The sequence below is a fragment of the Maylandia zebra genome, linkage group LG10 (assembly GCF_041146795.1).
Source record: "Maylandia zebra isolate NMK-2024a linkage group LG10, Mzebra_GT3a, whole genome shotgun sequence".
NCBI lineage: Eukaryota > Metazoa > Chordata > Actinopteri > Cichliformes > Cichlidae > Maylandia > Maylandia zebra.
In genome coordinates, this window is record NC_135176.1 from 9,480,282 (window position 1) to 9,594,461 (window position 114,180).

The following is a 114,180-nucleotide window of genomic DNA, read 5'->3' on the forward strand; positions in this document are numbered from 1 at the left end:
TTTCTTTCTTCCCTTCCTCCCTTCCTTCCTTGTTTATGCCCATTAATAGTCCAGCCCTCAGAGAGGTCCTGTCTGCGTACAGACCACTATTACAGATGAAGAGGCAAAGTGATTTCCATGTAAATGGTGTCAGAATGTCATTTTCAAGTGAAGCTGCTGAGAAAATGAATTCCTGAAGACGAGAGAGATTACCAAGGGGCAATGACACCTGGATTGCATTCTCACAGATTCCCTGTGCAGCTCTTGTATAATAGTCCATCCATAAAAATAGCTTCTTCTTTTTTTTCTTTTGGTTTTCGCACAGAGTAGATACTAAAGTGTCAGTCAGGCCAACCAAAGAGGGTAAAAGAAAAAGGACTCAAATATTACCATATAAATGTATGCTAATATAGTCATTTGTCATTATTTGATATGAGCAAATCACAGTTAAACTGAATGTGAAAGTATGTGAGCAATCTTACTGAAGAAATGTATTTACACATCACTTTGTAGTATAAGTACAAGTTGTCCAAGGTAAGTAAATAGATAATGTAGAAATCACTAGACCTTAAATGTATGCTTTGTCTATCTGACACGTTCACAACGAAGAAAAAAAAAACTCAGGAAAGACAAAACAATTAAGAATGAAAGATGCCAAAAAGGCTAGGACCAAACATCAACATGTTTCTCAAGCCCTTCAGGAGAAAGCCTGTTGCCAAATTTCACAAACGTTGATATAGTTCTTCATCATTGCTGTGTGACTAACCTCATGGAACTTGATACTGAGAATTTAAATGAATTTGAGATTCTAGGAGGTTTCGCTTCTGCTGTGAGAAATATGCGGTGGCGCATTTCATCTCTGTCTGCAAATGCAAATGAAATGCACTACCACACAGCTAATGCGGATACAAATTTCATTAGCATTCCCATTAGCTGTTTCCTTCATTTAGTAATAGCTTTAAATAAATAACTTAGATCGAACAAAATGCAAGTCTTACTGATCATAGAGGATATCATTCACAACATAGTGCTTTTTCTGGAATAATGCACCTTTTTCTCTTCAAAGTAATTTGTGCAGCTATTGCTGTTTTCACAGAAGAACTCCAGAAAACTTGCTTTATCATTACCACAAAATACTGCATTATATAAATACCTCTCACATAGGTATGAACAACTGGACATCGCACAGACTTTGTACCATAAAGCTGTTGGGTTAACAATGATTTAATATCTGATCTGAGTGCATTGAACATTTGCATCGGCACACGCAGCTCTGTCAAGTAATGGCTAGAAGTTTACGATAATGAGTGATATCAAAAACAATAACAAGAATGATAGATATTATAAAGGTGACGAGGAGCTCAAACACCAGATTGTGTTCATTTTTATCAGCCGAACACTTAATAGACATAAACAGGGGTGTGGCAGTCATTTGCATTCATCAAAATACAAATATTTTGCTCTATGATCAGCTTCTCCACACGGTCTGTCTTTTGTTGATTCCACCTCGTGTTCAAACTGCAAGCAGCCTGGTCATTCTAATCACCGAAGCAGCATTCCTGCCAGATACAGCCATGTTTCCTTTTGATTATCTTTCCACTGTCACACTCACAGGTCTGCTCCTGTTAGATCGATGACCGTGATATTGACTTCATTCAAAGCTGCACTGCTGAGTTAGATGAAGGATTTCGATAAAAGTGCTGATGATAAGAGTGCAGTTGAAACGAAAAAGGCTTTGGGTCACATGCCCTGACATTCCTTCATTGCAGCATCAGACTATTTACGGTTCCCCATCTTTTTTTGTAAGAGCACTTAAAAGCTGTTATTATATGTGGTGTGTACTTGAATCTACAGTGCATTGCACAGGTTGGCTTAATCCTGCTGATTTACTGTTGCTGAATCCTGTATGACACATAGCTGTTCAATAATCCTGCGGATCAATTTCTTTTGTTAAACAACATCATTGCACACAAGAAGATGCATTTATCAGTCGACATTGCCCTCATTAAAATAACATAAAGCCAGTTGCTGCTGCTGCACAGGTGACGTGTTTCTGAAAAATGAAAATCACACAGAAGTGTATGGTGGGAGACAATAGAAAAGGGCAGAGCTTAATAGTCATGCGAATCAGGTGGCCTCAAAACCTCTAAAATTTCTATAGGTGAGAATGTGTTTGTCTTTGTTATCTCTATGATGAATTGGGTATTTTCCTGCTTTGTGACCTATGCATCTTCAGGTTCGAACCAACCCCCTCAATGTGTATAGCTGAATAGAAATGAGAAAGAAGAAAAAAGCATTTCAATTTCACTCACTGCGAGCACCGGCAAGAGACGCAGGCTGGTTTTGCTGCAGGTAAACGTGGATACCCTGTGGGATACTTTTTGCAGATTGTGAGCCACAAAGCACGGCTGTTTCTCCACATTGCAACAACACACCATGGTTCTTTGCAGGTATCTTGAACTCTGCATCTTTATCGAACAGGTATACACAAATGCACTTGTTTCCAAATTGTGCCAAATCATCCAAGATGATAGAGCTTTCTGCTATACATAAACAGTTGCGATATAATAGTTTTTGTAAGAAATGAGAGGGTGGTGTTGAGCACAGATGCAGTAAAATTAATAAAATGCACATTCATTTAGAGTTGAGTGCAAAATAAAGCACTGGTATTTCCGAATACAAGAATATATTTCCTTCTCTTTTTAATAATCCCAGAAAATAAGACCAAAAATATTATTTTATTTTAGCTGAACAGTTTCTAATGTCCTTGAATGTGTGGGGTGTTAGTCCTCATCTGTAAGAATAAACTGTTAGAGTGTAGCCTTAGGACCCTGAGGATATTGGACCTAGGTTGCTGCAGAGGTAGGTCTGTGATTTGTATTCACCCCATCTGATAGCGTCTCCTAGATCACAGATGGATTATTTAGGCTCTTCCTCCAGCATAGGCTCCCTCTTTTAACCCCCACCACCACCTTTTTTTATTTATTTTTTTACACAGGTCTAAAATGAACCCTCTTTTTCTTTTTCTTTCTGCTTTCATTGTGGGCTACTTGCATGCCTCAACAACACACAGTGGCAGAGACTTGGCTTCACTGGGAAAAATGAACCAGTAATACTTGAGGAATAACCTGGAGGGGTAAGTTGTAAAGTTGTACTCATTCATATTACTCATTGCTTAGTAATTTTGCTGCTGTTAGTGCAGTTTTTTGGCATAGGTGGCTTCAAAGGCAACTGAATGCTTTTTCAATTAATTTAGACTTACACGCGCAGACAGTCCACGTGCTGTAGTGCTGAAAGTTGTTCATGTAGGCAGTAATGCTATAGCGTACCTGTAAACCTTAACCTTTTTTTCATTCTTTAAATGTGTTCTGATTATTAGTAAATCATCATTGAATGATTCTACAATTTGCAATCTACTTAGTGTTCAAATGTTAAATAATAGCTCAATCATAATTTTTCACCTTTGTTATTAGGTCTTAGATAATAAAATGCTAGTCTATACTGTAATCCTAGTGGATTTGAATGATGTCAGACCAAAAATAACCCATGCAAATTTTAAAAAGACATAACAGCCCTTTAAGAGAACCCCTTTGATTTCTAAAAATCCGTTGGTGGTTCTAGATGCATTTGGCTGTGAATGTGTGCAATTTAATTATCATTAGAATTCAAAAGAATAACTCATACGTTACAGCTTCTCTTAATTTGGTAGTTCTAGCTTATTTATATGCATTTTAAAAGTTGCTTTCAAATGACTTTCCCAGCCAAATTAAGGTAAACAGAATTATGATGAGCATGCTGTACTACCCACTGAAAATTAACAGTTGTCACACTGAGTGGAATTAGTGTATGTATTTCCCTTGAAATCTCTTGATCTGTGCTTGTCCTGTATCAAGTACAGTTTGCTGCAGTAGACTCGTTGCTGTAATTTATTTGTTGTTTTCTTGATAAAATCTAAATTCTTGATTACATTTTTACTGCTACGAATCCAATAAATCCACAGAAATAACCCATATTTCAATAATTATTTGTTAATAGAAGCCAAGACCATCTTGGACTATGAAAACTCTTGGTCCTGACATGCAGGGTAATTCATCCTCTGGGGTCATGCCCTTTGAGGCTGCTCCGTGGGACCATCAGTTATCTTCTTGCTGTGGTTCCTGCTCCACAGTGCCTACTCAGCTGACTGTGACTTGTTACTATGAACCCTGACGGAGCTCTAGACATATCCTCTCATACTTTTAATATCCTTTGTCTTGCTCTGATAGCTCCCTTAATGCATTATAGTGGCAGTGATGAAAGCTTGTATTTGTCTCCCTACCATCCATTTCCCCCAAAAGACACAGCAATATGTCACCAGTAACTGCCAAGCATTGATAAGAACTCCACAGAACTCCTTAGTTTTTCCCCAAGAAAACAGTAAGCCCTGTATAATGTAAAAGTATGTGATGTATGACTTTACCTGAGTGACACTAATATATGCAGGTGGGATGCGTGTTGTGTGTACATCAAATATCTGAGCCTACTCAATAGCGTGAGCCTCTTCCTTTACATACCACCCACTGTGGCCTTGATTTAGACTCCAAAATTGTCAGTGAATCATACTTCCTGGTGGTGGCCCCTGCTTTCAGTTAGCACCCTGGAGCTGTTGCACTGGAGAAGTCCTGATCAACCATCACAACCTGTGCATAGTGATTTAAATATGCTTGATGTTAAACCATGTAAAAATTACGTAGTACTTTTTAATGATATGCAGTAGAGTCCTGCAAGGTGCATTGGATATGTCTGCTTTGCATTTTGTATCCATAGTTTCTTGACAGACATTCTATGTATCTAAGTGTCTACACTCCGCCTTTTGACACGGTACACTTGGCAGCATATTGCACTGCACGTTTCTGTCTCCATGAGGTGATGGGATTAAATTTTTGGAGGTTGAAAAGATGGGAGCGTGTGTATGTGGGGAGGTGTTGAAAAGTGATTTTGTTCACGGTCCAGTGCACTCTACAGTATTCGATCTCTCTGCTCGGGTATAGGGGGAGTTCTAGTCTGCAGCATCTTATTGACAATATGTTAGATGGTGAGCCGTGATTATTTCCCAATAGGCAGAAAACGGAAGGGGACATCAGCACTTCCATCTCCTGTGGACTGCACTCTCTTCCCATTAGCTCAAAGCCTGTGCAGATGAGCCTAGTAGATACTGTCTTTCAGCAAAGGCAGCTCTGTAAGTGTTGGCTGTAAGTGGACCTGTATCCACAGCATCAAAGTGTCACACAAAGTAGAATGTAAGCTATTGAAATGCTTCTCACATACAGTAGAATTGTACTATTATGATGATTACAGATACTTTTAATCTTTACATAATGCAACTCTCTCTCTCTCCCTCTTTGCTTTTACTGTAGATTTGTTGGTGTAATTTTCTCTCCTATGGAGTTTTCAGCATAGTATGCATAACCCTATATGCCTTTTCTGGTTGATTCATATTTTTCTTCCGCTGGCATATTTTAAAATTACATTTTGATTTATACATCCACTTTCTACCATTCCCCTCAGTATTCTCCAACAGATGTTGGATAAAGCTAAACAGTGCAATGTTATTATTACCACCCACATTTAATATTCAGCATACTGCAAAAATCTCCCTCGCTCATTATGTTAGCAGTAGATTTCAATATGAATGTTATTCATATTTCATATTTTATTCCTATGAAATATTATTGTTTCTGGCTCACGCTTTTTGAGACATCAGCATCTTTACTAGATTTGCAGAATACTGAGCCCATCACAGCAGGATAGTTTTGAAGTACCTACAAATATGTCTAGAACACAGTGTTTTGCAAGACTCTGTGAATAACTATTAACTGGATAAAAGAAAAAAACAAATATATAAAACTAACAGTTTGTAAAACAGTTCATTGGAACAGAGATGTTTTAAGATAGATCGTTTTTGGTTGCACGTTTAACAATTCAAGTTAAGTTGGTAGAACCATTGCAAATTAGTATCAATAATTTAGAGTTGAGCCTTAGACGCATCACATTTACAAGCTGTTGGTTAATAAATAAATCGGTGTGTTAAGCTAATTTTTACTCCATTGTGTTGCACGCGTAGGGTTAACTGATGGCATGACCATAGCTGGACTGGCCATCAGGCATACCAGGCATTTGCCCCGTGGCTCGATGGGGATTTTTCATTTTTATGGGCCGATTTTTTTTTTCTTCTTGTAACGGTATAAACAATGAAAGGTGGTGGATTTGCCAGATACTGGCATCACTCAGTTGCTTGGTGGTGGCTATGGCGGAGCTTCCACAGAGGCCAGCGGGTGGATGAGGGAAAGGGGAGGCTGGAGGAGGAGTGTCAGGTGAACTGAACTTCAGGTAAGAAGTTATGACCTGCAGTCTATCTGGGTCAGATATAAACCAACTTTAGGTGTAGTTTATTTTCGTTGTGCTGACTTTTTACAGTCAGTTACAATAACTCGTACTGCATACTAGCTAGCATGATGGAGTTTCTGTACAGCTGGGTGGGTGCTATGATGTTACTGATAATAAACTTTAGGGGTGGGGAAAAAAATCGATACTGTGTAGTATCGTGATATTTTGTTTGCTAATAATGTATCGATACTGGGACAGCAGAAATCGATATTTTGTTACAAAAAAAGTTTTTGTGGACTGGAACATGCTCTGACTTCAGAGCATGTTGATCAGCTCCTTTTTCTGAGCAAGAATCCTGACATTCCTTCACTGTCCAAATGTGTTTAACTTTTTTTATGGCAGCAATGAACATGACAGTTTACTTATTTTCATTTAAGACATGTTGTATTTTAATTAAGTTTAAAACTTTTTTATTCAATGTAAAATTATATTTTGTTTTAATTTACTTTCAAATTCTTCAGTTGCTGAAGGGGCTGCATAGTTTTCACAAATTTCATAGTTCAGAATAGCTATAATTGTACCAGATGGTAAGTTGGACTAGACTGTAATACAAACCGTTCAGTTTGTCAACAATAAAACTGACTGAAATGAGAGAAAGACTGAGTGTGAGACTTTGTTATTAGATAAAATGAATATTAATAAAGTTTACCTTTATGTACAGAATCTGAATATCGCAAAATATTTTTCAAAAATTGCAATAATATCGTATCGTGCGTTAAGTATTGTGATAATATCATATCGTGGGATGTATGGTGATTCCCACCTCTAATAAACTTTATTTTATTCATAAGGTTAGTTAGTAGAGTTGCTAACCATCCCGTAAAAACCGAATCGTCTCTTATTCAGAGAAAATATTACGAGTTTAATATTGATTTGAAAAGGAACACAGTTTGTCCCGGACTTCAGCTAGAATGGAAAAAGACACAAAGCTGGAGTTATTCTGTCTTTACTCTGTCAGCTGCCTCTTCTTCTCTCATTCCCTCTCCCTCTGTTTCCTGTTGCTCCTTCAATCATGAAACTGATCAATGATCAGCTGATCGGCTTTTCTCTCTTGTTTGTTTATCGCCCACTTTGCGCCAGAAAGAGGAAACCAGAGGATGTCACGCTAAACAACAGCAGCATGTTTAAGCTTGATCAGCTGTTGTTAGAGTTTATTTAATATTAATTTCTAGTACCAGCTGATGTTTGCTGGAGCCATAAAGCTGCTGGTCATGATATCGGTGTGGTTATCTGGTGAGAGGGAAACATGAAGATGAAACCAGGAGATGTCCTTACTGAATCATCAGAGCTGAACAGGTGATGGAGAAACAGGTTTACCTTTTAGGTGACATGAATGAGTTGAAGGGAAGTTATGAACTGTTTCTGAGAGACAAATAACACCAGGATCCTTTTCTAAGTAGCTGACAGCTGGTAACTGTGCAGGGGCGGGTCTAGCAAAGTTTTGCCAGGGGGCCAGGTAGGGCATTAACAGGGAAAGGGGGGCACAAAGAAACACTTTTCTTTCTTATTCTCATTTAAAATCTCTTGCCTTTAATAAATAGTTATCTGAATCTTACAACCAAGATGTAAAATGTATAGAAATCATGCATATACCAACAAGACAGTGTTCATCACTGTCATCACCACAGCGTTTGTTTTCATTCAAAGGCTTTATGGCTTTTCCTATAGTACCTGGTGGGCCGGTCTCTAGTCAAAATGCCCAGGCCGATTTTTTGTGAATTAATCTGAGAGGGTGCATTAAAAAATAAATGGCCAGGCCAGCGGTGCACATTGGAAATTAGCTCGCATAGACACATTAGTTGTGCCACTTCTCAATGACGGTGGCATCTTAGCTAACAACCCCAACTACCAGATTCAACTTGTAATTGGCTAAAAATCACTTAGCCTACCGGTGAGAGGGACGTTGCTAGCTGTCAGTTTTTTCAAGCGATGTTGAAATTTCTACATTCCGACATTTCAAACGCTTCAGGAGCTCTCCGCTCAGCGCAGCATCAGCACTGCGGAAATACACGGATACATCCATAGGCTCAAGACAGAATTCACAATGCTTTTTCTGGACTTTCAGGCGTATGGACCAATGTTTTCTTTTCTGATCAAACCAGAAAGCTTTAATGAGCAGCTGGATTTGTCTCGCATTAACTGGCTGAGTTAATGCCAGTTAATGCGACATCGAAATGCAGCTGATTAAAATGAAAACCTCGACTCTGTGGGGGTCAAAGTTCGCAGAACTACGAACGCAGCTGGAATCCTTAGCTGTGCGTGTTCGTGGAGCTTGTATTTTCACCTGCTGGACATCACTACCTGACAAGTTTAACTGTCTTCAGAACATTGCAGAGGCCTTATTGACAGTATTTGACTCTACATATCTGTGTGAGCAGATTTTCTCTCACACGAAGAGTGTCCTCAGGTAGTCGTCTGAATGCTGGACACTCAGAGACCATGTAACATGTGTATCTCTGTATTAACAAACATGCCATATTGGCTCAGTTCATTTTTCTTATCACTGTTGTGAGGAGACCATAAATAGCATTTGCATTTTCTGTTGTATAGTTCATTTGCTGTTATGGAGTTCTTGTTATTGATAAAAAGTGTCTTTTTTATTTCAAAATAGCTGATAACTATTTGCTGATAGCTGCCAACATCTGTGAACAAATATAATTCTATAAAGTTGTTCTATATAGTGTGTAACTGTTAATATAGAGTGTTATTAAATTTATTGTTAATGCAGTCATATGGCACACTGACCTCTTAGGAAATTTTAGATGGCACTCATCATCAGAAAGGTTAGCCTACCCCTGCTCTAAGGTATCACCAACTGCTGTTGAAATATTTAAAAAATACAGATGTCAGCTGCTTGAGGATGCTGCGGTTTAAATATCCATCCATCCATCCATCCATCCATCCATCCTCCCTCTTTCCTCGGGCTGCACCTGAAATGCCGGCTAAGCTAAGCCACTGTTCATCTGCAGAAAAGATACCTGGCGGCCCACCTGATCTTTTTTCTGAGCTTAAAAAAATGTCACCCTCATTGTGGAATCAGAAGAAAAGAAAGTTATAAACAAAGTAATCTGAATTCATGCTCTATATCTCTACAAACCTTCTAACAGAAGAATTGTAAAATCAGTCATTGAGATATTTTAGTCCGGTGTGATTAATTCACACACCTTTATACATTCCAACTGTCATATCTACAAGTTGACTGGTATAGAAGCACAATCAATTATTTAAGTAAGCAATTATTAACAGTCTTCAAATAGTACAGCTTGATTTGATTTTCTTGGTTCTAAAAAAATGAGTTCAATTTTAGATATCTAAATTAAACAAATCAAATTTTTAAAAGTGCAGTCATGAATCTCATGAAACACTCACACTTTGTCAAATGACACAAAAATACCTGGAACCTTAAGCTAGTACAGTGCCGTAAATATCCCCCTTTACACGCCAAAACCCATATCTTTTCATTGCTATGTGCACAGAATATTCATGCTTCATTCAAGTTTTTGGCACATTCACAGTGCTGGCTGTTGGTGCGTAATTCTCAGAACAATTAAAGTGGTGCATGGAGTTGATGGCCACAGGGTGCCAAGACATCCCAGGAATCTGGCTGTCCATCAGACAGCTAGGAAGAGTTGCAGTGCTGTTTGTACCACAGATGGCTGATCAGTAGAACTGATTTCTTTTCTTTTTTTCCTTGCCTGGAGCATTCATTGTGTCTCATCACCACACTCACTTGAGAGTAATGGTTTGTTTCATTTCACTTTGTGTGTGAAAAATGTGTATTTGCAGCATTAGGATGGGCTATGCAGCAGGTAAACGTGAGCATATTTCAATGGTGTTTGACTTGGAATATGTATGAGCGCATGAAATTTTGATGGAGCACTTCAGCACAAAGCGTACTCCTACTCAGTTTTCCACAAAACAGACAGAGAGCGTCTTTAAGATTTAGAGGCTCGCTTGTGTGTTGGGGTTTGAAAGGAAATTCAGCACAGACACCACAGCAATCTGCATTCACTTGTTAAGGTTGGACTGAATTAGACTGAAGCAGGCAGACCCAACATTTGTCTGTATTCTGGATGCATTTCAGAGCAAAGTCCATCTGTCTGCCTCTTTTTCTTTATTGTAGAACTTTTACACAGAGACACGCCTGCACAAACTAGCCAGCAGGATAGATGATGGAGAAGGAATGATTTCACTTTGGAACTGTAATAAGAATATCTGTGGTAACAATTTCCTACATTTTTTGGGAGTTTAAAATGGTTTAAAATAGCAATAAAGCACACAAGGAACTACATGTACAGTATATTGAGCCATTTATTTCTAAAGGATGTTCCAAATTTGAAATGTGCTAACACTCTTTTCCCCCATCTTTTTGTCCAAGCTTCTTTTTCGAGGTCTTCCCGAAGACCCACTTTGCCTTTTGGGACTATGCTGGTTATTCAAATATTCATTCTCATTGGCCTGCTTTGTATGAACAACCTGCAGCAGGGCTGTGGCATGGACTTTTTATCAGGTGAGAATCTCATATGTGGGTGTGAGAACGATGAAGAGTAATATATTAGGACGCACTATTGTGATTTACTAACTTGAACTTCTCCTGTAGGTGCATTTATGTTGTCCTGGATGAAAACATGAAAACAAAGATCACTTGCATCTGTTCTTGTCTTTTTCAGTGAAATGCACACCCTGCCTTACTGTACAATACGCATTGCTGCTCTGTGTATGCAAACTTTCATTGTAATCGAGCTCACTGATTATAATTATATACGCTTTGAGCTGTCTTTGAGTGAGATTATCTTCTACCAGTTATTATGTAAAATAGATTGGAATTTGTAATTTTGCTTGATGTTCTGTTCTTTTATTTCAGTTTCAAATGACTAAATCTCCTTATCAGATATGTAAACCTTTAGCTTTACTTATATATTGGCGTTTGTGGGCATCATTTAAAAAACTTAAATACTTAAGGACCGAAACTATAAAAGCCCAAACATTATACCTCTGTTCCATTTTCTTGCACCCAGCTCTGCTGTATTGATTAGGCAGTGGCGCCCTCTAGTGGTAGAGTTTTAGAAAATATCTGAAGCTATACAGCATATCACACCCATACCACTCACCAAGATTGGGACGATCTTGGGGGAAATTAATGAAAACCTTGAGGTTGATCTATGTGAGCATATGCATATGAATAGAATGACTGCTCACAGTATTGCAAACACACAGAAATGTACCTAAAACATTTTGAGAAATGTTTCATTCTCAGTTTAAGGTCATAATACATATATATGAATGTCAGTAAGCTATACAAAAGTTTTACTGCATACCAAGCTAAATTTTTTATATCATAATTGATGTTGCATTAGATTTAGTTTCGGCTTACACATAAAAGATCACATTCCTCTTGTGACTAAGTCATTAGGAAAACTTGTACACTCCTTTCTGCTACTGCAGGATTAAATTTGAATACACTTCACAGGGTTGGCATTTATAAAAATGTGCTTCCAAAGCAAAATGTATTTATCTACTGGGAAACATCTTTTTAACTTCATCTATTTATTCACTTCAACCAGCCCAGTCATCATTTCAAGTCCTTTTCTAAAATGTCAACTGAAGTTCATAAAACTTCTTTGTTAAAAATGCTTCTTTCTTTTGGGTACTGAGAGATGATTTACATTTATTTGTTCATTTTTTTAAAAAAACCTATCTTACGGTGTTCACAATCATTCTGCAACAATTTTCAGTGTAGTTTACTGTTTGTGGATACATTTAGGCCATGAAGATATAGATTACATATATTATGTAGGTCAAAAAATACTGTATTTTTTTACACTTGCTGTTGTTTTTCCATGCAAACAAATATAGACAAACACAGAGGAAACCATGAGGTCATCACCCAGTCGCCCGCATCTGAACAGGAAGTCGAACAAGGCAACAACCAGGGGTATAAAGGTATGATCCACTCATCAGTCTTGTGTAAAGCATCGTGTCGTTGTGACTACAATGTGCAGAATGCTGGAATTAATTTGGTTTTATGCTTGCATGTTCCTAGTTTGCATTTACTTTTCATTGCATTCTCTATTGCCAGTAGTTGTTCAACTAATCCTGTTGCTTTTGCTTTGGTTTTATCTTGCAAAATAGCTTCAAAGAAGCATCTGAAATAAGCTTCAACAAAGCTGCCGGTGAAGTGTTGCCCCAGGATGTGCTGATTCTGTATTTGTCCTTTGAAAGACACAATTTTGATCCCATTTCCCAGGAAGAATACCACATTTCCTTTTGCTGACAAAGACTCTAATACCATTTAATGCCAGTTCAGCAGCTGTCGACCGCAAGTCCTGTGTCCAAAGCCAACACAGTTCAATCCTCTATCCCTTTGCTCTGACATTTTATGGTGAGGGCTTTGACATGGGGGTATATTGTGGTGGAACAAAGCTAAACATTTAAGTGTTCTTCTGTCTCTGTGGTTTCTGAAGATGAAAAAATCGCCCTCAATAAACTGATTTATATGCTGAGCACTCTTCCTAGCCTCTGAAGCAAAGTTAAGTCAAACACAAACAGAAAATGACATGCCATAATAATTATGTGAGTGTGTTTTTCTAATCCATAATGGGCACCATGAAGATGTTTTCTTTTTCTATTATGAAATCAAAAGTGGAGTTCCATTGTTAGTTTATGTGGCACTAATGGGTGAAAGTGGAATTCTTGATCCCTTTCTCACATCTAAAATCTTAGTAGACCAGCAAGGAAAGAAAAAATACTGTGAGATGGCGCAAAGTTGAAAAGATATCCAAGTCTTAATGAATGATGAGACCATCCGGGCAGCTGCCAGTTTGGAGGAAGACCGAGAAAAACAGAAGGCATGGCTGTTGCATCAGCTTTTCTGACTGTGTTGTTAAATGTGAAGGCAAGGGCTGCTTCTCATTTTGCCTCAGTACTTTGCATGACCCTGAGCAACTGTAGTGAAAGGCATTTGACAACTATGATGCAAACAAGACATGAAAAAGCCAATGAACTGTCAGATGAGGAGCAAAGAGCGGTGAATCAGCATGGAAATTACAGCTAGTAATGGGTAAAATATGTGAAAAGGAGCTGCTAATGGCAGTGATTTGTCACATGCACAACTGGTATGAGCAAAAAATATCATGAAAGATCTTTTTTGTGTGTGTGTAACAGCTTTTAAAACCTGTCTGCATCTTTAGTGGATAAAAACAGTTGATAGTGCTTAACAGACGATCGAGGCCAAGTTTATTGCTCTGTTGAGATTCCAAATTATTTATTTTTTTGTAAATATATTTTTTTGGGAGGGGGAAGAGGGGCGATTTGGCTTTGTGCTTACTGGAGATATTTTCTCCCTTGGATGAGAACCAACTGGATATCCACTCTGGGGTGAAATAAATAAATAAAATTAGGTCTCAGTACTTGGCACGCTCTCCTTGAATTCCTTGCCATTAAATGCGCTGTGTTGTCGTGAAGACGTGCACGTCTTTGTGTTCATTTTTTTTTTCATTTTACACCATCTGTTCCTGGAAATATTGGTGCTTTGGGTTGTGAAATACACAACAGAATTCACAAACTCTGCATTTAGCGGCGCATACTGCACCTGGCATTATGTAGAGGCCATGCATGCATAAAACAAAAGAGGCATGGGTGAACCTCTGTTTATCTTCTTTTTGTTGTTCTTTAGCTCTACTGTGATTCCAGCCAGTATATTCATATTAATGCAGTAAATTGAGACTAATGATGAAGTTATTACATCACCAAACGATATGTCTTGCAATACAATCACAGGCCTGCTCTTCCTTATAGTCTCAGCCAACTGGGCTGCCAGAGAGTCATATTGCAGGGATGATATTTACGTGCAAGTAATGAAAGAAATGTAGGCAAACAGAGACCCCCTTTGGGAAAATAAGAAGGAAAATGCAATATGTGCAGTAAATAATTAAAAGTGAATAATGGAGGAAACCACTGTCCAATTATTTTTTTTAATATCACTGTGTTGTTAAAATTATTTTTAACACTATAAATGGTTTAGAAAGGTAGAAAATGCATAAAGGCGGCAGAGAATCAGAGGTGTTTACAATGAAAGCCATTGAGTGCGTGTTTTATGAAGCCAGACGAGAGCTCATAGTGAGACTGTAATTTCCCATATTTTACTGGTTGTTTACCAGCTGTGATGTCTTGGCATGGAAAGCTGAATGCATTCGACAGAGCCATCAGAGGTCCACAATGGGCAATTACAGGATTTGAGGCATGAGGGCAGGGACGGCTGAGTAAGTAAACTTTGTTCAGTCTAAATGTGACTTAAAAGAGCAGAAGCTACTGAAGATTACCACTTCTGTGGCATGAGAGGGTGGTCACATTTGCCCTAAATGCATAATTACTGTTTACTCCTTTTTTGTTACTAATTTCAGTCAGATATGTGGAGGAATTTTTTAAATGCATGCTTTTTTATTGCAAAAATTGAGGGGTACCTATTGTGCTCATTTCCAAATTTATTATATTTCAGTTTTTTTCTACTCTGCTAGAGTGGCTTTGCATGATTCACGGTTCAAAATAATACTTATTTATTTTTTAAAATCTGTCTGAAACAAACCATTTTAGCTCCTTTTAAGCTATCTTTCTTAGATTTGAACTGCGGGTGGGTGGAGCGTGTGTGCATACAGAAAAATAAACATATAAGGTATTGCTGTGCCATACTCCAAATTTTGGTATCAATCCAATGCAAGTAATTACAGGGCTAATATTGCCACTACCACTATCAATACCAATACTTTTACCCATCTATAAAAGCAGCATATGTAGGAGAGAGAGCAAAGAGATTAATGGGATGTCTCATCATTAATTTGCAAATTCTGAACACATTTTAATGACTAGTGACTTAGTACAGCAAAACACACCATTCAAGTTTTTATATTTTTGAAATTGTTCTTTATTTGCGAGCTGAATTATAAAGGCGCATGTCTCTAAATGACTTTGGCTATCAATAAATTAGATATGACAGTCAACACAGAAAGGTTCATACACACACACGTGCACACACACACACACACACACACACACACACACACACACACACACACACACACACACACACACACACACACACATTTAACATACTGAACTTAGAAGACAAAAACAAAGTATTAATCCTGTTGCATTAGTAATGATCCGGGGTGACAGAGTCAGAATTCAACGTTAACATTTAATATCACTACTTCTGTACTTCTAAATTTCTAAAGGAGAAGCGAAATTTCTCAGGAGCGATCCTTCCCATGGACTGTGTTGCGCTCTTGCAGCCAGCAGAGGGAGCCCGGACCTGCTCAGACAACAAATACATTTCTTTGGTTCACTAGGTTAGAGAATTAGACCAACTGCCAAGTTTATAGTTTTCTTTATCGATAGAAAGTATTTATTTAATCGGATTATAACTGAGGATGTCCAGTTATTACTTCAACGTGACATTAGGACACAATCCACGAGATATTACATTTCTAACGCACTTTAAAATATCATCTAATTTCACAGGAGTATGAGTGGGGGTCACAGGGTGCGAGCTGGATCGATTTTTTCAATTTCCCTGAAAAGCACAGTGACGCTTCAGCCTCACAGATGAAGGCACACTTTACCAGCTCATTAAGATTGTAGCACTTCTTTGTGTGTTGCCCGAGCCTGTCCCTTTTGGATATAATAAGAACACAGTGCACGTCTCTCTCCTTGATGGTGGGATAAAAATAGTATAAATCATTCATCAAGGTCATTTGTTCACTTCAGCAGTAGTCACACTTTAAAATATCGAGTGTAGTTTAGATGGGGGAAATCTGCACGTGACTAAAAGCACTTCTTAAAATATTGGGTAATGATGGGCACCTGACAAAGGGTTTAGTTGGAGTTTACTATAGTCCTCTGCAGGCTGCCGCCGTTCATTAAACAGGACTGATGTTGCTGGAGTTGCCTGATGTGTTACATGATCTTGTGACACTTTGCTATTTAATTTCTTAAACTGGATATACCGTGTTCCGATGGTTTTATGACATATATTAGACTTCTTCAGCCTCATCTTTAAAAAAGTTGAGCACGATGCAAAGCCAACTGGAGCCTTTTTGCTGTCAGTGTATCCGTATGCGGTTAAATGGTGCCTGATTCGCAGGAATCTCCTCTGCACAACAGAAAAGCCTGTGACTGGGTAGGCAAGCCAGACCAGCTCTGAGCGCAGAGACGCACGGCGCCTCATCCAACCAGCGTCAGTCCCACTAAATCGGGCTAACACTACACATTTTTAAACCATTAAAGTGACTGCAAGTGGACGTTTCGGATCTTTTTTCTTCTTCTTCTTCTCGATCCTTTCTCTTCATTCAGCTGCGGAAATCTTCTTTCGAAGTCGGACAAATCTGATCCCAGATGAATTCCGTGAAGTTAGCGGCATTTGGAAGTGAGGAGCTGGGTAGTGGGAGTGGAGAAAATCCAAGTGGTGTTGAGTGGATTAGGGCTACTTGTCGGATAACCCGTAAGGATGTCTCCGACTGATTCGAACTTTGATTCAAACACAAACTCAGTGTCCGAGGAGCAGTTGTGAACATTACTGTCTGTATTACCGCGGAGCTCAGGAACTCTCCCTCCACCCCGATCCCCCCTCTGTCTTCGGCTCTGCTGTAGAACTTCCTAAATTAGATGAAATAGACAAGAAAACGCATTCTCACTGGATTAACACCGTTTCCAGCTGCTCTTAGAGATGCCTGCTTATCTCACAGGAGTTTACCTTCTGCTGGTATTTCTAAACATTTCTTCAGGTATGAGTTGCTTATTGCCTAAACATTTTTCCCCTCTCAGCCTGTGTTCTAGTGATGGAAAGTTTCCAAATAATACCCGATGGGCACGTGCATATGCAAAAATGTAGCGATGGTGAAACAGAAAGTGAAGGGAAAGAAGATGATGGATTTTCTCAGTTGTATCTGTAACAGCAGCCCGCAGGTATTTGGGTCACCTTTGCTCTCTGCAGACTGCAGTACCAGTGTGTGGCCCCTGACCCATGCCGCGTGCTGACTGGAGTAGCTGGAGGTGACCCTGCTGTCCAGTGAAATACTTTTTATAAACCACTTATTATAATTCATTGGAGCTCACAGCTGAATGCATGGGCTGCTGTTAAGTTTATGTGAGAACTCTCAGTTTTGCAATAGCATGAGATCATTTGCATGACTAAGTGCAGGAGGAGTTAGCTGGATGTGGTAGGTTGTCGCCTTTTTAAATTCATTATATAGGGGTGTACTTAGGAACAGAGGCTCTGCAAAATATCCTCTCATGTTCAGGCACTGCAAGTTGGGAAATCAGCCACCAGCCATCTTTAAACATCATTCTCACTGGGAGAAATCTGAGACAAAGACTGAAAAAAGAGAAAAGCTTTTGGATTACCAGTATGCACATTGATTATTACCCACAGAGTTTTATTTTTGTCTATTGAATGGCCAAGGTTAACCTTGAGCAGTGAAGTCACAGGTGGAGGTTGGGGGTGCATAACCTGAAAGAAAGGTTTTATTGGAGTGTTTTGTGCAATTTATTGTGATGTATTGGCTCATGTTGAATAACCCACAATGACCATTTGAAAGCACGCGTTTCCAAATGTTTGCAAATGTAGCCTTAATATGTGTGCATGCGTATTTCTGAATGCACTTTAGACTCAAAACACATGAAATGACATTTGTTTCATTTACTATTTATATATTTATTTATTTATTCGTTTAAAGAAACCCTGATACTCTGTGCTGGCGCCAGACTCGTTCACTCTGTAAAGCAGAGGCAGCTGTCAGTAACATTAACAGTGGCCACAAGCTGCAAAGGAACTGCTGTGTTTTCAGCACTAGAGCTTTCGTAAGTGTCTGACACTGAGTGATGGTTTTATCTGATGCAGAACTTCCTTTCCTTGACAGCACACAAGGTGATTCTTCCAAAGGCTACAGCAGCTCAAATAACTTCAGAAAAGACGCGTGGCTTAAACACAACCTTACTTTTGGATCACATTCTTTAAAATAAACATAGTTGTATTTACTTCACACTTTCCAAACCGCTGAATATGTCCTAAATGGTCTTCCAGGCCACTTTCATGAACGCAAAAACAGTAACGTGGCTATAATGCAGCTTTTAACCTGCTCTTTTCTTAAATTTCAGTGGTCAGTCAAAAAAAGGGGGAAACACGCTAAAGCTTGCCCATCCTCTTCACCAAGAGCACTAAAATGTGCGTGACACCAATTTTCCAGTACGTTGTCTGTAAATTTGCACACTGACAAATTTGGTAACCGCATAATTCCAAGAGTTTTCAGGGAGATTTGAGAAGTACGACTCACTCATCTAGTTTTAAAAAAAAATGTCTCTGAACTATAATCATCTATAGCCATAGGCACCTACTCAATGCTATTTTTTGTCAGGATACAAGAAGCAAACTGGCAAGAGGAAGTTTAAAGTGAACATAATAACTTCTGTGTGGTTAATGTGAACAGAAATTAACCCCTTAGTAGAAGGCCAAGTACTAATAACAGTATTTAACAGTATTTACTTCATTCTCTTTTGACTAATGCAGTGGACATTTTTTATTACAAATGGTCACCAAGTGAGTTGGAAGAAGCTATTAGGTGCAGAGTACATGCAATACCACAGTTTGAACCCACGAGAGAATGCTCTTATGATTGATTATAGAGAGTTTATACCGGAGATAGCTGCCATTTCTCTTGCAAATGGTCCAAATTGCAATCAGAACGATTACATCGTTTTCCCATTTCTAATGTGTTTAATATAAACACACCTAAATATGGCAAATATCCAGCTCTTCAAGCTGGATGTTTGGTGACTTGATCATACACAGAAACCTTCAGCTATTGGTGTCATTTTAAGTAATAAATCAGGTAATAAGGATGATGTTCAATAATCTAAATGACGCACAAAAAAGCACGTGCTCTTGTCGAGATGGCCTTTTCCTTTTCTTCCCATGTGCACATCTTAATTATGCGTCCCCAGAGCGTTGTTGTCTCACCATTCTACCTGCTTTGTTTAAAGGTCTGCAAAGACTGCATAAAAAGGTACTTCAGGAAAATATAAGATCGGCCCATTCTGTTGTTCTTCATTAAGATGACTGTTTTACAGCTGCGCTTTCAAACTAAGTCGAGGATCATTATAAAAACACTGCCAGCTTAACTGTCACTAGGATCATTACTTTAGCCTTTAGCAATAAGTATCCAAATCCTCTGAGGTGACATCTTACCTTTATAAACCTTCTCATCCATGCACTATCAGTGGATTAGCTTACTGATAGCAAAACCATATTCTCAGTCAGTATGATTGTTAAGTACAAGAGGGACTCAGAGACCAGCAGGACACAGCCCAATTTTATCATCGCTGTGAACAGCAACCCCGCAGAGGGTAGTTTAGCTGAAACATCTGGCCTACCTCCTGGAGCTTGCTGTACGCAGGTCACAGATCACACATACTTATCATTTTGTTTCGTGTCCTGTATGCTATAGGTTGACTTTTGTGGCTGGACAAAACGTCCAGCACCTGTTACTCAGAGCTAGACTTCAAACAATAATGGTTTGACTGGGGGAAGCTGACACTAAGCTAACAAGACTCCCTACAGTCATTGTGATGGTGACAGTGATGAGATGACTTCCACTACTAATGAGGATTTCTTTGCTATGGATGATAGGGCTGATAGGATGTCTTTGTATGCCAAGAATTCCTTTGTTTGTTGGTTGAAATTGTGTTCCTTAGGAATAATGCAGCTTATAAGCTACAGTAGACATGTGTTTGGTTGGAAAGAACCTTCATGAATGTTTATTTTGGTTTGAATACACCAGTATGTGGGGTCTTCTTCACACTGACTGAGTACACGCTTCTTAAACAACCCTGAGCTGGTTGCAGATTTATGTGTCCCCATGAGTTCCAGTAGCTTTATGTTTTTCTTACTGCTCTTTAAGATACATCAGACTTATACATCTGAACATCAGATTGTATGGATGCTTCATTTTAACCATTTGAATGTGATAGACATCCTAAATCTTAGTGGAATTTTTCATTGTCATTCAAAGCATCCAGATCAGAGAGTGTAAAAAAATTAGGTCGTTTCACATGAAGGTTGTTTGACACAAGCATTTACTCATGAGAAGCTGGCCCATCAAGAACTGTTGAAACAGAATAACTAAGGCTGCATGTTTACTCCCCCAAACCCCTGCAGATGTTGCTGCAATTGTTTGGTTCAGCCTGAATGTGCATAAATGCATACGCAATGCCGTTAGCGGGAGCTTGTTTTTAATGTGTGTTTTCAGATTGTCTGCTGAAAGCTGTGATTCATAATTGCTTCCCTTGTTTACTCACTTGTTTCTTGTGGTGCTGTGGGGCTGAATGTGGTTGCTTGCCTGGGGAGGAACAAGCTACTGGGAGCTTCGACGAGTGCCTCTGGGCCTGTGGGCAACAGGTCATCACACCTTCGCACAGACACACAAACATATACACAGAGAGGCAAAAGTGCTTGCACATCTCATTTTGAGGGGGATCGATTATTGTCTGCCTCCCCTGCAAAGGTAGCAGGTTGCTTGCCTGGAGGATCTTCACAAATCTCTACTACTGTCTCAGTCTTTTCAAGTCACATTTTAAAAATAGAACAAAAAACCAAAAAAATAATGTAATAATAAGAGTTTAAACTGTTTACCTCAACAGGATAATATTTATACAGTGTCACAACTTAATAAAGTGTAACAGCAACTCATGCATGTGTGAATCAAATTATGTTGTTATAATTAAAACATTATTAAAAGCATAAAGCTCAGCATAAAATTTAACTTTATGTCTCAGTGTAATTGTTAACTCACTGTGTATTCAATCAGAGTGATATAATATATAGAAAATCAATGTAGTTTTGTTCATTTGGCATGAATCCAGATCAAGACACCACCCCCCCCCCCCCCCCCAACATTTGGTGAGCTTTGCAGGCTTTGTTCAGCAGCAATATTTTCTTTGAGAAGAAAAAAAATCGTTTGGTATGATCTCTCCAAATTTGCAGACTATTTACATGCACAAAAACTGTATTGTACACTAAATGGAAAGACCTGAAAAGCCAACCTTTATTTTTATTTATTTTTTTAATTTGGCTGTTATGCTTGTCAATCTGTGGTGTTGTTCTTCATTCCTCAAACCCTGTCAAGAAAACCTTAAATAGTAAAGCAATAGCTTTGCTCATCTGGAGAGAAAAACGTCTAAGCTTCAGAAATGGCTGTGGGTTTGTGGTTTTCTCTGGGTTGTTTGTACTCCTCTGGCCATAGTTTCCTGTTCTGAGGTTATTGTCCAGCTATGTCTGTGTGTTGAAGCACTTAGGATAATTACTTCTCTAAATAAATCAGCTCTCCATTGTCCTGAGGTTTTATAAATATTGTGATATTCTGCGCCCAAAGTGTGTGGTTAATCTGCATAATCTGTTGTTTCATTCTCTGACAGTCAAGATGGGTTAAGGCATGCTGTGCTGATATTTTCAGGGAAATCTCTGAAATTTATCATTGGGACCCATTTCCCATTGGTGCTAGCAGTGATTGGAGTGCTATAATGGTGGCAATACTTTAAAATGTAATTATCTATTCTTCCAGGGTTTGGATTTGAAAGGGTCAGAGTAACATGACCTCAGAGATACTTCTTGAAGTGACCTCTCTGAGTTATCTCCTTTCCATCCAGGCATACCAGTAATCAATAGAGTCAATATTCTGTTTGATAGGTCTTTAGAAGTCGTTCCATCGTAAAGCTCAGACATACGTGGAAAACCACATATATTCTCTTACATATCTATTAGGCTACCTCTGACTGTTAAACCTATACAGTAACACAGGCTACCAAAGAAAATGGCTGAGGATTGCGATAGACCCCATCAGCAATGCACATTACCCATTTCCTCAATCCTTCTCATCTTTCACCTTTATTTGTCTCCTGTCTCTCCCTGTCATTACTGACAAGCTTCAAAGCTCTCTATGTGAAGACTTCAGCATAAAGAACTGTTTCCCACCAGAGCGTCTCCCACCGAAGAGCCCGAAACGTGCATACATTTCTTTTAATTAGGGCACCTATTATTAGTTAGCACTTGAAACACTGTGCTTTGGATCAGTGTTTCATTTAGAATTTTTTGTCAGCATTGGGGTGGGAAAGGGTTTTGTTGTTCCTGGGTAGTGCATGGGTAGTCTGTTGGGAAAAGTGTTGGGAAAGCGATGCTTGACTGTAAAACATTCTAAGGAAATATTAACTGGCATCTATTTGTTAATACATAATTTAAATTTAACATGCAACTTACAGGATATACATTAGCCTAAGTGGCATTTTTTATGCAGTCTGAGTTAGTACACTTCTTTTATGTGGACGTTTGTGGAAGCAGAGTGTTTGATGAGCAGTAGATAAATCTTGCTGAGAAACAGAGGATATTGCACTTTCATATGAAAATGACTTTTTAGTGTGATCTACTTTAGGAAACCCGCCTCAAAAAAAGAAAATTTCACAATATATTGTGAATTAATCACTCTATAAACAGTACGTTGTTTTGCATGTTGAAGTATAATAACAAAAAGACTGAAGTTTCATATTTGAATATATTCCAAACATGTTTTAGAAGAAAAGTTAAGAGGAGCTTTTCATCACACTGGATATTTTCAGACACCAGGATAGTGACAGATGGTGTGGTGTCAGCTTCTCAAGTATATGGAACCGAGCCACTGGGTGCTAATAATATATTAGAATTTTATGTCAGTCAAATTCAGACGCTGAGATGAAACGCAACAGTCTCGAACAGACGAACAGAACCTCAAAGCCAAACACTGTACCCAATATTCCCGTCATTAGACAGAGGTTGGTGCAGGTGAAAGCATCTCAAGTGTTTTGATATTAACTCTCATTAGCTTGTGAAGACAGTGGAAAATATGTGCCCTATGTGTTAGTCACCATATGCATGGACATGTGGACTCTGTGTGTAAAGATTCAAAGTATTCTTAACTTTAAAACCTATAACTTTGGTAAAGTTAGGAAATATAAATATATATTCATGCAAAATGTTAACGTCAGTCATGTTTGGTGTTTTTTGTTTTTTTAATAGAGGGCTATGAGCATCTGACAGCTAATTTAGCATGCTGTAAAAGCATCAAACATACATGTTACAAATGTATGATGCACATTGTATTCAGTTTATCTTTCACTGCTATCGCTGAATAATAACCATTTTAATTGAATAACCATTTTCTTCATTTTCTATAATTTTCTCAGCCACTCCACAAGAAAAAGAACTCTTTTTATTTTTTGCCTGCTCTCATCAAGAATTTTCCATCTTTGAATTCAGCTCTAGACTTTGTGTAAATAAGGCTGAAACTAATATTGTAATAAAGCCGGGCTTTGCCTGCTTACTAGATTCAATTTTCTCTCTAGCAGTGCTGGGCTTCACTGTGCCTGCCGGCCATTTTTTGATAGTCTGTGAAACTGAGGCTTGCTGAGTGATACAATAGGCCACCGGCCAGTGTCTCATCCAATTAGAAAATGGCTCAGGTTAATGAGAGAGAACGAAAGGAACAAATGTTGACAGGGATGGCATCGGCAGGCTTTGGTCACGGTGTTGTGAAATACGTTAATTAACCCGTGTTCAGAATCTGTATGAAAACAGAGATAAAAAGAAAGTTCAGTTGCTCATTCATCTCACAGAGGTTGTGTTTGATTTCCCAATGCAATGAGAGCTAAAAGAGCAGATTTACACCATATTTAAATCCAATCCACAAAAAAAAAATACCTGCGGTGTTTTGCTGACTTCAAACAGCTACTTTGTCATGAACTTGATCAAATGAGAACTGTAGCCAGATTTGGTTTTATTTTCCACAAATCAACTGCGTTTACATTGTGTCAATACAATCTTTTGTAAGCAGCTCATTACATCATTATTTCTGAAACTGAAAACAACGTGTTAACTCTTAACACAAGTTTGTACAACACACAAAGAAGCATTTTACCTCAGTAACACCTTTTTTTGATAACCGCAAAAGCATAAAGAGGTTATTGGATCATTACCCTTCAAAGAATCCAAAAGCAAACCCAAAAGCTGGGCTTATGCGTCAACAATCAACCTAAGAGCCTGTGCCAACACGTGCGATCTACAGCACCATTGCAAATGGAGCCAAATAAAAAGCTGTTCACACAGATAAATTCTCAAATTGCTGCCACATGAGTAATCACCCTGAAAAAATCTATTGGCCTCTCCTATGGTAAGCTTTTATCTTTTACAGAAGTAAAAAAAAACCCCAACAAAACAAAAACCTGAACTTATCAGTGCTTTAGTCTTTCAAATAGCAGATATAGAGTGAAAAGAATGATATCTGTGGAGTGGAAGTGACTGACAGGATTGTTAAAAATAAAGAAATAATGGTCAGGATATTATAGACTTCCAGAAGCCAGCTCTCATTCTCTCACTGCTGTGCTTTCTTGCCACTTGTATGTTACTGCATTACTGATTCATGCTTTATGTGTGACACTGGGAAGTCAAACTCCCATAATCAGTTTGAATAAATAGCATTACCACCATTTGTTATTATATGATTTATTTTAAGCAGTTTTACAAATGGTGGGAAATACTAAATTTTTTTAAAGAAAGATAAAAAAAACAAACCCAGATTCAATTGGATTAAAACTGCATTTCGCATCGCAAGTCCACTAAGGCCTAATATTTCAAATGAGGAATGTGTTTTTATGGTGGTAATATAGCACCACCAGCAGCAGCAGAAGCGGCAGCTGTGTTTTGATAAGACTTACATGTGGTTCCTTGGCATGAACGCTGCCAATGTGTGAAACACCAGTTGGTGTTTTTAAAATGTTCAGACCTAAGATTTGAAACTGTTTTGAGAAAAGACAAAATTACATTTAAATGTCATATACACTGCTGCATAAGCATTTCCAGGTGAACCTGCTGATTTGTGGGTAAAAAGTAACATGCCACGCTTTATTTCTTCAGTACTTGTTAAAACCAGCTTTCAGAGAGTTTCCTCATTACAAGGAACCGAAGGACGTCTGAAAAACCAGATTCCCTGAAGGTCTGATGAGTTAAGCAATCAGAAGATATTTATTTCCCTTTTCTTTGTTCCACAAGTAGCACGAATAAGTCCAACAGGTGTCAGCCAGCTAAGATAACAGGCTGTTAGTATCATAAGAAAGTGCAATGTGCTTTGCAAACTGAGAGCGCAACCCATTTTTAATGTCTTAATGTGCAGGAAATGAGCCCATTTTAAGAAATGTGCTCATTTAGTTTCTTTCCAGTGATTAAGATTAAGAAGACTATTAACAATCTTAATGTGTTAATTGGTAAACGTCAGAGATGCTTGTGGATGGATTTCCTTGTCTTTAGTCAAAGATTCCCCTTTCAGTATTTAAGTTATACTAATAATCTGCCTGTTGCAGACACAGGTGAGAACAGAATTGATTTTAATATAATTCTTGGCAAGAATAAAAACATGAATATTGTCTAAAATGTAGAATATGTGTCAGTGTAATCTATCTGCAATGCTAACAGCAGCACTAAAAAAGAGAAATCCAAAAAATACAGAACAATATAGCATGAAGGAAATTTCTGTATTATTTTTTATGGCTATTTTTTATGGATTTTTTAGCTTCACACCAAATGTTACTATTTAAAATGTACAGAAATACCCCAAAACACCTGAAAAAAATCCAAGACATTATTTTTATTACTATTGTTATTTCTCTTATTATTATGGCAATGAAATGTATACTGTATATCAGGTATATGTCTACATTTGGGGCTTATTGCACAGCAGGTGAAATTGATTGAGCTATAAAACTATAATAACTGTCTTAATAAGATCTTATGTTTGCTGTAACTATCTGTACAATCCATGACTGTGGCATCGTGTTCTGCGTCTTCATTATAGAGACAGAATTTGAGACTTTAAGAAAGAAGGGTTTGGAGGAAATTGCCAGCTTATTTGGGGGTTTAATTGTACGTGTGTCCATTAATATTATGACATGGCATAAATAGCGTGTGTACAGTATGTGTTTGTGCATGAAATGGGATTTTGCCAATGAGAAAGACTTCTATTATAGTGCTTCAGTTTTGTAGTTGAATTTAGTGCTTTGGGCAAAGTCTGGCTCCCCTCACAGTGTGACAGTTAGTTCACATCTGGGCTGTCACTACCAGGGGCACAATTAGGACCAAAAATAAATGTAGGTCATGCACATGTGACATGCAATAGCGCAGCATGAGCCTAATGGGACATTAAAGTATTGATTTATTTAGTTTAGGAAAAAAATGTTTAATTTAAATAAAACATTTATTTTTTAAGTTTCAAGTCTCTAAGGGCACAGGGAAGGAAAAAACATAGACTACAGGTGGTCTGGTGTACTCAGTTTAACTGATTATACTAAGACTGTAGACTACACTGTAGCTTCAGCTAGTGAAATGATAAGACACACTTAAAAACTTTAAATAATGCATTTCATTAAAAAATCTAAATGTGTAATAATTCATTACAGATATACAAATGTGTGTGTGTGTGTGTGTGTGTTTTTTTCCTGTAATCATAACAAATGACCTTTTTGCCAATTCACTGTCTCTCTATTCATGGGAGGTTTTGCTCTCGGGCTCTGCTTGAGTGATAATCAATGGCCTGTACAGCCACTTTACTTTCCAGTGAACATTTAATGGAGTGAGAATAAGCCTCTCAGATGGGCTACTGGCCTTTCCAGGCAGTAGTGTACCGGAGGTAAACGACTGAAATCATCTCACCTTAGCATATGGCGTAGGAATAAACAATATGGTCAGCACATAAAAAGCCAAACATGTAGAATCTATTGACAATATTTCACACAGCAGACTTTACTTTTAAACAGCATTAGAATAAGCTGAACGGCAATGAATGAATGGACTAATACAAAAGGGGAAAAAAGTTATCTGATTCTTTCTCTCTGCAGGGACATAAGACACGTGCAATATGTTTGCCCCCTTATGTGAGTTATAGACAGGTTGATGGATTTATCCTGCAGTTAATGTGTCCTGGTGACCTACTTGGCTCAGATGATTATCATGTACCAGCAATGTTCTGGTTCGAGTATGCCCAGGGGACTTTATTGTGTGTTACCTTCCCAGTGAGCATTTAACAGATGGCAACCCAAAGTGTTTTTTTTCCTCTCTCTTTTATTTACCAGCCATAAGAGCCTGTCTGGGTTTTGTTTTCACTATGCGAGTCTGTATGTGTATAAGTGTGACAAAATGTGGTACTGCCCACTCTACTATAGTAGAAACTAGTACAACAAAGGCTTAAAGCACTTTTGCAGCTGTTTGAAGAGGATGTCTGTCAGTCTATGAATAGATGCTTTAAGTTTGGTAGAATCTTCAAGATGCAGTCCAGAAACAGCACAGAAGCTTTAAAATTTAGAAGATGGGTATGGTTTAACCAAACAGCAACCTCCAGGGCTCAAAAATTAAGCCTATAAACACACAAGTGTCAAAAACTGCAGCTTCTCAAATGTCCATGTCAGATTGCAAGCCGCTGCTAACAGATTTTATTTAAAGATCACATTTACAGCAGAAACAGACACATTTACAGCTGGTACAGCCTGTCTGTGATCTAATATTCCCCTTTATAGTAGCTGTTCATAATAGCTGAAGGGATGTGCCTGAAAGAATCAAGCTAGCTAGTGTCTGCTCATTAATTAGTACTCCACCTTCTTGTCCAAACCTGGTCATTTCTGGCTCAAAGAAAAACAGAACACATTTTGTATGCAGTGCAGTGAGAAAATATTTGCCCCCTTTCTGATTTCTTAGCTTTTTTGGGTTTTTTTTTCCAAAAAACCTAAAATCAATTGTAATTCACTAGATTTTTTTTAAAGGCTCAGTGTTACTAGCCACACCCAGGCCTGATTACTTCCAGACCTGCTGAATCACTTAAATACAACCTGTCTGACAAAGTGAAGTAGGCTGAAAGATCTCAAAAAGCAACATTTCGTGCCACGATCTAAAGAAACAGCTGAGAAAAAAAGTCATTGACAAGGATCAGTCTGGAAAGGGTTAAAAGTCATTGTCTGGACTTAAATCCAATTGAGGTGCTTTCTTGTGACCTTAAACATGCCATTTATGTTCAAACCCTCCAATGTGGCTGGATTCTGCAAAGAAAAGTGGGCCAAAATTCTCTGCAATGATTTGAAAGACTCAATGCCAGTTATTGCAAAAACTTGATTACAGTTCTTGTTGCCAAGTGTGGCACAACTAGTGATTAGGTTTAATTGTGTCTTCAATTACTTTTTCACACAGAGCCAGGTAGGTTTGGATAGATTTTTTCCCTTATAGGCACCAGCATACCTGCCGCATTGCTCGCTTTGTGCCCCGCCATTAACATCATCATACATCCATTTATGCCCAACGTTATGGTGCAGGTAGTTGCTGCAGTATTTTCCTGAATGATAGGTGTTGCAACTCAGATTAAACCCAACATTAGTGCTGATATAGGAGGAAAAGTCAAAAGCAAAGGGATTGCAGAGTTTTCTTTTCAAACTGTTGCAACATCTCCCTCTGTGTAACCGGTGAATCGGGGAGCTTCTGTACTGATGTGTCATTAAAACGGCAGTAAAAAGCAAGATGATTGTACACTTGTGTCTTCAACCCAGCTGTGGTGGCGGCAGCACAACAAGGCCGGGTTACAAAAATCGAGAGGTGCACGACCTGCAGAAACGGCGCCTGGCGATAGCGACATGATGTCAGTGTGAATAAATAACTCAAAATGAGTTGCCGTACTCCCACCTTTATCTGACATATTTTATCTTACCAAACAAAAGGAGGTGCAACAGATTGTTTACAGATTTATATGTTTAACAAAAGAAATGTCAGTTGCTTACATCACCCTTTTCTCTTTTGTGACTTGTCTCAAGAATTTTCTTGTACCTGCTTTTGTTTTTTCACTGCTTATACAATCATTCATACTGAGGCTGCTGGTTGAGCTCTAGATATCTTTAGCCTTAAGCTCTTTACCTTTGTCAGCTTATTTAAACCACACATGTGAAGCTTGGGGAAAGTGCTTGAAGTTTTTCATTAACAATGTTCTTATAAATATTTTTCATGGAGGTTCCCCTATGGTTGACTTTGGCAAAGCACTTTCATAATCTCATTGAATGCAAATGATTAATTGGACAGGCAAGGAATGGTGGTTGGTTGGAATTTGGTATTCATTTAATTGTGAATGTAATCATTAAATATTAATCTCAGAATAATTTTAAAAATAAATGAAAAATGAAAACGCCTTTAGTCCAGATTTTCATTAAATCTAATTTTAGGCCTGTGGTAAGCCTATTTCCACTCTGCTCATATCTTGCCCCGAACATCTGGGTGCTGCAGTTGGGAGGTGTTATCTTGTCCATGACCTTGACTGTCCTCCCTGGAGACTGCCTCACTGCGCATTGTGTTGCAGGAAGCGAAGAAAGAAACCCTAATTTACAGCATTGCAACCAAAGTTGATCATAACTTCCCAGTAATTATAACCATATGTACAAATGCAATTCAAAATCAAATGTTTCAGCAAAATATGAGACAAAGTGCGGTTGTAGACACCTTGTCCTGGCCGCACACAGGCACAAAAACACACTCACATTCCTTTTCCTGCATTCTTGTGTGAATGACAGTGTTGAACTGCTCCACTTAATTGTAGTTTATACAGCCTGAGAAGGAATGTCTGGCATTCATTGCGTCTTTCTGTTTTACTTAACAAATGAGTATGTGTGAATCTTTGTTATATGTCTCTACCACAGATGCGTAGCCTGATTGCTTGACAGTTTGGGAAGTGCATTTCCTACCAAGAGTGAGCTGAGAATATGGTTGCAACTCTCATATCTTTAATATGAAGCCACTAGCACGACATGGTTAGCTTACCTCAGCATAAAGACTGGAAACAGGAAACTGTAAAAAAAAATGTAAAAACTGTAAAAATGAGTTGTGGTTTGATGGGGGGTTATATGCTATAGTAGAAGCTCAGATCACTTTACCTCCAGGCTGTAGCTTTTTAATGAACAGACATAAGAGGTGAATCTTCTCTTCTGACGTTCGTCAAGAAAACACACTTGTATATTTCCCCGAAAAACATGTCGTTATTGTAGAAAAATAAAACCTAATCTGTTTATGAGACTTTTCACTCTATGATGTACTTCTGTGGCCTTATTAAAGCCAGTATTCTTGTGAGAACTCGGAGCCATTAAACAATAGCACATCAACCTTCCTAAAAGCCTTAGCACAAGGCCTCATCTTTGATTGGTAGTTTAATCATATTTCCCTTTCTTTCAAGTTTTATAAATGACAAGTTAAATAATATGAATATTCCTCATTTGACATTCACACTGATCAATTGTTAAAGTAACGGGGGCAGATGCGACATTTACGAGCTCCCCTTTTCTGATAATTATGATTCAAGATTGGAGAAAATTAATAGTAAGTGACCGTGTGGGCTGCTTTTAAAATCACTATTACACCGTGCAGGATTTTACCTTTTGTGTCCATGTAACCTTTAGTACTATACAGTTATGTGAAACAAGCCTCTGGTCTCTCTTGCAGTCCCTTTTGATATAAAGCTGAATCCACATTAGTGGGATCATGGCCTTAGAGAAGTGGATTTGTTAGGTGTTATGCTGACATTTTAGTATAATAAGATGTGGTTAAAATACCCAAGGTGATGCAGCGATGCAGAGCAAACACTTGCATACTATCATCTTGTCACACTAATACCTTGGTGCTCTTAGTTAAGTCTGTGAAGCACTCATTTCTTATCCAGGCAGAAGTCATTTCATACTGAAGCCACTATTTTTTTTAAAACTGAGGTGTATGTAGATGTCTGGCCAAAGGTGGAAGTAACAACTTTCATGTGGCACTTGCTGGCTCCTCAATTTAAAAATATCACCTTTTCTCCTTTGGCTGCTACCTAAAACTCAAAACACCTTCAGGCATTTTATCAAGTTCAGTTAGTTTTATTGTGCTCCAGCAGTGCTCGTTGATACTATGGTGGTCATTTGGTTATCAGCGTGACTTGTCATGGCGGTCTCTCAGATGCTCTTTTAGCCTTTAAATCTGTCTTGTTTCAATCCCTTTCCTTAAACTCTGCCCTGAGAAGCTGTCTGTTCAAACATGCGCTGTCATTTGATGCACAAGTACCGAATTTAGAAGCTTCTGGAAATCTCTGCCTCTCCATTAAATGTGTGGACTTTGATCCACGATCTAGCCCAAGGCTCACGAAAAAAGAAAGCTAAATGACTTTTTCCACACTGAAACAAAGGGACTGCCTTAACAAGATGTAGCTGTTCCACTTATTGCACACTCTTAAGCCTCACAAAAAAAATCTGCCTGCCTTATTAGCTGTCTCTGAGTCCTGCTTTTCCAAAATGGCATTGTCATTCAAGCACAGGTAATTCCATTGTACTGGAGGTAGAGATTTACCACCACAAGAGACTCTGGTAGTCTTGGCGTCAGCGTTACTCTTTCTGCTGCTGGCAGCTGTATGATCGTGTCATACAGCTGCCAGCAACAAGGTAGGAGGAAGCTGCTAAGTCTCCAGCATCCTACACTTGGTGCTTTTCTAGTACTTGCTTGTTTGGACAAACCACAAAGAGACAATTATGCACATTGTCTAAGAAGCACATCTTAAGACTGAAGAACAAGATTTTGAGACTGAATGTGAACCAGAGGTGAAAACTGTAACCCAAGACTACAAGTGAGGGTCCAGAAATGTGTGTTAGCATGTGTGCTCATTTGGTTCTGCTATTTGATATGTTTCTTTGACTTGTTTCCAAACTGTCATACACCCCTTTCATGCGCCATAAATCCATACATTATTCTACAGTAGATGACACTGGGGTGGGCTACCTAAGACCACCAACATTGTGCTAAATTACATTCCCATTGTGTTATTACAATCTCAGTGCTTATGATTTGTTATTTTAAAGGCCCCTCTTCCCCTATTATTACATCTTTTTTCCTCCTATTATATATCCCCCCCTTGCATTCTTTTCTCCCTTACATATTCAGAATTTGAATGGCATACAAAATACCAGCCTTGTTATCCAAATATAGTTTGACTTTCTACTGCATTTAATTCTCCAGAGAGATGCACTATTCACCTCTTTTCTTCACTGTCTGAAACAAAACTACACAGACATCCGTACAAGACAACAGCACTGCCTCAGGAACGACTAACTAAAAAAAAGAAGGGAAAAAGAGATTTTTAGGTTCATAGGTGCTACAAATGACCTTTGTTGTGTGCGTGTGCACTCCATTGTGCACCTTTGTGCATGTTTTTGCATACTGATTGTCTGCTGGCTGCTGGCCCTTTGCAGATAAAGCCTGGTCTTTTTGGGGGCCACTTGTGGCAGGCTGATATTGCCTTTCAGTAATGCCAAGGAGCTCAGGGACTTCTGTGGACCCCTAGGCATCAGCCCAACACAATTAAGAACAAGGAAAACAGCATGTGTGTTGTGAGCAGGGACCGAAGGCCACACTGGCTGCCTTGTTTGTATTGTTCTGATACTGGTTTAAATGTCTAGACAGTGTGTAAAATTGCACTCAGATTAAATATTTACAGTTTTTGCCCACAGCAGTATTGGTGGGATTGCCTTTTCTGTTTTTAAATATTTGGTTTGAAAAGCTGCAGAATGTGTTTTGCTTTTCTTTGTAGTGGTTAAGATTGCTAAACATCTTTTTTCTCTATGATTCAGAGCTTTTTAAGCATCTTCTTCATTCAAGCAGCATTGTTTCCAGCTTCAATTGTGGGATCAGAATGATGCATTAGAGATGCTGCTCTGTGCTGCTACCTTCACAGGCTGTGCTACTGGAGAGTTACTTACCCAATTTACTCCCCCCCCCCCACCGGAGCTCTAGCAATTTCAGTGCACATCTTAAGTGCAAATGTTAATGGTGTCCAGAGGATGAATCCTCAGAAGCTTACTGATTCACCTACATTTAATCAAGTACATCAGATCCATTTCTTACTTCCATCAACCACTGCTTTAAATTATTATATTGTATTATTGTTGGTCCTTTACCTTACAATATAAAGCCCCTTGAGGGGACTCTTGCGATTTGGCGCAGTATGTAAAAATGCATAAATAAACCTTAAGATGTTAACATGTACATGCTCATCTAAGATGCTCAGAATGGTAAGGTGTAAGTGCTACAGCTTACCATTCTCAATGTTAAGGCGTAGCATTTACATTTTACTAGTGGGAAAGGTGTAAATATGACAGATTATTAGGACCACGTTAAAAAAAAACAAAGCAATATTACTGCGAAATTTCGACTTTAATCTGGAAATTCTGACTTTATTCTCAAAAAGGTTTTTGTTTTCTTAATGTTGCCCTAATATTCCTTCATATATAAGATGGAGGGTTTGTGAATGAATGGGGTCAAGCTGGCAATTAAATGCAGTTTATTTGGGATAGTACAAGTGAAAATGGCCATCTTCACACACACACAAAGGTTACATGAAACAGAAATTCACATTAACAACAAATGTTTTACCACCGATAAACAATGCAATATTAACATTGTCATGGCCAACATATAAACGTAGTATCATATATATCATTACCAAGCAACTGCTCAAAACACCACAAGTGTTGGAGACTAACTAGCATTGCTTCAACATTGTAACCATCATTTTGTAGGCAGAAATCCCAGCTGCAAAAGAAAAAAAAGGATAGTTAAATGGGTTTTGTAACTTGTACAGTGGTTCCAAATGGTCCCTTGGTGGGGAAAATTTTCCAGTTGATTCTAATTTGATCACTATTGATTGCATGTGACTGTACTGTGAACCTTGTGAAAGCCCTCTGATCATTTAGACTCAGTCAGTCTACAGTCAGTGTTTCAAGGCTTCCAGTTTGTGCTACAGTCGTACTAGGGAAAACAGTAGTCGAAGATCACAGCACATTAGTGAGTTACTGCAATTGTATGCAGTGAACCTGCAATCTCCTTGTCTCTGAAATAGTTGTTAGACTAGGCCACTTGCAATTAGTGCCATCTTCAAAGTGCCTTTGGTGCTGCAGGATGGCGATTTAACTGCAAAATGACAGTAGGTAACCAGAATACAACCAGTTGACAACAGGTTGAGCCCCATACTGCAAAGAGACATGTCACAGACAAGTTTTACTCATAAGTTCAGACTGACTCAAGTTGATTGCAACATCTTGTCTGCATCTGTATGCATTTAAAAATTAGACGGCTGTTATTTGTAAACCTTTGACAATCTGATCGCAGTTAGCCTGAGTCCAAAAACAACTTTCTGGAGATGAGTTGCCTCCCACCAGACGACCTGTGCAGTCACCTTGCAATTGAAAGTGATTGCCTGGAGGCTTGACCACTGCAGCTACTTATAATTTGTCACTGAGTGCAATCACTGAAAAACCACCAATATTTCCTAGTTGCAAAGAGTGTTGCTGTACTATTGTCATTCTAGCGTGACTTAGCTATTGGCTGTCTGTTATACCTTTTCCAAGAGATAACTGGACTTTAGCTCTGTGTTGCGTGCACTGATCTGTTTAGGACAACAGGAGCTTTTTTAAAAGATACTGAAAGCGATACATCATTTTCAGACACAGAAGCAATAGTTTTAAGACTGCATTTTGAGCAATGTCTCCCTCTGTATCTCTCCATATGATTGCCAGCTTGCAGTAAAAGCCCACTCAGATGGCCAAAATCGTGCTCCATGCTTAAAAATTCAGCGCATTCATTTTCAGGCATCTGTTTAAACAGATTTGTATCATTGCTACATGCCTTCAGGCTACTTTTCCGCCATGCCAAGGTGTCCTTGTTAAATAAGAAACTGCTGTGGAGCTCCTGCTTGATTCTGAGGATAATTTTTTCCTTTACATGTGTAATTATCTGTTTTATGTAGAAATCAACTTTTGCTAAATTTTGCGTTCATTAACACGTATTAGTTAGATCAATCATTTGACAGAAAAAAATGACCAGTAGACAGAGGAAATAATTTGGTGAAAGGTAATAAAAAAATGTAAAATTCATGGAGTGGGAGGACTTATCTCAGCTGTCTTCATCCATTTAGTCAATCGGCTACTGTCCATGAATTATGGAGTATTGTGGATGCAAAACATACAAATTCCAGCATATCTTTCAGTTTTAATGATAAGCCTGCACAATCCTCACTTTTTTGTTCTTATCAGTTTGTGTACTGTGTGGTAGGGGGTTTATTCTATGTACTATTTTCTTTTCTTCCTGAGAAAATTCAGTTTTATACAAACACCAGAACTGCACCACACTACCCAGTAGATCACATTCTCACCCATTTCACAAGGTGTTATCTATCTGAGTAAACACTTGTCTGTGTGGGATTTATTGCTTGCAGCGGGAGTGTAGGAGCTCATCACTCTCTGGCACAGTGTGATTATCAGCTTTACAGGGCCATTGGTACATTAATGCAAGACCGACTGAAGGCTGTATAAAGTACTGTTAGAAACAGCAGGAAAGAACAGAAGTGTTTCCACAGTCATAGAATGGGTAAACAGCAGTTGCAAAATGGCCATTTATGTCCTCCCTCTTCTATTGCGTGATGCTACCGCCTTTGCACACACCTAGTTGTGCATTTTGTGTTAGGGTTACAGGTAATCTAAACTAATTCTGGAAAACAATAACACCTGTGGCAGTCTTGCAGAATCCACCCAAGATTCAGAAAATACAGGAGGGACGGAGGACAGAAAATGAGTAATGGTCTGTTTGCAGAGCTGTTGGTAGTGTGCTAGTGTGTGTGCTTCAGTGTGATGGGGGTTGGAAAGAGATGAATAGAATGTAAGATGTACAGAGGCATTGGAGTTGTGTACCTGGCTCTCTCATTAGGGAGGTTTTTCTTTGTCCTCTGCTTCACTGGGATTCATTCTTGCATGGTTTCTTTTAAAGACCAGTATGACTGACATCTCCACAGTATTTCATGGATTAGAGGTGGTTTTGTGGGCGTTTTGTGTAGGTGTGGCTGCAGATTTCTCATTTCATCTTGGTTTGTTTAACAATTTCTGAGGTGATGGTGAAATTGGCTTCAGCTGTAAACACGTATCATAAATAAATGTGTGTAAAAATATATATGCAACTGAATAGGTTGGGGAGAAAGTGATGGTTTATCCTGAGGACAGGCATTCAGAACAGGCAGCTGCAAAAAATACCACAGAAGCTCCATAGAAGTAACACGAAAATATTTTGGAAACTATAAATTCCCTGGGTCATTTATAAAGTATACTTATTGGAGATCTTTCTGCCACTCGTTTCAGTTTTAACTGAAGTGCAGTCTTACTACAGTTAAATAGGCTAAATATTTAAACTAGCACAATAAACGCAAAAATCTACATCCCAGTGTTCAGTGGAACCACAGATAATGCCGTAATCCTATTATAGTTCAGCTTAAAAGATTTTCTTAAAAGCTGTGAATACTTACGTCTTATAAATACACATTTGAAGGCTAGACATGCTTTCAAAGATATTACTTCCTGAGGATTTTGCGTGTCATCATCTTTTTCTTTTCTTTTTAATTTACACTGCCTCGTGGGGTTCCAAACTACTAAACAAGAACAAAACATATTATGGGGAGGGATGTGTAGTATGAGAGGGGATGTGTTCGTGTGGTAATTACACTGTCAGACTGGATTATTGCTTAATGAAGGCACTTACACATCAATAATAATGTGCCATGTCTAATTCCTTTAGAACTGCTGCTGTTTTGATTACCACCACTCTTTATTGAGTGGAAGGATTATCTGTTATATTTCACTGTGGCTCGTTGTTGGGGTGTTTTTGTGTTCGGCTAACATGTATCTGTAGCTTAATTTCTAATAAATGCTATGCCTGAAATCTTGTGCCATTCTTCATCTCTAGGGTCTCGTCTTCGCCAGGAAGACTTCCCTCCCCGCATTGTGGAACACCCTTCTGACCTCATTGTGTCCAAAGGGGAGCCAGCCACTCTCAACTGTAAGGCAGAGGGCCGTCCGCCGCCTACGGTGGAATGGTACAAAGATGGGGAGCGTGTTGAGACGGATCGGGAAAATCCCCGTTCCCACCGTATGCTGCTTCCCAGTGGGTCCCTCTTCTTCCTGCGTATCGTCCATGGACGACGGAGCAAGCCAGACGATGGCAGCTACGTGTGTGTGGCCCGAAACTATCTGGGCCAGGCGATCAGTCACAATGCTTCTCTGGAAGTAGCCAGTAAGTTCCTTTTAACATGTGTGTGTTTTTTTTTTGTTGAGTTTTTTTTGTTGTTGGTGTCTTGGCAATGCCATTAAAGAAAAAAGATGCAAAACACCAGGAGGGTTTTATATATCAGACACTGCATCTTACAAACAGGATCAGTGGAAGCAGTCAAACAACACCAAAGTATGTCTCATATCTGTAAGTGTTTGATCAAGAATTCAAAAGTTCCATCTAATACCCAGGTCCATTACCCACACGGCCAGATTTTAATCACCTAAGCTTTTATAAACATTTTAATTAAATTTTCCAAAGACGGTGATAGCAGCAAATTTAATATCTACTTTAAAAGAAAGCAAGTAGCTTCTTCTGATTTGCTCACTATTTCCTCCATATAACCTTACGATAATCTACATGACTAAAGTTATTCAATTATTTGTACTAAAATGAGTGTTTATTTAAGTTTTGGGTTTTTTTTTTTTGGCACCTTCCAACTTAACCACTTTCATGCATCTGATTATACATGAAAAGCATCATGCAGTTCCAATCTTCTTTTTATTTTGTAACTTTCATTCCTAACTAGCTTGTTGTTGAGAGACCATAAAGGAAATTCAGACAGGTGTCAGCTGTGTATTCCCAACAGGTGACAACCTCAACTTGCTGAATCATGGCTCTGAAAACAGCCAGCATGGGGAATTGCCAGTTAAACAGTCCCTTTACTGCACTATGTCACAGGCAGGACTCCATCTGCTTGCATGCAACCAATCATACGTGTGTGTTTATGTGTTATCTTGACTGTTGGAATGGACCATCTGAAGTAGAAGAGGCCAAAGAGCAAAAGGTCAGGACTTGCGAGCGTCAGAACAGGGTGTGCACATACACCGACAGTCTTTTAGGCATTTTTTGTAAGAAATGCCAGGATTAGTGTGAATGAAACAGGAGTAAATAATGGCCAGAAAGTGCTGGTGACAAGGGTTAATAACCACGACCGTGCCCTCACACACTTCAGAGCTCCCCATCTTTTACTGTCAATCCCCAGTTCTGCTCAGCTGCGTCAGCTTTGCAGTGCGCTACCCAGACTCAATCTCATGGGCAGACATCAAGGTTTTCGAATAATAATACCCCTCCAGTATCTGGTTCACCTTTTGAATTATAATGAAAGAGTTGGTCAAATGCTATCATGGTAGTGCTAGATCAGCGCTCCTACCTTGAGAAGCTCAGCCCTCCAGGGAGAGAGTTTATTACTTGTAGTTCACTAAATTTACTGCCAGGTTTTAAGGTCGAGGGGGAACACAGAGAGGACTTGTTGAAGCTGCCTGGATGAATTATGTCTCCCGGCTTTATCCTTCAGAGGTCACACGGATTCATGGGTCACCCTGGGGCTACATGGTAAAACAAAATGCCCTCTGGCAAATGCTGCTGAGTTAAGGTGTTTAGAAGAGAGAGGTGAGGAGCTGGGGAGTGTTAAAAAGGGGACTGACCTTACTCTGTCAAAAGTGTGTGAAGTAATTTGTTCAGCTTCTTTAGGGTAATAGTAATGGTGTAGGGTTGCTTTGTTTGAAGGAGATGCTTTCAAAAAGGTGGCAGTGGATGTGTTACAGTTTCTCTTTAAAATGCAGCTGTTTCTAAAAAGTTGCGGTGCTCTGCGAGATGCAGTTAAAAATGAAATACAGTGATTGGAAATTTTTTTCAATGCTGTATTTAATTAAAATACTATATGCACAGTTTCAACATCAAATGTTTGAATTTGAAGCCCGCAACACCGTGTAAGTGCTCAGCAACTACGATGGTCACGTGTCGTAGTTTGTAAGAAAAATGTTTTCTCAGTCTTGCTTGATAAAGGCTTTTATCTGCTTGGCCACTGAGGGCATCCTTTATCATTTTTCTTTGTTTATCAGGGGGCTAAATGTTTTCTGTGGGTGGTAGGTCAGGTGACAGGCACCTTTACTGCCTGGATGCTGTAATATGTGCAGGAAGTGGTTTAACATTGTATAGTTTAAATAAACAAGGTCTTTCATTAAAAAAAAAAAGACAATGGGGTTCATTCACTAGCATGTGCAGAAATGTCCTTACCCTGCTAACAGAGCAAGTGCACACACAAAATTATAGTTAGATACAGTAAACGTTCACACCACTGTGCATTGTGTTTGCTATCTGCAGTCTGTGTAGTGAGACACAAACTGTGCTGGTTAAAAAGAAAAAAAAATATAATAAAAGAAAACCTATTGAGAATAAACACATTAGCTGGAAGAATGAAGCAGGTGGTGAAAGGCATCAGTACAGCATGGATTCATGCATACAACACAATATGCAAATGAGGTTGCAGCATATTTATTTAAGCATTTACAGGTTGCCATATATATGTCCCACACCTGGGAGGACTTGATGGCAATCACATGATGGCATGCACTTTGCATCAAAAATTAACTCAGGTCAAATGAGGTTTTTCTTTATGAACACATGACAATAGTTATTTGCTATAACATATAATATAATATTCTTTTTTACTAATGTCCCCCAAAATCATTAAAGAGGTCATAGTCAATTAAGATGGCTGTCATTGTTATGCTGCCACTTTATATAATATATGTTTTTTGAACATGTTTTTGTACTGTGATTGGAGATTGCTGGAGTACACGGACAAGAATCCCACAGAGAGATTTAGCTTTTTTCATCTCTTAGCGACAAAGAAAATGTGAGCGCTACAGTGGGAAATAATAACTTACTAAAACCTCAACTCAATTCCAAGTGAATTTACTGTATTAAAACCATTTCTGCTGCTGTTACAATTTAACTAACATCGGGGGAAGATGATGAAAAGCTTTGAGACGGCTGACAAAAGGCTGTAGGAGGCTGACAGATGTAAAGTGATGGGAGCAGGAAAGGAGTGACAGAGACAGACTGGAACAGAAGACACGGAGGAAGAAGTATCTGTCCTTCAAGGCACAGAAGTGGAACTTGTTTGCAGAAAATTGAGGTGAAGTTGTAGAGACAGTGACAGATGTACTATGTGCTGGTGCCTGAAGCATGACCACAGGGTTGAAATACTTTGTAAGCATGCACAACATCCGCACATGCATGAGCACAGGCATACACACTCTCGTGCACGCACTGTGTAGAGGAATCCTCTCTAAAAGTGAAAGAGATGAAATTAGAAAAAAGGGGAAAAAATCTAACTTAGTTCGTATCCAATAAATGTCACTGAAGACACTCAGCATATTTTTTTGTGCCCGCAGGGACCCTAGTGGACCCTGGGAAATGAACATATGTCCTGTTGACCTCAGCCACTTGATTCAATCATGGAGAGCTTTATTGAGGTGAAGGCAAAGTCACAGCTTGTGTACTCCAAAGGTTATTGGGTAGTATAACAGTTTTAGGTTCAGTAAGAGAGAAAAATAAATGTTATTCTTAATGAAATTGGACATTGTCATTTGCTAGAGGAAAGTGAGGCTCATTGCAGGGCTGAAGGTTAAGCAGCAACACTGCAGTGATGAAGTAATGAGCCACAGGGAAAGACATCCATACAGAACCGAGACTTGTCATGCAATTAGAGCGTCCCACAAGATTTCTCTGTTTGTATATACAATTTATTGGTATATGAACTAATACATTATTCATACTATTAACAGATGTGCTCTACAGAACCATGTGTCCCCTGCTCACCAGCAGATGTTGCAACCCTGTTATTTTGACTTCATGAGTCTATATTGAAGCATACCACTTGTCATAACTTGACAGTTTACAGGAAGCTTACGAGCTGAAATTAGGGAGCATTTCATAACCCTTTTTTTCAGTATGCTGTAACTCAAGAAACTATTTTTGATCTATTATTGTTAATATTTTATCTTGTTATTTTTTATATTAATATATTAATTAACACCTACTGATAGGACACACTCAATATTGTAATGTACTCTATTTTTGTTAGAAAGACAGACTATGGAAAACTGTAGTAAATATGTAATAAGTATGCATAGTATCACTAATATAATATTATAATGTAATACTGGATGTGAAAATCTGCTTTAATGCTCAATATAAATGGGACCCAAATGGTGGTATTAGCTAGGTGTAGTCTACTGTGACAGTTATACCAAAGAAGCTGAAACTGAGTAGAATATCCTTTTGGTCTCAGTCACTGATAATTATTATAGTGTGACATAAATTGCTGATGAATTGGAGGGTTGCTGGGCCACAGAAAATATTTCTGAGCCACTGTTGGCTTGTGGCTACACTCTAGAGAGTTGTAGCTGGGAAGTCAGTGGAAGCCATATGAAGTACTAATTACACAAATGCGTTACATTAATAGACATGTCCACTGTATTACTCTCTTTGACATGGACAATGAGATATGCTTACCCCAGTCACCCTGTCAGATTGGCAGCTTGTGATGGGACCATGTCTTTTCTCTGTGGTTGAAATCTTGTGCTAAAACTGAGCAGGTTCAGGAGATACACAAGGCAGCAAAGACAGAGAGGTGGCTTCTTAGAGTGCTTGTCCCCCTCTGACTGCCCCTATCCCTTAAATGATGTCTCTTTAGTTCAGATGGCTGTCACTGCCGCTGACAACATCCTGTCTCCAGTCACTCTGGATAAATGGAGTAAGAGACTTTAAGTGGCAGTAGAGTGGTATATCACAGGAACGCTGTCATTTTCGCTCCATATGGACGGGAAGCGATGTTGTTTTATAGACAACCACCGACACGTTGCAAATGGTCTTCAATTCACAGCCACAGAGCCACATATCAGTATTTATTTCTAATTGCCTGTGACAGTCTGTGGAAGCTGTGCTATCCTCTCGTTCCTGATCCTGTGTTCCGCTCCCTTATTCCCTCCCTGTTGGCCTATGGTTAGATCAGTCAGTGAATAAGTATCACACTCCAGGGACAGCTGGTTTGTGTTTACAGTCTGGAGACTGGGGGCGAGTGCTCTTCAAGTATTGTCTAAACAGTTTTAGTTGCTCTATTCCCCTCAGCTGAGCTTTTCCAAGAGCCAAGTTTGTACCAGACTGTCAGGACGTAGGGAAAGACTTTGTTTGGCTTGCAAAGGCTTGGTGAAAGGAGAAGGGAAGTAAAGTACTCAAGAGCCTCTGACAAAGACCATATGGCTCCTGGGTGTGTGGCCATATAATCATGACGCAAAAGCTAGCCCTTAGTCTGTGTCTGTGTGTATATTTTATGAGAATTGGGCTGTATATGTATGCATGCTAACCGAAAACAACAGTTGGAGCGTCATGATAGAGGAAAAGACTGACCTTCACATTTTTACACTCTGGGTGATTACTGAATGACAACATTAATTGCAACCATCTTGCTTTCCATATAGTTTCTCTAAACAAAAGAATATTGTGTGTATGTGTGTGTGTCTCTGTGTATGCATGTGTGTGTGTTTAAACCAGCAGAAAGAAAAAACAAAACTGATGAATCTACTTTTATATATGATCACACATATGTCATTTAGGTTCACTGTAGGAACCCAGTTTTACATGGCATATTGTGTATTGTAGTCATGATATGATTTTTGAATGATTTTTGTGTAGAGTTTGCTTCTGTGTGCCCATATATGAGTGGCATAAAATATATATTAGCGCATCTCTCCCTCGTTTGCCTTGCATCTCTTCATTTCTTCTCCGCCCATTAAATCATGCTAGGCAGCATTTTGCATTTAATTAATGTATTCTGCTCTAATTGTTGCCTGTTAGATACTGTTTGGCTTGTCCCATTTCCCCTGACAATAAATCCTCCCCTCGTCTTTCACGCTCTAAACAAAGAACTTTCTTGGTGGTTGGATTTTGTTGCATCCTTAGAGCAGTAATACAACCTGATTTTATCTATTTCCAATAAAACCCTGCGCTCGTTGTGTCAGGTTGCTCTGATGTCATATGCCTTTTATGCTCACCTCTTTGCTGATTTGTAACTTTGCACAAGAAGCAGCATTAACATGCTTAACTGTAGCAGTGCATCTAATAAGTGAATCAATTAACAACAAAAACCCCATCATCAAGTAAAAACTTCTGACAAACCATTTACGGACATAAATTATGATGCGTCTGCTGTGCCATTTTGCTTGTGAAACTGTCACAGTGAAAATATTAAGTGCTTGCAGCGTGTCGTAGTAATCCCGCTGTCACCAACAGAAGAGTGATGTCTGTGCACTTGCTAAGATATTAGCATTATCCATCCTCTATCTGTCACACCACAGTCACCAGCACCCACCAGTCTTATGTGTGCTCGGGGTTAATGCTAACACCCTCAGGTGCCAAACGTTTTGCCTTTTTTTCACTTTGTGTCTCATCGTATCAGCTGCTGAAAGTTGGGTGTTGTTGTGTTGAAATAAATAAAGAAATAACTCTATGCACAACTCTGACAGTCCCTTCAGGCCATTAAAATGAAAAATGAACACTCTCCCAGATGGCAGGCTGCGTAATTGTGGTTTGATGATTGTTTGTTAGTGTTTGTGAATTAAATGCCAACTTTTTGGACTATCATTAAGCACATCAAAATTCTAATGCGATCTACTAGAGGCGGGCATTTTTATTTTATTCCTGTCAAACATAATCAAATCTTATATGTTGTGAATAAATACCAGACAGCCAAATTGCTGGAAAATTCATCTCAGCGTTTATTGTTTGTTATTAACCGTCTTTGAAGCGATACAGTTTAGAAAAACAGATCCTTTCAGTGCCGTTCGCGTTTTGCTTAACAAAGTAAAATTGGGATGCCATTAGAGTAAAACGCTTAGCTTTTGCTTCAAAGGCACGTAGCTTCTCTGGTATTATAGCCATCATTGCTCATCTGAAATAGGAAACATTAATTAGTTTTTGCACAATCAAACAGTGATTTAAGATGATTAAGCTAGTTTATACCATTTCTGAATATTATATTAATTATGTAATTATTTTCTTAGGTCCCTGTTGCCAAGATACAAGATTCTGAATATAGGTTTGGTAAATTCATAAAATCAGAATTGGCTAAATACATTTGCAGTTATTTATTTAGGTGATGAAAATAAATATCACTTTCGCCACAGTAAACTGGGCTGGTCTTACTATAAAGTAAATTACATATAGTTTGAAACAAATACTGAACAAATGTTATATTTTAAACATCATTACTGAAGCACACTATAAACAAATGTGCTATAATGAGGCCGATGATCAGTGTTGACTTCAAGGTAATTCAAATTAGAGTGTTACCATGATCCCATTACATTTTTGTTGAACACTGTAATAGTCATGTAATGCAGTATTGTACTAATATATTAACATAGTTACATATAAAAAAAAAATCAACACACCCATCTCCTGTGGCTTTGTGCTGGGATCACCCAACTTGAGATTGTGTAGAGGAATGGCAAAAGTGTGCTGGGGAACATATTTACACAAGTGGGAAAAATGAACTTATGTGATTGGAATTTCAGTTTTATTGAAAAGGATAAGAATGTGATGTTAAAGTGCAAACTAGCCACTGCTGCTAAGACATAAACCCGTACCAAGTATGTGGAAAGACAATATACTTACCTCTTTAATGTACAATCAGTAATACTTGATTTGTAAAGTTTAAATTTTACAGATTTTACAGGTTATTATCTGGCAGTGAGTGCATGTTGCTGGGTAATACAAAAGTAATGCAACAAGTAGTGTAAAAAACTACTTTGTTCAGCAAAGGAACATTTTTAAGTAACATAAGGTGTAATGCTGTCACTTTTTGGAGTAACAAGCACATTTAATCAGACAACACTAATGGAGAAATAATACGAGAAACTGAGAATATCTCAGCTGAGTATTTTCACAGAACTCACACTACATAAAAGCACTGAGAGACACTTGGAATCAGAGATGTGAGCAGTTTCTAGTGCAGCAGCAGTGTAATTGACTGTGTATGCAGTGTTGTTCCTACTGCTTACCTACCACAACCAACGATTCGGGTATCTTCTCTAATAGGCTGCAGATGTGGTAATTTATAACATGCAGCAAAAATGGGGGGAAAAAAGAGTGAGAGTGGGTGCATGTAGGGGGGTTGTAGGGGTGTGGTGGGTTCTCCCTGGAAAGGGGAATAATGAGATGAACAGTTCCAAGGCACCACATTCTTGTGTCTGCCTGGCTGTCAGTTCTGCATCCCCTATTTTCTGCCATTTTCTTCCTGCTTCTCCTCCTTCTGGAGCATCGTTACCTCGCTCCTGAGGGAATACTTGCCGACATGTTTGCGAAGGAGCTGCTGTTTGCTGAGAAGCTTTGATGACCGTTAATGTGTCCTCCATTGTAAAATTGCCATACCTACTACTGTACAAACTGTATGCATGTGTGTGTTAGGATGCCTGGGTCGTCGACCCAGGGTTTTTGAGTTTTTGATATTATTTATACTTCCTAGTTTTTGGTTTCTTTGAGTTCCGTCTTATGGCTTATGTCTCTGTCGTCTTTAGTTGCTCTGTCTCCCCTATCACCTGCATCCCCTTGTCTAGTTCGCGTCTATGTGTATCTTAAGTTCCTATATCCCCGTGTTCAGTCATTGTTTGTGTCTGCCCTGTTCCCACGTCTCTGTTCCCTTTGTAGTGCCTGCATGTGAGTCTGTGTCTTTTTTCAGTCTGTGTTATGTGTTTCCTGTTTTACTTTGAAGGTCTCTGTCTTTTCTCAGTGTGTTCAGTTTATGCTTCTTTGGTCTCGTCAGTTCTGATTTGCCCCAGCTGTGTTTCCCTCCTGTTACCCATTCCCTGATTGCTCCCTCTGTGTATTTAAGCCCTGTGTTTCTCTGTGTCCGGGTCGTGATCTACCGTTTATTTTGCTGTGTGTTTTGTCTGTCCACCGGTGTAAGTTTATTTTGAGTTTTTCAAGTTATGTCATGTTGCGTTCAGAATTAAAGCCTTTTTTGAGTTCACGTCTGTCTCCGGAGTCTGCACCTTGGGTCCTATTCCTGCCTGCACACAGCCCCGCCTAACAGAAGATCGCGACCAGGACATGGACCCTGCAGACTCTTTTTTTCCTTTGAGTTCAACGGCGAGATGGAGCGGCTGGTGCGCCTGCTTGACCGCATTGCTCAGGCCAATGATTTGAGGACCATGGCAGTTGGGCTAAGTGCTGTGGATGCCATCATTCGGAGCAACACTCGGCTTACTCAGTTTTCTATGGACACTGTGCTGGGCAGCTCCATAGCGGCCTGGAGGGAGCAAGTCAGGGCTGGCGAGCTTGCTCTCTCTACCTTCACTTCCACTTCTTCACCGCCGCCCCAGGACAACACACACTCACCACCTGCCTCGTCGCTACCTCAGACTGCCTCTCCTTCCTCACACCAGCCAGGACCTTGTTCGCCTGCCTTTTTCCTGGCGGCCATGTGGTCGGATGAGGAGGAGGTCTCCGTATCTCCACCAGTTTCACTTCCCTCATCTAGAAGGAAGCGACGCCATCGTCACTCCTCTCCTCTGTCATCCGTCCAGCATTCTGCCACGTCAGCTGGAGGGCCCGAGGAGCCCGTTCAGCCACCTGTCTCCGCTGGAGGGCCCGAGGAGCCCGTTCAGCCACCTGTCTCCGCTGGAGGGCCCGGGGAGCCCGTTCAGCCACCTGTCACGTCAGCTGGAGGGCCCGAGGAGCCCGTTCAGCCTCCTGCCACGTCAGCTGGAGGGCCCGAGGAGCCCGTTCAGCCTCCTGCCACGTCAGCTGGAGGGCCCGAGGAGCCCGTTCAGCCTCCTGCCACGTCAGCTGGAGGGCCCGAGGAGCCCGTTCAGCCTCCTGCCACGTCAGCTGGAGGGCCCGAGGAGCCCGTTCAGCCTCCTGCCACGTCAGCTGGAGGGCCCGAGGAGCCCGTTCAGCCTCCTGCCACGTCAGCTGGAGGGCCCGAGGAGCCCGTTCAGCCTCCTGCCACGTCAGCTGGAGGGCCCGAGGAGCCCGTTCAGCCTCCTGCCACGTCAGCTGGAGGGCCCGAGGAGCCCGTTCAGCCTCCTGCCACGTCAGCTGGAGGGCCCGAGGAGCCCGTTCAGCCTCCTGCCACGTCAGCTGGAGGGCCCGAGGAGCCCGTTCAGCCTCCTGCCACGTCAGCTGGAGGGCCCGAGGAGCCCGTTCAGCCTCCTGCCACGTCAGCTGGAGGGCCCGAGGAGCCCGTTCAGCCTCCTGCCACGTCAGCTGGAGGGCCCGAGGAGCCCGTTCAGCCTCCTGCCTCTGCTACGCCTGGTCCGGCCTCTGCCTCTGCTACGCCACCTGGTTCTGACTCTGCAGCTCCGCCTGGTCCGGCCTCTGAGGGTTCAGTTTTGTCTGCCCCTGAGGTCTCCAATCTGTCTATTCCTGTCCGGCCTGCTCTTCCTGCACGTCCTGTCCGGCCTGTCCGGCCTGCTCGTCCTGCACGTTCTGTCCGGCCGATGACTGGACGCCGTTGCCGTCATGGACAGCCCTCTAAACTACGCCGCCGTCATGGACGGCCCCCTGTACTGCTCCGCCACCAGTGCCTCCCGCCCGGCCGGCCTCCTGAACTGTTTTCTGGGCTCTTGGGCCGTCAGCCTCCGGGCCGCCCCCCTGAACTGCCCGGGTTTGGACTATTGTGCTGTCAGCCTCCGGGCCGCCCCCCTGAACTTTTTGTGAACTGTTTTTCCTGGCTGCCTGCGCCTGTCATGAGCCTGTTTTTTGTTCTGTTGCTTTCCGGGCTCCAGTGTTTGCATTTTTTTTTTTTTTTTTTTTTTTTTTTGTTTTTTTTTGTTTTTTTTTGTTTCTGGCTCAATGTGTTTCATTTGTTTCGAGCCCTCCATCCTGTTTCCCCCGCCGCCCACCCTGGTTGGGTTGTTTTTGGTTTTGATGTTTTGGTTTGGGCTGTCTGGAAGCCAGCCCTTAAGGGGGGGGGGGGGTACTGTTAGGATGCCTGGGTCGTCGACCCAGGGTTTTTGAGTTTTTGATATTATTTATACTTCCTAGTTTTTGGTTTCTTTGAGTTCCGTCTTATGGCTTATGTCTCTGTCGTCTTTAGTTGCTCTGTCTCCCCTATCACCTGCATCCCCTTGTCTAGTTCGCGTCTATGTGTATCTTAATTTCCTATATCCCCGTGTTCAGTCAGTGTTTGTGTCTGCCCTGTTCCCACGTCTCTGTTCCCTTTGTAGTGCCTGCATGTGAGTCTGTGTCTTTTTTCAGTCTGTGTTATGTGTTTCCTGTTTTACTTTGAAGGTCTCTGTCTTTTCTCAGTGTGTTCAGTTTATGCTTCTTTGGTCTCGTCAGTTCTGATTTGCCCCAGCTGTGTTTCCCTCCTGTTACCCATTCCCTGATTGCTCCCTCTGTGTATTTAAGCCCTGTGTTTCTCTGTGTCCGGGTCGCGATCTACCGTTTATTTTGCTGTGTGTTTTGTCTGTCCACCGGTGTAAGTTTATTTTGAGTTTTTCAAGTTATGTCATGTTGCGTTCAGAATTAAAGCCTTTTTTGAGTTCACGTCTGTCTCCGGAGTCTGCACCTTGGGTCCTATTCCTGCCTGCACACAGCCCCGCCTAACAGTGTGTGAGGGAGATGGTAAAACAAAGGTGTGCCTGTGTGGTTTCATGTTGATGCTCTGCCTTCCTTAGTTTTTTTTTTTTTTTTTTAACATTAATATTGTAGCACAGGAGAGAAAAAAAAAAAAAAAAGCGAAACATTGTTGTCATTGTCAATGTTTCCAATCCCTAAAACATAATTGAATAATAACAGACAATTTTTCATTTTACCTTTTTTACATTTTATGATATTGTTTCAAATATGCAAGTTCAATCATTTTTCCAATTAGTTGCTAGTGTGGCTGTAGTAGAAACGAAAACTCACAGCCTTTGTTTTCTTGGCTGGGTTCTTCCACCCTCACCCACAAAATAAATTCTTCTCTGTCATCAAGGCCAATTTCAGGGTCTGTGTCATGTTGTGCGAGACAGACAATTGAATGAAAGCCTTCTCCAATCTACAACAACCTAGCAATCAGGTACAAGTGTCTGCAAACACAATTGCAGTATATGCTTACAAGTAGGCTTTCTATCCCATTGATTCTCTCAAATGTATGGCAGTATTTTATCTTGAAATGATACGGAATATGAAAAGACATTTCTTAATGCAATTTCCATCTGCCAATAGATCCCTGCTCTGTTTGGCCATCCTCTCTCAATCTGTGCTTTTCTTTGTAGAGTATTTGCTTTACTGGTTCTCCCAGAATTCCCAAGGCTATCACAGAAATATAACAAAGAGGCACAAATGCAGACAATATATTAGAAGGAACTCTGGAAGCTTAAGGAGAGGATAAAGCTGAGAAAAGTAAGACACACTGAGGAGAAACTGGAAATAATTAAAAGGATATTCTGAGTGATATGGCCTTTGGCACTGTGACTTTGTATTCATTTATACAAATATTAATGCCCCTCCACCCCCAACCCCACACACACACACACATACTCATTTTCATATCGTAGTGAGGACATCTCATTGACATAATGCTTCCCCTAGCTGCTTACCCTAACCCTTACCCAACCATAACTAAATATTAACCCTGACACTAAAACCAAATTTTAAGCGTCAAAAATGCCTTCAAACTCATTGGGATGCACATTTTGTCCCTATAGTATAGTAGCATGACAATGCTCTGTCCTCTCAAAGATGTCTAGACATGTACGTACACACACACACACACATTAAAAGCAGGTAATGTGCCTATAGTCAATGTGCCCCCCCCACTATTTAATGAGATATGCAAAACATGTCAGAATTCAAGTCATTTTCAAAACAGCAATCTACTGACAATTTACCACAGTCAACCATAACAACAATACTGTCATGCACCAATATTACTTTTTGGTGGAGTTTATTATAATGTCTCTTGTATTGTTGTAGTGCTTTGTTATTTTCTTGCGGTAACATGTTTTCAGGGTGTGATATCCAATTTAAATATTTGCATTGTACTAATAAACATTTGCCTCCATTTCTGCTTCATGGTTTGCTACTGAGGCAAAACGACATTTACAGCTGATCTGTCAGATGATATTCCATCATAGTCACTTGTTTTCAAAGTTAAGGATGATAAGGAGACTTTTTAGAGCTCATTTTATGCATGTAGAGTTTATATTAATTGATCAGCTTCTGAGAAAAAAACATTAATGAATCCTGTTAGAACGGTCTATGTAATGTATGACTCCAGCACTAGTCCCCCTAGTAATGTAGTGGGGCTTTCTTGAAATGATGTGGTCAGAGTAATGAACAAATGATAGCTGTAATCTGTCAAACAATGGAAAATGACATAAATATCCCTTACATCAATCTTGCCTGGGAGTTAACTAGATGTAAAAATGTAAAAAAGTACAAAAGGAAAAAAAATCTCGTTTTAAAAAATGGTCCAGATGAGTCCACATGACTGTTAAGGTGGCTATGGGTCATGTAAGTGCAACAACCACCTTAAGAAAAACTAAATAAATGCATGACACAGTGGGTTGAGAGTGAGAGGCAGAATGAAGTGCCAACCGCAGCTTTATGGTTTGGGAAAACAGGGCCCAGGTGTTCCCAGTTGGTGCTGACAAGCTGTGCCCTGCCCACCAGGGCGCTGGAACACATGCAGAGAAAAAGGTTGCGGGTCGGGCAGAGGCCGTCACACGTGGGTCAGTAACAGGAACGCATTTTCACTGGAAACTGATATATATGCAAAGTACCATTGTTAATCAAACTTTAAATATTGCATTTCATAGCAAAATTTACTACGTTTAGGAAGAAAGAAATCGTATTAAATACAGAAGCTTTGTTTGTACTAACATGAAATTTCAACATCTGGTCCACACTGACTAGGTTGAAAAACATTTTTTTCAAATCTCTGCTTGATGGCACCACTATCTTCTAGAGCAGCATTATGTATAGCAGCAGATGAATGACAGACAGGTACGCTCTCACAACCTAATGTGCAAATTGTCTCAGCTGTAGAGTGCTAATGTTGTTTGCTTTTAACAATACCTACACAAATTTATTTGAATTTTCCACTGAGAAAATACAACAAAAAAAGAGCACATGCTTCCTTTGTTTCTCGGTATGAGATCATAGTTAAATATTATTAACCTTCATTCTTTGTATGAGAGACAAGGGAGATAATACCACCAAGATCAAGTCAACCTAGAGAGTTAAGATATAGACGGCTGGCTCGTGCTTTTTGATAGTTTTACTACTTCAGTGAGATGTGTATTCTCTCAGATCTCACTATGCATGTCAAGTCTGAATGGGTCTCATGATACAACTGAGTGTCTGAATTTCATATTGACTGTAAGCAAACCTCCTCCTGGCAGGTTTTACATCTTCTCATGAAAGATTCACATGCTGATAAGAATTTTCTTCCAAGCTCCATATTCCTATATTTTATCCCAGTGGCTTCCAAGCAGAGCTGGTTAATTATAAGCCCACTGAATTCATTTGGAGTGAACAAATTGAGCCAGGTTTCATAGCTGGACTGATAATTGGATTGATCAGGTACTGGGAGGCAAAATCTCCCTCATCTAATTTAGTGCTGTGGATAAATAGTGCATTGACATAGAAAATGTTGAAATGTACCATTTTTTTCGTGTCCGCTTTTTGCATTCTCAGTGCCATTACTTGATTGTCCAAGATTTAAAAAAAAATGGAAAGCTCCACATCCCTGCTGAGACTCCTGTGAACAACAAGATTCACTTTTTCTGTTTTTGCTCCGGGTTGGCATTTCAATACGTCCCCCTCCCCCTTATGGGCCTTCATCAAACCAATCTATGTCATATATGCCATGAAAAATGTCTCGCTAAAGGTCTTGAACTGAAATGTCGAGAGACAAGAACACATATACAACCACCTGTCATGCACGTCTTTTTTCACCCACTCTCTGCTTTGTGTGAGAGGCTTCTCAAGATGAGTGCTTGTTTAATTGACAGCTGCTTCACTAACTGGTTCCCTTCACTGACAGATGAGGAAGTTTTTAGACTAATAGCCATTGGACACCTGCACCTCTTGTCAGCTTTCCTTGAGGTTTGTTGACACCGTGTGCGGAGACAGCGACTGTGATGCAGGAGTGCTGTCAGTCTGATGTCTTACACTCTTGCTGTCGCCCTTTTTTTTCTCCTCACATTCGTGCGATTTATAAATAGATGCTGAAAGCATGTGGTGTTCTTTTATTGTTGGAATACATTTTTTTTAAAATGTCTGTATACAATACAATTTTGATTGCTTTAAATTGTTCACAATGACAGAACTACAGATATCATTCCTTCTCTCCTTGCTGGCTTTTTCTTATATGAACAGAGCTCAGCCTCTGGGTAAGCCTCTCTGCCTTCTCTAGCCAGTGCTGCTCTGTTGGCATTGATTATCTCAGACCCGAGGTCTCCACTGTGTGTGCACCATATGTGTTTATGTGTTTCTCTGTCTCCAGCATTGCTGCATGCTGAGAAGGCAGATATCTCCAGAGGCACTGTAATAGAGCAGATACTATTGCCTGCCTCGCTTTGCCATGGGGGGAGTTGGAGGTGGTGTTGGATACTAGGGAGGAATGAAAAGGGAGAAAAAAATAGGGTAGAGGGCAAGGGATGAGAATATCTGATGCTTGCTTAAAGATACATATGAAATCCTATCTGTTTGATAAGCCTGTTTACTCCACATTTCACACCCATGACTGAATTGTGTGTCTTCAAGAGACATTGTAAATGTTGTGTACTTGTCTCGGTCTGGATCAGTGGTCGGTTTGCTGCCATTCATTTTGACATTATACATCTTTCATGTGTGAACTTAAGTAACAACTGAAAGATTGAGATTGTAGAAGAAGATTCAGTTCAATCAAATATTATTTATACAGCACCAAATCACAACAACAGACACCTCAAGGTGCTTTATATTGTAAGGTAGACCCTAATAATAATGGATTGGATTTATATAGCGCTTTTCAAGGCACCCAAAGCGCTTTACAATGCCACTATTCATTCACTCTCGCATTCATACACTGGTGGAGGCAAGCTACGGTTGTAGCCACAGCTGCCCTGGGGCAGACTGACAGAAGCGAGGCTGCCATTTCACGCCATCGGCCCCTCTGGCCATCACCAGTAGGCAAGTAGGGTAAAGTGTCTTGCCCAAGGACACAACGACCAGGACAGAGAGCCCAGGGATCGAACCGGCGACGTTCCGGTTACAGATACGCTTCCCAACCCCCCTGAGCCACGGTCGCCCAACACCCTACAATAACAAATACAGAGAAAAACCCAACTATTATATGACCCCCTATGAGCAAGCACTTTGGCGACAGTGAGGGGAAAACGCTTTTAACAGGAAGAAACCTCCAGCAGAACCAGGCTCAGGGAGGGGCGGCAATCTGCTGTGACCGGTTGGAGTGAGAGAAGGAAGACAGGATAAAAGATGCTGTGGAAGAGAAACAGAGGTTAATAACAAGTATGGTTCAATGCAGACACACATAGTGAGTCAGAAAGGTGATTGAAGAAGAAATACTCAATGCATCACGGGAATACCCCAACAGCCTAATCACCTGGTCCAGCCCTAACTATATGCTTTAGCAAAAGCAAAGTTTTCCGCCTAATCTTAAAGTAGAGATAGTATCTGTCTCTCGAATCCAAACTGGAAGCTGGTTCCATAGAAGAGGGGCCTGAAAACTAAAGGCTCTCCCTCTCATTCTACTTTTAAATACTCTAGGAACAACAAGTAAACCTGCAGTGCGAGAGCGAAGTACTATACGTCATTAAGATAAGATTGGGACTGATTATTCAAGACCTTGTATGTGAGGAGCAGGATTTTGAATTCAGTTCTGGATTTAACAGGGAGCTTCACTCTCTGTGATACGAGGGTGTGACAGAAGTACAGACACTGCTCCAAATTAGAAGGGAGTTAAGATACTCTGGCCATCTGATTAGATTGCCTCTAGGTGCCTCCTATTGAAGGTCTAAACTGGGCATGGTCAGCTGGGATGAAACCTCAAAATTGGCTGAGAATCTGGTAGAGAGTTTATATCTCCAAGTTGGAATGGGAGTGCTTGGGAATACCCAGCGATGAGCTTGAGAAAACTGCAGGGAACAGGGATGCCCGGCTTTTCCACTTTCCCTATTGCTACCAAGACATTAGGTTAAAGATGTACGCCTCACTGTTTTAAGATGTTCATCTCTGAAATGTTTTCATCTGTCCTAATGATGTGAAAAAGAAATCTGTTTGTAGAGTACCAACACAAAAGAAAAAGTATATTTATAATGTTCATGAATTAGTGTCCTTAACAGGACAGTTTCAGGACAGAGCAGAGTTTTAGAAGAAGCAGACCAAAACTGTGGTTAATGATTTTTTGGATAATACAGAATATAGTTCCAATGCAATGAGTAATGTTCTAGAAAGATATGTTGCTCTTGAGGTTTCATTATCTAGTATTTTCAGCGCTGTGAGCCTAACTACGAATTATACAGTATTTCCCTCCACTGCACTGGGCTGTAGCAGAAATCTCACAGCCAGTTATTCCCTGTAGTTGTTTGAGAACAGTTTGTTGTAAAGACCAAATGTAGGCAAGGTTGGTTATTGAAGTCAGAGGCATGTGCTTGGTTGAACATTTTCTTTGCAATTCATTTCCTTTATTAGGAATGCATAACTGTGAGAGGTATCTGTGTTTCATTCCTGTGTGTGAAGACCTTTATGTAGTTAAAGGCAACAGTGCCACTTGGTAACTCTGGTACTGAATTGCTTTTGGGAAGGTAAAGTGGAAGATGCTGTATGCACTCATGAACACACAGCAGGACATGTGGTGTACATTGTTTACAGTATACACAGTCTGCTGTTCAATAGTACTCCTTGTCACTCCCATTTGGTTTCTGAACAGAGCGACAAGCTCAAAAACACCAGGACTTTAACAGCCCATGCATGTTAGTCAGTACGCTTCAATGAAAGCTATTAAACATGGGCTACCTTCACCACAGACACCTACTGGGTCTAATCAAGGGTTTCAGTCCCAGTAAGGCTCACTGTTCTTTGCCTTGTAAATTACTGTAAGACTACCGTAAAGGTATGTTGACCTCCCACTTTTTATTCGAACCCCCAAGCAATTGCATACTTACGTCAAGCAGAGCGGAAGAAAACAGCGTGTCCAACAACAAACCAATTAATTTGGACACATGCTGCCAAATGAGACAGTGAATTGAAATTAAGAGAATGGAAATCAACCAAGGCTAGATTTAAAAAAAATAAAAGCCTTTGTATGACGTGGAATGGTGCGCTTCATTGTGTGTGGGAGTGGGGGACTGGAGCATGAATGATATTTTACTCTGACCTCGTCTCAATGCTAATTCTCTCCTCTTTGTGTCACTTTTTTCTCTCTGCTGCCTATAGAGACATAAAAGACTCTCAACAGACTGTGAAGGACATTATTTAATTTTAGCCCACAATGCAAAAAGTGTCTTCCCAGAATAAGGTTATCCCTACCCCTAACTGCTCTCTTTCACATTTCTTCCTATTTGGATCCAGACAGTGCTGAGTCTGCTTAGAGCCAGACAGCTGAAGGGATTACAATGAACTAATTATAAGCTATCTATCCATAATTGCAGCAGATTATGCTATTATTCATACACAGCTTAGCTGCATAAAATGCTCTAACCGCCATCACATTACGTAGCATATATTGCTATGTATTATTCATTATTTGCACAGCTAAAACTAAATACCACATTTCAGTTTGAGTAGCCTTAAGGGTAAAGGATAACCAAATCTCATTACCGTATTACAGCTTTTTTCTCAGTCTGTAACATATCATTGATGACTCGATTAGGCTCATACATTGTGGGCACTGATGTGCAGAAATGAGGAGATGATACTGTCCATTCAGGTTATTGTTTTTGGAGATGTGCATGATTTGACTTCTAGGCTTAAGGTAATAAATAGAGTGTCAAGGAAAGCATTACAGCTTAACTTGTCTAAGCAATCCTGTCATCTCCTGTACCCCCTTACTTCCTTTGTTTATGTAATAATTGTTTAAAAAAAAAAAAAGTGGACTGGAGAAAACTACAATACAGTGCAAAAGTGAAGCAACTCCTCATTTCCCATTTTTTGTCTTCTACAGAGCCAGACTTTCTTGGATTTTTTTTAATGTGGTCTTGAGCAATAGTTCCTAAGGCTCTCTGAAGTTTTTCTTTGCATATCTACTGCTTTTTCACGAATTTTCAGTAGGATAGTGTGCAGGGTGAGGAAATTGGATAAGTGGAGGCCAAAAGAAGAAGTGGTAAGTCTTACAAAAACTATCAACAGTATCCGAGGCCTCATCAGAAATGTTCCGAATGGAAGGGTGGCTGTCAAGAAGCCCTTTATGAAGACATGAAAGAGCAGGAAAGGCTGAGGTATGCCAAATTACACAAGAACTGTTCTGAAAATCAGTGGCAAAAGGTCTTATGGAGTGATGAATTTGTGTTTAAAAGTTCTGACTCCAATCGCCAATCAACATGTACCAAGTAGGTCAAGAGAGGTGCAATAGTGAGTGTCTACAGCCATCACTGGAAGATGGTTTGGGGCTTCGTTTGTACAAGTCATGTTGGGGATCTTGTTGAAATTGATGGAATTATGAATGCTACTGTAATATCCACCTTTTGATCCACCAGGAAAACACGGATGCCAAACAAGCTGCCAATTCAATAGAAGTATACCTTGATAGAAAACACACAATGGGGCCTGTATTGAAGCAGTGTTATCTTGACATGGAATCAAACAAAAGGCAGTGAACATCCAAAGAAGAACTTTGAATGTCCTTCAGGAAGCCTGGAGAACTATTCTTCAAGCTAAGAAAGCTTGGATAATACAGTTCAGGCTTTCGTGGAAGAGTAAATGTGCTTATATTGATTTTCAAACTCTGCTTTAGTCTTTACATGTATGTTTGTGCTAATCAATTGTGACATCGGGTTTCCATTTTTCTAGCAACATTTAAAGAAATTAGGTGTCGCTCAAGAAATTTGCATGGTGGTGTACAATTTTACAAGTAAACCTGGAAATCTGTTTTCTTCATTGAGTAGTTCTAGTAAGGTACATTGAAACACTGTTAATGGTTTACTAGACTAATGGCCATTGCCTATAAGCTGTTTGGTCCAACAGTACAAGTATATTCCACTCACATCAAATGGTGAAGTGTACTGGAGTAGAGCTTTATGGTGTTTCTGTCTTGTTTGAATATGCAATCAAGACAAAATCATCATTTTCATTCAAAGCAGACATTCTATATTCCCTGGCAAGGAGGCCGCATAGTGTTGTGTACTGAGTAAAACTATTAAATATTAGTCTGATTTGTACAGTTAACCTTTAGATTATTGAATAAGAGCTATAAACAGCTTAAAAGAGTCACAAATGCTATATCGGAGTGAAAGAGAAACTATTTCAAGAAGCCTAACTATTGGTTGAACCTTATTGGTTGGAACAATAATTATCAAGCATTCTTTAACAGCTTTGTTAGCATGGCCAAATATTAAGATTGAAATGTCAAACAAAGAAAAAAGAAGCAGGTTTTTCTCATCTCCGGTTGTTTTGGAAGAAAAAGATTGGGAATAATTGATCTGGTGGTCTTAGGCGTTACTTTAGTTATCAGCAACAAAATGCCTACCTCTTTTCTGCTTCTTTGTATGGTTCTTGTTTATGACTTTGCAGAACCAGAGCAAAATCAATCCCCTGCCTCAGAGCCTTGTGTCCTTAGTGACCACATTGACTAAACTTTGCTTTCAGCATCCCAAAAAACTCATTTTACTAGTGAGATCATACCCACTTACCCAAGTTACAAAGCAGAGAAAGCACTTGAGGGTTTCAGTGGGAATGGAATAGATGCCATTTGCCCTTCTACAATTCACTGTGTAATCAAAATGATTTTTGTGCTGCTACAGTATTTAAAGAAAAAATGATTACCACATTATAAAATATTGGTTGTAGTCATATTTGAATATCAGCCAAAGATCTTATTGTGTGATCTTCTGCTTTTGAGACAAGTTTTATAGCTGCCATAGAAGTGCAGAAAATACCAAATATACCATGTAAGCTAATCATTATTGAATAACCTGACAAAACATCTGTGATATCAGAACTTGTGTATACATCATTTCAGTCTCATGCTACTTTTGCTTACTTTTCTATAATTGTCCTGTATGGCGAGTGGGATAAGGAAAGAAATGGTTGGTAACATACCAGTAAAAGAGTCTTGGCTAAACATCGAGAATGATTCACAAATGACCAACAACTCTAACTACCCCAGGAGATTAACAACACCAGACAGAAATTTGTCCTTTGCGTAGGCTTCAATGGGATTAGAGGCAAAGTGAATATTTGCAGAGTATGGTACTGTGTGTTTGCGTGTCCTTCCATCCATCTGCATCCCTGCGTTTCCAGGCTGACAGTATGTTGTTTATCAACCTGGCTGGTTTTTAAAATAATCTATTTAGCAGTATGTTCACTTTGCTCCCTCCTACCTCCTACCCATCAGAGCAGCTGTCTCTGTGCACATGGTGCAGCAAGCCAACCTTAACGTTTTCTTTGCACTGCTGCTAAAACCAATTAAATTTACAGCAAAGAATTCGCCAGATTCTAAAGCTCAGCCCGCCCCGCCCTCTTTCTTTCCCCCTGGTGTGTGTATTCATGTGTGCATCTGTGTTTGCATGCCACCAAGGGCAATGTTAAGAGCTGATCAGGTGGGAATGTGACATACTTTCAGCTTGTGTGTGCGCCTGTCTGTTTGCTAATCCATATGGGCGCAGCACTAATTAAATCCAGAGGCTCAGCCATTCACACCAGTGACTGCTTGGCACTGAGCAAAAAAAAAAAAAAAAAAAATCTGCTGGTGTTCTGTCAGGTAATATGACAAAACCAGCAGGGAGAGTTTTAGTGAGCGTGTGTGTTGATGTCAGTGAAGGAGACCAGGGTGTCGTTTTTGGGCTGCAAAATGATTTTGTTTGGGTACAGAGGGAGCAAGCTCATCTATAGAGGCAGAAACCTTAATTCTAGTCCAGTGTTTGTAGATTGAACAGTCAGATTGGCAGCTGATGATGTAGGTATTTGTGTAAGAGGAAAGCTTGTGTCAGCAGGGTTAATAGCAGAGGGGGACATCATGTCACACGAGGCACCTCTCGGCTGAGCCAAGCCGGTCAGAGTCACCGAGACAGACTGGCTTGTCTCTGGAAGTGGATGCCTCACTCAGCAATTTCCAGGCCTTATCAAATCTAACCAGTATAAATGTTGCCTTCTCGCTTCCCTGACCTCCCTGACTCCCTAAAGCTTTTTCCAGCCTTCTTCCATCTCCACAGTAGAAACTTATTACCGGGGTTATAAGTGACATGTTTTTGCCCCCAGATTTATTTTCTGAGTGCATCCTTTCTATTTTGCTTTTTCTCTCTCTCTTTTCTTTTTTAGCAGGAAATGCTTTGCTGTTGTGTGCAGATGCTGTGAGTAATGGCACTTCTCTGAAGGGATTCTATAATGTCTTTTTGATGTGTTTCTCGCTTTCTTTCGTTTCTTTTTTAATCAGGAATGTGTTCGTGTACTCTACACATTGTGCGATATGCTTGATTAGCCTGCTTGTGAGGGCTAATGTGTTGGTTTATTGGCATTGTGTTAACTGGATAAAGATTTATGGGGGGGCAGGCCAGCATGTGTTCTGCAGTTCACACAACACATAGATAAATAAAGGGAAATTGTGTCCATTTGTCACTGTCTCGGGCTGCTCGGGATGCCGTCTACCTGTGGAGTGCCGAGCCCAGCAGAGATGTGACAGTTTGTCCTTGTCGGTCTGTTATCGCGTTGTCTATCACGCCGACACCTGTAAGCTTGTTGCAGCCTCCTGCCTGCACTCCTATTGGTTCACTACTCCGAGGCAGAGGGCTACAAGGCTTGTTTGAACTCCTGCTGTTTGTGCTTGTACATTTTTAGAAGAGTTATCTCTGGTTAAATTTGTCGCTGTAATGAAGAGCTACATGGAACAGAAAACCAGCAGGATCAAGATCCATAGTTTCTATATTTTTGAGGTGGGAATTATTTGTACACACTTTTTTTTTTTCCAAATTCAGCACAGAGAGTCATTTTTTGATTGGCATTTCAGCTTCTTAAAATAACTAGATGGAGAAAGTGGATCCTTTATGTGTGAAAGTATTGCAGCTACTTGTGTCTCCAACTCCACCGGATGATTTGCTTCAATTAACTTTTTTTTTTCAGTATTTCTCCCAGACCACAATCTATCTGTAACCTCAGTACAGTGAAGCATAAAAATAAACTTTAATTGAGTCTGAATTCTCTGACTCTTCAGTGACAACGATTTGCAAACATATTACTTTGTCAATCAAAACGGTATTACTAATGCCCTTAACGTTTCTAACAAAACATATTTGCGGCAAATTAGTACTGTGAAAACATAATTTCTAGGAGACGGGATTGTTTACTAAGCGGAATCCTCCTGTTATTTCCTCGGGGATATAAGTTATGGGACAAAATTGGGGGGAAAAAAGCTTCTCATGCACAATATTTGCTGAGTTTATCAGAAGCAACAGCAGTTTCTTGGGAACATGGAATAACTGGGTAAGTATCAAGTTTAATGGTAGCTTTCATGACTGCATGAACAGAGGAAAGTTAAACCTAAGCAGTTTTATTTTTTAAAAAAAGAAAAAAAGCTGCATTACCCCTTATTAGTTAAAGATTAACAAATAAAAGAATAAGCAAAGAAAAAACCCTTCAAGTTAAAACATTAATTTTAAGGTTTTTATTTGAGATATCAGACACTGCACTGTGAAGCGTTCTTTTTGCTTTCGTGTTCGGCAGTTTTCAATTCATTTTTTTGTACCCCCCTTTTTCATAGATGGAGTAGAGAGACACTGAAGCAGAGACAAACATGAAGCCACAGTGCAGTTGTGCGGTTTACTCTGGTATTCTGCAGACACTGGATCCATTAGGAGGGTTTTCAGGGTGGGGGGTGGAGAATGCACAACACAGCTGGAAGAGAAAATGAGGAAAGCTCAGGCCTAAAAAAAAATAATAATAACAGGGAGGAAAATCTAGCCTTGCCGAAAGACTTTACAGCAGGTTTGAAGTAGAGGAAAAGAAAAGAAGATAGGGAGGAACAAAGCCCTGGGAGATTGTGAGATGGCTTAAAGGAAACAAAAGGAGATGAGAGTAAGTAGAGATTGAAGTTAGAAGACAGGAAAACACAAGGGGGGGGAATGAAAAGTGATGAGGGTGTATGCAAGGGTAAGATGGAGAGATGAGAGAAGGAGAGCTGGTGGGTGGCTGATTCAGCTTATCTTTGCGATGATGGGGAATCACAGGCACATGGCAGGACCTGCATAAGAAAAATCGCAAATGAAGAATGTTTGCAACTTTCGACATCACATTACAGCAAAGCGCCATCAAGAAATATCCAGGTGTGAACTTGTCTTAACCAAAATTGCTAATGACTCACACCACTGACCCTGGTTTGGCCTGCTAATTTGCACACACGCAGTTAGATGAGTCACCTAATGTTAAAGCAGAATAAATGCAGGCATTTATTTCAGCAGCGCTTATTCGTGGGATACCTCACCCTAATGAAAAGGCAGAATATCTGCATGCACACTTAGTGATCTTTCCTGTGGTGCCCAAATTATACCCTCCTCCCCTGTCATCGCCAGAGCCTTGCACACCACCGGGTGGGAGTTTCACAGTATTGGAGGCTTGGCATACCTGGAGGTTAGCGTCTTCCGACAGCACATCAGCCAGTCATATTTAAGTGGAATCAAACATCGATGGATGAGTGTCTGTAGCCACGGGGCTGTAAGCAGTGTTTGTGATGGAGAGCAAATGACAGGCGCTGTATTCACAGCATTTTCCAAAGCGCTTCATGTAATTACGGACAGTCCTCAAGGATGTTCTTCTGCTCACTTTGTTCACTTTCGTACGAACATTCCCACATGCAAATGTCCACTCTTCCCAATTACTCCTCTGACCACGACATCAAACGGAATGAGCTATCAGAGACGAGCTCTGCGAAGCGTTCCAATATAAAAATATTTTCTTCGTATAATCACATTTTTCTCATCCCTTTCCATATCGTTTTGGAGCCTTCTCCCTTTTCCCTCCCCCACACCTATCCATGGACTCCAATCGTCAGAAAGACAAATTACCCATTGGGCTGCTCTTTTAGCTGTGCTTTCTGTACAATAATCAATTTGAGGTTGAGGGAAAGGAGAAGGCTAGAAAAACGTGAAATTATTCATCAGGGTCTCTCAGTAGCGGGGTTGAAGCGGTGCGGGGGATGGTAGGGGCTATGTTGTCCTCCACGAGAGATAATTAGGAAGAAGACCAGAAAGCAGAATTAAGGGGAGGACTGCAGGCCACAGTGAAGGCAGGGCGGGGGGAGACTAGAGATTGAGAGTAGTTGGTGCAGAGAGCAGTTTGTCGGGATATTTGGAAATCTTGAGGTGGTGTTTGGCTTGTTGTCCCAGCAACAGACAGATACACAAGGCAGAATGGAGGCTAGATAGCTGCGACTAGCGATGAGTGAAGGGGAACTGTGAGGAGGAGGACGAGCTATGAGGGGAGCATGGCTTTGAGTTAGCTTCAGTTAAACGAGTCAGGAGAAGAGGATAGGAGCGTGCACAGAAAAAAAATGAGCCAGGCTGTGTCTCATGACAAGTGTTTATTCAGAGTCCTCTTGTTTCCTACCAATTACGGGGCTGGGGGCCGCTCCGGCACAAATCCTCCTGGTTGTCTTCCCTCCTATGCTCCATTTGCAATTTTGGATCACTTAAACATCTTGACCATGGATGTTTACATACGTGTCTTTACTCTTCGAGTCTACCTGTCTGGCATTTTGACACATGTGCTTAACATATAAATGTGTGCGTAATTATCGCTTTCATGTGTTTAGTTATCCTTTGTGTGTTTATCTCATGTTAATTACTTGTATTATCTGGAAACCCGCGTTTGCTCTGTTCTGATCTGTACCCTTCCCCGTGCTGCTGCAATGACCCAATTTCCCAAGAGGGATCATTAAAGTTTCATCTTTCACCCCTCATTCATTTCTCTTCCCATTCATTCCTCCCTGGCGCAGCTCGGTCAAAACCAAACAAGCTTGTTGTAATACCCGATTTCTGTTCCCATTCCTACTCTAAATTACTGGTTTTTAGCTTCGTCATGACTTGAAGGGCTTCTAAGTGCCAAAGACTACTGCTCCTAGGCTGTTTTTCCCCCCTAAACCATTAACAGGGCATAGATTTTATTTGTGCATCACTTATTAGGTTTTAAATGATCATTTATTTCATTTCTGATGACCTCTGGCAGTTCATGGTAATAAGGTGTTTAGATATTTATGTTTATCCAGTGCTATTTTTTTGGTGGAAAGCCCTTTTTCCAGAAGAATAATTTTTTTAAAGATAGAAAAAAAAGAGAGAAATGCTTGCAAAGCATGACTGAAGCACCGATGCTTGCCAGAACATCCTATTATCAATATCTGACACTTGATACGAAGCACTAAATGGATGTAAATCAGCCAATGATTCGTTTTTCCCCCACTTTTTGCTGCATCTTTTCACACATCCTTCAGTTACGCGGAAATTATCGATGGTGCAGTGTCAAACCTTTCGTGTCTTGGGTTCGTGTAAATCTGCTATCACTTCATGCAGTGTCAGCATCTTTGCATGTTCTTAAACCGCAGTTTCTCCCGTTTGAATGAAAGCATGGGCTCTGGTGTGTTGTGGTGCATAATGTATATCTGTCAGTCACTGTAATATCCTCTGGAATATAATGCTGTAGTCTCAAAATATTTGCGTGAACACCATCCGTTGTTCCGTCTCGTACTTTTCTCTGATTTATATTAGGCTTTTTTTTCCTCTCTTTTCTTTTTTTCCTGGCACACCACAGTGCATTACATATTTGCCCACAGCCTCTTTCTCTCCTGGGCCTTGAGTTGTCTCTCAGATTGATGATGAGGGAGAGACTAGGGCACCTCTGGGTACATTAAGATGCAGAACATAGCTGTAACTATGAATGTGTATATTGCGTGTGATTTGTGTGTGTGTGTGCATGTGTGTGAGAGTGCGTGTGTGTTTTAACACATAACTCCTGCATATTTTGGCACCTGCCTCACCATAAAGCAAACAGTGACTACAAAGTTGTCTTATCCAGTGTTACAATGACTATACCTCTTTGTTTCTTTGTGTCTATATCTCCACTCTCCTGCTTCTGTGTCTTTGTCTGGCTCACTTTTCTCTTTGTTACAATACATTGCCCTCCCCACTACCAGCTCTTCCTGATCCTCCTCCTCCTCGCTTTGTGACCTAGGTGCACTCTTCCCTTGGAGCATCTCTCCTGGGTTTTGCACTTTATTATTTCCATCGCTACCCACTTTGTCTTCTTTCACAAACAAAGGCCAGGTAGAAATTAGGGTAGATACTCATTTAAACAAAGAGTTGCCCACTCAGGGTTAGATTTATGCTCTGTCTGCAGGGTGTAATTGCACATACCCTAAACTTTGCCCCTCTCTTCTCTTTGTGTACAGTTCATGAAAGGTGCTTATTTAGAAATCAAGCTAGCCCAAGGAGATTTTCCAAACACTATTCTAAGGTCATGCTGCTCAAACAAAGGTTTCTATGGGCCAAAATGCTGGAATACATTTGTCTCAAGGTCTGACTACTGTCTACTATCCAATTCTTTTGTTTTGCCAAACAAAGCCGGTAAAGTCTTTCACACCAATCTCTCTCCTTCAGGGGGACTCATTGGACCTATTAGTGGAAAATCTGCAAATGTGTTTTTGTGTCTGCGAAAAAAATTAATTGACATACTCGCACACGTACTTACACGGACGCCTCCCTCCGCTTACCACATTTTATCTACTCGTTAATGTTCCCAATTACTCTGTCAAACACTGCCAACGTTTTGCAGCGTGGCACGCTTATTGAAATGGTAATGCAACCAACTCAAAGTGAAAGTCTTTCATTCGCTGACTTCTAAGTGGATTTATTCATGACAATTTACTGTTCTCATGCAGGATTACACTAATGAGAGGGTTAAAGTATGGTGTGTGTGTGTGTGTGTGTGTGTGTGCGCGCGTGTGGCTTTTCTGCTTTCATGTGAGGGACTCTTGCCCCAGAGAGAGAGGGCCACTCTTCGACTGCCTCCAGTTCTCTCCATTATTCAGAAGAAGAGGACTTGATTGGGTTTTGTACCATTCCCATTCTCACTGACATGCATTTCCTGCTTTCTAAAGGATTCAGGTGTTTGCTATTGCTGTCACAATTAATAGTTATGTTATGTTTCCTTTTGTGAGGTTTTTGATGCTTTATATCACTAACAAGTGTATATCCTGACAGCCTCAATACAAATCTCAGTAAATTACATCACACATGGAATAGGCTTCAGGAGTAACAAAGGAAAGCTAACTCGGGACCGTACAGAAAGCCATCTTCTGGCATGAGATGCAGTTCTAATAAGCAGGTGTTTTTAGGTGAGATCTCAGCATATAGATCATTATGTGTTGCGTTAAACAGTTCCTGAGTTTTCCACCCATCTAACCAGAGTCCTGTTTTAGCCGCATTATTCAGTTTTATATTTTATTGCGTTAGCGAGTGGCTATATGGATTTATTCCATTTGGTCTAAAAGCGCTTGGTGTGCAAAGTGGGTGCTATTTCCAAAGTAACGGGTGAAAAGCACAGACACAACCCACACACATTTTGTTTAGACTTCTAAAAGATTAATTAATGCAAGGCTTGCATCACTAGAATCCTGAAGTAGTGCTTCATCCTTGCAAATAAAAGACTGCAGGAAAGTAATGGCAACCTCATACCTTTAGTAGATTATATTTCACTAACATGTTTCATTGAACGCTGCATTTTCACAATTATTATGTGCCCTAAGGAAGGAAAACGTTCCCTGAATGCATTTGCACTTATTAAATTGACCAAACGGGGTCTGATTTATTCTCTGTTCATTTATTTTGTCCAATACAATCTTGATTTAATTAAATGGCACACCTTGGAGAAAATTAATTAAAAAAATACTTGAAAATAATTAGCTTGTTTAATAATTGTGTGTATTCAGTGCCTGCAAGATGAAGCAGTATAATACAAATAATTTTAATTTAAAAAGAAAGGTGTGAGGCAATCCCTTTTGATGACAGGACACCGTGTTGTAAAACTATGGGTTTTCACATTCCTGCGTCATTTTAACTCTAAAGGTAGTTATTTCTCATGTCACTTGCACACACTATTTGTTTTGCAGTGCTGCAACACAACTTTTATACCTTATAATGACGCTATTGTAACAATTTATGAAGTATATATACAGTATGACATCAGAGATAGGTATGTAATCGGCAGGCCTGATTATCACTACTGCAAATTAAAACATTATACCATTAGAGCAGAAACAATAGTTGTAATGCAAGGTACATTAAGGTGTGTGTTAACACACAACCTTCACCAGAGTGGATGTCCCAGCAAATTCAGGTCAGACCATAGTGTAACCATGCAATCTCATCTACAGCCCACAGTTAGCATGCTAAATCCTAAAGTTCACAACAGCACAATTACAAAATGACTCAACAAGTATGTCTTACTTGGAAGGACTGCCAAAAGAAGGCTTCTTCTCTCTAAAAAGGACACAGCAGCACAAGACTTGTGGAATATTTTCCTTTGCACAGCACATGAGCATGACACGTCATACTGTCAAGTATAACTGTCAAATATAACTGTCAAGCACAGTGGTGGAAGGGTGATGATTTGGGCTTGTTTTGTAGCCACAGGACCCGAGCAACTTGCAGTCATTGAGCTGACAATGAACTCAAAGTCAGATGTGGGACCATCGGTCTGACAGGTAAAGGCTGGCACAAATTGTGTCATACAACACAATTGATATCCCAAGCGCAGCTGTATTGTCCAATGTGAAGCCATCTGTCTAACAGCTAAAGCATGGACGCAAAAGAAGTCATACAAAAGAATGATGTTGCAGAATGATCCCAAGCACACTATCATATCAAAAACTGAATGGCTGAAAAAAAATACAACGAAAAGAAATGTAAAAGTTGTTGCTGTGACCCATTTTTTGTCGAGATGTCAAAGTAAATGAAATGCTGTGGTGGGAATTTAAGGATGAATGCCCCTGAACTTTAACTGAAAGAGAACTGAAAGTGTAAAGAAAAATGGGCCAAAAAAGGGGGTTCTATCAGATATAAAATGTATGGATTGTACTTCATTTTTAAGTTAGCTGCTTAATTAAAATTTTAAATAAGAAAATATTTCTGGTCATGTGGGAAATTACATGAAAAATCAGTGAGAACTGCCCACCTGATCTCGTCAGAATCAGCACTTCTTCTTTGACTCTTTTTTTATTTAGTCCGAAACAATTGCCAAATGATAACTGTCAGATTATTTTTATTCAAGAAATTAAAACCACAATAAAGTGAATGAGTGATCACTATACAACATGTATAAAGGTGTCGTTTCCACATTTAACTTTGACCTTTTGCTGACGGTATGAGAAAAAGTCCAGTCCAGTCATGACATCAGAAAATGATGCTTTCCCAGCTAATCTTCATGTGCATGTGAGTCATAAGCTGATCAAAGTCAGTCCACATAGGAATTTAACTTGAAGACTCAACACACCACCTAGTGTTCTGACAAAACCTGATAGATCTGTATACCTATACAGGTGGCATTTTAACAAAGCTACGTTGCCACGAGACAACCTATTGCAGAAATCAGTCATTGTAAGAACTGGAGGAGCCTGTGGACCTATTTAATGCCTTACAGCCAGAGCTAGTTTGCAACAAACCAACAGCAGTCACATTCTGACTCCATAAAAGCTCTTTGAATGGTCTACATTTTCTATTTTGATGCCAACAAAGCACACGTAATAGTACACTGCAAATCCAACAAGAAAGTCCCAGCAAGATGCAGCCATACTTTACTACTGCAACAGCGTCAGCAGTGCCATATTTGGCAAACGTCTATGATAATGTATGGTGCCTTGTATTATTTCTAGGTGTTGAGGAAAAAGATATTCATCTAGAAACAATCATTTCCTGACTTTGTAGAAAAGAGATACCCAGATTATACATCATGTGACATCTGAAAATGGAAACAGGCTGACAGTACAAACTAACAGAGGTAGAGAAATAAACTGCATCAGAGCAAAACTAGAAGGCAAGAAAGCAAGGCCACCGCATTGGTGTATTTTTTTTTTTTAAAAGAGAGACTATCAAAAAATGGATGGATGAACCTGTATTATGTTTGTTTTGACAAGCCAAGTATGATATATATACCCACACAGTTGGTATGTGTTATTTGTATGTATTGATGTGTCTCTTCTCCTGAACGTGTTTTTTTCGCAACCAAATATATCCAAGACAGTAATTGACAACTCTACTAACCCTATTAGAGCTGTTCAGCCTCTGTTTCACCCAGCTCTTCTGCCACTTCACTAATTCTCCTAATCTTCTTCATGCTCGTCTGTCTTTTCATATCTCCCCTCTCCTTATTCTCACTGCAATGCTTTACCTCTTAGAGAGGGATGGGATGAGTGAAGAAGATTAAAATAGAGGTCACGCAATCCTTTTAGCTGGTTTTAATATCTGCTCCTCGAATGATATGTTCTGCACGTACATCAACAGGATTAGAGTGTCAGAACTTCCAAGAACTGATGAAGCAGTGCATCTATCCCTGTACGCACATTCACATGGCACCATGGTACACATCCCCTGCCAGGATGTAGTGCTGCTTAGCAGATGATATGCTTGTCCATTTTGCACATACAGTGTCTTTTTTCAGTTATTGTCTTTTCTTTTATACATATGTGTGTTTTAAAGAAGAGAAATAAGCAACAGTGCCAGCATTATCATTCCCTAACAGAGGATTTCGATGTATTGAGGCATTAAAGGGTCGTTCTCTGAATCTAAAAGGTAAGGACAGCAACAGAAAAGCGAAAGTTCAGTATTAAAAGACCCTGCAAATATTATAACATGGAACTTTATCATATGAAGTGAGCTACAATATTGAGTTAATTGGTTCGCCAAACAAAGATAGATATATGGCCCTGTGTGCAAGAAAATGTTTGCCCTGGGACCGTTTTTTTAAATAATAATTTCATTGTGGAAAATGAAATTCAAATTGGAGAGCCCATGGAGGACAAGCAAGGAATTTTTGTTAGTTTATGAGCCTTATGCACTGTCTTCTAGATGCTTGTGTTTATTTTACAAATCTCCTGTGGCATAGTTATGAGACTGAGCTCATGTATGTATTCTAATTTGTATGTGTGAGACTCTTTTATTGGATTTGCTTGGTTGCAATTCTTATTATGTTATTGGCTTTGGTGGGTGCTTGCAAAGGAGAACAGGGCCCACTGGACCTCCCGTGTGAGAGTACAGTATGTGTTTGTTGGTCTCACTCTCTCGCTCTCTCTCTTTTTTCAGTCTATATTATGAACTATTAGACATGAGCTGCGCATATTGGTTTTTCTGTGAAGCAGCTGTTTCTCTCAAAGCTTTCTGCCTCTCCAGACTAGTTTTTTAAGAGCAAGGAGAAGAAGAGGAGGTGGTGGTAGTGGAGGAGGGTGGTTCATGGTGGATAAACACACCAGGGGGTGGGGGTAGCAAGAGGTCAGGAGATAGATTGTGAGAAAAGCCAAGGATTTCATATCTACTGGGACTGAACGATAGCTGTATTTTCAAGGTTAGCTTTGGGTATTTATTGCATGCCCGTTTTCAAGTTGCTGCTCTGTGATATTTTAGTCAATAAGGGCTGGTTTGTATTTGAGCTGAAACAACAGGAAATGTTTTAAGCACTGAGCGCATTAAAATTTCACAATGTCAGTTCTTATTTTCGGTTAATATTACTTGCTCTTATAATATCATGTTTTTTGTGCGGTCACTGTGAGGAGTGCCAGGAAACAGACAGAACCACAATACTGCTAAGCATCTGCCTCTTGCCCTTTTCATTTCAGTATGTACACATCACAGACAGGCTGAGGCTGATCTATAGTAACAGTTTAGCATTTTGGGAACCCAAATGAACCAATAATCAGTAGAAGGTTAAAAGACAGTCGCTACTATCTTACTATCGGAACTGTCCTACAAGTGACTCCTTTACGGTGGCCCTGAGAGGCCAAACGGACTGCAACTTAAGAAAACACCAGCAATAAGAAAAACGCTGCAAAAGCACACAAAGCACAACAGACATAGGAAAAACGACAACAGAAATAGGAAAAAAGAAAACAGAAATAGACTCTGTGCGCCTTAGCATATGCTGTTTCCGGTGGGGAAACTCCTGTATAGCGCTTCGTTTCCAGTGTGATATTCGCTCCTTGTTTACGGTCGGGTTTTCCAAAACAAGTCAACCGAATAGATGAATCAAGCGGTGATTTACATTTCTAAAGATGTCTTGGGCATTTACCGAATATATCTGTAGATGATGTTCATTGACTTGTCAATATTTTTTTCCCCGCGCCTCAGAGCAAAAGAGAGAAATAATTCAAATTCTATATTTCTCAGCATTTGTATACAGTGGTCCCTCGTTTATCGCGGGTGTTATGTTCTAAAAATAACCAGCGATAGGTGAAATCCGCAAAGTAGTATCTTGGTTATCTTCTTCAGAGTCACACTGCAAAATTGATCATTTAATTTTTTTATGACACAGCAATGGTGAGTGTTCGCACACTCCGCTCTTTGTAACTTAACACGATCTTACCGTTTTCGTGTTTTGGACATGATTTTGGAGTCCTTCGCAGTAGCGACTGACCACAAAGTAAGGCTACCGGAAATGTACAACCCTACACCCGGTCTTAAAACAGGAAGTAAGCATTTTCTTGTGCACAGGGTCTATTGGAAAAAAACAGATTTCCAAAAGCACAAGCGAAGTGTTTCTAGGGAGACAATAACCCGACAGACCAGTTGCAGGAAAACAAAATATGGTAGGTGTGTTTTATCATGATTCATATAATACTGATGACGGATTTTTAGGCTAATAGTTAGGCTAACACACTTACCTCTCATCTTTTCTTTCCTCACAAAACCGATAGATCCTCCACTTCTTTTAAGTGTCTCCCAGCGCAATTCTTAGCATATTTTGGTTCCTGCAACTGGTCTGTCGGGTTATTGTCTCCCCAGAAACACTTCCCTTGTTATTTTGGAAATCTGTATTTTCCTATTTCTGTTTTATTTTTTCCTATTTCCGTTGTCATTTTTCATATTTCCATTGTGTTTTGTGTGCTTTTGCTGCGTTTTTCTTATTGCTGGTGTTTTCTTAAGTTGCAGTCCATTTGGCCTCTCAGGGCCACCATACTCCTTCCTTTTTTTTTCCCGTTTCAGTTTTTGTACTGATAAACTAGATGTTAAGCTAAATGGCTACTAGATAGCTTTGTAGGATATACAATGATTTTTTTTCTCCATTTAAGTCTTAACCAAAACAGCAATTAAGCATTACAATGTTAACTTAATATAAAAAAAACCCATTAGATATTAGGTCAACTCCTCTGACGAGTAAGGAATATAACTAAATATCTTTCTAGTAGTAGGTTATTGCAATAGACTATGAGGGTAAAGTGCTATAACAAGATATAAGATTTATGAAAATACACATCAACCAGGTGATAAAAATGCCAAAGTGCTCTGCTTTGCTTTCTTTAAAATACTAAAAAGGACATTTTTCTCCAATATAGCTCAAGGTGAAATCTGATTTTAACCATTTTTAACCATCAGTGTCTTAAGGTAATATCACTATTGACTTTGGGACATAAAAGTTATGTTTTATTATTGCAGTATGCAATAACTGTTACTGCTACAGGATAGCAAATAGTAAATTGAGGAGTAAATTGAGACCATCACCACAAAAAGTGTATATGGCTGTCGTATACAATGATAGTGTGATAAGGTTACTGTCTGTGGCATATCTCAGGCCTGTCCTGATTTGATCGTATTTCTTTGGTCTAGTTGGACTCTATAGAGAGGATTATTGGAGCCCTGCTACAGTAGGCCTTTCAAGCTGTGGTTCAGGCTCCAGAGGACTAACAACAAGTCAGACGCTGTCAGATCCCAACTAGTGAGGCCAAGGGCTGATGCTTTGAAGTGGGCTATGCAATTCTCATCTGGAGGGATCAGATTGAGGGAGAAAAAAAGACGAGGAGAGGTGCAAAGCTTGAGCTAAACAGGCAAGTTGGGTAGGCCTCAGAAGCTGGTGAGGTGGTTTTCACTGAATCAGACCTACGTGGATGCTACATACCATCAAAAACATACGAAATTCCTGTTCATTATGCAGCTTGTGGAATACACAAGTATGATTTGTTTCTAAAACGGAGTGCAGAGCCCTAAAATATGCAAGGCATGTACAAAGAGAATGGAAAATCAGATTACACTAAAAGTTTTTAAAGTTGGCGGGAGGACACAAAAGAAATCATAATAGTTCTGGTTCTGCAATCAAAGCATGCTGAGAAAAATATATGGTAAGAAAGAAGGTTTAATTTGTGCTGATTGTTCCTTGCATAATTCTTCAAATCCTCTTAAAATCAGTATGATTTTCTTTTATTATTATTATTATTCTCCATGTAGCTTGGTCATGCAAATGCTGCTGACTTGGGAAGATTTAAGGCTAGACAGTGTTGTCTAGCCTTAAATCTTTAAATCTCTGAGCAACATCACTCCCAAAAAGTAGGTTGTCAGGATATGCTTCTAGATAAGCCGAAATTATATTAATTGTGTGGAGCCAGTAGATGACGAGAGAAGACAGTAATGTAAGAAAACAGGAGGATTTGACGACTGTTGAGAAACTGGAGAGAAGAAAACAGTCTTAGTATGCATAGTTTAGGTTTGGAGATCACAGTACATGCACTGGTGTGTGCGTTCATGGTTTTTACTTGGGCATGCATAATTTCCTATTATAATGTAACAGGCAGATACTTTTTCCAAACTCAACATAAACAGTCAGTTTTACAATCACAGCTTTTAGATTATCTGTGTACTTACCCAGCACAATAGCATGACATGGAAAAACTAACCAGTTTCTCCTTGTTCACACACACACACACACACATACAAATGGGTGCACACTTACAAAGACATTCCTTCCTAACCTTCATATGCTCCCTCTGATTTTAATCCTTATCTCTTCTAGTCTTATTTCTTATGCTAACTGCAATGCTATCACTGAAACTGAATCTTTAACAAAGGGGTTTATGGATGCAGTCCAGGCTTTCGATTTCTGTGAAAACATTTGGCCCTCACACAATAGTAAAAGCAGATGTGCAACCCACCATTGGAATTAAGCGATAATATCAGTCAATCAGTCAACATGCACGCACACAGTGTGCACAGAATTATGACGGTCTCCCTTTCTTCCTGTCTGAGGTAACCCCAACCATGTTTTTCGCGTCCCACGGGGAGTGCCTTTTATCATGCGACATTGTGGTGTCGGCAGTATTGGGGGGAGTCGGGGAGCGGGGGTGAGGTGGGGTGGGGTTGTCAGACAGCTGTTTCCCATCAGCACTCAGTCAGGCGGTCGCAACCCTCCTCAGAGGATCAGAGGGGGCAACGCAGCGAAGTGAGTCTCAGAGATATGCGTGGGCCAAAATACTTCCAATTAGAAGGTCATCCCAATTTGTTCTCTCATATCCACGGTGCTTATCAGGCGTCTCGGGCCCACTCGGTGTTATGCACAAAAAGAGGTGAATGGGTTGTTGCTGCCATATGGGAGTGATTATGCGTTTTCCTCATTGTTTCCTGTCTTTTCACCCCAGCTCTACTGAGTCTTGCTGCTATGCTTGGTCTGCGTTGGCTCGGCTCCCTCGGCTTGTTTCAGGTTCTAAGCCCCTCCTGTAATTTAAGTCCGGGAATGCTTAACAACAGTCACTCATGCACAGGCGTCTACATTAGCACATGTTGTTCACCTCATCAGTGGCAAAACTGTGCTCACCGATATGGAATTAAAGTTGTTTTTCATCAAAAGAACTTTCTTTTTCGTTTCTCTTCTACATATCCTAATTTCACTTTTATTCTTGCTGTAATTTTGCAAATGATAGCCCATTCAATATGATGCAAGAATCTAATAAAAAAAAAAACTGCTGCAGACACCACAACATAATGTCTATGGTGGAGACAGGAAAAAGCTCTCTCTGACCACCAGAGTTCACGCTGGAGTAGATGCGAGTTTGCTTTGTCTCTGATACAGCTGGTGGCTGGAAGATCTTTTTCTGCACACAACCTAGTCGTTGTGGAAAGATGATAAATTGCCGTGGTAGCTTTCCGCCTCCTGCTAGTGTAGGCTGCTGGATCCCACCTTTACTGCAGAGCTTTATATCTTCTCATCTTACTGTCAGCCATTAAGAACAAACTTTCTCAGCAGCTAGTCTCAACAGACCTTGCATGAGCGAAGGAGTAGTCCCACGAGGGATCCTGACAGGCTGATAAATGAATACAATTTAGATGAGTGGATAATACTGTACTAATATTATCAGATTACTAACAGTGTAGCTCTGTAAGTTTATTTTGTGTAGGTGTTTGTGTGTCACTGTCAAAAAGTGGGATTGACAGAGCTAGTAAACAATCAACTGAAACTTGTACGGCTGTGTTTTTGACATGGGAAGTCAAGTACAAAATATCCTGCTGGTCAAGCTGTTAAAGACTTGGTATCGCAGCCCAGTTCTGCCAACAAGAAAAGGCGTTAATATTGTTACCAAGAGCAAAAAAGCAGCTTAAGTCCAAACTATAAAATTTGCACCTTAAAAATATTAGCTGCTAATGCCACATCACAAAAGTCATTGAAATAGACTTTTTGACACACTAAACACAGCCCCACTTGAAGACACCAATGATACGAGGAAGTATTCACCTTCTTAACATTATTAAAGTCCTCTCTGTTTCCTGTTCTGCTTGTCTGTGTTTTTTCCAGTCTTACGTGACGAATTTAGGCAGAATCCTGTTGACGTTATGGTTGCAGTGGGTGAGCCTGCGGTCCTGGAGTGCCAGCCACCCCGTGGACACCCCGAGCCCACAATCTCCTGGAGGAAAGATGGCTCCAACTTAGATGACAGAGATGAACGCATAACAGTAAAAGCAGCTATTTTGATTTCACACATTTCAACTAATGATAATTTATACTGTTGTTGTTATATCATTATATTCATGGGAAAGTGCAAGTCATTACATTGGAGATGCTAGAACGTTGACGTTATGTGAAGAACAAACTTTGACATGAAAATTGGTGGGGTTCAAAAAGCCTTTCAGTGTGAAATTCTGATGCTTAGTTGCCTTTTTTGTAACATTAACATACAAATTAAAGCTCTGCAGGAATTTGGAAAAGCAACCCTGTGAAGTCGCAAGATAATTTTCTTGTGGTCACTGAAACCTTTTCTGGTTCTCATTACCAAAATGCTTGTAGGAATTTTGGAGAGATGATTTATTTGGCTCATACAAAACCTTAACCACAGAGCAGCACATCAGAAAAAAACCAAAAGTGTACATTATACTGTACAGGAAGGAACAGCATTGTGTGCTAATGTTAGCTACTGTATTGATGTATGGTCTTAGTCTAATGTATTAGGTCATGTGGCACGCGGCAGACAGCAGTGATTTTCCTTTTCATGCTTTTGTATACACTGAATTTATTTTGCATTTAATGGCTTCCTGCTCCTTTAACTTTGGAACAGAATCTGGTTTCAACAACTCAGATAGCTGTGTGCGTGCATGTGTGTGTGTCTGTGTGAGAGAGGTGATTTGTTTATTTGAGTCTTCTCTTCCATGCTCCCAGGAACACGCAGGAAATTCAAAGCTCATGTTAGTGTGGAGTGACAGGTAGAGCATCTCTGGGGAACTGTGATGGACAGAGCAGCTATCTCTGATTTAAGAAGAGGAAAGGATCAGAGCCAAGGGGGAGGCTCCTCTGAGGGAAATACAAAGGCTGCTTTTCCCTTTGTACTTACGTGCCTGGCTTCGTCCTCCCTGATCATCTTTTCTATATGGAAATGTGTCTTTGCCATGAGTGTTCTCTCAAAGACATTACTTACTGTACAAAGACCAAAGGAGTCTACCACAAGTGATTCATGGCTACCTTTTGAGTGTTTCCCTTGTGGCCTTTAGCTGTCAGTTATTAATAGTGATATGCAGATCAAGTTGTGAGTTAACAGTTGGATTGAATTTTATGGATTTTAATTAAAAAGCTGAGTGTCTTCATTGCAGGAAAATATGTACACATCACACTAAGGCAGCTAATGTGTTTTCCCTCAGGGTATCTAAGACTATGTAAAAAAGAAATAGAAGACACCGAGGCACAAGAGGAAGAAAAGCTGAGGTTTCAGTGTCCGAGATGGAGGACTGACAAACCACATTTTCATTTCTTTGCAGTGGAATTTTTGCTAAAAATGAGGAGCGGTCAGTCGAGGAAATAAAAAAGCTCTCAGTCTACTCTTTAATCAGCTGCTAAAGTTACAAGTGCAGTAAACAGAAAAAAAAAGTTGCAGAGCATAAGTATAACATTAGCCAGTGGCAATGGTTAGATCATCTTTGCAATCCTCGAGAAAGACTTGCAGCAAGGGGTAACTCGCAAAACCCTTTCTCCAGGATTTAAATAGGTAATCTCAATGAGCCAAAGTCAGTAAACTCTTTGAAATGTAGAAAAGAAATGAGACCAAATAAGAAATCTTTTAACTCACATTGCACTAGTTTGAAAAAGAGCCTGTGGTATATCTGTCTGTGTCCTCCAGTCCCTCTGCAACCCTGAATTGGATAAGCAGTTAAGAAAATGAGTGGATGGATGGGTTATTCATGAATCATTCACAGCAGCTTAAACACCCGCATTGCATTATGTTTTTAGTGAAATACAGAGCGTTTTATTTTAGTGGCTATAATGTAACTCCAAACATCCAACCCTAATCCAGTGAATACTGACAGGAATGGCTGAATCTGCAATACTAGTTCCCAAATTCCCCCACGTGCCCCCTGTGATTACCAGTGGTTGGCAATGTGCATCTCAAGTACACACAACCACAAGTCACCCCGCAATTTATTAAGTCTTCCTCTTAAAACCGCATGATTTACAACAGATTTGAAATGGTATCCACTCTTAGGCCACTCTTGGTCTTTTTATTTTTCAATTTTTTTATTTATTTGGTGGACAGTGTCAGCCGTTTGTGGTGGAAGGTTAGCCTGGAGGAGGCTGACTAATAAATGAAAGGCTGCTGGTTTTATCCCTGCAGCAGCAATTTAATGATGTATTCCATCTGTAAGCTTGAGAGTTGAGAGTTCCTACGGAGCCAGGTGCTGTCTGGCATGTTGCTGAATTACTCAATGGACGCAGCTCTGTAGGCAGCCTTGACCTCTGAACTGTGTTAAGAAATGGCAGCGCTGCAGTGTGTGTTGTGTCCCTAGCAAGAATGCATGAATAGTTTGAGCAGGGAAGAAGCAATCTAAGAGCATAATAACTGGGCTGAGAGTTTAATTGAAGTTGATGCCTGGTTTCACATGTCTGGTTGCAGAGAATGGCTTTGTGTTTGTTTGGAGGTCAGCATGTTTCCCTTCTCCAGTTTCTCATCTACTCACTACTGCTCTGCTGTCACCTCTAACACCAAGCTGCTGCATACTATCAGTAGAGGATCTCACATTCAAAGTACCTCAAAGACATGGTGTGTGGAGGCGTGTGGTGGACAGAAAAGGCTGAAAGCAGTGGGCCACCCCAGTAGCTTACCTGGTAGATCGCGGATTTCTCACTGAGCCTGAGTCCTTTTGTGCAGAGCCTTGGGTTTGAATGTAGGGTGGGCTCTTTGCTGCATGTCATTGGGGCAGGGATAGCTCAGTAGGTAAAGTGGTCGCCCCATGATCGGAAGGTCGGCGGTTCGAATCCACTTAACGGCTACCCTGAGGTACCCCTGAGCAAGGTACCGTCCCTACACACTGCTCCCCGGGCGCCTGCTTAGTGGGCTGCCCACTGCTTCACAGAGTGAATGGGTCAAATGCAGAGAAAAACAAGTAATTTCCCCATGGGGATCAATAAAGTATCCATTATTATTATTATTATTCCTTCTTTCTCTTTCATGCCTCTGCTGTCTATCTCAACTACATCTACCAAATAAAGAAGAAATGCCAATAAAAAATAAACATGAATGTGTGGGTGTGCCTGTGCCTGTGCGTGTGTGTGTGTGTGTGTGTGTGTGTGTGTGTGTGTGTGTGTTTGCCGATATGCTTAGAGAAAAGTTTGGGAAAGGCAAAGTAGGCTGACAGAACATCTAAGGAGTGTCTCTACAAAGAGGCAGTCCCTTTGTTCCCAGGGTTCTCATGTAGTGCTAGATATGAATTATGTAATTTCATAATGGGTGACCTTCTGTGCAGATTGAAAGGCAGTGAAAATTCTATTCCTAAGCAATAGAGAGCCAGATCAATGCGCACAGGCTTACACCATGCACTTCTTTTTAAACAAGGGACAGTCAAAGATGTGACCATGCAAAAGACAGCATCATACTTTCAAATAAACATGTCAAAAAGAAAACTTGAGCTGAGGCATATTTTATCGCAGAATACACAAATAGCAGCCAGATTAATACACGCTTTATGGATGTGATACTCTGTTAGTAATTCACAAACACGGTACACATACAGATGGCTAGATCCTCCACAAATACAGCTGTGCAAATATTGATTTTTTTTCTGTTGTCTTTTAGATTCGGAGTGGCAAACTAATGATCACCAACACTAGGAAGAGTGATGCAGGGAAATACATCTGCGTTGGAACCAACATGGTGGGAGAGAGGGAGAGTGAGATTGCCGAACTCACGGTGCTTGGTAAAATATGCAGCTTTTTGATTGCATTTCACAATGTTGCAGTACTTCACTTAGTCTGAGTACTTCCAGTTCTCAGTGCCTTGCCAGTCCACTGTACAATGCTTTTTTCACTGGGGTATAATAACCCATTAATTATTTTGATTATGCAGCTCTACCACCCAGTCTACCAGCTTTAGCAAATTTCCCCACTGAACATGCACTGAACATCTAACAGTGCTACATCTAATGTTATAACCTTTCAGTATAAGAGCTCCCTATGGTACTGTGCTTCTTCTAGTGCCGCCTCCTGCTTCTAGCCTCTATTCTCAATCCCCCACTTATTTTCCCAACACTTTCCATTAGAATAGAGCTCTTATCTGTACCACATCGTTAGATGGCCTTGGTTCAGGTTGCAAATATACAATGTAGTGGCTCAAAGAGCCTGTCAAATAAATGTGGAAAATCCCGCTGAATGCAGAAGCATATTAACATATGCTGTTTTCTGGGCTGTACAAAATAAATGGCAGATAAATATATGATTATCTATAGAATTTCATGTCAAACCTGATTTTATTGTATTTATTTAATCCCAGCAACTAATAATTTATACTTATTTGGGTGAAAAGTTGAACCACTCAAAAATAACATACTGATTATAAAAGTTTGTTCAAAACTCAAATGTACCTCAAATGATTTGAAAAAGTTATTAATATGAAGGACTTTTTCTGCTTGTTCAGAGGGGTTAAAATCAGATGACTTTGGAAGAAAGTTCATGACAGACAGCATTTCATGGTCTTCTACTACAATAGGCCTTGAGAAGCCATAACATGCATTAGATCCCATTATTCTGCTGTAATGTGAATCGCACTGCACAAGCATTTGATCTTTTCCCCAAAAGTGTTTTGTAGACAGCTACTCATTCTCTGTGACTGCCTTGAACCAGAACATTTCACAGAACTTTTGCTGGTTGTAGTCCTGCTTTCTGTATCTCAAACAAGTTGCTTTGCAATTTTTAACTTTTGCAAAACTTGATGTATTGATGTTCTGTTGGTGTGCATAGTCCTCAGTCCAGCCATGATATGATGCAGAGGAGAATAGAATAACAATCTGACTTCTGACGCTTCAGCTGTTCGAACACGCTGTTTCCCACACAGAGTACTCAGTAATAAACTCTCAACCATATTTATAATAGGTGAACAATTGCAGCAAGTGGATTTACTTGGGTGAGCCTTTGATGAGTAGATTAAATCAGTCTGAGTGCCGACTGATCCCTGCTTCAAAGGATTTGATATGATCCAAGACGTCTTTCCATTTTTGTCAGCTTTTCAATACTCATACCTTCTGAGCCCACAAACACGATGAATTTGATCCTGTAATGATGTTTGTTCCTCTTACTACTGTGCTGCCATATAGAGCGTCCGACCTTTGTGAAGCGGCCCAGCAGTGTAGTGGTGCTGGCAGAGGAGAGTGTGGAGTTCAGCTGTGTTGTCCAAGGAGACCCTGTTCCCACTGTCCGCTGGAGGAGAGATGATTCTGACCTGCCTAAGGGCAGGTAACACACAAAAACCCTCTACATTCAGTAACTGACCATGCAAACATGGTGTTTCCACTTGTTCTTTCATCTCTTGGGCATGTGTGTGTGTGCATGTCTGTCCTGCCAGCAGATTTGAAATCCTAGAGGACCATACCTTGATTGTTCGCCAAGTGACCTCTGCAGACGAAGGCTCTTATACATGTGTGGTGGAGAACATGGTTGGGAAGTCTGAAGCGTCTGCCACGCTCACTGTACATGGTCAGTACAACCCAGCCTTCACACTTAATGCTCTACAATCGAAGCACCTTCTTCTCATGTATATGCAGTCCACATATTTTTTTTCAAGGCCTCAGGTTTCATTTTAATGGATGAGAAGTGTTTGCCTAAGAGTTGTTCCTAACAGGAGACCTAATCCTGTGTCATAGTGTCACAAATTTACCAAGAAATGACTTTTACACAGCCGGGCGTTCAGCATGACCACGCTTTCATCATTGTGCCTTCTTGTACCGAATAATTGTTTCTAGGGTGTGTTTGTCTTAAGGCCTGAGGGTCATATAACAACAGCTAAGAAGTCATAATAAAAGTTTGTTTGTGCAAACTAAAATGAGCATCAGAAGGAAATGTTCGTGACTGCAGGAGCTAAATTAATTTGGTCTAAACTGTAATGCCACAATGACACCCTTAAGTTCTTAAATCAATGACAGGAAATAGGCAGTGAGATATCTCTCATGGTTGCACATGCAAACCAGTACGCATAAATACACACATACAGAGAAGCAGTTGGTGACATATACTGCAAAGACAGTAGGACTTAATTAAAGACGAGCTGGTTACATGCTGGGGACTGACATGGTTCCAATTACATTGTCTTCCTCCTCCTCCAAAAACCTGAGAAAATGAGCATCGGGGGGGGCATAGCTAAATTTGGCAAACAATGGAAAAGACCAGGAATACAGCATTTGATGTTGTATTACTAGATTAAAAAGATAGTTATTTTAGTGAATGCATGTTTCATATTAAAAAAGAAGAAAAGAAAAAAAAGCCCAACCTCTGTATGGCTCAAATCATAGTCACAACCCTAACCACAGAATCATTTTTACTGACCTAGAACATTTGGTTGATATTAAACAATTGCCATTATAAACAGTTGTAGTAAGCCAAGGAGCTTAGTCATAATAATTTTGCACAAGTTCCAAGTATGACATTGTTCTGGAATTACTAAATTAATATGTATTTATTCTGCCTGTATTACCTCTCTCTACTTTTCTCTCTCTCTCTCTACTCTAGAGATGTGGATAGATATGGCTATTTATAGAGAGGGTGCTTAAGCCATGCTTTACCACCGTATCCACAGCAGTGTAGCACTGTAGTTCCAAAAGCAGCTGGTTAGCAAGCAATTCATTGCACTATAAATCTAGCTTTGACATCTTAAGATTTCCAGTGTTTCCCATCTACAAATGCATGTTTGTTAGTGTGGAAATTTTACAGTAGCTCCTACTTTTCCCCTCTATCCAGACACAATGCTTCATCCGCATCTCACCCTTTATGAGTTTTATGTCCTCATTAACCAATTGTACGTCTGTTAAACTATGCCTCTAGGCTGGCTGGCTCTGACTCAAACTGGCAATTACATGTGTTTTTCACACGTCACAGCCAATAAGTCTGCTGCACATAACTGGGGATAGACAGCCTGCTTTACTCTTTAACATCTGTGCTTTTCTTCCATTTCTTTAACGAGACATTGTGGGGGGTAACCTGTGTCACTTGAGATCCCTTTGAGAACACTAATCATATTTAAAAAAAAATCATACATCATACATCACACTTTATAAAAATAGAAGAGAAATAATAGTTTTGAAATGCTACTAACGACAATGATGAAGAATAACTGGAAGGATTATTGAATTGGCCTAGTGTGCACAGTGCAGGGTACCGAAGGGGCCAATGAGTTCCTAAGTAAGATCTTTTCATTTAACGTGACCAACAATGAAATCAGTAGAAGAAATTAAACAACTAGCTTTCACACACACACTACAGTCTTTCTGCATATTAGCGCAAATGTCAGAAACAGTCCAATCAAACATTAAATAGACCTCAACCTACCATGTGTCCATGTGATGTCCGCTGTTGCATTATTTTGCAGTGTGAAAATAGCTTGTATTATAGTCTGGTGAAATCACGGCAAGCAAGGCTGTTCTTCTGTCTGCACGCTCTACCCACACAGCACCATCACATAAAGCAGACAGAGCATTTCCTAAAGTAAAGCAGGTCGTCTCTTATGGAGCACCAACAGGGAGAAAGTGTAGCTTTGGACACCTGATGTGAACTACAGAGAAACTAAATGATTGCAAGCTCATGAACAGAAATACACAAACCAGCCACGGAGAGACAGAGCGAGAAAGGGAAAGAGATAGAGAACAACCACAAGGTGAAGCAGAATAATAACAAAGCACCTCTTTGACAGTTTATTTTGGAAGTCTTGCACATGTGATCAGGTGCCTACAGTTCCATAACCCTTCAATGAACTGTAGAAAAAAAACCTTTTAAAACTGTCCCTGCATCATTGCAATTGTGTGTGCATTGTGTGTATTCACCCTGATTATTCATTGCGCTGCTTTTTTGTGTGTCTTTTTTCCTTGTAGTCAATACTGGTAAGTTGTCGTCCATCCCTCACCCACCATCAGACAGCAACAAGAACTCATGAGTCCCTGTCACTGTCCTATCTTCACTGTAATTCCATCCACCACTACAGTATGTAATTCATGTTATGTGTGGGTAAATGAATAAAATATGTAAAGCTTTTCTCACACACACACACTAATGTTATAATGCTGAGAATGATAAAAAATGTGTAATGCTGACAGGTAATTAGGACCTCTCTTCTTCTGCAGTGCCCCCGGCTTTTGCCATTCGTCCCAGGAACCAGGTGGTGGCAGTGGGCAGGACGGTCACCTTCCAATGTGAGGCTACTGGCAACCCGCAGCCTGCTATTTTCTGGCAGAGGGAGGGCAGTGAGGTGAGACTGACCCTTAGTCTGTCATCACACTACTAAATCACTGCACAGTGTAAATAAAGATAATGAATGGCTAACTGTGATCTTCATCTCCCCTCTAGAGTCTTCTCTTCTCCTACCAGCCACCGCAGCCCTTTAGCCGGCTGTCCGTCTCCCAGATGGGCAGTTTGACCATTACCAATGTTCAACGTAATGATGGCGGCTTTTATAGCTGCCAGGCTCTTAACATCGCTGGCAGCGTTATTACCAAAGCGCTGCTGGAGGTTACAGACTGTGAGTAAAAGGAAGTGGTGATGGAGGGCAAAGGAGGGGACTTTTATGTAGCTCTTTTGCAGCTTCATTCTTTTGTCTTTTGGCTAAGTGGACTACATTGTGGCAGCAGTCTTGTTTTGTTGAGCAGGTAAATTAAAGTACAGTTTTGTTTTGGCTACAGACGGTAGTAATATGGGTGTGGTGGTTTGCCTTGGCTTCAGTCAGGAGAGGGATTTTATGAGATATTGTTCACATGTTGGGCTCAGAATAGTTGGTTTCTGCGGTGACTGTCTATAAAGAGTGTCTGTACTTACAGCGCTGTGCAAAAGTTTTGAGCCAGTCCTCAGTTCTTTATATTTACTTCCAAGGGGTCAGAATTTCTTGTAATATTTTTAAAGTAGTTTTGAGGAGTACCTCTGCAGTAGTTGTAGTAGTAGTAGTTATTTTAAAAAAAATTTTTTATGTTGGTTGCTTTTCCACATTAGTTTTATATTTTCAGATTAACACTTATCTGTTTATTTTTATTTATTTGTTGTTAACTCAAGCAACAGTATCTGTAAGTCAGGTCCTTTCACAAATGGGGGAAAAAATCCAGCAAAGACCTGACAATGGACCTGAAAGATGCATCTAGCTCTTCAGCTGATCTGTCTACTTTTGGATGAAGCCTCACCAGAAATGATCTCAGTGGAATGGTGGCTGTCAACTAGCCATTCTTAAGGAAAGGAAACAGGGAGAAGAGGCTGAGATATGACAAATTACATGAGAACCATGCTAAAAATTAGAGGCAACAGATGCAATGATGAATCCAAATTTGAAGGAGGTGCTTGGGAGAAGTACAACAGGAAGTGCTTACAGCCATCTGTAAAACATGGTGGAGGCTCTGTCGTGGTTTAAGTATCTTGTCAAAATGGATGTACTTATGCAGAATATATGCCATCAGATTTTGATCCACCATGCAAAACCATCTGGACAGTGTCTGATTGGCAGCAGCTTCATTTTTCAGCAAGACAATGATACCACACTGCCAATGCAACAAAAGCATACCTGGATAGAAGAACTTGGGATTGTCTTGGCAATAAACAAAACAAAAGGCAGGCAGTATCCAAATAAGAGCTTTTTCTCATCCAAAGAAAAAGAGCTCATAGCGCCAAACAGTCATTGTAAGATATATTAAATTGTAAGGTAAAGACTCTACTTAAAGACATTACAAGAAAGCTTGCCTAAGAGAGTTCAGGCTGTGTTAAAGACTAAAGGTACTCATGCCAAATATTTTAGCTCATTAGAATTATGTATGTTTGCAAGTTTCAATAAATTGCTTCATGTGTTTCCGGTTTTCCCAGCAACATATAAAGAAATGTGTTTTGACTCAAGACTTTTGCACAATACTATATAAATCTTCTCTTAAAGAAACATTTCCCAACCTGCAATTGTGCAGTAAATAGTCTAAATAAAGATGGCTGCACTGATCATCATTAATCATTAGTTTGCCTTAACACAACACAGCACAGACTGGTTTATTGTACTCTAGATCTAGAGTTCAGTATATGAGGTTTTTATAGAAATTGGTCTGAGGGACTCTCATCCAAACTATACATGATGAAATAACTATGCTGATTGCCTTAAAAAGCTATTTGAATGTGCTCGGAGGCCTACAAAAGTAATTGCAGACACAAGTAATTGTGCACCTGTGTGGTGATGAATAACTACTTGTACGTCTGTGTGAGTTCTATGTACGTAAATACATTAAAGAAAATAATTGCTTCAGTTTTGAACAGACTGGTAATGCATCTACACATTGAGTGGATCAGTGCACCTCTGTCAGTTGTCGTGGACAGTATTCTGCCCATACCAATAATGTGTCCTGCAGCCACCTTAGTATGAAAGTGAGAGTCTATTCAGTAAAAAGGAGGTGGGCTGTTCATGGGTGTTTTTAGGATTTTTTCCAGCAGTCTGCACAGCTCTACACTCTCACTTGCACATTTTTTTTCTCTCCACTCTCCCCTCCCCTAAATTCTATCCATCCTACCACACGCCTCTCATCCCCATTTAGAGTAGTGCATTTGTATGGTAATAACTGGTTCACATTACCTCTGGCAGTTTTCAAGGCACACTTCCATCACCTTTTTTGGAGGTTTTTTTTGTATTTTTTATCTAGAGCCCCTGCTCCCATCCAGGGTTTTTTTTTCCAAATGTAAGAGAGCGAGAGAGTCTGTTATCTAAGTTAGACTGTTATTAGTTGGGCTTTGCCGACATGATTGGATCCGGCTCCAGCAGTACCTACAACCCAATGAACGATTAGTTGCTCTCCGCTGGAGGGGAAAAGTTGATTTCTTTTTCCTCCGCTGCCTGCGCAGCCACCTAAGCTTATTGTTCTCCCTCTTTACCAATTTACCCCTCAATATCTTCCACATCTTATCTGTCTTTTGTTTTTTTCCCAGGCCTTCATTTTCTCAACTATTCTCAGTTCTTATTTTTATTTTTCTCTTTCTCTTTATAACTTTAACATTTTATTAAAATGAATCCCTAATCTCAAATTCTGTAATATACCACTGGCAATGACATTGTTGTAGAGAAGAAAATGCAGAAAAGGGTTGGAGGGGGAAAAATGTCAGCTAAGATCTCACTTGTCCCCCAGCCACTGCCCATATATATATATATATGTATATATATATTAGGGGTGCAACGATACACAAAATTTTTTCGATACAAAAAAGAATGTTCATGCCTTTTTAATTTGTCATTTATTAAAATTATAAATATATATTTTAACTCAAAAGTACAGTTTTTAAATTTAACCCTAACCCTTGTGCGTGTTTTTTATTTTGACAGCGAATGCGCAGCTGCGGACCACTTATGTGCAGCCCTGGTTATTTAGCTCGTCATATTGCAGCCACAGAAATTCTTTTGTCCATGAAACCATAAAGCTGCACTTTCTTTTTGCCTTATAGTCTGATTTGTCATAACTTCTCCGTTTTGTGGTAAGCTTTTCTTTGGCTGTCACTTCTTCACCCTGACCTGTCTTATTTGGCTCAGCAGAACTAAAATATATATCCTGCTGCTTTTACACACGCACTCACATAAGCTCAGCGATTCTCTGCGCGATCAACCTCTCACATGTTTAAGCTTGCTGCGTGAGATTTCACTTGTCATGTTTGCATAGTAAGCTAACAATTAATTAGACGATGTCAGAGGAATTGGTGCACAAATTATCATCACTCACAGATCAGTGCTGTCGCTCTCTATACACAGTTCGCCCGATTGCAAAGTGAAAGCAAAAAAACAAGCGCAAATTCAAACGCGATTGCAATATGTCACATATTGACAGTGGCTCACCGATGCCAATGACATAATTACCCAGCTACATTTCTGAAAGAATGCAAAAGCATTGACATATATTTTTCCTTCCTACAATAGCCCGACGGGCAGGGCAGAGATAGATTTTGGTAGCCCGACTGAAAAAATCGCTAGCCCCGGGACGTCGGGCTAGCGATATTGCGAGCCCTTGATGAGTGATTGAGGAATCACTCATCTTTGGAAAAGAGAGTTTATTACAGAGAAATGTCTCTTTCCAAAATAAAAGCTATACTATCCGCTTCTTCTGGGCTATATTCTCAGCAGCATATTAAACATATAAGGAGAATGATGTGCTAATAGCTGTCTAAATGACTCGGCAAAAGTTAGTAGCATGCTTGCTTGTTTTTTTTCTGCTTCCACTTGTCTTTGCACTAGGATGATGTCGGCGTAAATGTGCAGTCATATTCGTTGTGTTCCCACTAGTGCTTTCAGGTTAATCTCGTTGAAATGACCTTAACGCCACAACACGGCAAATCTCCGTTAACGAGCTACCGCCGATCGCTCCGTGCATGGGGCTAGACGGCCAACACGTTAACGAGCTAACTGCGCTAACACACTAGTTCCCACCCATGTAATTGAGCATTGCATGGCACATCCAACATACTGTTTTACTTTAGTCCATGACTCGCTTACCTTCAGGGTCATACTCACATGAAAACCAAAATAATTCCAAACGCCAGATCTGAATGAGGGTGGGGGAGGTCCATGTTGCAAGGAGAGCTTAACTTCTGTCTCGCTAGCTTGCCCTGCGCTCAGTGAATCTGCGTTCGACTACTCCGCCTAGCCTAGGCGGAGTAATCGAACGCAGATTCACTGAGCGCTCAACACAGACAGCATCGTCAGAAGGAAAGTTGATAAAATAAATTACAAATTTTGTATTGTTCGATACATATGCGTACCGAACCGAAAGCACTGTATCGAACGGTTCAATATCGATACGAATATCGTTGCACCCCTAATATATATATATATATATATATATATATATATATATATACACATACACATATATATATATATATATATATATATACATACACATATATATATATATATACATATATACATATATATATATATACATATACATATACATATATATATATATACATATATATATATATATATGTATATATATATATATGTATATATATATATACATATATATATATATATATATATATATATATGTATATATATATATATATATATATATATATATATATATATATATATATATATATATATATATACACATACACATATATATATATATATATATATATATACATACACATATATATATATATATATATACATATATACATATATATATATATACATATACATATACATATATATATATATACATATATATATATATATATATGTATATATATATATGTATATATATGTGTATATATATATATATGTATATGTATACCACACCACATGCTGTTTTGACACTGACTTCACTGTGTATTTCCAATGAGACATATCTATAATTAATACATGTCATTTTGTGGTTTAGTCATTCACTTTTCCATTTTTCTTTCCTAGCTGGGTCAGACCACCCTCCTCCTGTCATTAGACAGGGTCCGGTCAATCAGACTGTTTCTGTAGACAGCACAGTAACCCTGGGTTGCCAAAGTGTTGGCACTCCAACACCTGCCATTCACTGGAAGAAAGATGGTGTGGTGGTGTCTCCTGTGGACTCCCGTATGTCTCTAACAGAAACAGGATTGCTGAAGATTCACTATGCTAAGGTAGTAGATAGTAATACAGCACTTACTAAGAACTCACACTGAGCCAAGGCCACCTGTCAATGTCTGCCTCCTCTGTATCTTCCATCCTTAGCTGGGAGATACAGGTTTCTACACCTGCGTTGCTTCTAATTCCAATGGAGAGGCTTCCCGAACAGCGTACTTGCAAGTTGAAGGTAGGCTATTCAGATATACAGAAAGTCCTGCTAGGTTAACTTTTGCATGATTTTGTTGCTGTCTCACTGGCAGAGTTTGGAGTTGTTGTCCAGTCTGGTCATCCCTCAGACCCTAGCCTGATTCCCAGTGCTCCATCTAAACCTGAGGTGACTGACATCAGCCGTACCTCTGTCACTGTTTCATGGAAATCTGGCCCCAGTGGCACTGCACCACCCACCTCTTACCTGATTGAGGCATTCAGGTTAGAGACTTGCAGGGTCAAACGTGTTTTAACGAAGTCATTCTGTTTAACATGGATCAAGCTTGACAAAATATTCCCTGTGTTTGTGTGCTGTCATTTTTGGCCACTCTCTGCAGTTACACATTAGGCAGCAGATGGGTGACCCTGGCAGAGCATGTGAAGGCGCAGACCTTTGTCCTGAGAAACCTGAAGCCTGGAACTGTATACCTCTTTATGGTCAGAGCAGTGAATTCCTATGGCCTGAGTGACCCCAGTCCAATCTCTGACTCCATCAGAACACAGGGTCAGTCTGGATTTTCCATTAGTTTTTAAGCTTTTAAATGCCAGCTTAGCCACAAACACACTGAAATTTTATGCTTCTGTCCTTCCTTTGGTACACACAGACAGCACTGCCACTATGCAGGGAGTGGATCATCGTCACATCCAGAGAGAACTGGCAGATGTTGTTATCCACCTGCGCACGCCAACTGTCCTTTCGTCTTCCGCTGTCAGAGTGCAGTGGACGGTAAGCGAAGCGACTGGCTTGAAGTTAATGTAACTACAGCAAAAAATAATTGCCTTGTTTGTTTTTTTTAAACATGTGGACAGATTTAACAAATGATATGAAAACCAAGGGGTCAGGATGTTAAAATAAAGATTATTGATGCTGGCAAACCTTTTAATTTAGGGATTCTTGACTGAGAATCTAGACTGCCCAGTTTCCCAGCATTTATTAGCAGAGAATAAAGCACAGTACGGAGATGCAAATTTATTGGTCTGCTACATTGCCAATTTGTTCCAAGCACATAAGAATGTCTGATGCATTTTTCTGTGTGGATGCCTCCACAAAAATCTTTAAAAGTATCCCATTTTGTAATACTGTGGTTCAAATGGAAAGTGCTGAGTCCTATGCTGGCTTAATTTTAACCAGAACCTTACTGAATGGAAACCATAAATGACTTCATGCTGAGATTTACAGTGAGAATCCACAGATGATAAAAAGATAAAATGCATCACCCTAAAGGAACATTGAATTAACTGAGTTTTAACAGATCTGTTAAAACTAGATGTTTAACTCACATACAAATATTATTGTGAGCCTTTGAATTGAATTTGTTTAGTTTCCGGTGTTCAAAAAGAGTCTCATTGTCATGTGGTCTGATATCTTAACGTGTTTTTATCTCTGTTAGGTCGAACAGCAGTCCCCGTACATCCAGGGTTACAAGGTTCTCTACAGGGCGTCTGCTGAGCATGGCCAACCAGACGGGCAGTGGATTGTCCAGGAGTTACGTGCCCCACTTGAGGATGGGGTGGTGATCAGTCAGCTGAAGAAGGGATCCATCTACGAGTTCAAAGTGCGTCCCTTCTTTGACGAGTTCCAGGGAACTGACAGTGAGGTGAAGGTGGTCAGGACACTGGAAGAAGGTGAAGTTTTGTCTTAGACTATCTATAAATACCAAAGAGATAGTGATTTTAAATATCATTGTACATGATCATCATACAATATCAGCGACTCTGTTAATGTCTCCGTTATTAACTGTGTGCTTCTTTGTCTTAGCCCCAAGTAGAGCACCCCAGGGAGTGACAGTCACAAAGACTGAGGCCAATGGCACTGCCATTCTCGTTTCCTGGAAACCTCCTCCAAATGCAGAAGAGGCTGGACTCATTCAGGAATACAAGGTTATTAAAAAAAAAAGACAGCTATCACTCACTCACTCCTGTACTTGTCCTTCTGCGTCTTGTATTGCAACTAAAATGCAAATTGTATCTCTGTAAGACTTAAGGTGCTCAGTGTGTCCCTCGGGCAATCACTGCCCTCTCATCTTCATCTCACCTTCTTCTCGACAGATCTGGTGCCTGGGTAATGAGAGTCGCTACCATGTAAACCAGTCAGTGGATGGCTCCACCTTCTCCGTGCTCATTTCCAGTCTGGCACCGGGGATTCGCTACAGTGTGGTGGTTGCAGCTAGCAATGGTGCTGGACCTGGAGTACAGAGTGACGTTGCTTTCTTTCAGTTAGGTAAATGTTCTGCCAAAATGCAGTGTTAAAATTAGAAAGCCACATGTCTGAGCACAGCAACAGAATGTTTTAGAGAAAACCTCCAAATGCAGTTGATCAGAGCCTCCTTTGTGTGTTCAGTGAAAAATCTGAATGGAGCATAATGCTGTTCTTAATCTATTCATGGTTAGATTCACATTTTTTTTATGTTTGTTTAAGCAATGCCTTTCTCTCTTTAGTCCCTTTAACTTTTTTTTTTTTAACATACTAAAGGGTCCAGTTATACTTTCTGCATTTTCTGTACATATGCATGTGTGGCAATATATGTTTGAACCTTCTCCTTTTGTTTTTACTGCTCAGACTCTGCAGGCCAGATGATGGATATCAGCGAGGAAAGAGACACATTGTCCCAGATCTCAGATGTGGTGAAGCAGCCCGCATTTATCGCTGGCATTGGCGCCACCTGCTGGTTGGTTCTCATGATTTTCAGCGTGTGGCTGTACCGTCACCGCAAGAAAAGAAGCGGCCTCAGCAGCACATACACTGGCATCCGCAAGGGTGTGTGCCTTTTCCCTATGTCCTTACTGTACAGTAGTAGATGTAAATATCAATTTCACATCTATATGGGCCAAATGTGCCTACATTTGAAGACTTTTAGGACTGTAGAAGGGATCAAGCCATGACATGTTACCACCACACTGATCATCAATTGTCCTTTCAGTGATATTAAGGAATATTTTCTGTGGCTGATAAGCAGATCACATCAAACGGTCAGACACAAAGACTTCAGAAGCAAATTTGCATTTGCAGACATTCAAAGGCTGACCTTTAATTGCTTATTTGTAGAGTGCCATTTCCTCAACATAGCACAGTTCTTGGAGCCACTGGCCTGTCAAACTGCCATTAGCATGTGTGCTACAATATTGCTGATATTTCTTCCCTGTCTCCTGGGTCACCTGTCACCCTTATTAACCTTCTTCTGGGCACTTGTGTCAGAGGCAGCACTAACACAGGTGGCATGTGGTTATTAAAATACTTGTACATCTTAAACTTTTACATGAGGAGATGCCCATCACACAGCAGAGGTTGCATACAAAGGTCTGCAATGTTATAATGTACTATGGTAGTATCTAACAATTTAGATACTAAAGTAACTAAGTTACAAAAGAGTAAAACTGATTTCTCTTGTCGTTTGTTCCTTCAGTTCCCTCATTCACCTTTACACCTACAGGTATGTACTATGTGCTTTAGCTGCTAATACATGTTAGATTTTATGTGGCAAATGATTGGATATGTTTATTCATATAACATTTGTTTCATAGAACAATGGAGAGAAACATATGTTGTATGGACACATTGCAACAATGTACTTGTCCCATTGGACCAAGTGCATTGGCTTAGGTTAAGTTCATTTGTTTATAATTTTTAAAATATGGAATCTCTCAAACAAGATTAATATCTTTTATATGACATTTTACTACTGGAGAAACTGCGAACAAGTGTTACTAAATCCATTGTGAAGTTGTGTTGTGCTGAGATGTGTAAAGGAACAGACAATTATTTGTGGCGTCTTCATGCAAATTAAACTAGACAGTTTAACAGACGCAGAAACCAGACACAAACTATACACCCCATGGATAGAAGCATGTAGACTTTTTGCTTTAATTTTTCTTTTTCTTTTTTTGCTTAGACTTCTTTCATGTTTTTTTTCTGCCTTTAGCGCTTCATCTTTTTGACAGCTCATCAAGGCTGAATGTTTTCCTCTTTCTCTTTGCAGTTGCATATCAAAGAGGAGAATCAGTATGCAGTGCTGGCAGGTGAGGTATTTTTGTCCCTTTGTGTTGAATAAAAAATAATAAAAGAAATGCACTTGCACAGTGGAACCACTAGGGGGAGGTGTCTTCTTGCTTTAAATGTGCTGTAAGGCACCCAGTCCATGCTCACTCATTACTCATTTATGAAGGTGGCAGGTTGTGATTGACACCTCTGTGATCCTCCTTGTTGCAGACCTGGCCTTCTCAGCATGGGTGAACCTCTAAACCAGCTGTGGCTGCCAGACAGTTGGCCAAATGCATGTGCCAATCATAAGGACTGTAGCATCAACTGCTGCAATAATGGCAATGGCACTAGTGACAGTAACATGACAACATACAGCCGACCAGGTGAGTGCAGTCTCACAAACTCAGACTTAATTTAGCTCTGTTACAAGCTTACATACATATTGCTCAAGTAATAAAAATCATACACCTTGTAGCTGTGCTAAAATTTGTGTTCTTGCATGCTCATGTGCTGCTTTGTTTCACGTACTCAGCCGACTGCATAGCCAACTATGGAAACCACCCAGAAAACAAACAGGAGGGACAGCTTGGGTCTGAGACAGCCATATACACTGATGTGAATCTCTCCAACAAACTCAATGAGATTAAAACATTCAACAACTCCAACTTGTGCTATGCAAGTCCAGGAGGGGATTCAGCAGCCACATATGAGCCTATTCCATATGCCACCACACAGCTCATTCAGGCCAGCATTAAGAATAAGGCAGCCTCTGGCGGCTCAATAGCAGAGCCTCTGGATATACCCTGCTGGAAACAGCCCCCCAATTTGCCTCCAATACCAAAGGAGATGGCAGCACAGATGCAATACAACTTGACTGAACAAAAAAGTAATGGTAGGGAAGACCACCTTGATATGTTTTACACTATTTTTATATAAAAAATAGAAATACAGGTACATTTTTCCTGCTGCTTTGTCTTCAGATCATTTGCAAGGAGGAGAAGGAATGATTCATCCTAAAGCTATCCCCTACAACCAGACCCGAGATCACAGCACAGGTGGCTCACACCACAGTTCAGACAGAGGCAGCAACAGCACCTCAGGTGAAGCCAACAACTAGTCTGTACTGTTTAATATTAATGAGGCAAACCGCAGGACTTTGTTTATCTTGATGTTTATTTTTCATTTCTCAGGGAGTCAAAATCAAAAGAAGGGAATACGGGTCCCAAAGATCCCAAAACATAATGCAGTAAGCTGGGGAGAAGCCCTATCTCCTCCTCATGCTAATGCCTGGGACTGTGATGAATATAGCCTTCCCATGGAAAGAAGGTAGGAGGAAAAGATACTTGTATTTCTACACAGCACATGCTGATAGACAGATTAGCATATCCCCTTCAGTTGCCAAAAGCAATATGGAAGCAATTAGAAGTTTACATAGGCTCATCATGGGCATGGATGCGATGGTAATTTTGGGATTCTAACAACATCTTTCTTTTAACTGTTCTTTTTCCAAGATGGAAAGGTTGTACATCGTACATCTTTAACGATTAAAGAAAACAAGAATTAGCTTTACAAATTTTAATTCATTTTGGGTTTTTCTGTAATCCACAAAAGGATAATAGTATATTTACAGGGTCAGATACAGTATATACATACATCCAAATTAATATTTGGTTAAATGTCCCTTAGCAATTTGCCCTCAGCCAGATGCTTTTGATAGCCACCAACAAGCTTTTTGCATCATTCTAGGTGGATATTTGACCACTCATTTTGACCATTCTCTTTCAAAGAATTGGTAGAGTTCATTTAAATTGATAGGTTTCCTGATCAGGCCCAGCTTTTAAGCATAGTCCAGGTTGGGGCGTTGGGAAAACCATTCCAGAAGCTTAATTATAACCTACTTTATCCACTCCAAAACCAGTTTTAAAGTGTATTTGGGATCATTGTCGTGTTGGAACACCCAACTTTGCCCAAGTTCAAGTCATCTATCTGTTGAGTTGAGGTAAAGCTGAAAAATATAGAGGTAGTCCTCTTTCGTCACTATTCCATTCACTTTGTGCAATGTACCACTACCACTGGATTCAAAACAGCCCTTGAGCATGACGTCACCAACACCATGCTGTGCAGTTAGTACAGTGGTCGTAGGTTTGAAAGCCTCACCTTTATTTCTCCAAACATAACTCTTGTCATTGTGGCCAATTAACTCAATCTATATCTCATCTGACTATAAAATATTTCTCCACAAGGTATATGGCTTTTCCAAGTGCACAACTATAAAGTTCAGCCAAGCTTAAATGTGCTGATTTTGGAGTAGGTGGTTTTTTCTCAGACCATCTAAAAGTTGTGGACAGTGATGCTGGTGTTGCAGTAGTTTTCTGTTCATAGCAAGCTTGAGCCTTGGTGGTTCCTGTATTCTTCTTAACATCCTAACTTATTTACTCACATCTAAGTGTGACAGTTTGAACCTTCTTCCAGACCCTTGGCAAAGTGGTGACGCATTGAATAACTTGTACTTACATAGAATTGTTTAAACTGATAATCTGGAAATCTGCAGTTTATTAGAAATGGTTCCAAGGTACCTGTCCAACTTGAACTCAACAGTTCTCTCCTTCTTAGATCTTCACTAAGGTCCTTTGACTTTCCTATTGTTCTGAATATTGGTCAATCCAATGAGTGCTGTCAGACAAATTGTTTATAATACGGCAAAGAGAAACTACGGGTTGAAGTCAATCATGATCACTAACAAAAAGTTAGTAGGCCTGGGCTAGTTAAAAGACATTCTAAAACCTTTAGCACAGTTTAATAAATGCGTAAATGTATACATTTCAAAATTGTGTCCCTTGTGGATAAGGCCCAGTGTGGATTAGATTAGAAAAAATCCAAAATAAATTAAAATTTGTGCAAAAAAATCTTTTTTTTTTTTTAAACTGTAAAAAAATGTATGTTATACACATAGGCATAGAACACCTTAAAGAAATAATTAAAAAGCCCCAGATTACCATGACATTCATGGCTATGATGAGTGGATATAAACGTCTGAGCACAGCCTTACATAAAGTAGTGCATTTCAAGCTGCTAGAAAACATGCACTTCGTTGTGCAAAAATATTATTACTTTTAGTTATTCTTCACTGACCCCCACCCCCTGGCGCAGGACAAAACACGGTCTCATTATAACAGCCAAACCAATTACAATATTCACATTTATGGCATTGACTGACAGTTAGTTTACTATTAGAGCAGGATTATATAACTGGAATTACATTATGACATGTTTAATGAAAAAAAAGTTGCCATGGATTTTGCAAACCACTGGTTTGCCCAAGGACCTTAAGGCACCAGTTGCTGTTGTGGATAATTTAATCTGTCACAATTGGGCAATTAAATTGTGCTTTTAGTTCACTTCTGTATGTTCTGTATTTTTCTTTGATGGAAAGTGTTGATGATGCACCGAGGGCTTTGCATTAATATCTAATGAATTGTGACTAATATGCCAGGACTTTGGCAAATGGTTGGACTTCTTTAGCCATTTGATTATGTCAGCTATTCTTTTTTATCAGTTTTAATCCAGAAGAGAGAACTGAAGGCTGTCCAACTCCACCAGTTAGAGGGCCAGTCTCATCCTCTACTGAAGTATCTTATAATCACCCACCTATCACACCATCACAGGGAGACCTGACTAATGGCCTACACAATCCAGCAGAACATCTCAGGTAACCCACGACCGAATTCAACGTGCATACATTTATTAAAATAAAACTATTGTCATGACAGAATTTGACAGATTTTTAAATTCGTTTTACAGTCAACACGTCACAAGCAACCCTCGCCCTCTTTCCCCAACACATACCTACAGCTCAATACCGCTCTGCGTGGGTACTGATGGACAGGAAGAGAATGATGAAGATTTGGAGGAGGAAACAGATACAGAGCTCACTGAAAGTCATTACAGCCAAGACCACAACCACGAGAAGCACAAACACCAGTTGCACCACCAGTCCCCACACAAGCAGCTGCTGCATGGACTGGACCAGACCCCGGCCTCCAGCACTGGAGATCTGGACAGATCAGTCACAGGGTCTATGGTTAACAGCTGGGGCTCAGCATCTGAGGACAACATCTCATCAGGCAGGTCCAGTGTGGTCAGCACTTCAGAAGGATCCTTCTTTACAGATGGAGATTTCAACCAGGCAGTAGCCTCATCGCGGGATATTGTTGGCCTGCGCATGTGCAGATACCCAGAGGAGTCAGGTGAGGAAGCATATGGGGAGTTAATACAGTTCAGTCCATAAATATTTAGATTAAGACACACATACTAGCCATACTAACTATCAAAATCCTCAAAGCTCAAGCTGAGGAGAAGTGGCAGCAATCTCTGGCTTATTTAAATGAAAAATAATCTGGTATTTACGTGTGTGTGTGTGTGTGTGTGTGTGTGTCAACGTGCAATTCATGCAGTATTTCACTAACTTTTATATGTAGCCCATTATTTTTAAAGGCTCAAAATGAGACAAACTAACATAATTCTATATGAAAGGGTTTATTTTAAGTATTTTGATCTTTTTGGTTTCACTAGCAAAAAAGAAGTCCCAAAAAAATCCAAGCACCACCCTAACCTGGATGACTGACAACCTTAGACCTCATTAAAGAACATTTGAAATAGCCAAACTGTTCAACTTTTGCAGAAAATGTAGAGCTGTATTACTCACAGAAAGAAGCTGGTGGAGGTGTTTTGGCATAACTATTATTATTATTATCATAGAGACAAAAACAAAAGTCAAATTCTCTTCCAATTATAATAATAATGGATTGCATTTATAGAGCGCTTTTCGGGGCCCTCAAAGTGCTTTTACAATTACAATAATAACTGTAAGCTTACCATATGTTATATGTTAATCTGTGCTATCTATGTCCATGGGATGATTTAGGGCGGCGACAGCAGCGACCCAGCAGTCCCATGTCCACAGATAGCAACATGAGTCCTGCAATAACACATAAAAGGCCCAGGCGCCATAAACAGAACCAATCTGCTCCACAGGGTTACCAACCCAAAGACGTCTTCAGTGATGGTAAAGAAAGACCCACGGATAAGTTTTGCTGTTGCATACTGTGTCTCTTAATGATTGCAATATTTAAAATTCTGTGCACTGCTCTTTCCACAGACACTTGTATGCCTCTGGATTTCACCAGCCAGATGTCCCATGGTGACTATAAAGTGAGGGGGGCCACGCTGCCTCGGATGGGCCCTGGGGAGGCCCGGGGTAGACGAGGCAGCACTGGGACTCACAGGGTCAAAGAGGCTACAGTTGAGGAAAGAGAGAGCCAGGAGAATCACAAGATTCCATTAGCAGGAAAAGGGAGCAGCAAAAGCCGACAGCACTCTGGTACTATATGGATAATGTTGCTCATTTTGAAACTTAAATTTACACCCAAATTATAATGGAGATTTTTTGCATTTTATTATTTTATGTGATCTTTTTTGTCTCTTATCATTTTAGGCCATTGGATGTGTGATTAATTAATTAATTGACTGACTCTTTAATTGATTGATTTTCTCTTTTTCAAGAATTTGGGGACATTCTTCTGTACAGTCGTCCCTCTTTCCCATCAGGACAAACTCAGACAGTGCCAAATGAGTCTAATTCATCCAAATTTGCATCATCTGGAGACTCAAGGACTAAACAGGGTGGACAGGTGGCACCTTTGGGACAGGTGGAAGAGGTACATGAAAATGTGTAGCTAACACTTTGCGTGTGTGTGTGTGTGTGTGTGTGTATATATATATATATATATATATATACACACATACACATGAATACACATGAATACACATGAATATATATATATATATATATATATATATATACACACATACACATGAATACACATGAATATATATATATATATATATATATATATGTGTGTGTGTATGTGTGTGTAGGAAAAACAAAAAGAGGAATGAGACTAATGCTGTTTTGTTTCCACAGTTCCTGAAAAGCTAAGAAGCAATGTGAGCTCAACAGGAATATCCTATTGTTGCTTCAGAGAAAGGACTACAACCTTTAAAAAAGTGGAAAAGACTCCAAAAATACTGCACAATATAAGTTTTTTTAAAAGTCAGATTTCTCATTAAGTGTTGGAAAAAAAGGAAAAAAGTGCTCTCATCTTTAAGTAACTAGACTTTTATTTGATGCACTGTTTATTGTTTGCTTTCTTTTGCTGACCAGACTCCAGACACTGACCTGTTGGAGGCTGGCTCTAGTAATATAAATGCACATTTGATGGCGGTTGTGAGTGTCTACAAAAGTATTGTCCACAATGACTGCTTGATGCGGTCCAGTATGATCTTTGTTTGTCAGTTGTCTTGTTACTTTGCTATAATTGATATACAGTCATTACCTGCCATCTTGTAAATTGTTTACTGCCACAGAAGTGCTTCAAATTCAAATTTTATATAACAGTGTTAATGTTTTCTAAGTGATGTATATGTTGTCTTTGTATTATTTGTCCTACTTTGGTTAAAAAAGCACAATCACATAATTTTATTCTAAGTCATTGCTATATGAATTTTCAGTCCTACAGAAAACACGTTTTTTGAGTCTTGCTGATCATTTCATCATACTGATTGTTGATTGTGATTGTGCATTCAGTTGCGTACATTTCAGCTGTTTTCATTCAGATCTGAACTATCTGTTGTGTGTACTGAGAGAATTGCATGCAGATTCACCTGTAGGAGGTTTTACTTAACACCATGACTGCTTTGTCCTCCCACTGGGATGATGAAAGTTTGTTCACGGACTGGTTTCATTTATTGTTTCTCTTCACTGAATTAATTCTATCTACTCCTCTGTTCCCCTGACCCTGGCCAACTTATGGTGTAGAGCTGGACAACATGCCAGTCTGCCAAAATACAATATGTGACTCGCTTACTGATGTTAATTCATATATTGTAATTTGAAATACCTGGGCTGCTTGAAACCACAGTGACTACAACAGTCAGTGATATCCAACTACAAGCCAACCAAACTGTTATCAGTCCAGAACTAGACTGAAGAAGTCGCTTGAATGAGTGACAAAACATTTCTCCCACTGAAAAAAGTTTTGTCCAGATGAACAGAGCTGAACTTTTTGGGAACTAGGCAGCCAGTTACCTAAAATGTTAAACCGGTCATATGTAGCCAAACAAATGTTGAAAGTCCATTTAAGTAAGGTCAAGTAAAAAAATAACATTTATATAAAAAAAAAAAAACATATTTAAAAAAAACAAAAACAATCATTTTACTGTTTATATGTTCTAGAGTTTAGTCATATTGTCCAGCTCTATTCTGTAAGTTAAATATGGAACAAATATGTCACTTTAACTACTCTCTTCAAATAAATATTGCTGTTCATTAAGCGACAAGAAATAAGGTAGTAGTTCATTTACTAACACAATACTGACAATATTTATTCCACTTTCCAGTTTTAAGGAGACAATCGTTATCACCTCATGAAGAATATATATGGCTAAATCTGGCCACTGTACACACCATGACATTTACCCACATTTTTTGCATCTTTTTTCAAAAGTTAACAAACTTTGTCCTTGAAATGTATGTTTCTTAATGTGAGATGACAACTCCAATGCTGAAGACAAGGGTAGGATGCAACATGCATACAGACAGTAGCCTTTATTAATGAAATCAAAAGTCCAACCATTAGACAATCTACAAGGTGGAAAAGAATGATGACATTACCCAGTGGAAACAACCAGGGAACAGGACCTTATAAAAGGAAACACAGGACTATACAGACACTGAGAGGGAGCTAATTACACACTGAGACAACGGAATGAGCTGACCGTTGGTAAAAAGAATTCATGACAGGCAAGGACAATGGAGGGAAATGAACAAAGCAAAGCTCAAACTACACACAACAGAATACTATGTCAACATAAAACGGGAAATTAGAAAAAAAAAACCATGTAGAACAAACAAAAATACAAGAGAAGACAAGAGGAGAGGATGGAAATAAAACAATGACGTGAACTTGTCCTTTTTTCAGCTTTTGTCTGAAAATACAGAAAACACAAAATCCTGAATGTTTCCCCAGTGCTCAAGAAGTTCAAGTTATATGACATACAGTCCTCTGAAAAAGTATTTGCCCGAATTCCTATTTAGTTTTTTGCATATATTTCACACTTATACATTTCAGATCATCAAACAAATGTTAAAATTAGACAGAGATAACACAAGTAAATAAAAAATGCAGTTTTTAAAATGACTTAATTTCTTAATGAAAAAAAAAGAAGGTATCCAAACTTACCTGGCCATGAGAGAAAAAGTAGTTGCTTAAACCTACTAACTGAAAGTCACATTGCAGGGGAGGAACTTTAGTCCACTCTGCTTTGCAAAATTTGAAGAAAGGGAAGTCAGCCACATTGGAGGTTTTTCAAGTATGAAAGTTTATGCTCATTTTATGCTCATGTAATTATGCTCACGAAGGATCGCAATTACATATGAGTCCAACCAACTTTGTTTGGTCATTTTGTTCATGTTTTTAACCGTTCAGAAGTGGACTTGTTGATGTGTTTTGAGTCATTCTCCTGCTCTAAAACCCAAATAGAGTTTCAGAGCACAAAACTGATTGTTGGACATTCTTCTTCAGGATTTTCTGGTAGACAGCAAAATTCATGGTTCAATCAATTATGGCAAGTTGTCCAGGCCCTGAAGCAGCAAAGCAGCCATGGGCCATCACACCACCAGCAGCATGTGTGACTGTTCCTTTTATGAAATGCTGTGTTAGTTTAAAAAAAAGTTTACTGGAAGAGAGATCTTCCAAAAAGTTCAACCTCTGTCTCATCAGTCCACAGATGTTTGCGCAAAAGTCTTTGGGATCACGGGACTTTGTTTCTTTTTGGTCAGCATTGATATCTGGAACTCTCTTCCTATGGGTGCATTTTTCCAGTCTCTTTTTTATTGTGGAGTCAAAAATTCTTACCTTAACTGAAGCAAGTGAGACCTGGGGTTCTTTAGAAGTTGTTGTGGGTTCTTTCTGGCCTCCTGGATGAGTAGGTGATGGCCTCTTGAAGTCATTTTGGTAATCTAGTCATTCCTGAAAAGTTCCATGTTTTTGCCATCACTGTGATTTTCTTCCAAAGCCTTAGAAATAAATTTTTTAACTCTTTCTAAGCTGATAGATATAAAAAGCATTGTTCCTTACCTGTTTGTTGAGTTCCTTTAGATTGTGGCATGATGTGCTACTTTTTGAAACCTATTAGCCTGCTTCACTTTGTCAGACACAGCTAAAGAAACTGAAAAGAAACTCCACTTTCTAAAGAAAATGCCTAATCACAATTAGTTCATGATATCTGCGACATTAGCTATTATGAACATGTCGTCAAATGTACTTTAGGTCATATTTTTGTATTTGGTAGGTAGGTTGTTAATTCGTTTTTTGGTTTTTGATTTACAGATATTACTCAGTTTATTCAGTTTATGTTGCGCACCATCCTGGTTTGTGATTGTAAGGTGAGGTAGATTAGGAAACACAAGAAGAGAAAATGAGATTGTGTGATGGGATATGCATTTTAATTAACATCATATAAACCTTAAGCAACAGAGGAGTAAAACCATGTGAAATAATTTTAAAAAATTGCTATTTCATATGTCAACTCTCCCTGGACTGACACAGTAAGTGGTATGTCACCCACAAATAATTACTGTGATTAATTCCACTATAGTGATGATCAGTGTTTGGGAGTAACGGAATACATGTACCGCCGTTACAAAATATGAGTAACTGTATTCTGTTACCGTTTTAAAAGGTGGTATTTAGAATACAGTTACTTTGATGAAATGAACGGATTACAGGGCTGTATTTCCCTGTTTCAAATGCTAGGCTATGCCCTCTCTATTTTTAGTTTCCACGCCGGTGGAAACCCAAACAAAACACGCATTAAGAGGCTCTGATGTCTGTGTCTCAATTTCGCGGCCCATGTCACCTCTACTTGCGGCCTGCAGAATGACGTGAAGAAATATTTTTAAAAATTATTCACAAAAATTATTTCATATGAAGGCAATAGGCAGAGTGTTACAGGCATAGCCCTAAAGAATGTAGCCTCATGGGCAGTGTAGTCTGTGCTGCAGGGAGAATGGCCTGCCATACCCGTTATGTGTCTGTGAGCCAGGGAGTAGAAAAAGAGTAGAAAAGTACAAGTTGGCACCAACCAGAAACGGGAAATGGAAGCATGTAAATATAATAATAACCACTGCAGCCAAAAAGAGTGACTGACGAGCCCAGTTGTAAGTAAGCTATTAAGACTCGACTGTACACTGTGTTCGTGTTTTCCTCCGGAGCAATAAGTTCCGTTGGAGCAGCCTTTCAACACCTCTCTCTGTCTCTCGCAAAGTTGACCCAGACAACAAAGTAAAGCTAGTTTTCAGCTACGAGCCCAACATGGAACCCAACGTATTAGCCAGAGGTCCCTTTACGCTTTTACGGTTCGGAGCCCCGAACCTGTTTTACAGGTACGGAATAGTTTTCTATACAAGATCGCTGCAAAAAGTGCAGCCTTACCTAATGTCAACCTACTGTTACTCATTTTATATTAAGATTTCAAATCTAGTTGGTATTGGTATGGCAAATAACCTTCAGTAAAAGTAATAAATCACACAGCAATAGTACATTCATGTAGTTGTAAACGGCATGATAATATATTAAGTAATCCAAAGTATTCAGAATACGTCACTCTCATTGAGTAACATAACGGCTACGTTACAAAATACATTTTGGGGCATGTATTCTGTAATCTGTAGAGGAATACATTTGAAAAGTAACCTTCCCAACACTGGTGATGATGAGAAATTTATAAACATAGCAGAATAATGACCTTTTCATGTGTGCTGGACAAGCACATGATTATCCTCCAGAGTACATACTGCTTTAAGCCCTTTGCAATGATCACCTGAGATTCTGTAGCTGCCCTTTTGCTTTGCTGAAATGACATTCAGGAGTTTCATGACTGAGCCACAGCAATACTCAAAGCAACCTTTAAACTGTGTAAGAAATTTATTTATGTCATTTTGTTTTAGACTAAGCTATTGAACTTCTGCCCAGATATTTCAATATGACACCTCACCTTAGAGTTTGATTATCCATGTAAGTACCAAAAATTGTGCAAGCGTCTTCAACACCACTCACTTCACCAGAACTTGCAAGCTAAGAATGATCATTTTTCTCATCCTACATTGAAAATCGAACATTAGTCAACTGTTTAACAAATGTTTTAGAGGGATTTCAGGTCTTCAAATATATAGAAGGAAATTGGACTATCTATCCAGCACACCGCAGACCACGGCCTCTCTGTGTGAGGATCTAAACGTATTCTACGCTAGATTCGACACAGCGAACACCATGAGACCGGACAGTGTGCGCACCGCGGATGACGTCAGTGCGCACACTGTGTCTGAGGAGGATGTGCGGAAGTGCTTCAGGAAGGTGAACGCACGCAAAGCTACTGGTCCGGACGGGATTCCCGGCCGCGTCCTCAGGTCATGCGCGGCTCAGCTGGCTGGAGTGTTCACGCACATCTTCAACCTTTCCCTCTCTCTGTCTGTAGTCCCAGCCTGCTTCAAAATGGCCACCATCGTCCCTGTACCCAAATCCTCCACCATCTCCTCATTGAACGACTGGCGACCTGTAGCCCTGACCCCCATCGTAAGCAAATGCTTCGAGAAGCTGGTCAGGGACTTCATCTGCTCTGCACTACCCGACTCACTGGACCCTCTACAGTTTGCATACCGCCACAACAGGTCCACTGATGATGCCATAGCCCTGACACTACACACTGCCCTGTCACACCTGGAGAAGAGAGACACGTATGTGAGGATGCTGTTTGTAGATTACAGCTCAGCATTCAATACCATCGTTCCCTCGAAGCTGGACAGGAAACTGCAGGATCTAGGACTGAGCAGCTCCCTCTGCAGCTGGATCCTTAGCTTCCTGTCTGACAGACGCCAGGTGGTCAGACTGGGCAGCATCACCTCATCCCCCATCACACTGAACACTGGTGCTCCACAGGGGTGTGTACTGAGCCCTCTCCTGTACTCACTCTACACCTACGACTGCACAGCCACTAACAGCTCCAACATCATTGTGAAGTTTGCGGACGACACTACAGTGGTGGGTCTTATCACCAACGGTGATGAGACGGCCTACAGGGAGGAGGTCAGCGCCCTGACCCACTGGTGTCAAGACAACCATCTCACCCTCAACGTCGCAAAGACAAAGGAGTTGATAGTGGACTTCCGGAGGTGCAGAGAAGTACACACCCCCATCACCATCAACGGCGCTGCTGTGGAGAGAGTGAGCAGCTTCCGGTTCCTTGGCGTACACCTGGCTGAGGATCTTACGTGGTCAGTACACACAAACAAAACAGTGAAGAAGGCCCAGCAGCGCCTCTTCTTTCTCAGGAGACTGAAAAGATTCGGCATGAGCCCCCGCATCCTCAGGACCTTCTATCACTGTGCCATTGAGAGCATCCTCACTGGATGCATCACCACCTGGTATGGCAACAGCACCGCCTACAACTGCAAAGCTCTCCAGCGAGTAGTGCGGTGCTCTGAACGGATAATTGGAGGTGAGCTTCCCTCCCTCCAAGACATCTACAGGAAGCGGTGCCTGAGGAAAGCGGGGAGGATCATCAAGGACTCCAGTCACCCCAGCCATAAACTGTTCAGACTGCTTCCATCAGGAAGGAGGTTCTGCAGCATCCGGTCCCGTACCAGCAGACTGAGAGACAGCTTTTTCCATCAGGCCATCAGACTGCTGAACACGTCATAGACACCTCAGCTTCACTACTGGAACTTCAACATTATGCACTCCACACTGTATATAAATGCCACTTGTTTTGCACATATTCAACTCTGTATATTTTATATATTTTATTATTATTATTATTATTTTATTTTATTTTTTTACTATTTAATTTGTAAAAATGTGTATACACACACACACACACACACACACACACACACACACACACACACACACACACACACACACGTAGGAAAATATTTAGTATACACATCCAGAAATGCATACACTATTATATATTGTACATATATTTATTAGTTTCAGGTTGGCCATTCTTGTATTTTGCTCGTTTGTGTTGTTGTGTTTGCACATCTCTGTTGCTTGTGGGGCTCGCACACAAGAATTTCACTCGCATGTGCTGTGCCAGTGTGCCTGCACATGTGATGTGACAATAAAAAGTGATTTGATTTGATCTATCTATCTATCTATCTATCTATCTATCTATCTATCTATCTATCTATCTATCTATCTATCTATCTATCTGCTAAAAGTCAGACAAAGGTTCAGTACATTCAGTCTTGTATGATGAAGCAGTACCTAAATTACATGATCTGTATACTAGTAGTATAGACATTTTCCATAGAATTATGTCTTCATTACTTAGGAATGCTGAATCTATGCTGACTTATTCATAGTGCTACTTCTTGTAGCGACATCAGATGCTAAAATATTTATCTAACATCTAAAACACAAGATGGTGCCAGAGCTTCTCTAACGTCAGTTTTCATTCCATATATTCAGACTTCCATTTAATATATTCGGATTTTCATTCAATATATTCGAAGTTCATTAATTTCTTGATTTTTGACACACGGTCAACCGATTGCCAAGAGGAGACTAGGAGCCAACATAATCTTAATAATTAAAGCCTTTTTCATTAATTAAACCTTCATCTCTTGCAGTCCATTGCTCCACTCAACCTAGAAACAATTAATCTCTCTGTTTGGCTGTTTACCAACTCTTGCAATTTGGTGTTCAGAATGTACACAGAATTCCAAGGGTAGGGGGATGAATGGATGTTCTCTTGACCTTGTAAATAGGGCTGCACATTGCACTGAAGTCCCTGCTTCATCCTGCTCTTGCTTTAACACAACACAGCTGAAACATTTTGTGCAAAAAACGCAATGTAAAGACCTTGGTGGGTTTCAATCTACAGTCACCATCATCCAAGTTTTATTTTACAAGTGCCCTGAAAAGTTATCTATCATTCAGTTAGAGGACTTGTTGGACAACACCCTTGACTCAAATTACATAATCTCTGTCATGATAACATGAACCATTTACTTGTGGCTACAATTTACAGCACTCTACACATTCATTTGCTACATTACAAAAGAAAAAGACTCAAAATTTGCAAGAAATCCATACTGACACATTGTGGAGTTAGTAATACATATTAGCTCAAAATGTGCCTCTACAAAATGTACCTCAGTTTGCATTACCATCTGCTCCTTAATACAAGCTGAACTCTACTGACCCCATTAGACTTCTTTTAGTTAAGTGGCACAAATAGCCATTCAGCTGAGTAGCATTCTGGTAAACCTTTATGCATTGCAATATGCCATAAACAAAGTTATAGACATTCATTTTGCACAGGACACGATAAGAAGCGGGCAACTAAATGCATGGAAGAATAACAGAACATATTCCGTTTTCTGAGAAGAGAAAAACATGTTTGAAAACAGTCCAAATATTGTGCTTTTACTTTTCAAGGTTTAATGAACTACTTCATGTGTAAATAAAACCTTCCTTCAATAAAACCATGAGATGATATTATGTGTCCAATATGTACATAAAGGTTGGCTTCATTTACAGTTGGATTTCTTGAAAAGCTTGAGCGATATGACAGGTAAAACTAGTCAGAAGGTAATGTCCATCCCAATTCTCCAATAGCGTTTAAAAAAAATATGAACTAAACTTAGTCATAGATAGTATTAAACACAGTCAAAAAAGCCAGTGGAGTACCTTAACCTGCATTCTATCCAAAAGACACCTGATAGCAATTGTGTGTAGTTGCAAAAAGACAGGTTTATGGGAAAATGTATTTCATACATTATCTTTGTAAACACTTTCCTGGTGAATTTATGGTACCACTCAATTGTTTTATCTGTTTTGTAAGTGATTATCTTTGGTATGAAACAGCCCTCTTATTGGCTAATTGGTTGTCGGTCACAAATCATTAGCCCTTCCTTATCACATGTTTGGTTTTACAACCAGCGTGGTTTTGCTCATCTAGAGGCTTCAGAAACAAATGGGTGACATCACTGCAGTTACATCCACTTTTTAAACTGTCTGTGTTAGTAATATATTTATGAGAAAGCACAGCTTCACCTCTAAGGTGATGATTATGTAATCATTTCTAAACAAGCAGGCCCTATTTAAATGAACACACTTACATAATTTTATCAAGTCATTCATGCAATAAAGAACCTTTCCATTAATAATTTCAGTACTTTGATTGTAACTACATTGAATTCAGGACAGGATTAAGTTCTCCGAGTAATTCTGCTTCCTTCTCTAAAAATTATTTCTTAGCACCATGAATGACTGCTTTCATTTTTTCCCCCCAAGGACAACTGTCTACAGTGGGTTATTCAAGTGTTTGCCTTGGTTTCTAAGATACTGGATGTGCATGCGTGTGTGCCTGTGCATGTATGTGTGTGAGCTGCCAAGTTTCATTTTCAATTTTGCTCTGTTTATCCAGCAGATTCTCTGCAATCTGTTGACAAAGAGGCAGCCATGACAGCTAGGGCAAATGTGGCAAAATTGCACAGAGGCTGACAGAAAAAAAATGAAACTGATGGCTGTCAACTCTGAACAACTCTTTATAAGAGGACAGATCTATAGAGGCAGTATGGCTGAGTGCTGTGCTGCAAATAAAAATGTCGCTTCTGAACTAACAGTTGAACCGCAACTGTATCTCAGTTAGATGATCAGTTTTCTCCTCTTATCAACTTCAAAGGTTGAATTTTAATTTGTTGTGTTGTCATTGGTGGTTGGCCTCTCAAACACGTACGTGCGGTCATTCAGGCAACAGGATTTTCAGTATAATGGAGTTTATTGAGGATGTGCAGAAAACACTGTTGTGGGAAAGAAGCCCTGAGGTGATGAATACATCGATTAGCTTCGCGGCGGTGAAATAAACAGGTGGTGTCAGAGATAGGCAGCTTTTCTCAGCTCTGAGAAGCAGTGTTTTCCATTGCCGCTGACATTCTTGGTGACAAGGAGGGTGCCAAGGTTGAGGACTAAGGGCTGTAGAACACAGGTGTTAAATGAGAAGTTATGAGTGGGGAGAGGGGCAAGTAACAGACTGCAAATTTATGATTTTAAATTTATTACAGTTGTGTTTGAGGAAGATTACTTTCTCTTAAAGCAGGCAGTTGGTAAGGAATTAGGAGGCGACAGAGATAATGAATCTGCTGGTGAGGCGGAGCTCACTGCAGCAGTGGATAATTCAGATTTGTTTATGGAGCTATATCACTGTCTGTCACTATAAAATTTCACTGTGCGCAAGGGGAAGACGCGTCGCTCCGTGCCAAGACATAACTTACTGTGGCAGATGAGAAGCCAGGGGTAAGATGTCGAAAAGCTGCACTCTAAGCAAACACGGTGATACCAGAGCTTCATTGTGACATCACAGTTAGCATCAGGGCAAAATTTTTAAAACTGGCAATTAGTTAAGAAGATTATAAAGTGATATTTTCTGACAAAGTGAAAGTTTCTTGCAGAGTTTGTAGAAAGTCATTTGCTAACATTTATATTTTAAGAGCAAATGGATAATATAGTGGCAATTTATCAGTTTGATACAAACAAATAATTTCAACCGACATCATTATTAGCCATTAATCTTTTTGAGGGGGGGTCTTAATTCATGGTAATGATTGGTACATGATGTTGTTTGAAAAAAAAAAAACATCTGTATGATAATCTGTTTCTATTTTGTTCTAAAAAAGTTTAATTGCACTAACCCAAAATACATTAATATGGGGAAAAGAAATCTACATGCACCATATGAGTACATACTTTCCATTACATTTATGTATGCTCTTTATCATCATGTTTGCCTTCCAGGTTGTAAATCGCCAGTGTATGCATATCTTAAACTTCAAGGTGAACATAGCTAAACACCCTTTAGCACATACATGTGAAAGTAAAACAGCCTTCTTATGTCAGGCTTGCCCTGGCTCAAAGGAACTCCCATGAGAACGGCAGAACACAATAAAGCCAAGGCTCTTAAAAAAGCTATTTTGGCAATAGTACAGAGACAAGCTAACAAGAGAAGCTAAAATACAGATTTTACTCTCTTGGGGTCCTCCAGTAACTAGAGATGGATTTTGTTGCCAAGAATAAACAGCAGAACTTATCTTGGCTGCCACTTGTACACTGCGAGTCAGATCAAGTAGGCATGGACAAAGATACATATCAATATTGGCATCCATTTGGATTTACTTAGATACCTTGTATCACAGACTGCCAGGAGAGGCTTCACTGCTTCATGTCGGTGGCACAATGTGAAGTGGTAACATGAAGGATGAACCATTAGGGTGAACAAGATGAAAATAAATTGGCCACTGAGGGAGCTGAAGGCCATTGGCCTTTAGCTTACCCTCAGGGTAGCGGAGCCACAGAGCAGGACTTGGGGTCTCAGGTGGGGTGCATGTAAACCACCACACTGTTTGAATGTTGCAATTAGCCAAATGTCATGAGTCACAATTCAGCCTTTCGAGGCAAGGTTACACATACTCAGACTGAAAAGGTTGTCCACCACGTTGGGAAAATTTCATGAAATGACACTGCTCATGGTGAACTGCGATCTAAAAAAAAAGTGAGCAAATAGTTCTGTTTTTTCTCCTTTGAAAGTGAAAATAAACAAAAATTGCACAGCTGTTCATGTGCTATCTGAACAGCTACTGTGTAATTAGTGTAAGGTTGAGCTGTCATGTACACTATTTCTAAACCAAAAATGCATTATAATGAATGCAGCTCACTCTGATACCAGCTTATATTGGACTTTATAATGTTCTTTGCATTTCAATTTATACAGTGGCTCTTTACAAGCTCTTTAATTACTCTATCCACATTTCCTCTGAAAATGGATTTTTCTGACATTTCATGTGTCTAAAATTGTCTCTGCTCTGGGGTGAAAGCGCCACAGATATGAATATCCTGTACTGAAATGTGTTAATTTCGCTTTACATGTTTACATTAGCTTAAATAAAAATGTCTACTAACAGGAACTGTGTGAGGCTGACTTTGTCAGTGTAAATAGCAGACTGTTAATATTTCTCTTTTGCTGTTTAAAGTGACAAACCAAGCTGAAATTACTAACAACCTACAACCTGGCTAGTTCAATTCAATTCAATTTTATTTGTATAGCGCCAAATCACAACAAAAGTCGCCTCAAGGCGCTTCATAGTTTGTGGTAGCACAGATCCCCTCCAAAAGCTGGAAGAGCTATAACATCTCAAGCCCTACGATTTATTATAAATACAAAACGTTATAAAACATATACTCTACACATCCTTAAAAGATAAAACTTATTCAACAGTGTGGCCAAGCCTGCAAACCACCAACGATTCCTCTGAACACTTAACTTTTTACCCAGTAGATTACTTCCAAATGGATTTTCCATTAAGAAATGAAATATAGCTTCTATAATCAGTTCAGTGTTGTTTTCTCATAATAGTGTTATTACTACACTAGAGTTCAAATAATATGCAGAGTGGATTATTTCATTTTTTGTAATCAAATTGTTTTAGCTGTTTTGTTGTCATTATTACTACTTGTACCACAGTAAAACAGGGACTTCATTATGAGTAGTTTTCATTTGTTCGCAGCAATATCTGAAGAAGTGCAGCAGTTTCAGGCCAAATCGGTCCCCTGAGGGCTGAGAATGTATCTCAGCAATAAATTTGTTACAGTAAACTGAATTTTTATTGAACCAAAAGCCATAATGACCCACAAAGTCAGCAACATCACCGCTAGACCGATATATTAATGTATAGCTTTTATCAGACTGAGGTGTAGGTATTGAAATGCAGGGACCTTGTAATTGGGCTCTGTGGGCTAGGTTGTGAGTCTGCTCCTGTATTAAAGTCACATGTAGTACAAATTGGGTAAATTAGGAGGAGTCACATTTGGTGATGGGATTGTGTCTGTGTGCTGGGTTGTCCTTGTGATGGGATGATAGGTAGCTAAATTGAGTGAAAGTGTGACAAAATTGTCAACATGATGCTAATTTATCTGTCCTTGTGGCGCTTCTGGAAACCTAAGCAGTTGGATATAGCGTTTAAATGGTCAATTGAACATTGTACTCCTTGTCTGCACAGTATCTGCAGCCTGTCCATCCATTTCCAAGTTACTAATGCTGACAGGTTAGCCCACCCTGTGCATAGCACCTATTGCACCATTGCCTGAAGCAACTCTCCACAATGCTGATCGACTCCAGCAACAACAAAAGAAGCTATCTCTATGTAACATGGAGCTGTCATGGGGTCCCGAGATAATGATGATGGAAGTTGAGCCTGAAACTCTGAAGAAAAAAACCCAGCGTCAGATAAAGTTAACAAGAAGGCAAAGAGGTATTTTTTTGTTGTTTTTTTAAGATACGCCAGACAAGCCAGTGTTTGTGGGTACACTATTTTTACATATACAGGTATGCCTATAAAAGTAGATACATTGATGTTACACTGTTTATAATACATCTTTTTTTTTTACATTTATGCACTGGTGTGCAGCTTACTTTTGAATTATTGCTGAAGAACAATTGGCGTGGTTTCTAAAGTTTGTTTTAAGATTCCCTGGATAATTTAAACAATTTACCATAGCTTGCTTATATATATATATATATATATATATATATATATATATATATATATATATATATATATATATTTATATTTATTTATTAGGGGTGCAACGATACACAAAATTCACGGTTCGGTTCGATACTTTGGTGTCACGGTTTGATATTTTTTGAGATACAAAAGAGTGTTCATGCTTTTTTAATTTGTCATTTATTAAAATTATAAATATATATTTTAACTCAAAAGTACCTTTTTTAAATTCTGATGTTGCTGAAACAACAAAGTAATAAAAAAATAAATCTATCTGATCGAGAAATCACTCATTTTTGGAAACGAGAGTTTATTACAGAGAAATGGCTCTTTCCAAAATAAAAGCTATACTATACGCTTCTTCTGGGCTATATTCTCAGCAGCATATTAAACATATCAGGTCCCCATAAGGAGAATCATGTGCTAACGGCTGTCTAAATGACTCGGGTAAAGTTTGTAGCATGCATGCTTGTTGTTTTTGTCTGCTTCCACTTGTCTTTGCACTAGGATGATGTCGGCGTAAATGTGCAGTCATATTCATTGTATTCCCACTAGTGCTGTCAGCGTTAATCTGAAATGACGTTAACGCCACAACACGGCAAATCTCCGTTAACAAGCTACAGTGGATCGCCCGTGCGTGGGGCTGGATGGCGTCAACACGTTAACGAGCAAACTGCTCTAACGCACTAGTTCCCACCCATGTAATTGAGCATTGCGTGGCACATCCGACATACTGTTTTACTTTTGTCCATGACGCGCTTACCTTCAGTGTCATACTTCACATGAAAACCAAAATAGTTCCAAAGGCCAGATCTGAATGAGGGTGGGGGAGGTTCAATTTGCCATGTTGCAACGAGCTTAGCTTCTGTCTTGCTAGCTTGTGCTGCGCTCAGTGAATCTGCGCTCGACAGTGCAACCTAGGCGGAGTAGTCGAACGCAGATCCACTGAGCTCTCAACACAGACAGCATCGTCAGAAGGAAAGTTGATAAAATAAATTAAAAATTTTGTATTGTTCGATACATATGCGTACCAAACCGAAAGCACTGTATCGAACGGTTCAATATCGATACGAGTATCATTGGACCCCTATAATATATATATATATATATATATATATTTATTAGGGGTGTCCGTGTCCGTGTGTAAA

The 114,180-nt window shown here is 39.8% G+C and overlaps 1 protein-coding gene and 1 long non-coding RNA gene across 5 annotated transcripts; both read left to right on the forward strand.

The window, feature by feature from the left end:
* Window positions 1-2,913: 2,913 nt before the first annotated feature.
* On the forward strand, window positions 2,914-12,349 carry LOC143420669 (uncharacterized). Its single transcript, XR_013100395.1, has 3 exons — window positions 2,914-3,115; window positions 10,784-10,915; window positions 12,262-12,349. It is a non-coding gene; the product is annotated as an uncharacterized LOC143420669 (long non-coding RNA).
* Window positions 12,350-16,342: 3,993 nt separating this feature from the next.
* LOC101480701 (roundabout homolog 1) lies at window positions 16,343-100,736 on the forward strand. Of its 4 annotated transcripts, XM_076889008.1 has the most exons (30): window positions 16,343-17,183; window positions 37,292-37,618; window positions 75,395-75,552; window positions 79,155-79,275; window positions 80,668-80,806; window positions 80,919-81,046; window positions 83,431-83,439; window positions 83,680-83,804; window positions 83,903-84,074; window positions 88,968-89,173; window positions 89,265-89,346; window positions 89,420-89,588; window positions 89,705-89,871; window positions 89,972-90,093; window positions 90,758-90,992; window positions 91,126-91,247; window positions 91,416-91,587; window positions 91,927-92,124; window positions 92,771-92,797; window positions 93,344-93,383; window positions 93,574-93,728; window positions 93,878-94,237; window positions 94,326-94,445; window positions 94,536-94,671; window positions 96,902-97,054; window positions 97,147-97,592; window positions 98,270-98,410; window positions 98,504-98,725; window positions 98,908-99,062; window positions 99,329-100,736. In XM_076889008.1, exons 1-30 carry the CDS (start codon window positions 17,126-17,128, stop codon window positions 99,341-99,343), a joined length of 4,680 nt encoding a protein of 1,559 aa, XP_076745123.1. In that variant the 5' UTR covers window positions 16,343-17,125; the 3' UTR covers window positions 99,344-100,736. The 4 variants fall into 4 exon arrangements, with proteins under 4 accessions (XP_076745123.1, XP_076745124.1, XP_076745125.1 ...); XM_076889009.1 differs by lacking the exon at window positions 83,431-83,439 and having other exon boundaries at window positions 80,916-81,046; XM_076889010.1 differs by lacking the exon at window positions 83,431-83,439.
* Window positions 100,737-114,180: the final 13,444 nt, after the last annotated feature.

Bases quoted from the DNA above. Each gene is read 5' to 3' on its own strand.
- LOC101480701 (XM_076889008.1), top strand. From the start codon at position 17,126: ATGCCTGCTTATCTCACAGGAGTTTACCTTCTGCTGGTATTTCTAAAC. The intron at 17,184-37,291 runs GTATGAGTTGCT...CTTCATCTCTAG, and splicing joins ATTTCTAAACATTTCTTCAG to GGTCTCGTCTTCGCCAGGAA. The intron at 92,798-93,343 runs GTATGTACTATG...TTCTCTTTGCAG, and splicing joins ATTCACCTTTACACCTACAG to TTGCATATCAAAGAGGAGAA.